Below are 101549 nucleotides of genomic sequence, written 5' to 3'. Positions count from 1 at the left end.
GTTCAGATTAATTTAGTTACTGCCAGTTCAAATGTTTACTCCATGTTAACTTTTCATTTTGTATTTTTTGTTTCATTCTCTTGTATTTGTGCATAGCATTTAGGGGGTTGTGGTGGCATTTGTCACTGCAAAAATAGTTCACTTGTGCAGATTCTTAACATATTACACTTGGAATGAAAAATAGAAGGCATAAAGAGGTCTGTCATGCATGCTTGTGTGAAGTAAAGACATACAGAAGGGTAATTGAGTAGAGGATAGTATATTAGAGTCCTAGTGGTGGGGCTGAAGTGAAATGAGTCACCTGTTTTTCCCACCTCAATACACTGTTACAGAATCATTCTGAAACGAATGATTAAGCACTGCCTTGTAAATTAGGGCAGGTCCTAATAGAAGTGGTTATGTTCCCACTTCATTTTCTCAATTGCTGTCTGTTCTGAAATGAATTTGAGTCTCTTCCTCACTACACACTCTAGTGTGAAAGTGCATGAACGATAAGGCCATCAGACATGCTAATATGGACCCATGAAAGTTGAAACCATATTCTAGAAGAGATCTCTCCCCTTTAGGAAATAGAGATAAATGCCATGGCCACAGTCATTGACCTCATCAGCCAGAGTGCTTGGCTGATTGAACTCTGGACATTCATACTGTAGTGTAAATAAAAAAAAAAAGAGTTTACCCGAATGGCTGCTATAAATGACAGGATAATTACTTCAAGTTATTAGCAGCTAAGAGCTGTAATTATTTTCTAGTTGAAAAATAACATAGTTTAGCAGTGTCAGATTCACTAATACTCCATGCAAGATTCTGCAAGACCCCTGCACTCCTAGCACTTGTGATTAATAAAGGGGTTGTTTAGATGTACATTTTCCAAGAAGGTGGTATGGATTTCCCCCCGATGTGCAACTTCAGTGTGCACTTACAATCTTTAGATGCTGATCATTAGTGATGTTAATACAGTGGTACCTCTGGTTAAGTACTTAATTCGTTCCGGAGGTCCGTACTTAACCTGAAACTGTTCTTAACCTGAAGCACCGCTTTAGCTAATGGGGCCTCCCGCTGCTGCTGCGCTGCCGGAGCATGATTTCTGTTCTCATCCTGAAGCAAAGTACTTAACCTGAAGCACTATTTCTGGGTTAGCGGAGTCTGTAACCTGAAGCATATGTAACCTGAAGCATATGTAACCCGAGGTACCACTGTATGTGTTCATTGATTTACTGGTAGGTACAGTGCTTTTGGGTTTCACCAGGACTAATGAATGGCCAAACTGAGGGGTGTGTGGTTGTGGTAGCGGTAGCTGTGTGCAGCAGGAAGAAAGTGCAGAGTAAGCCATAAAAGAAGAGATTAAGAGATAAGGAGGGTCTCACACTGCAAAGGATAGTAGAATGCGACGTGGTTTGCGGTGTCATACTGGCTCAGACTCTTGTCTGGTATAGTCACCACACTGAACAAATCTTTAGGAGACAAGGTGCCTAAGGTGAATTCTTAGGCAGAGCACTAGTTAACAGCTTATGCTGCTAATACAGTATTTAGCGCAAGGCAGAGAGAAAGTGAGCTGAAAATATTTGTTGTTCTGGGCGCCCTAGATGCGTAGTTTGTAGGTTTTCTTGCCCTCTTTTCTCTCTCCCTTTCCATCTTTGCTACATAGCCACCAGTCCCTGGCACCTGCCAACTGTAGTTCCAGTGGCGATGTGGAGGCCAGGAAGCAAAACCTCTGAAACTTATCTTCAGGTTCATATGGATGATGCAGGTGGCCTTTGAAGGCAGCCGGGACCCAGGTCATTAATCAATTTAAAAAGGAAAACCATTACTTTTAAATGGAGTCTGGTAACAAAGAGGCAACCCGCGTAATCAGAAGAAAATCCCAGGAATAGGCAGGGATCACCTCACCGTTACTGGAGAATGTGTGTGGCTCTATGTCTCATAGAAAGCACGGAATTACTTCCAAAGCGCGCGTGATAAGATCGCCGCCTTAATACGAGCCACACTTTAGATCCGCCTTAAGAGGGAACACCCACACTCGACGTCATCCAATCGAAGCCTCTCTCCGCAGCCCGGATTCACGGTTTTCGCCCGTTCGGCAACTTCCGTCGGTTTCCGCCGGTACCTAGTGCGCAGAACCCTTTTCTCCTTTCCTTCCCGCCGCTTCCCCGCCTTCCCTTTCCGCCGCGGTGCGCATGCGTCCCTCCGAGGCGGGGCCGGGCGGGGAGTTGTTGTGGAGCTGCTAAGGAGCACGTGAAGAGAGCAACGTCATCATAAACACTGGTAGCCAACATGGCGGCTCCTGGGAGCGGAAAGGTAAGAGGAAGGGAGGATGAAGGGAGCTTTTGACCCGCTGTGGGGAGGCAGTGGCGGCTGGGAGGGTTCCCTGAGGGGCTCCGGGGATGGGAGAGGCTGCTTCTCCCTTCGCTGACCCCCAGATACTGCACAGTTGACGGGGGCGGTGGGGAGAGAAGGAGGGAATGACTCGGTGCTCCTGCCTGGCGGTGCGGGGAAAGGCCTTTGGCTTGGCTGGCGGTGGGCCGTTAGGAAGGGGGGGGGGGTTCTTTGGCGGGAGGCGGGCTGTTTCTTAACCTGATTGGCTGAGAGAGGTAAGATTCTTACACGTGGAATTAGTAAGGCCAGGGGGTTGTGCTACTGCGCTGAGGCTGCGTGAAACCCTCCAGGCTGGAGGTGGCAGGCAACGCGGGTTTCCTCGGAAGAAAACATCTCTTAAGGCTGAATAATTTACACAGCCTTCGCTGCCATTCCTCCTTTTACACTTTTAAATTATTAATCCTGTTTTACAAGATAGCCGCTTTACACCAGCATTCCCGGAGAGGGAACCTGTCCAAACCTTTGGCTGCTTTCTCACTTCTTGTACTCTGTGTCCAAAAGCTGAGTTTTTTGTTTTTGTTTTTTAAAGCCTATTAGGAAGCCAAACTAAATCGGTCTTGTGTCACTAAAAGCTCTTGAACTACTGTTATCAGGAACCAGCTGTTGCGTTGTTAAAATTTACTGTGGTTGACATTTACTGTCAGAGTGTCATTATTATTTTCTGGTAAGATGATTCAGGAGGTTAGCTGGCTGTCTTGTAAAGTGAAATGCTCTTAAGAGGCAGGGCAGTCAAGAGTGCAGCTGAGAAATATGGCAGGTTGATGACCTGGTGGGGTTTTTAATGTCAGGGTGTGAAACACTGAAGGAGCAGGGGCATTTTTATAGAAGGTAATCTTTCACTACAGTGGTGTACTTTTCACAATGATACGGAAGGGGGGGGCATGTCTTCTTCACCTTCTTCTTCGCTACAATATATCAATTTATTTCCAATTGTCAATGTCAAAAGGGACTAAAATCTATAAAATTCATAGAAAATCAACGTGCCAGTTTGCTCAATTTCTCTAGGACTCCATCACACCTCCCCTGTCCAGCATAATCCCTCAAGCAAGGTGTTAAGACCCTAATCCTGTCAAATCGCTCTGATCAGCCTTTCCTCCAGGCAATGTCAGGTGGCAGACTATGCATATTTGGGACCATTGTTTTCTCATCCCGAAGTGTTTATCTGTGCATATCTCCAGCTCTGCATATTCCCCCCTCCCTCCTCCATATGTTAATCTGTGTAACCCAACCTCCCTTTAATATATTCATGATGTATTCTGTGTAACCAAACCTCTCTTTAATGTATTCATGACGTGTTTTGCACTGTATTCTGGGACATGGAGGGAGTTTCAAAAACTCATGTCACCCCTTTCTCACTGTTCAATCTCGCCTTGAACCTGTTGCGCAATAAACTTGGATCTTCTGCAGTTTGCTCCTGTCTCCGGCTGAGCTCATTTTCCTCCGCAGGGACCCACGGACTTAGTCCGATGAGCTGGGTGGCAGAGCAGCCTCGCACCCAGATTTTGCCGTAACAACAATGATTGCTTTAACAGTGTGATTTGGAGAAGTGACTTAGACACATTTGATGTTGCATTTCCAAGACAGCATTGAGACTTCAGCACACTGGCTTCCATATGTTAATTACATGTTATATGGAGAGGTACTTTCTTTTATTTATCATAAATCTACTCTAATTCACTTCATTGTATGACTTGTAAGTTCTGGTATTATAACAGTGAGATAAATATATCTCTACTTCCTCCATACCCTGCATTATTTTATAAACTTATATAACGTTCCCATTATTCACATTTCTCCAAAAACTTTAAAAGCCCCAAATTCTTTAGCCTTTTTGATGGGAAACTGCTTCAGGCTCTTGAATATTTTGGCTGCCATGTTCTTCACTTTTTCAATTATTATTGTGTGCAATTGTGGTCTCAAAAAAGGATACAGTATTCTAAATGTGGCTGTGCTGTAGGTCTATATAAGGTATTGAGATATGGCTGTCTTATTTTCACTTCCTTTCTTATCTGTAGCATAACTTCACCATTAAAAAAAAATAAAATACTGCTGCTGCACAATGAGTTGTCATTTTTGTTGAGCTATCCACCACTAACCCTGGAATTCTTTCTTGATCAGTCACTCAAAATTCAGACCCTCTCTGTTGAAGTGAAGTTAGGATTTTTGTAGCTGTAGATTGATAGAGCTGTGTATTTCTGTACTTAACCAGGGGTGGCTGGTGCCCATGGTATTGGTGGGGTGGAAAGCAGGGAGATTGACAGTAAGTGGAGCCAGAGCCAATGGCCGGCAGAGCAAATTCTAGTTTGCTCTATCCTTCCTGCTGAATTCTCTAAAGCAGTGGTTCCCAATTAGCTAATTACTGAGGATTCCCTATTTTTCAAAAGCTAAGCCACAGACCCACTACTTTTGAAAATTTTGATAACTCTATGGTAGTTACCTGTGCAATGCAATTTTTTTGAAGAAAATGTGGGATGACCCCTAATAAGCAAAGAATTTTAGGTAAAAAAAAAGACCATAAAATTTGCAGTTAGAAGTTCTTTTCCATTAAAAAGTAGAGAGCAAGGGGAAGGGATCCCTTACATTTTTAAAATGATAAGCATGTGAACCTCCCCTGTGGAGCAAGCCATTTGCGCTCTCTCGCTCTCTCCCCCCTCTAATTGCAAGAGCCCGAAGAAACTGTGTCAGAGGTAATCCCAGCTCACTTGCCATCCAGCAACTCTTTCACAAGTTTTCCCTTGGCAGCAAGCAGGCACTGGTTGCTAGCAGAGGCTGGGTGGTCCATGGATCACCATTGTGGCTTTCACTGTGCAGTTAACAAGATAAGTGAGTCCCTGGCAGGGGATGGTGCCGCGGACCCCCAGCACACTGAGGCTAAGGAGAATGAAGATCATAACCAGTGCCAATGAATAAGCTGGACCAGTCCTAAGTAACAAGGTAGGCAGGTAGGGCTGGCTAAGAACAGACTGAGGTTGGCGGGGCAGTGCCCCTGTTGCCTTAATGAATCAGCCATGAGTGACCTAACTCTTTAAGACACACAGAGGATGGAAAGGATTGTACATGTTTCCTAGTGAAAAACCTTTATCCAGGATGTTATATCGGACCATTGCCTTACCTAATTTAACATGAGGGAAATTATAACAGAAAAGTTCATTTTCCTCAGGGCAGTAAGACTGAAAAACATGGGGAAGGTACAGGTATATGTATAATTTAGTTTGCTGCCCCAAGGCCAATTTTGTATTGGACTTTAATTTTACATTACCTTTCCTAGCTCTTTGTACGTACACCTTTTTTCCTTCTAAATTCCTTGAGGCATGCATGCTTCCACTCTCAATTATCTTGTAATCTCTGCCTGAAATCTTGTGTATATTAGCTGATTAGTGCCTTGTGCTAGAGAATGAAATTAAAAAGTAGTCTCCTACATTTTCTTTGTTCGTCCCACTATCCTAATAACGACAAGTTTAAGGGAAACTTAATTCCTGTTTACTGCATGAATAGTTTATTTAGCTGATATATTTGTTCATATGCACCCACCTACAAGTGCTTTGATAGTGTACCTACCTGAGCAGAGGTGCAAGTGAATTTAATAAGAACACTAAATTAATAATTGGTGTATTTTGAGAAGGCAGCAGAAGCTGGCTTTTCCTTCTATCACTGTTACATTGAAACTGCCGTTCTGGATTGTTGCAGTGATTCATTTTGTTCTGTTTTGTTACACAAAGTATCAGTGTAATGCTTTCGAAGGAGAATAAAGATACTTTTGAAAACAGTTGCGACAAATAATACAGTTGTGGTAACGGTGAAAGCCGAGGCTGCCTGCTTCAAAATTTGTAGAATTTGTGTTTTTAATTTGCTCTGTTTGTTATTTTTTGATTTGCTACATTTTTATCCTTTTCCTGAAAGAAGCTTGGAGTGGCATATGTGGTCTTTCACTCCCAAATGTATTTTATTCTTGCCTTGAATGAGTTGGGCTCAGAGACAGTGATTGGTTCAGAGACAGTGATTGGTCAAAGTGACCTTCATAGTTGAGCATGCATTTGAGCCTTCTTGTACATTCAAAGTTAACAGTATGTATGTTAATAACTTTATAGGACCAACTGCCAAGTCACATGCAGGCAATAAGCAAGTTTCTGGCTTATGCAGATTTCTTCCTAGGTTGAAAATTTTGTGTGCGTGTGTGTGTTTGTAGTAGGCAGAAAGCTGGGGCTTTTTGCAATGGCCCAACAGGCTCTCTTTGGGATGCTTTTCTACATAGGATAGAGGTAGCTCCTTAGGAAGAAAAAGAGTGGGATACAAATTTAATAATATAAATAACAGTGGTACCTCGGGTTACATACGCTTCAGGTTACAGACTCCGCTAACCCAGAAATAGTACCTCAGGTTAAGAACTTTGCTTCATGATGAGAACAGAAATCGTGCTATGGCGGGGCGGTGGCAGCAGGAGGCCCCATTAGCTAAAGTGGTGCTTCAGGTTAAGAACAGTTTCAGGTTAAGAATGGACCTCAAGAACGAATTAAGTACTTAACCCGAGGTACCACTGTACATTGTATTCTTGATTTTTTTGCATTTGTTTATTTAGGAAGAGTTGCATTAATTTCTGTTACAGGCTTCTGTTCAGTTTGCTTCAGCAAAATTATTTCTTTTATGTCTTAGTCACTCACACACTCAGTAGTCACTCACCTGCCTTCCTTCATTATCCCCCCCACCACATCATCTTTAGTTGTTGGTTTCCTGGTTCAGATATAAGCAACGGTCCAGTGTTGTATGCACAAGCAATAGTGACCCTTCGACTCAAACACTTCTCTACGCTGTCTCCTCCAGTGTGGTCATGAGGAGATCAGAACACCTGCTTATTATTTTAATCTACTCAGAGCTTGTGGAACATTTTTGTATGAAGACCAGTTGACCAGGAGGACTATAGCCAATACTGGGTAGAGCCAGGGACAAAAGTGAGTGGAATTTGGAAGATTGTACAGTTTCTCTGCCACCCCATCTTTGCAGTCTGCATGAAGTTAGTTTGAGAGTTGCATATTTTCTCATAGCCCCAGGTTTACATTACGGGTGTTTTAACAAGCCAGGACAGTAAAATGTGGTTTGATCCTGGGTTGTTTGAACAAATGATAGCTTATACCTAATTGGAGTTCCCTGCAGTTTGAACATAATGAAAAATGATGATTGAAGTAGAAGTGGATGCTTCTGATGTCATTGATTGAGTGAGCTAGAGGAAGAGAGGAATTTGAAAGAGGAGTTTGAGTCCAAAGCTTGTTGCTGCTTCTACATATAACACTAAATCTATAACACTAAATCTATAGTTTGTCTGAAAAGCGACCAATTTACCCACACTTTGCCTGCCATTTATCCAGTATTGGTTTCGCCCTTTGTGAATGAAGGTAATTGAAGCTGATGTAGTTATTGATGCATTAATATTTTGATATTTATTTCTCTGTTTCTGATTTCTAATGCAGTATTCATTGCAAATATGTAATTCTGTTTAATTTCCTGTCTGGATCAGCATATGAGGAGGCATGACCATAGCCTCTTGTAACAGAAATCTTACCCAGTTTCTTGCATGATTGTGTCACGTATTGAGAAGAACAGGTCTTGTCACCCTAATTCAGAAGTGGGGAACCTGTGGCACTTTAGATGCTGTTGGACCAAAACTTCCATCACCCCGACTATCGTCAGTACTGGCTGTAGCTGTAGTAGGAGTCCAACAACATATAGAGGACCACAGGTTCCCCACCTCTGCCCTATTGGAAGTCCTCAGGTTGGGTTGGACCTGCCCCCAGAACCAGTTCAGGATATGAAATTGTCAGAAAATGCTTTTAAGAAACAACTTTGCTTAACTTTTTTTTTAGGTTGTATATGAACAGGAAGGAGTTTTCATTCACTCCTCCAGTGGAAACAGTGATGATCAGGATTGTTTGTTATCTGGGATACTGAGAGTCATAGAAAAGGTATTAAATCAATATTTTGTGTGTTATGTTTCTTGTGACTTTACCTTATGCCTTTCTATCCTGCAAAGATATTGTCTTACTGACCAAAATACATAGTGTGCAAAGTAAATGGAGGCTATTTTTGTAAATAAAAAAAAGTAAAACCTTAATGGCATTGAGTCATTTGAATAATTGCATAATTTGTGTTGTAGGATACTGAGGTGATAGTAGATTGGAGATCACTGGATGATTCATTAGATTCGTCTAATATACTGTATGCTAGAAAGGTATGTTGATTACTTGCAGCAATCTTTTTTGAAAGGTTTGGAAAATTGATTTTTAAAAAAGTAAAACAAAATCTTCCTTTGATTCTCAGAAACCATAGCTGTTACATGGTAAAGTAACATAAAGGCCTAATTGTACTATCTGATTGTGGGGTACAGGATCCATATATTTTTGATCTGTTTATGTGATGGATACTTTTTTAAAAATGCTATTATTAATATTGGTACATAAAACTGAGTGTATTGGTTGAGATCCATCTATTGCAAATGGAAAATACGCATAACTAACAAATGGGGATGAGACATTTATTTGGCTCAAATGGCCTTAATGGAGACCATCAGTAAGAATGGAAGGTAGGTTATGACCTGTACAGTACTTTTATACATTTTCTAGTATAAAAATATTTGAGTAATATGTTGTATGTTCTCTAGATAGTGATCAGTGAAAGATAATCAATCCAAATCTGTTGCTTTAAATTACAAACTCATGTTCCTTGACTCTGCCAGAAATACTGTTATTTTGTCCCAATCTTCCTCTCCTAATAAGGATAAATATGGTGGTTCTTGTTTTTAAATTTAATTTAATAGAACTGTCAAGGCAAGGAGTATGCCATTTTTAAGTTCTTTAATTACATTATCCTATGACTTCCCCCTTCTAACTTAAGAATCTGTATACATGACATGATTATACATGATATCTATCATGTCATCTCTTGCTGATCTTATCTCTAAGCTAAAAAATCCCAATCTTTCCCAGAAGGGTAGTTGCTCCATTCTCTCAATCACTTTGGTTGCCCTTTTTGGAATCTTTTTCCAACTCTATAATCCTTTTTGAGGTGAGGAGATAAAAACTGTACAGTGGTGCCCCGCAAGACGAACGCCTCGCAAGACGGAAAACCCGCTAGACGAAAGGGTTTTCTGTTTTGGAGGCGCTTCGCAAAATGAATTTCCCTATGGGCTTGCTTTGCAAGATGAAAATGTCTTGCGAGTTCCTGCGGGTTTCCCCCCCTTCCCCCCCTTTTCCTAAGCTGCTAAGCCGCTTATCAGCTGATCCGCTGATAAGCCGCTTAACAGCTGATCGCTAAAAGCCGCTAATCCACTAAGCTGTCAATGGGCTTGCTTCGCAAGACGAAAAAACCGCTATACGAAGAGCCTCATGGAACGGATTAATTTCGTCTTGCGAGGCACCACTGTACACAGTATTCTAGGTGTGGTTATACCATAGATGTGTATAACAATATTGACAGTTTTACCTAATGATCCCTAGCATGTAATTTGCCTTTCTCACATCTGCTGGACTGTGGGTCATCATCTTCATTGAGCTATCCACCATGACCACAAGGTCTCATTCCTGGTTAGTTGCTACCAGTTAAGACCCATGGGCATATATGTGAAACATAGATTGTCTGCCCCAATGTGCATTACTTTACATATGCTTACATTGAATTACATTTGCCATTTTTTTCACCATTCACCCAGTTTGGAGAGATCCTTTTGGAGCTCTTTATAATTCCTTTTTAACCACCCTGAACAAGTTGCTATCGTTGTCAAGCTTGGCTACTGCACTACTCACCCTTAATACTAGAACATTTATGAACAAATTTAAAAGCACAGGTACTTATACTGATCTTTAGGGATTTTTTTTAAAATAAAAAACAACAACAACAGGAATATTGGAGGGTGTCTATTTTTATTAATCACTAGCTGCAAGTGAAACTGTTTTTGATTGTTTTGATATCTTATTTAGGATTCCAGTTCTGTTGTTGAGTGGGCACAGACTCCTAAAGAGAAGACTCTGCGAGGAACAGAACATCCGAACAGTTACGAGGCAGAATGGGATATGGTCAACACAGTCTCTTTTAAAAAGAAACCACAGTCAAATGGAGGTAAATGAAGAATACTGTGTATAAAAACATATAAGCTATTCCAGTGGATGATCCCAGACACTAAGGTTTCTACATGTGGAAGAAACCACTGGGTTGGGCCCCTTTCCTTGCGCAGCTGAAAGCTGCAAACCTTTTGCTCTGCTTGTGGAGCTCCTCTCATCTGATAGTGCTGATCATCTGTCTGTAGTGGGCTTTAACACTCTGAAGTGGGGTGAATTTGTGTAAAATAATGCACTCTGAAAATATTCCATCTGTAGCAGGTAATGACTGCTCCCCACATCAAATGGGGGCACCTTTTGTGTGGTCGCACGCAGCTCCCCTGGACCTATGCTGCACCTGACAGTACAGACTGGCTTCGCCTCCCCCCCAGCTGGACACCTGGAGGTCTCCGCCTACCTCTGCCCGTTATCCTATCCCGGCTGGGGAGGCGTTGCCAGGAGATTTGGCCACCCTGCCCACACAATAGAAGGCGGAACTTACCTGGGAATTCTCAGTCGCCTCCAGAGCCAGCTGTGCATGTAGCATACTTGTTTTTTTTCCCTTTTGGGTGTTAATGTTATAATATGAACTAAATTAGTGCCGGTTCTTTTCTAATAGTGACAGTTTTTACCATATGTCTTTGATAGGGTATATGCTATTGGTTCGGCGAGAAGAGTTGAATGAATAAATACTTCAAGTTGCATAGGAATATATCAACTACGTTTTACTTTCAGACCATTGCTCCACCCATGTTCCTTGAGATAGGCAGTAATGGACATGATTCCCCAAGATCTTGGGCAGGGGATTTTCTCAGCCTTCCCACTTCAAGTTCTTTTAACCAGAGAATAAGCCTGGTGCTTTCTGAAGGCATACCAGCACTAATAGTGGTGGAGCTAGCCCCACGGAAGGATTGGATGAAATGTGTGCTACCATGATGTTAAGTGCACTTATTCTTGGAAGTAGTTTTAATATATTCCAGTGCTATGCATTGCATATTGGCTTTAGATCAAGAAAATAACATACTCTTTTCCCCATTAGATGCTGCTGTTCACACAAATGGAGAGAATAAGTGGTCCTTCCTGTTCAGTTTAGCAGATCTAAAGTCCATTAAGCAAAACAAAGAAGGAATGGGATGGTCCTATTTGGTATTCTGCTTAAAGGATGATGTTGTCCTCCCAGCTCTTCACTTCCATCATGGAGACAGCGCCTTATTGATTCATTCCCTTAGAAAATATGTGGTGCTCTGTGAGTAAGTATTCATTGTGAGGAGTCTATTTGGTCAGTTATTCTAGCTTTACTGTTTGCATAGCCATCATAATGAATTGATCAACTTTTTTTTTAAAAGCCAGCCAGTGAATAAATAATGCTTCTAGTCATAGTTTTTAAACACATCAATAGGCGCAAGTTGTGATTTTAAAAAGAAATACTAAATTGTAATTATCAAGCATAACTCTGCGAGGAACCTGTAATGTTACTACAGGGTGCATTTATTCATTTATTAACTGCCCTTCACTCTAAGGTCCCTGGGCAGGTTACAATATTAAAAATATACACCTCAAGTGTCAAAAACTAGGGTAAAAAGGTGCATTTTTAGTTGACATTTTGCACAGAAACTCATACACAGATGATTTTAAGATGACAGCCCAAGCTATAGCAAGCAGGTAACACTACATATGGGAGAAAGGAGTGGCAGGTACAGAATCTCCTGAAATACTAAATTCTCCTTCTCCTGCTGGCTGTCTACAGTAGGGAGAAGGTGGGATGCAAAATAGAACACCCCAGCATTCTTTCTCCCTCTGCCCAGTGGCTGTAGCTAGCAGAAAAGCTGCAAGGAAATCCAAATGCAGCGCTTCTTAGTTTTCCAAGAATGGCAGCTTAGTTCAGAGACACTTCTCCAGATGCTGGTGGCCAGGCTTCCGTAAACAAAACATCCTTATTGTAAAAATATCCTATAGAGAAGTCCCTGCAGCCCTGTAGCTGCGCTAGACTTGAATTTGCAATTGACCAGGCCCCTAAAGTCTGTCCTCTCTTACCACTTGCATCTCCTAGATCTGACCCTTCCTGCTTTCAGGACTAATCTCTTCAATGATATTTCTCTGTTGGCTCTGCTGGATCAAAATGAGCGATCCAGGTAATAGGAAATAAATAATTTCTTTTGGAGACTGGTAATAAACAATTCACCTACGATAAGCTCTCCAGTAGTATATAAACCTAAGATCACAGTACCAACTAGTGAGTGGTTTGAGGGGAAGAGGGAATTTCTGTGATGCCCTGAACAAATACAAACCTAGGCCATTGGCTACTAACAAATATCTGACTGACTGAGATTGTTTCCTACATCTTGTATTTAGTCCCAGACCATGACTGGATATCTTCTAACTTCTCTTAAAAATATACTCTAAATGAGTAGGCATTTTCTAGTTGGCACTCAAATCTGACAGAAGCTTTTTTTAGTTTCAAGCAAGTAATGCCTAATTAGAGAATTGAAGTATACAAGAGAGTAAGTAGGATTTCAAAGTTTCTTTTTAAAGACTCTGAATTCAGTTTAATATTACTTGAAGAATATTTCCTTGGTAAAAGGTAAAGGTAAAGGTACCCCTGCCCGTACGGGCCAGTCTTGACAGACTCTGGGGTTGTGCGCCCATCTCACTTAAGAGGCCAGGGGCCAGCGCTGTCCGGAGACACTTCCGGGTCACGTGGCCAGCGTGACATCGCTGCTCTGGCGAGCCAGAGCCGCACACGGAAACGCCGTTTACCTTCCCGCTGGTAAGCGGTCCCTATTTATCTACTTGCACCCGGAGGTGCTTTCGAACTGCTAGGTTGGCAGGCGCTGGGACCGAGCAGCGGGAGCGCACCCCGCCGCAGGGATTCGAACCGCCGACCTTTCGATCGGCAAGTCCTAGGCGCTGAGGCTTTAACCCACAGCGCCACCTGCGTCCCATTTCCTTGGTACAATATCATAAATAACTGCTCATAGCAAATAAAGTGATGCTAATTTATTGTGAATATTACTCAGGATGAGTTTAATTAAAATGGAAGTATCTTTAAGAGGTTTTCTTATTCTGATGGCTTAGCTAAGTATGACGCATCACAACCTTTGCTTTTTGGGCTGTATTAGCAAACCTCAGTTCTGGTTTATTAACAGCCGTGTCATCAAGACTGATTATATCGCCTCTTCTGACTTTAAGATGCAATCTGTTGTTGAATTTCATATCCTCTGGCACAAATGCTGCATCCTTCCATGCCAGCACTGGGAAGCGATAGCATTTATTAAAAGTCTTATCTTTAATAACAGAATAGGTGGTAGGTGTTCCAGGTAACAATGAATAAATGTAATGGTGTTTTGTTTCAGAAGCTAGTAATAGTGAATCCAACCAGCTAATTTCCTGAATAAGCCTGAGGTGGCAATCAAATACTTTCAACTTTTTTAATAGTGATGTCTTCTTTCCGTATATTTCTGTGTGCACATGCACACATATAATCCTCTTAAAATATTGCACAATGAATTCACTTTTCTCAAATGTGATGGCTATATTGTTGAATTTCCCAAAAGAAAGACTCTGATTCTAGAAGGGAAAATAGTTTCTTTTTGTTCACAGATCTCCACAGGACAAGAGAATTCTTGTGAACTGCCAGAGTATTTCACAGTCCTTTGAAAATCTCCTTGATGAACCAGCATATGGTTTATTAGAGGTTTGTGTGATTTCCTATTTGTTTAATATTCAGTTTAATATTCAAGATTTTTAAATGCCCAATTATTGAAGGAAACCAAATTTCAACCCTGGGAATTTTCATGCTGGCAGATCCTTATTTTTCTTTGCTATGTGTTCTGTACAAAATGAAGTATGTATTTGATTTATTTTTAAAATGTCCTTATTAGTATCCTGCCCTTCTTCCCAGTGGGAACACTGAACTGGTGAAAGAGGCTGTAATGCGTTATTTTGGAGATGCATTTTTTCCAGCTTCCTGTAGCCCTTTGGACACAGCTTGTATCAGTTATTACTCTTTGCGTAGCTTGCTTTTGAGAATGAATGTCGTACTATCAGAATTTTTTTAAAAACAAATTTGTGTGAGCCATTTCAGAATTTGTTTACCCCTGTGCCATTCTCAGAAACTGAAGACTGATCCTTACACAGCAACAATGGGAAGATTTTCAAAAGTGACCAACTATATATTTGATAGTTTACGAGGAAGTGACCCCGCAACTCAGCAGCGGCCTCCATCAGAAATGGCAGACTTCTTTAGCGATGCTATACCAGGCTTGAAAATAAATCAGCAGGAAGAACCAGGATTTGAAGTCATTACACGAGTAAGCGTTCTTGATAGCGAGGGTGGTTTTAAGATAAAAATTAGTGCATTGGTAATAATTTAACAGCTTTTCTGGTGCATATTTTAGATTGATTTAGGAAAGCGACCTGAAGTGAACAGAAGACAACCAGTGTCGGTTGAAGAATGGACTAAGAATATGGATTCTGAAGGGAGAATCTTAAATGCTGACTCCATGAAACAAATGATATTCAGAGGGGTAATATCTTAGAATATCTCTTTAAAAATTGTACCGTATTTGTCCAAATATAAGCCGTACCCAAATGTAAGCTGCACCTTTAAAATTCAAGAGGGAAAAGGAAAAAAGACAATACCCAAATATAAGCAGCTCTCTTAAAATTCCGCAGGCACTCACACCTGTTCCGTTATACCGTATATCTATTTCAGCAGCGATATCATAAAAGCCAATTTTTGTAAGGTTTCGAATTTAAGCTGCACTTTAACTTTTCACAGTCGGAATTTGCAAAAAAAAGTGTGGCTTATATTCTGGCCAATACGGTATTTGATTCCTTATTGCTAGGACAGTAGCTAGCAGGTACATGTATTTGGTTATCCCTCCAGAAAAGGTTAACTGAAATTCTGACTCATGCAAATAGCAATACTCCGAAGCGGCTGACCATCAAATCAGGGGTAGCTAACCTGTGTTCCTCCAGAAGTTGTTGGATCCCTACCCTCATCCACCCCATCCAGTATGGCCCATAACCATGGATGACAGGAGTTTTAGTCCAACCACACAGCTAGCCATGTTTGAGAGATAAACCCTTTAAGTTCTGTTTTGAAACCAGTGATTCCACGCCATGGATTTCTAATGCCATGTTTGGAGAAGCTCACTACTTTTCATGTGTGTCGATACTGCCAATTGCAGGACTGCTCCTTTAGTGGCCAATACTGAATAAGGCAGAGTTATGTGAAAATACATTGGAGTGAACAATATATAAATAAGAATTTATCAAATAAAGAATGCAGATCTTTTAGGACAGAAATGAGGATGTGCTAGCCTTAGTTTAAGGTTTAAATGAAGTCCACTATGGCCTTAGCTTTTTACTCCATAGCCGCTGATAGAACATGGGTGTCTTGAAGGAGTTTGCCCTAAGGCTGAGAGGGGGAACTCATGACCCTCAGGGTGCTGTAGGAGTACAGCTCTCCTCTTTCTTGACTGCTGCCTGGGGCTGATGGGAGTTGGAGTCCAGCAACACCTAGACATCGCATCCTTGTGCACAGTGCCACTTGCTTAAATCTCTTCTAGATGGCCCTAGGTAAAGCCAAATAGAACTACCTTTAGAACTTGTTGGAAATTATTTGTAATGTTTTAAGATTTGCCTTCCCACAGTGACTTCAATTTAACCTGAACAGTGTGTTATAGATATTTCGGAGTAGTAGCTTTAAAAGACAAATGGTTTCAGTATTTACACTTAAAGCTTTCAGATAAATTTAGAAAATGTAAGTTTCTGCCCAAAGACCTATGAATCTGCATTTCAATAAGATGTGACATGAGAGGGAAGGAGGCTGGGAGCTTAGAAAGGGGGATGTTGTGGAAAAACATGTAATTTAATTAACCTCCAGGTTGATAACTTCATTTTTTTCAATGCTACGTTTATAAACATAATGCAGAAAAATATTAAGGCGGGGAAACAAACATAAAAGGTTAGGTCTTAATGAGCATCCTAAAAAGAAGTTGAAGAAACTAGGTGATCTCACAGCAGGGGAAAGAACCCCCTCCAAAAAAAAATATAATGACCAGAGGAAATCAAACGTAGGAAACAGTAGCAATAAAATTAGGTAATGTTAGCTCCTGCACAACTACAGGATTTGAATAAAGTTGTTCTTATAAAGCTCCTGATGTTGCCATTGCTATTTTATTATGTTCTGCTTAGGGCCTTTGTCATGCTTTGAGAAAGGAAGTCTGGAAGTTTCTTTTGGGTTATTACCCTTGGCACAGTACTAGGGAAGAAAGAACAAATATACAGAAAAGGAAAATGTAAGTACGGCTCCCTTAAAACAATGTCATATTGTGGAGTAAACTTTGCATACTTGCAAGACAACTGCTTACGAATATCATTACTACTATCATTTTTTCTTCAGAGATGAGTATTTCAGGATGAAGCTTCAGTGGAAATCTGTCAGTGAAGAACAAGAAAAAAGAAACTATAGATTGAGGGACTACAGAAGTCTTATAGGTAATTTTAAGAAACATAGAAGGCAAAGAGATATGTTAGTGATAAACTTTTACTCCTTTTTTAAAAAATCGAGGTGACCTCAATTATCCACCATGTTTGTTAGACATTGTTTCTGTAACAAAATTATGACCTGTTAGGTTCAGTGTGTTAGGATTCATGGCTTCTTTCTCTTCCGTGTCCTCCACTGTGAACAGAAGACAAATATCATAATAAAAGGCTTAATAATGAATAAAAATGAGACAAACAAACAAACTCACCATTCTTTCAACCAGTGATCTCAGGGCTGCCATGAAACTGTATTTTAGTCACCAAATGCCTGGATAAACAGGAATGTTTTTAATTTCCTCTTGAAGTCAGCATGCATGCTGTGCAGCCATTTCTTTTCTGATACTTGTAGTTGATGCAATTTTATTTTGCTGCTGACTGAAATAAAGGAAAGCTGAGTGTGTGCTGAACTTGATTTCACTTTAAATAAGTTTCTATAGGTTGCTGACCATATGCTTTAGTAACCTGTTATAAACTAAAACTAACATCAGACTTTATTATTCTCTGCTTTAACTAGCAACGGCAAACATTTTAAATGCTTTATAACCTTAGCACTAACTCGTAAAGGCAAGTGGGAAAGTTTGAGACCAGAAAGCTAAGTTGTGTGTTTAATGTGCATCACAGCAGGCATGCAGTCACACCAGTGTAAGAAGCAGAGTAATATTTTTAGTTTAAAAGCAGCAAAAAGGGAGGGGCATCTAACCTTTTTCCTTCTTGCTGCTTTTCCAAATTTCTTTCATTTAGCCACTTTTCTCCTACGGACAAGCATGTATTTTGCTACTGAAAGCAGACACACATTCAGAATACTGAAATTTGACTTGGAGATATGCTTTTGAGGGGAGAAATAGTTAATGTTCTTGCTTTTGGCATTTGAAGGCTTTTTTATTTTTTGCCTTTTAATACAACACAAAACGTATTAGAAGTGTCAGCGTTGAATGTAGACGAGAAGCTTTATTCTCCCATAGCTTTACTATCATGATCTTATAGTTTGCACAGTAGGGTACTTTACTCCTGTCCAGTCCTCTTTGCTCCGGTGCTGAGCTAAACCAGGGTTAGGCTTAGCATGTAGTCTAAGGCAGGACTCATGGTTCAGCACATTCACTTACCACAAACTCTTAAAGTCCTGGTTTCGCTCAGCACAGTGCAGCAGTACAAAATGGCTTCAAAATCCTCTCTGTGTCCTCACATGCTTCTGCTGTTTGAAAAAGCATAGCTAGATTTGATTCGCACAACAAGCTTAGTCAACACATTTTAATCAGATTCTAATAGTGTGTGGAATGTTACAGTAGCGTAAAACTATACAGTATATGCTCAGAGACTGAGCAGATAAACCAGGGGTCGGCAACCTAAGGCCCATGGGCCACAAGCGGCCCATGGGGGTCATTTAACCAGCCCAACGACCCCCACCGCCCGCTTGGGTACCCCCGCCGCTTGCTCGCTCAGCTCCCGTGAGCTGCGCTAAACAGGCACGGAGCAGACGGTGGACCACCTTCTGCGATGCTGGCCAGCTTCCCATTGGCTGCAGGAAGCTCCTGTAGCCAATGGGAAGCTGCACATGCCTCTTCCGCGCCAGAAGGAGTGCCGGAAATAGTGTTGGCACATGTGTGCGTGTGCGCACACACTCGGGCCCACCGTGGCGTCTGCAGGACCGTGAACCGGCCCAAGCCACAAAAACTTTGCCGACCCTTGAGGTAAACTAACTTCAGTAACAATTAAAGAAACATGGGGAAATGGAGTGTCCTAATAAAACATTCTCATGCTAAACCAAGCAATTAAACCTTAAAGGCTTGATTGCATATCAACTCCTCACCATTAAGTTTAATGTAACACCACCTATCTAGTACATTTGAGTGACGTTTTACATTTAACATATCTCAAATAGACTCTGCCGTGTGTTAATTCAATGAAAATGTTTTACATTTTAATCAGGAGGTTTCTATAAAAATACCGTTTTCTAAGTGTTTGGAAATCTGCTTATAAGAAATCATCTTATTTGAGACAGGAAGAATTTGTCTTAAATACTCTTAAAAGCTGCTTTAATGCATTTTAAATGACACCCTCTGAATTTAGTTGTCTTTACTAGGCACTTCAAAGCTCAGCACAGTGTTCGAGAAATTGGAAATTTGAAGAGCATCCTGCATTTTTTAGATATAGGCTTAGCAGAAGCTGTTTTGAAAATGTATTAAATCTGTGTGCTGTTTTTCAGAAAAAGATGTAAACAGAACAGACCGAACAAACAAGTTTTATGAAGGTCAAGATAATCCTGGGTTGATATTGCTTCATGACATTTTGATGACCTATTGTATGTATGACTTTGATTTGGGTAAGTAGGATCCTACTTATGTATGTGTACTACTGTATCTGATCTAGTGTAACTTATTGTAATTACCCTTCAGAGAAGACTTGATGTACATTCTGTCTTAGACGCCCAAATAAATTATGTGTTTTACCATTGGTTGCAACAAGTGGGACCTGCAACAAACTTGTTTAGTTTCTGTACTTGTGTACTCCTGATTTTGGAGATCAAATAAATGTATCAAAAAGTTTCTATTGCCTGTATGCTTATTTCAACAAATAGCATATTTTTCCATGTATAAGATGCCCCCATGTATAAGACACCCCCTATTTTGGGGGACTCCAAATTAAGAAAACACCCCTTAGCTCTAGCCGTGTATATGACGAGCCCCAATTTTAAACCTATTTTTGGTTAAAAAAACAAACAAAACACCTAGTCTTATACGCGGAAAAATATGGTAGTTTTGGAAGAGGATGGGAGAAACTAAATACAGTAGTTACTTTTCAGTCTTTTGAGTACAGTTTGCCACATATTACCAGTTTTTTCTCTCTCTCTGATACAAGGCTATGTTCAGGGAATGAGTGACCTGCTTTCTCCGATTTTATATGTGATGGAGAATGAAGTTGATGCCTTTTGGTGCTTTGCATTGTACATGGATCAAATGGTAAGTCTTTTCATCTTCATTCCTGTTGTTAACTTCAGTTACCGTTTCAGTGTAACTTATTTCTGTAACTTCTGTTTATCATTAAACTTTTGTTAGCAATTTATGTAGCATTTCTCTTGCAGCGTAGCAGCAGATATATAAGCAAGAAATGTATATTCCATAATTATAAAGATAATGCTGTGTTTCAATGTTGTAACCTGCCCTGGGAACTTAGGGTGAAGGGTAGGTAAATAATAATTATTCTTGGCATCTATCTGTCTCGAGAGACAATGGAAGAGTGTGCCTTCAGGGGTAAAGTCAAACTGTTGAAGAATTACAGTGCCTGCTGTGACTGTAGAGACCAATATGGGAGAGACCTATTTTATTGCAGGTGGGGCAGATGAAGGTGTCCAGTCTCATTGGACTCCATATTATTCTAATTGGCTTAATTCAATCATTGAAAATTATCAAACCCATATCTGATCTTGAAAGTGAGCTGCATGGAATGCTGTTAGCATTCCAACAGACCAAAATCACATTAATGTTTAGTTTTGTTATTATATATTTGTTTTGATTTAATACTCACTTTGGCCCTCATGTAGAATAAAAATATTCTAGATGCTGTTTCAATTTGTTTCCCATTAAGCACCAGAATTTTGAAGAGCAAATGCAGGGTATGAAGACACAGCTAATTCATCTGAGTACTCTACTTCGCTTGCTAGATAGTGGATTTTGCAGTTACTTGGGTATGTATGACAGCTCAGAACAACTTACCACTGATTATGATTATTATTATGATGATGATGTTTTTCATTTACACATTTCCCCATTCTTATACAGTACTTCTTTTTGACTTCCCACCCAGCATTCCATGACCGTTCTTTTTACATCTTGTTTGGCTGCATATACATTATTTTTTTCACCTTATTTTCCACACTTTCATGTCCTTAATCTTGTCAGCTGTTGGTCACAAAGTTACCTGGAATTTATATTTTAAGTCATATTTCTGTAAATATTCCCCCAAGTACCTCCACTCATTTCTCATCTGTTTATCATATTGATTTCTTATTTTAGTTGTCACACTGGCTTCTGGTTTTGCCACGCGAAGGGAAAGCTGCAGCTCGTTGCTCTCTTTCCGAGGGAAATCAGGCTATCATGGAAGTGGGGGGAAAGTGTGGGCTCCACGTCTGCTCAAAAACTCCAGAGCTGAACTGGATTTCCTAAAGAGCTCCTGCGGCACCAGAGGGTCTCCCCCCAACCACCTTTCACCAGGAGAAAACTTACCACTGTTCTTATCTAGAATCTAGACAGTGTCCGTGTTGGAATGGCCTGTTAAGTCAGACTTTCTGGCTTGTTGTGGTTTACTGAGAATGAGCAGCATGTGCATGCTGCCCAGTTGCTCCCACTTCATGCTTCTGGCATGACCAGACTAAACAAATCAGGAAGCATTGGTTTCACATTACAGTGGCACCTCAGGTTACAGACGCTTCAGGTTACAGACTCCGCTAACCCAGAAATAGTACCTCGGGTTAAGAACTTTGCTTCAGGATGAGAACAGAAATTGTGTGGTGCAGCAGCAGGAGGAGGCCCCATTAGCTAAAGTGGTACCTCAGGTTAAGAACAGCTTCAGGTTAAGAACGGACCTCCAGAATAAATTAAGTTCTTAACCCAAGTTACCACTGTATATCCGAACCAGGGATCCATGATCAGCAAGCCAACAACAAACAATTTCTTCAGATTGGCTCATGATCATGGTTCAGATGTATTGGCTTCCTGGTTTGTTCATCACTCTTAAGCCAGAAGAGGAATGGGAGCAAACAGGCAGTGCGCATTTCCAGTAAACCACAGCTTCCTATTCCTGGTAAACACAGTAAGCCAGAAAGTTTGACTTGGGACATTCAAACACAGCCAGTTGCTTAAAATATGTTTCCCACACCAATTACTTTCTCAATTGTTGTAAAGAGAGTTCTGTGCTATTTAGATACTATTTCAGTCTTGCCTGTCCTCAGTTTTTAACCCTTACTTTCAGAGCCCTTTAGGTAGCAATGATTGGACTCCCACTAACAATTGATGTTCCAAGAGAGACTTGACTAGGACCACAATCTCTCAGCCTAACCTACCTCACAGGGTTGTTGTAGGGATTCAGTGAGGAGGGAGGGAACCATGTGTGCCACTTTGAGCTCTTTGGAGAAGAAGGTGGGATATAAATGAAGCAAACAAATAAAATTACGGTCCATATTTTCCTCAGTTTTTCACCCCAATAAACTCTAGAACAAACTAACTTTTTGTAAATTGTAAATTTTGTAAATTGTAGCCAGCAAAGCTGTTAGATGTATTAATATATTAAACATACTTTAAGCGATTCACAACCAGCATTTCTGTCAAAGATTTATTTGTTCATTTTCTTTTTAAAAAACTGTTTTAGAATCTCAAGATTCAGGATACCTTTATTTTTGTTTCCGGTGGCTTCTAATAAGATTTAAAAGAGAATTTAGTTTTCAAGATATTCTTCGCTTATGGGAGGTAAGAAATAGCTTTTTATTTTAGCACCTACTGACTAAAATGCAGAAAAGAGGGTTCTGGAGGAAAATACATACAATTAAGCTAAACTGAATCATGTTAAAGTAATGTATAAACAGTGGCATCTAGAGGTGTGAAGAGTGTGACCATTGGGCCTTGAGTCTGCCACCTGGCTGTGTGGGTGAGGAAGTTCATAGTTGAACAAGAGGGGAGACTTATCCTCTCTGGTTTGCTCTTAAGTACTGGAGGAGCATTTGTAGATGAAGTAGTCTAATCCCCTGCTTGGTGCAGAAACTCCAAAGTTTAATTTAAATTAAAGTTTAATTTAAAAATTAAAGAGCCATCTGACAGATTGTTGCCCTATCTCTGCTTGAGGACCTCCAGCGAGGGAGAGCAGTTTGAAGTTAGCAGCACCTTATTCCTCACTACCGTTATGTTTTTATTCCTATTCAGGATTTTCTCCTGCATGCACACTATCTTATAAGGTGCTATTGAATAATAGTTCCCAAGTTCTCATTACTATCAATACCATGTAAACTTGGAAAAATGCACAAAGCATACCAAGGTGAAAGGAAATTCTCTGCTTACAACAGGGTGGCTAATCCACAGGCCATATGTGCGCTCCCCATGGCATCTCAATAATTCCCTCCACCATTTGTTACCTTTAAAATATAATAATGTGTTATGGTGTTTTAATTGACCACTCCAATGGGTCCCACACAATGATGCCAAAAGGCTTTCTGTAGGTCCCCCTACAGCCCCCTCAAATGTTTCCATAAAAAAAAAAAATTACAAGTAATGTTTAAAAGTATAGGTCCCTGCTATGATGCTGTTATGCCCAAAGGTTTTTGGATGTTCCCCAAATTTGTCCATTAAATTTCTAAAAGATATTAATTGCTGCCACTCTTGTGGGTTGGTTATGGATCAGTGGAGCCCTTAGCCCAAAGAAGACTAGCCACACCTGGCTTATAGCTCTGAATAACAATCTTAGGACCCACTTAATTGCTCTAGTACCCCCTGATCTGCTACTGCATGGGTCTGTCACTTTTGCTACCACTAAGAAGGTGACTTGCCCAGAATATCAACTGGTGGCATCAGACCCAGTTTCCTGGCAAATACAACCGAGTCACTGTAGGCAGAGTATTTCCTTTTTTCTGAAGTATAGAGTGTATTTCCATATTCCAGTTTTAAGAGTCCTGAAAACTTACTTATTCCTGAATAATTCTGTTAAGTCAATCAACCCATTTATTCCACTGCACTTTGAATACTACAGTCGTACCTTGGATCCCAAAAGTCCTGGAATGTGGATGTTTTGGCTCCCGAACGTCTCAAACCTGGAAGTGATTGTTCTGGTTTGCAAACGTTCTTTTGGAACCCAAACATCCGATGGGGCTTCTGCAGCTTCTGATTGGCTGCAAGAGCTTCCTGCAGCCAATCAGAAGCTGTGATTTAGTTTCTGAATGTTTTGGAAGTCGAATGAACTTCTGGAACTGATTCCGTTCAACTTCCAAGGTTTGACTGTACTGGTTTTCTGATCCTGATTTTTAGTGAGACATGAAGATCTGAAGGATCCACCCAAAATATCTGAAATTCATTGAGGGTGACAGATGCTATCAGGACATAGCTCTACTGTTTGCCCTTGTCAAGATCTTCAGAATGTAGCATGAAATTAATTATAGATAGTTATAAAGCAAGCTATTATGTTTTTCTGTCTAGATAATAGTTTAATTAGCTGGCAACCTCTACTGAAATATATAATAAGTTAGAAAACTATCCCCCCTTCCTCTGATGTAATTGTAAGTTGCCAGAAAAATAAGTGTTTGGGGAGACTGTAAAAACCTTTTAGTACCTTACACTTGTGGCATCATGTTCAAGTTCTTGATTCATCAGCAACTTCAATATTCTAGGTAATGTGGACAGACTTGCCTTGTCAGAACTTCCACCTTCTCATCTGTTGCGCTATCCTTGAATCCGAAAAGAAGCAAATTATGGAGAAGCATTATGGCTTCAATGAAATACTGAAGGTATCTGTTGCATGTTACTCTAGATCCAAATTATGTTCTAGCCTTTGTTTCCTGTATTTGAATACTATTAGCATTTCATTATGCAATCTTATGTGAGATGGAACAAATGTTAATTCTCGGCCACATTTCTACTGTGATGAAAGATGCTCAGTGTAGCTTAGTAGATCTTAGTAATTTATTAACTCATCAAGTTGAGAGAAAGTAATATGAAGCAGAGTTTTCATACAGTATATAGACTGGTTGTTTGATTTTCAGAGCTAAGAGAACTTACTGTTTATACTGAGGCTGTTTTAAGTGCTTAATCGGTGAGCTATCCTAGGTCAGAGGATTCCAGTAGAAATAGGAAGCTCCACTTGGACCTAGTGATTTGGCTTCAGGTTATGGTGTGAGGAGAGGCCACACACAGAAACACACAACAACCCACAATTCAAGACAAAACTATCCTAGACTACTGAGGATTGTGCAGGAAGATAGCAGTCTCTTCCAGACTTTTTCTACTCTTCTCAGCATCGCTGCATAGAGATGGTGGTTTTGTTGGGTGGTTGCCCTTGAGCCTGGGGAGGTGCAGTGCTGAGGAACTACAAATCCAAGTAGCAGACATAATTTACATATTGCAATCTTAACCAGATGCTAATTATGCGCGTGTATTAATCAAGTTAGCATTTCTTTACTTAAGGTTATGCTAACACTAGGAGCCAAAGTTCCATGGCTCAGAAAGCTGTGCATTTAGCGTGACATCCTTGGTTGCACTTCGTCATTCTTTTTGTTCCATTTTAGCATATCAATGAACTGTCTATGAAAATGGATGTTGAAGACGTACTTTGCAAAGCAGAAGCCGTTTCTATGCAGATGATAAATTGCAAGGTAAAAGTCAAGCATATTTTATGAACTTTGCATAAACAAATGAGATTTAACCAGGTTGATAATTATTGAAACAAACCCTTTACGGTGTGTGTCGCCTCTGATGCCTTCGAATGAAGGGTGGTATGCAAATTTAAGAAGTAAATAATGATGTCATAAACTGCTGCAATACTCAAAATGGTACTGTGTCTAGAGATAAAATGAAATCTATCTATACCAGTTTTAAATGATACGGATTTTCTAGTCATCCTAAAACTGCTTATTGAACATCTTTTCCTTCTAGAATTAAGAAAAGGCATATTTTAGCTCAAACTTACATGCATTTAAGGATATGCTTCTTGTGTACTTAGCATGTTAACTTTAAAGAACAGCAGCAATAACTTAAAAGAGCAACCTGTGCCACATTTTTTCTTCTTCATAGGAATTGCCTCAAGCAGTCTGTGAGATCTTGGGATTAGAGAACAGTGCTGCAACAACACCAGATTCAGACACTGGGGAAGATGAAACTGCTGGTGGAATAAGTCACTCTGCACCAGCCTATCCAAATATCTCCAAGCCTGTTGCTGCTGCCAATGGAACAAGTGAAAGTATTGAGCAAGTGACCCCCACCATGCTGACAGATTGAATCTTGCACAATTATTTGTCTGCATTTTTGAAGAGACACTTTATTATACCTGTTTTGTTTCTTTCAAGCACTTGAGGTGGATATTTAAGTTTTTGTTTTGATTAAGCTTTAAAGATTTGGAAAACAGATCATGTACTGTAATACTCTTACATCAAAGCTTTACAACATGACCTAATTATTTTTGTAGTTTCTTCTACCAAAGTAGCCTTTCCCCCCTCCCCCAGATAACATTCCTTAATACTTTTGTAGCCAAGTGCATTTTTTTCCTTTTTGGTAAAATGGAAATCAGATGAATGTGAATGGCATGGAAATAAATGCTTCTTTATCACTTTGACTTTGAGAAGTCTTGAGCATGGATTGTTCTTGGATATCATAAGATTCAAAAGTCTTCTATACTATTTCCTATGTGAAAAGATGCTAACTTCCTAAACAGTGCTTTGTAAATGAAAGGATTATGTCCTTTCTCAAATGTTTACAAAAACACTTGTTAAGTATTTGTGGTTGTTGAATGTAGATTTGCAATGAAGATTTACATTTGTGCAGTTCCCTGATCTTGAATTTTGTAATCCAGGGGGTTGGCTGAACAGTACATTTTTACATTTTAACACCTCTACACTTATACATATGTATGTATAAATTAGTTACATATTCAAACTTGTGAGTATTAAAGGATAAATCTATTTTTGACTAAGTAAACTTGGCTTTTCATTCAGGCAATTTTGACCAAATTTTAATACATAACGGTAAACCTGCCTATTTTTGAAAAATCTTTTTTTCTTAAGGCTATATTCAGGTTCTGAAATACTTTTACAGTGGCTTTCTCACTTACTTAACAAATAACGTTTCTTTGCTGAATAGTATAGTAACTGATTAAAAAAAAATCAGCTTCAACTGCCTTTATGCTAGACTACTTGATTAAATAAAAGCAGTTAAAAATAAATGCAAAATACTAATTATGTTGGGTGTGTTTCCCTCATGTAGTTCTGCATAAGCTCCCATGGAGGGCACAGATAGAACGGAAGATTCTTATGGCGGATTGTGCCCATTGTCCTTAATAAATGACTTACATATGAGAAAACTCTATGCTTATATGATACCATTCTTTCCATTTTTATAGTAATGTGGGATCTGACATAGATTCAGTTGTATTTGTTCCTGAGAACCATTGTACATATTATGAAATAAAATGCAAAAATTACTTAATGTTTTTCATTTAAAACAATTAAGAGAATCTTGTGTGGGGAAAAGCCTTCCTAGATTTCAGTGATTTGCACACAGATTTCAAGTATACAGTGAAGAGCTATCTAACTTTCCTCTGGCAGAACACTTTGCAGTTGACCGATGGCAAAAATGAGGAGAGAGTTGAATCGTCTTGTCCCCTTGAAATCGTTGGAATTGTGTACGCAACCAAGGCACTTTCATTTCAGTGATTTCAATAGAATTGCATCATGTTTGGCAATGTGGGTTCCTGCTGAAAGTCATCTTTGTAAGGCAGCCGCCTAATCTGAGTATTAACTTGAGCATTCCTGGAGAATTCACAGCCCTGGTGCGGACAACATACAAGCCAAACCATGACTGGACTCTAGGAATTCCCCTGCGTTTGCCAAGTCGTGTTTTGGCTTTGTTTGGCCTGTAAATTGGGCTAATCAGGGTTGCTGCAGGAGGGGCGGAAGGAAATTATTATGTTAAGGGGTGACAGTTCTCTCCCAGAGGTGAATTCATCAGCATGTGGGGGAGGGATGTGATTTTTTAATTCTTTTTTTTTTTTTTTGCAATTCTTTCCTCTCATCTACAGCACCCCACAACTCTTCAAAATTAGGTTCAGAGGGTGTGGGGGCCCTGGAACAGATTTAGGGGTGTTCATGTTTCTGTGGGGAATTGCCAGAAATTGCTTCCTAGGGTTTGTGAAGGATTGTTTTTCTCAGATGTCTCTTTCTGGAGTGAAAACCAAAATCCAAAATGAGTTAAAAGCAAATGTTGTATATATGGACTTGGTCACTTTAGAAGAGAAAGGTGAGTTGTTGCTGCATGAACATGAAAGAACTGGCGCAACTTTCAGTTATGAGCACATAAATCAGAAGGTGAAATCTCTTCAGTCCTTGGCTTTAATATCACCGGCGTGCTTATCTTTTATCAGTTAATAACTAAAGAGCCCATTCTGCAAATGCCAACAATTCAAGGCCCAGCAGCTGTAGGCTTTCATTTCCTGCTTACAGGAAATAATTTTTGAACCACTTGCCCTTGTTCCCTCATAGAGCTTTGGCATTTGCATTATGTTGTACACAGAGCATAGAATATGCTTCTGAGAATTTTTTTAATGAATACCATTTTATACTGAGAACCTCACACAATTTAATGAATATCTACATGTGTTGCTGCTGGAAATGGGGAGAGCATTACATGGTGTGGCTTCCATGTGTATGCATGTATGTATATTTCTCTTTAGATCTTAGTTGTGATTTTTTTTTTTAAGTTTCAGTAGAACTGATGTAAGTTACTTTCACAGAAATGTGCTAGACACTCTAAGTGCGACAGCAGGTCTGGGAGCTTCTAAAGGCATCAGCAAGCATTTGTATGTGCACAGTAGGGTTTATTTCTATTTTATTTTATTGTTATTTATTGAAATTACTAGTCTATCCTATTAAAACAGTGTGCAGGATGGTTTTCCTCATTAAAAAAGATCATATTCAACAAGATAAACTTAACAGTCATAAAAGGTGAGACATCTGCTGCCAATAATGTGAGAGGCAGTTTTGACAATTCTCCCTCCTGTAACCTTCCACACCTCTCACGTTTTTCTGGGGTCCCCAAGGCCTCCAGAGCAGCCTTTTAGAGAGCTGCCAGAGGGGTGGAGAATGAGTAAAAATAACCTTTCCTCACCCCCAACCCCTTCCGGACTGTGTTACATTTATGTAAATAATGGAAGGTAATTTTGCACGGGCATGCTTGCATTATAACTGATAATTTACATTTCAGGTAGGCTAATGCTAAAGTAGTAAAAGTCTGCCATTGGTCTAATAATGACTGATGGCAAACCTCTATCTCCCCCTCCCTTAAAAAAAAAAATATGTCCAATTTCTCATTGACATACTGAAACTAACATTTGTAGCAAGATCATGGCAAATCAAGCTGGAGAGGTGGTGGAGAAGCAGCCTTGTTTGTACAGCTTCATCATTAATCTTCACAGATTAATTGAATTGACCAGATCAATTGGTTCCTAAGAGCATTTGGAGGAGTGGAATATAGCTATCGAGAGTGCCACTGTGAAAAGCAGCAGACAAACATAATGCAAATTGATTTCCCCTTTCATTCCTTTTATAAAATATCAGCAATCTTTACTCTGGGATGGAGTGATCTGGGTGATATGTTGTTTGTGGCAGCATCAGATATAGGCGCCCCAACTTGCTTTAAATATCAAACTCCAGTACCAACGTTTTATCCAAGTTTGTTGCACTGTCCTCCTTTGGTAAAGAAACACATTTCCAACTCTGCAATGAGTTATTAAAAACATTGCAGCTAATGTTCAAAGCTTATCAACTTCTGACAAAAGGAGCATCTGGAAGAAGCAGCCAGCAGCCTGGGATTGCTAGTTAATATCCTGCGTTTGGAAGAGAGCACGGTCAGTGTGTGGAAAACAATATTTCCCTGCCGCTGTGGGGCTTTAAAGGTGCCAGCTCTAGCGAGGCTCTCCTAATCAGCCTTCCATCAGTTCTTGCCTAGGCATATAAAAACCTTCACCAGGGGGGAAATCTGAGATTGCTCCTTGTTCAGCACCAGGAACTGGGGACAGCTCTCTGCAGGCAAACCTGAAGCCCGTTTCCCCCTGCTGTGGAGAGAGAAAATTGCACAGGCCACTATGCAGCCAGCAATGATGATGTTCTCCAGTAAATACTGGGCAAGAAGGGGCCTGTCTCTGGATTCCGCTGTGCCCCTGGAACACCCACTACATGGCAACGTAACTGTAAGTATCATGGGCTGCATCAATCTAGGATGAATAAATCCGATGTTTAAGACAGCTTTGGGATTTCCCAGTAACTTCTTGGAACACATGCAGGATTCTTCTTTAAACAGATTTGCTTGCTCAGGCTACGGCTCTGCTGGGTTGGTTGTCAGTTTTCTCCCCCCTGTCCGCCAATCCCATAGCTAGCTCAACCTATTTACGCACAAGTAATCAAGAAAGGATTTTATGGGAAACAAGCCTTTGCAGGGAGGAGATGTCTCTCACACACATCCTTTGAGTGACTTCAGTTCTGTGCCTAGATCCAGAATTTAATCTGCTTTTGTACTGAAAGCTCACTTGCCTCACCTTGGGATTTGCAATATCTGCTTGGTGATTTATTATTTTTTTAATTTTTACTTGTGAAGTCTAATTTTTTTCTCTTATGACAGTCTAAGGCTATGATCCTAAGCACATGTGCTCAGAAGAAATCACATTTGAATTAATGAGTTTCCTCCAAGTAAAGCTGATGGAACTAAGGTGTTAGATTTATTTCTGAAACCAGTAATACCTACAGAAATTCAAAGGGTGTGTGTGAGCTGTCCTGGTTCATGCATGATAACTGTTGGCCATCACTGGTGATGCAATTTAAAACCAGGGTAAATTTCTGAATGATTTTGAGCTATGTGGACATAGCTTTAATTATTTTTTTTAATAAAAAGATCTGATGAAAATAATGAATGTCCCTTAGCTGACAGTAAGGCTTCTGACAAAGGAATGAGAAGGGAAACTATTTTCAGCTATTTCCCCTCTTCATGGCAGTCTCAGCACAGCCTTAATCGGCTTGACAGGATTGGGGCTCCTCTAGCCAAGCAAGACCATTAGGAACAACCCAGTGTCTCTGCCATAGCTGTGCATTCGAAGGGTAATCAATCTTTCCCTGCAATGAACCTTTCTTCGGGATTTCTTTTTTTAAAAAGACTGGTGAATATTTGATGGCAACAGCAAAGCAGTCTCCTGCAACAATGAACATGCCAATAAATGTAGCTAAAATACACAAAATGAAGAACACGGTGTTAAATGTCTTAATGTAAGTGAATTCTGCACATACATACCTGTTATTAGAAAGCAATTGAATATAAGAAAGTCAGTCCTTTCTGTTATCAGGTGTTTTTTGTTTGTTTGTTTTTGGAGATACTCACATTTTGTGATTCAGACATTGGAAAGGCATAACTTTTTGATTGTGTCAGTGATTTGTTAGTAGATGTATATCTTTCGTAAATGGTCCTGCAAACATATAATCTAGTTTGACCTTACATTTGTAGCTTCTGCAGCAGTGGTAGCCAATGTCTTAGATGTGTTTCCTGCCAAAGCAGGTATAATTTATTCCTTTGTCAGTTTTGTTTGGTGGCAATATCACTGGGTACACTTAAAGAGAGAGATGTACAGTAGGTCAAATTCCACCATTTCATTCTGTCAGGGATTCTTCAAATGTGATGAATTTCTATCTTCCACACAGAACACTTGTATGCATGGAATAATGAAAATCATTCTGGTTTAGCTGCATATGCTGCTGGTCCCCCTGAGGAGCCACAATTTGACACAGCATCTCAACATGCCTACATTATGTGCACATGTAGCAAAACAGGAAAATCTCTTACGAGTGAAACTGTATTGTTGTCCTTAAGCCAGTTACAGTAGCCACAGGTTCTTTTAGATCCCACTTGAATGGAGATGAAATTACGCAATGCCCAGTCAAGAGTTTATGAACGGATCGTTCTATTTTAGCACATTACCATAACACATGGAGCAGAAAACAGATAATAAAATGATCTATATTTTATGTAGATCATGTGTCATCCCTCTGGGTTAGACAGAGGACAAGTCTTTTTACCACAGCACCAGAAAAATAAGCTAGATCTGGTCTTCAAAGACACCCAACATTGTTTCTGCTGTTTGGTTTTGCAATGGTGGAGAGCAGGGAAATAAATGCCCAGTGTTCCTACTCCCCCCCTTTAATGAAGGTTTCTCTCTCTGCTTTTATACCTCCCTGATTCTCTCACCTGATTTCAGTCCTGGCTGGTTCTTTCAGGCTAAACATCATTTACAGTCCAATATATACAAATGTCAACAGCAATTTCTCCTAGCAGTAGCTTTCACATGTGGCTTTGAGCAAGGTGTTCTGGTAGGTTTAGGCATCCTGGTTGCCCCAGACATGACCTTCATCACACCTGTTGCATTTTCTATATGTCACACCACACATAGTCATTGTTTGTGTAGTAGCTAAATCATCTAAGTTGCAGCAAGTTCTCTAATTCCCAAGGTGTTTCCTGTGATGAGGTTCCAAGAAAGTGAGCATTGACCAACTTCACAGCATGCAGAATATCTAACTATATATAGACAGAAAATTTCCACCCCCAGAGTCCCTCTGATATGGCAGTTTCTGCTTAGATCCATGTTCTCAGATTCTAGGGACTTGTTTCAGTCTGAGGGTTTGGGAAATCTAGCATTGTTACACTGTCATATGTAAAAGCATTTCCCCACACAGTATCTTACAATAAATCGCAACCTGTTTAGGAAGTTTGTCATGGTTGATGTGGCCCTGAGAACCCTTTGATTAAGTGTTTTATCTTGTTTGCTTTTGTTCTTTGATTATACTTGCAATTTTCTAACAATTAGCAATTGTAGAGAATGGCTTTCAGTGTATTAAGGCTTTTTATCTACTTCACATATTAGTTGTCTCATACATTAATGTGCATTCATTGACTTTAATAGAAACAACCTACTGAGTGCCCTCAAGTTAAATGAAGCTGAGTATCCCTATCATCTTGCTCTAAAGAGTGCTAATTCAACATATCCTCTCGTCACAATGTGAGAATAAATACACAGTGGAAAATAAATAGGCACAAAGTAGGGGCGTGTGCTAAGCACAAGATTCAGCTGGAACACAGATTTGGCGCTTTGGAAAATGCCCCTGTCCAAAGCACTTTGGATACTACCTGATTTGTCTCAGGGTCAAAAGCTGTATCTGTTTCAGGAAAATGAAGCTTTATTCCCATCCCACTCATTATTATGGGGAAAGATATTTAAAAAGTTGTAACTTTTTCCATTTTGGCAGAATTAGCTGAAATCTACAGGCATGTGGCCCTTTCAGAGGGACTAAAGCCTGCTGAGATAGACAAATAGATCCATGGGTATTTGTGTTGGTCATCTTTAAGATTTAATATATATATATATAAAAGCCCTTTAACTTTTCCATATTGGACAGAATTGGATGAAATTTGCCATAGGACAGGGCAGGAGGAGATCAGAAGGGGATGTATCAAAAACATGGAGTTGATCATGGTATGTGTGACTGTTCTAGGTGAAGTCACACCATCCACAAAATAACAGGTTTGCATCCTGTATCTGCACCAGCTCTTTGGAAGCCATAATCAGTGATTTGTGTCAACTTTACCTGATATATCAGAAGTGATGCCTCTTGCAAAAAACACAGTTATACAGGCCCTCATAACCTCTTAACTGGTAGTGTAATGTAATAGGTGGGATTGTCCTTAAAAGCAGACCGGAAACTACAGTTTGTCCAGAATGTAGTAACCAGAGTAGTGGAGCATGTTACACTATTGTTGTAAGAGCACCTAGATTAAAGCCTAGTATTTAAAAGCTTTAAAATCTCATATAGTTTAGACCTGGGCTATGTGTGAGGGAACTTTTAGAAGACATCTGAAGGCAGCCCTGTCTAGGGAAGCTTTTAATGTTTAATAGACTATTGTATTTTAATATTCTGTTGAAAGCCACCCAGAGTGGCTGGGGAAACCCAGCCAGATGGGTGGGGTATAAATAATAAATTATTATTATTTATTATTATAACATCTCCCATATATGCCTCTTTGCTCCTTGAATGAATCTAGCATCACAATCTTGCAATCTGTGGGCAGTGGCTGTGCTTTTAATTTGTAGGAACACGGGTGGTGCTGTGGTCTAAACCACTGAGCCTCTTGGGCTTGCCGATCAGAAGGTCAGCGGTTTGAATCTCTGAGATGGGAGTGTGCTCCCGTTGCTCCGTCCCTGCTCCTGCCAACCTAGCAGTCGAAAGCACATCAGTGCAAATAGATAAATAGGTGCCGCTGTGGCAGGAAGGTAAACGGCGTTTCTGTGTGCTCTGGTTTTTGTCACTGTGTCCCGTTGCACCAGAAGTGGTTTAATCATGCTGGCCACATGACCCGGAAAGCTGTCTGTGGACAAACGCCGGCTCCCTCGACCTGAAAGCGAGATGAGTGCTGCAACCCCATAGTTGCCTTTGACTGGACTTAACCATTCAGGGGTTCTCCCCCCCCCCTTTTACCTTTAGTTTATAGTATAGTGACTAGCAGCTATGTTATGCATTAAAAAGAGCAGCAACCTCTTGTTGTGAGTGGCAATTCCATCAAAGGTGAGGATGAATTCTCTTGATCTGCTAAGTAGTTTTTCCCTCATTTCTGGAATTTCCTTCCAACAAATCTTTGACTGGGCGGAATATTTCAGCCATGTAGGCATGCCATGTAGCTCTGTTAGGCAGGCTTTGAATAATTGTATCACCACGAATTTCACCATTTCAGTCTTTATTGTGTCTCTCTGACTAATTAAGCAAGGTCCTGAGCTGCCCCACCATTGCTTCCATATTTAACCTGAAGAGTGCCTTCTAGCTTCCAGCTATAGGCTGCTAACTCTGAAAACACATTTAGCAAGTCATCCATATGATTAAACAATCACTTCATTAAACATTTAGCGTTAATTGTGTTTTAATCAAAGCAGGTCCCTCAGGAAGAGTACTCAGTGCTGAGGACTTGATTGTCAGCAATTCTGCATTATTTTGACATCAGTGAGGAAATGATTCCCCCCCCCTCAAACAGCTATATATTTCTATGTGGAATCTCATTTTCAAGTAAAACTGTTCTTCATATATCTTCCAAGTGTTACTTTTATGGAAACATGTCCCAATCAAACAAGGGAAATCTGTGAATAGGTTCAGTTTCCTTTGCTGGTTTAGGTCCTACACAGAAAAAGGGATGCTTCAAAATCCACACAAAGATTATTAAACAGTTGGCAAAGAGAAGCACCCAACAGAAGTAAGCACAAGAACATTAAGAAAGAGTCTGCAAGATTAGGCAAATGGCCCAACTAGTGCAGCATCTTGTCCTTGCAGTGGCCAACCAAATGTCTATGAGAAACCTGAAAACAGGACCTGAGCACAATAGCACTCTCCCCATTTGTGAGGATATGGTTGTCAATGGCTACTAACTCTGATGATTATGTTCTGTCTCCACTATCTGGGTGTCAGGAATGAGCCAGCTCCAAGTGAAGGTTTTCAGCCAAATGCAGAAAGCAGCCAGGAACAGGGAGGCATTGATGTTAGTCAGACAAGGGAGAGCTGGCAGCTGCAGAACTTGGCTCTTCCTGACCTTGACAGGCAAGCTGATAAGACAGTAAGCTGAGAACAGGCTAGAACACAGCCAAAGCTCACCGGAAGTTCAAATGGGCATGAATACACAAGGAGACAGTTTGTCGGAAAAGGAAGAGGTTGGCACTAATCCAATCTCTCCGAGGAGTTGGTGAATAGGAGGGCTTCTAGAAAGGAAGCAAAACAAAAGACACAAGGGGCGTTGGTTCAATATATTCTGTAGACACAGGAAGGAATCTTCAGAAGGGTCATCTTGAGTAACGGTGCTGGAGGCTTTGTTAGAGCCGTCTGGAGCTGTTTGTTTTTGCAATAAATCCTTCTTTTTAATTATCTACACTTACTGTGTTATCAAGCTGGGAACCTGGACTCCTGACACTGAGGCAGTATGCTTCTGAATGCTGTTGCTGGGAGGGGAGAATGTTGTTCTGCTCAGATCCAGTCCTGCTTGCGGGGCTTCCCAAAGGCTTCTGGTTGGCCATCATGAAAACAGAATGCTGGACTAAATGGGCCACTGGTCTGATCCAGCAAGCTCTTCTTATGTTTGTATTTGATTCCAGCAACTTGTATTCAGAGACACACAGTGGAGGCAGGACATTGTGGTAGGACATTATAGCCTTAGTCTCCATAAGGCTACATTTCGGGGCGGCAAGGACAGCAAAAGATATATTGAGTATCTATGGAATAATTTGGTATTGTTTAACCATTTTCACCTGCCATCTCCTCTTCACTTAGGATCATTAGTATTTAAATAAAAACAAAACTATCATAAATATGCAAGGCAGGGTTGTTCCAGAGGGATACTTCTGAGATGAAGGCAAAACACAGATAGCAAGCGTCTCTCAGGGTTCACCATCCACTGCAAAAGGCCACCTTGCCTCACAAATCTCATTAGACCATTTACCAATTTTCCATGCTCTAAAGAGGAAGATCTTTCCAAACTCCAAAGCCATAACTAAAGCACAACTATTTTTTATATTTAAAAAATCATAGCTAGTCTTTCATTTGGCTTATCCAAAATGGTGCCACTTTCCTTTTTGACAAAAAGGGCTGTAAAGTAACCTCTAACCTTCACCCAAAGCCGCCCCCCCCAAAAAAACCCCACAGATGTGGAAATGCTTCAATGGGAGAACAAGATATAAAAGTGCAATTTCCATTTCCATCCAATAATAGGTAATCAAGCAAAGGTGCAATCATGAAATTTTGTAACGTTCTATGTGTGACTCACATTTGAGTTTATAATGCAGAACTCAGGAACCAGAATTGTTCTGCAAAGCTTGTGAAGTTCGATTTCTCATTGGCAGAAGATCCAAGCCGGAGTTTTATTCAAGAATTATAATAACCAAAGTTGTAGCAGTAGGATAACATAATAATATAATAATAATAATAATTTATTATTTATACCCCGCCCATCTGGCTGAGTTTCCCCAGCCACTCTGGGCGGCTCCCAATCAGTGTTAAAAACAGTACAGCATTACATATTAAAAACTTCCCTGAACAGGGCTGCCTTAAGATGTCTTCTGAATGTCAGGTAATTCTTTATCTCTTTGACATCTGATGGGAGGGCATTCCACAGGTCGGGCGCCACTACCGAGAAGGCCCTCTGCCTGGTTCCCTGTAGCCTCACTTCTCGCAATGAGGGAACCGCCAGAAGGCCCTCGGCGCTGGATCTCAGTGTCCGGGCTGAACGATGGGGGTGGAGATGCTCCTTCAGGTATACAGGACCGAGGCCGTTTAGGGCTTTAAAGGTCAACACCAACACTTTGAATCGTGCTCGGAAACGTACTGGGAGCCAGTGCAGATCTCTCAGAACCGGTGTTATGTGGTCCCGGCGGCCACTCCCAGTCACCAGTCTAGCTGCCGCATTCTGGATTAATTGCAGTTTCCGGGTTACCTTCAAAGGTAGCCCCACGTAGAGCGCGTTGCAGTAGTCCAAGCGTGAGATAACCAGAGCATGCACCACTCTGGCGAGACAGTCCGCGGGGAGGTAGGGTCTTAGCCTGCGTACCAGGTGGAGCTGGTAGGCAGCTGCCCTGGACACAGAGTTAACCTGCGCCTCCATGGACAGCTGTGAGTCCAAAATGACTCCCAGGCTGCGCACCTGGTCCTTCAGGGGCACAGTTACCCCATTCAGGACCAGGGAATCCTCCACACCTGCCCGCCTCCTGTCCCCCAAAAACAGTACTTCTGTCTTGTCAGGATTCAACCTCAATCTGTTAGCCGCCATCCAACCTCCAACCGCCTCCAGGCACTCACACAGGACCTTCACCGCCTTCACTGGTTCTGATTTAAAGGAGAGGTAGAGCTGGGTGTCATCTGCATACTGATGAACACCCAGTCCAAACCCCCTGATGATCTCTCCCAGCGGCTTCATATAGATGTTAAAAAGCATGGGGGAGAGGACGGAACCCTGAGGTACCCCACAAGTGAGGGCCCAAGGGTCTGAACACTCATCCCCCACCACCACTTTCTGAACACGGCCCAGGAGGAAGGAGCAGAACCACTGTATAACAGTGCCCCCAGCTCCCAGCCCCTCTAGATGGTCCAGAAGGATGTTATGGTCGATGGTGTCAAAGGCCGCTGAGAGATCCAGCAGAACTAGGAAACAGCTCTCACCTTTGTCCCTAGCCCGCCGGAGATCATCAACCAGCGCAACCAAGGCAGTTTCAGTCCCATGGTGAGGCCTGAATCCCGATTGGAAGGGATCCAAATGGTCCGTTTCCTCCAGGCGTGCTTGGAGTTGTTCAGCAACCACCCGCTCAATCACCTTGCCCAAGAATGGAAGATTTGAGACTGGGCGATAGTTGGCCAAATTGGCCGGGTCTAAAGATGTTTTTTTAAGAAGCAGTTTAATGACCGCCTCTTTCAGCGGGTCTGGGAAGGCTCCCTCACAGAGGGAAGCATTCACCACCCCGCAAAGCCCATCGCCCAGCCCTTCCCGGCTCGCTTTTATCAGCCAGGATGGGCAAGGATCAAGGAGACAGGTGGTCGGTTTCACTCGTCCAAGCAGCCTGTCCACATCCTCGGAGGTAACAGATTGGAATTGATCCCATATAACAGGACCAGACAGAACTCTAGCACTCTCCCGCCCTGGCCCTGCTCCCACTGTGGAGTCTACCTCCTTCTGAATCTGAGCGATTTTATCTGCAAAAAACTTTGCAAAAGCATTGCAGGAGATCTTGGGGTCCCTACCAGGCCCCGGTGGTACAGGTGGTTCCGATAAACTGCGAACCACCTGAAAAAGTCTCCTGCTGCTGTTTTCTGCAGATGCAATGGAGGCGGCGAAGAAGGCCCTCTTCGCCGTCGCCATTGCCACTTGGTAGGCTCGACGTTGAGCTCTAACCCGTGTCCGGTCTGATTCAGAATGAGTTTTCTGCCACCGGCGCTCTAGCCGTCTCAACGATTGTTTCATCACCCTCAGCTCCGGGGAGAACCACGGGGCTGTCCGGGCTCCATGCAATCAGAGAGGGCGCTTCGGAGCCAGACAGTCAATAGCCCTGGTTAACTCCGCATTCCAGCGTGCCACCAGGGAATCAGCTGAAAGGCCATCAACTTGGGATAAAGCATCCCCTACCACTCTCTGGAAGCCAATTGGATCCATTAAGTGGCGGGGGCGGACCATCCGAATCGGTCCCACCTCCCTGCGGAGGGGAAGGGTTGCGGAGAAGTCCAGTTGCACCAGGAAGTGATCTGACCATGGCACTTCTTTTGTTTCGCTTTTAGTTAATGTCAGATCACCAACATCCGTAGAGGTAAACACCAAGTCTAAGGCATGTCCGTGGCTATGAGTTGGGCCAGACTTATTCAGGGACAGCCCCATGGAGGCCATGCTTTCCACGAAGTCCCGAGCGGCCCCTTGTAAGGTCGTGTCGGCATGGATGTTAAAATCCCCCAGGACAACCAAGCTAGGTGTCTCCAGGAGCATATCCGCCACGACCTGAAGCAGCTCGGGCAGGGAATCCTTGGTGCAGCGGGGAGGTCGGTACACCAGTAGGAATCCTGTACTGCCCCTATTGCCCAACTTCCAGAACATGCACTCAGAAAACTGGGTCTTCCCAATAGGACGCCTGGTGCAGACTAATGACTTCCTAAAAATCACTGCAACCCCCCCTCCCCACCCACATGACCTGGGTTGCTGTGCGTAAGAGAAACCTGGTGGGCAGGCAGCGGCAAGGACAGGCCCATCTGCCTCATCCAACCAGGTCTCTGTCACACATGCCAGGTCAAATCCTCCATCCACAATCAGGTCGTGGATGGCAGTGGTTTTATTCATCATTGACCTGGCATTGCACAGCAACACTTTCAGGTCATGTGGGTTTCCCTTGCTGATTACTGTATCCTTCCGGTCAGGACCAGACCTGGAGGCAGGGATAGTCCTCAAACAACGACTAAACCTGCCTCCTCGGTAATGACATGGTCTGGTCTTAGCATAACTCCTCCTCCTGCCCGTGATCACTGAGATCGGGTGTCCCAATACATCTCCCCCTGTGGAACCTGCCCCATCTAATCTATTGGCTGAGGCCCACTCCCAGGCAGCCATGACCCTTCCCCTTAAAAGGCAAAATACAAACTATATAATAATTTAACAGAATAATAATAATAATAAAACAAAACAGAACAAAACAAAACAAAGCAAGGAACAATAGTGCTGACTCAGTGCTTATCCCACCCCAAGCAAAAATAAAATAATGAAATAATATAGTATTATAAAAAACAACAACCACCATTTAAAGTGCTGCAAATTAAAAGCGATTAAAACATTTAAAACCATTTTGTCCATTGCTGCCGGTAGCTGCTCAGGCCTCCAAACTGTAGTGGTAGTGCAGGCCCCGCCCCCTAGGCCAGATGGGGTTGGCAGGAGAGGGAGCGGTCCTCCCAACACTCACGCAAGCAGCAGCAGCAGCAGCAGCAGCAGCCGTGTCCCGGAGGCCTCTCTCAGGCCTCTTATGCTGTGGGTGCGAGTGCAGGCCCCGCCCCCTAGGCCGGATGGAGTTGGCAGGAGAGGGAGCGGTCCTCCCAACATGCTCCATGATGCTATTTCATTGATCTTTTCTGAAAGAGTAATCATTCATGTCTGCTTGTAACCTGCAATTCTCCTCCTGAGCACACCTTTCAAAAGGGAAAAGAACCTCTCTTGTAGGAGATATCTCAATACTAAAATCAAGCAAGAACGGTCTGCTTGAAAGAAAAGCTTAACGTTTTCTGAGGAGTGCACAGAAACCCTTCTATTTTGCAATGTATTTTCTTTCAGCTAAACAGAACCAGTTCTGGTAAAAACGATGATAAAAAGGACAATAAGGGTGCAAGCAAGAATGAATCAACATCAGAAGGAGGAAAGACCGCTGTGGTGTTTTCTTTGAAAAATGAAGTTGGTGGCTTGGTGAAGGCTCTCAGACTTTTCCAGGTAAAAAAACAAACCCATCTTTTTAAAACAGGTGATTGGAAAAATCTATTGTGTGGATCTATTATGTGTTTACCTCAGGCCCGGCCTTCCCCTGAGGCAAGGTGAGGCGACTGTCTCGGGTGGCAGGATCCACAGTGGTAGCAGACCCAGCCTCCAAGGAATGCATTGTTTGTGCTGCCGCTGTGGTGGCATCGATGGCTGTGGCACACTCCTTGGAGGCCGAGTGTGCTACCTCCATGGCAAGCCCCCCCATGCCACCTCTATTCACCTATTGGTGAATAGGATGCACTGTTGGTGTCTTCCCCCTCCCCTAGTTCCCGATATAGAGCTTCACTCCCCCCTTCTTCCCTGGTGCCCCCTGCTATTTTGTGGCTTGCCTAACATGCCAAAACATATTGGACTGGCCCTGGTTTATTTAAATCCCAAGACACTTTGTGTATTGATAGCTGTTAATTTGAAGCTTGAGCCAGACAAGAAGAAGAAACTGAAAGATCATAGTTTCAGCTTGAGGGTCTTCCTGGACCCAGTGCTATCCTGGGGCCAGTAGCTAAATATGCCGTTTGCTGACTTCACCTAGTGCACTGGCTGCAGCCTTTCTTAGAGAAACACAGACCTGGTTCCAGCCCTTTCATGCCGTAGTTATATCCCAATTAGACTACTATATGCGAAGATACCTCTGGAGTTTCCAGACTGTCTCCAATTGGTACAAAAGGCAGCTGCTGGAATTTTATAGGGCCTATTGATTGGATCACACCCCTCCCTCCACTGGCTACCAATTTGTTGCTGGTCTGAAAGCTCTAAAGCCAGGGGTCAGCAAACTTTTTCAGCAGGGGACTGGTCCACTGTCCCTCAGACCTTGTGGGGGGCCAGACTATATTTTTTTTGGGGGGGGGGAATGAACAAATTCCTATGTCCCACAAATAACCCAGAGCATTTTAAATAAAAGTACACATTCTACTCATATAAAAACACGCTGATTCCCGGACCGTCGGTGGGTTGGATTTAGAAGGTGATTGGGCCAGATGTGGCCCTTGGGCCTTAGTTTGCCTACCAATACTCTAAACAGCCTGAGAACAGAATATTTTAAGAACTGCCCCCTTCCACAGGAATCTACTGGATTGTGAGGTTGACATTTGAGGCCTAGCTCTTTCCCTCTGATATTTGGTCAGCAGGTACAAGGGTGGGCAGGCTCTGTAGATTATCTCAGGTGTCAATATCCTCCTGGTGTCAATACACCTAGCTCCATCACTGCCCTGAACCCCCAGCCTATCTGGCAGCAGGTCAGTATGTCAAGTCCAAAGACCGGGGGTCAAGCCACATGAGCAAAGTCCAAAGGTCAGGAAACACAGTCCAGGGTCAATCCAAGTAGCCAAGTCTGAAGTCCAGCAGTCAGGATACAGTCCAGAGTCAAACCCAGACACAGTCCCAAGCCAAAGTCCATCAACATGGGCAGTAGAGCAGACACAGCACCTTAGCTCTGCTGCCCTTTCATACTTAGCATGCTGACTGCAGCACCTGTGCTTGATGAGACATGTATCCCTCACCTGTTCCAAGCCTACTCCAGCTGAGGAACCACACACCTACTCCCAGAGCTAGCAAGCTCCACCTGGCCAGCTAGGGAGCTGGGCTGTGGGCTCTTGCCTGGTTCAGCCTTCAATAGCACCCCTCTTGCTACTCCCTATGCCTCAGAACCCACCTTCTTTGTGGGGTATGGAGTCCTCTGCCTCTGATGATGGGTCCTGCTGCTCTGGTTCCTGTGCACTGAACTGCATTCCTTCACCATCCTCCATCAGCCTGTGAGTACTTCCTTCGCCACCCCCTGCTTGCCGTGGTGTGTCCCAGTCCTGACTACACCCCATGACGGGATCCTCTTCCTCCTCCCCATTGCCCTGCCAGTTCATGACAACCATGAGTAACCTTTTCACATGGCACTTGAAGTGAATATGTGAAAAAGCAACTACTTTGTTGCAGAACAGAATATTGTTTCCATGCTCTTGATGTGGCTGTTTCTTTGTAATATGTTTATGAATGCTATTTGGAATGTTATCTTGATTATTGCTGATAGCAAAGTGGGGTAACATTGTTCATTTAGACTAAAGTAGATTGCAATAAATACTTTTCTTGTATCTTCATACTATTTCATTTCTTGCCCATTAATTTAACTTGTCTATAAATTGGGCATTGAATAGTATAATTTTTTTTTTTTTACAGTGAACACCTGTTTTATAAGAAATGGCCATGGTAAATCACCTTTAACTATCCTACAATAGTTACAGTTTCCGGATATCTAATAAAATGGAGCAATTAATACAAGCATAATTTTACAGCACACTTATTGAACTAAAAATAACAAATAAGTAATTTAATACAGATGAAGGATTTTCTTAACTCAAATGCCTTTATATGCACATTAAACTACAACCTGTTCAGAACACCCATTAAACCCACTTCTCTTCTAAATGAATTCAGTGAGTCAATGAACCAATCTTTCGTTCTGTCTACAGGAGAAGCATGTGAGTATGGTTCATATTGAATCAAGAAAATCCAAGAGAAGGAGTTCAGAGGTAGAAATTTTTGTGGACTGTGACTGTAGCAAGAAAGAATTCAATGAGCTCATTCAGTTGTTAAAGTATGAAACGAACATTGTAACTCTGAATCCACCGGAAAACATCTGGACAGATGAGGAAGGCAAGGCTATTGTTTTCTCTTTCAAAATTTATCTTGAAATTAGCAAAGCTTTGTGAAGAAGCAGTGAGAATCTGATGCCTCCAATCACTCTGTATTTCCTCCAGAGCTTGACTGTGTTCCTTGGTTCCCCAGGAAGATTGCTGAATTAGACAAATGTTCCCAAAGAGTTCTAATGTACGGCTCTGAACTGGATGCAGATCACCCTGTAAGTGTTCAGTAAATGCAGCCAAGGTTGGTCAAGTAAACATTTGTGACAATTTGATGATAAAGAACTGAACTTTCTTCTTCTTCAAGTAATTAGAACTATTGCTATAATTAACAAATTATTATTAAATATTATGATTCAAAAGAACTTAAGTAGCTTAATTTATATCCTCTCTTTCCACCAAATGGCACCCAAGGCAGTTCCATAACTATCATTGGAAGAAAATACAAAATAACAATGGAACAAAACATTACAGAGTTGTTATACAGTGCATTATGCAGCTCATGTTGTTTTTTACTTACTCCTGTTGTAGAAATGATAAATTGCTTAGGATGAGATACAATGTCTTGTTGGCAAAGCCAAGCCATGAGATGTACAATATAATAGGCAGTGGTATTTTCCTAGAACTGGATGCATTTTTTTATTAAGTATGCTTGATCCCTTCAGCTCATTTCATAACCATGATGCTAATTCCAATAACATTCACTGAACGCAAAAGGGCAGTGGGTTTCTTTAGATATCCAGGGATCTTTTGTGACAACGTATGATACGGAAGATATTTCAGGAATTTCCTTGAACCTGCCCCTTTGCAATGACAGTTTGTTGCATGGGCCAATGTTGTAGAATTTGTTGTAGGCTATCTAATTCAATTCTCTGCTTGATACTGGAAATCCAGAGCTGTCAAGCTTCTGCTTGGAGTTCTCCAGCAATAAGAAGTCTACCAGCATCCTAGAAAAATGGTACTGTTGTTGAACTGCTTTTAGAAGGAACATAGAGAATGATCTTTTACTGCAGGGATGGAGAAGCTATCACCTTCCAGATGCTGTTGGACTGAAACTCCAATCAGCCTCCCATCAGCATGGCCAATAGCCAGGGATAATGGGAGCTGCATTCCAGCAACATCTGGAGAACTACATGTTCCTCATCTATGGTCTATGCCAACTGACAGTGGCTCTCTAGAGAGGGATTTAGACTGGAGTCATTCCCAAACCTACCTGGAGATGCCAGAAATTGACCCTGGGCATTTGCTCTACCATTCTTTCCCTGTTCATATTCGTACAAAGTTGCTTCTAATGTTCAGCTGAAATCTACCATCCTCTACCTCAAGTTCCTTAGATGTAGCTGGAAACAAGCCATTGCCCTTTTCTGCTTTCTGAGGACTGATTCACCACTCTGATTTGTCCTGCCACCTGACGTGCTTCAATATGACAGACCGATCCCAAAAATATTCAGCTAATGCATTTCAGATTAAGGTGCAAATCCACTCAGGTCGTTTTCATGGTCTACAACTTCTGCTTAAAAGAGATGCTTTAGAAGACTTGGGATGGCTCTCTTCTGCCTGCTCCCCACCCCTGCCAGCTATTATGCTGTATTTTCAGTATGACAGAGCTACACAAGGTATCACAAAATAAATAAATAAAAATGACAAACTATCCCATTGCTTTCTCCCCCCTTTTTACCTTTTAGATTACTTTCCCCCTTTTTAAAAGTGCATATAAGTGTTGCTCTCCAAAATCACCGAGTACTTAAAGTCATGCCCACTGCTATTTCACTTAAAGAATATAGATATTAAATAAGCTTTCCTAGCGGTGTGGGAGGGGAAAGAAGAAGGCAACTGAAAAGCTGCTCACACTCTGGGAAATAATTATGAGGTAGAAATCATAGCATCCTTTAGGCTCAGCAGGAATGCAGCCTCCATGCAGGTTCCTTGTGTTTCATCCCTGTTTTTAATATGGTAGCACTGTTTCAGCTCATATTTCACACACACTGCAAGGCCCACGTACTGCCAAAAGCCACGACTCCAAAGCTGGGGGAAATTAACCTCTTGCCTTGCCTTTTCTCTCTCTCTCTTCAGGAAGGGAAGTCTGCTCCACTTAACTGTGGGGAGGAGTTGCGGTGGGCCACATGGCCACCCACTCTCCTCTGGGGGCAGGGGACGAAGTCCCGCTTTGCCCAGAAGATCCTGGCCTCGTCATCAACCAGCCAGCCAATCCGCTGGCTGGGGGTGTGTGGCCAGGACCCATTTAAACAGAGGCGCGAGCCAGGGCGCCCTTTCTGCTCTCAGCTGGCAAGGCTATCTGCCGGACTTCAATCCCCATGTCATAGGGTGTGCCTCTCAAAATCAGTAAAAGGAGATCTCCAGGTTTGGCTTCTGTTCCACAGATTTTCAGGTGCAATCAGACACTGCAGGATCCTTGGGCTTTGGTATATTTTTCAGGGGGCGCTGGTGTGCACAGCAATGGCCTGCTAGCTGGTGCGGTAAGGCCATTACCCGTGATTTGACCTTCTTGGACTTCCCCCAATATTAGTAGCTGTTCACCTTTGGACTGAGAAATTCAGGGATTGCCGCGTCTGCTTTTGGACCAACAACCAGCCTGTGGTCAATGTCCTCGCCAGGCAATCATCACTCTCAGAAAGGGTGTCCGCTGTGCTTCGATCATTTGTCTGGCAGTGCCTCCAATTTAACATTATATTTTCAGCAAAATTCATCCCTGGAGTTAATAATGACATTGTGGATGCGCTGTCTCAGTTTCAGATGGACCGCTTCCCCAGAGGCACAGCAGTTGCCAGAACCATTCCTGGAGCATCTCTGGAGCCTTGGAAATGAGACATGATGCAGGGAGTATTGGCTTCAGTTGCATCTTCTACACTTAGGTCATATACAAGAGCTTGGTCCGATTTCTTAGCCTATCGTGTGCAGTCATTGGGTATTAGGCATCACACGCCCCCCAACAATTGACCATGTGCTGCAATACTTGGTTCATCTGCGCAACCGTGGTTGTGCAGCAAAAACCTTAAGAATCCAGGCGGCTGCCATCTCCTTTCCCACAAAATCCATTTACTTCACGGACCCATGTGCTGAGTTTCTGGTGCGCAGGGCGCTTGAAGGTTGGTCCAAATATGAGTCCCGGTTGTTTTCAGCTGCCTATTCCATTGCATTTTTTGGCGCCCTAAGAGTGGGGGAAGTGGTCCATGAAGGTGAGCCCGGTCCTTCATCGTGAGGCTTGCAGCTTAACAATATTCAGCTTTCTGACACAGAGTTGGTAGTTTGTATTCGTCGCTCGAAAACAGACCAAAAAGGAAAGGGTGCCGTGGTCCGGCTGCCAACATCCATGCAAAGGGGCCCTTGCCCAGTGAAGGATACTGAAAGGTTTCTCTGTCTTAGGCCCCCTGGTCCAGGTCCTTTCCTGGTACATGAGGATGGGACCTGTCTAGCTAGACAGCAGTTGACTTGTGTAATACAGAGGGCTATCGAAGCGTGTGGTCTTCCGGCTAGGGAACACGCCACTCACTCATTTAGGATTGGGGCCGCTACAATGGCTGTCCACTGGGGTTTCCAGCGGACAGGATAAAAGACATGGGGCGGTGGCGATCCAATGCGTACAAAGGTTATACCTGTGGCAGCTCTTTATTTTAAGCAGGCCTATGGCTTACACTGCTCTGTCACTTTACGTTTCAAGGGCAAAGTGTGTTGAGATCTGGATCGTGGGACACAGTATCATCCATTGGGCCTGTGCATAGGCGGTTGCCAGTGGCCTGGGATGCCAGCTGGGTTTTCCTGAGCAGATCCGTATTTCTTGGATATCGAGGCGTGGCATGCAATGGAAGGAGATGCTGCCAATTGTGAGGACCAAGGCTGATGCGCAGAGCTCTCCCAATGCCTTGTTTTTCCAGTTGGGAGAAAACAATTTGCTGAGTCGGAAAGGCATGGACTTGCTCTCAAATATCAAAAAGGACTTGGACTATATGGCTCTGAACTTCCCACAAATGACTCTTATTTGGTCACAGCTTCTGGAGAGACAGTCTGGCGTGGCAGTGATTGCCCAGCTGCAATAGATCATACCTGAAAACACTTAAATCGTTCAGTGGCACAGAAGGTGCACATGCTGGGTGGCCAGGTGATTGCGCACCCCACCATTGTTTACAGCAAGATGGCCCTATTTTGAGATGATGGCGTACACCTTTCCAATGGGGGAAATGATTTCTGGTTGGCTGATATTGCAGAGGGCGTGTAGGATTGCTTGCAGGTGTGAGGGTATTTGGTGGCGAGTCTTTGGGCTCTTGTGGTGGTTAGGCATTGGGTGACCTCATGATGGGGAGGGGAGGTGTAGCCATCACCTGCCCCTCCAAGCTTAAGGGTATTCCGTTAAAGGAATCTGGGTGTGTGGATCTTGTCTGAGGCTCGGGGCGGGGCTAGGGCCATGCCATGACCCCCGCGGGAACCCTAGGGGAGCTCAAGTTGGTTTGCATCAACGGGGCTCCCCCTTCCGGTGATTTACCCTTACCGGAATCCCTGTGCAACGGGCAGGAGTCAGGTATAGTCAGGTCTATTCAATGCCTAAGCAAATACCACTCACATTCTGTAACCAATAAAGTTGTGGCCAATATTTGCCCAATAACACTAACCAAATATTCTGTGTCCTGGTGTTTTATCCATCTTTGAGGGGGTGATTACAGGGTCTCGACACGCAACTTGGGAAAACTGAAGCCGTTCTGGCAATTCAATGGGTATTGAATTAAAAAAAAGAAAGAAAATGCCATAGATTTTGTTCTGTGACTGGCAAAGGTATCCCAACTCTTCATGACTTAGAGCATCATTACCAAAATCAGCACCAGGCCTAATGGAAGCTTGGGGTACTCAGAAATTGTGCAAGCCTAGTGCAAACGCCTTCCACTTTGATTTTTTGCAGCCCTCCAGATGCTGTTGCACTATGACTCCCATCAGGCACAGCCAGCACTGCCAATAGTTAGGGATGGCAGGAGTTAGAGTCCAACAACATCTGGGGGGCTCTCCATTCCTGCACTAGCAGATCAGTTACTCTTGTGTGGTAGCAAGGTGCTGGAAGGTTGGAGCTAGGTGGGGCATATGGCCAGCCCTGCCCTTCGAAGCTAGCTTCCTGCCTTCAAGTACTAGTACAGTTGTACATTGGTAGCTGAACGCCTTGGCTCCCAAACAAATCGGCTCCCAAACGATCGAAACCCGGAAGTGAGTGTTCTGGTTTTCAAACAATTTTTGGAAGCTGAACATCCGGCATGGCTTCCGTGGCTTGCGATTGGAGCTTCCTGCAGCCAATTGGAAGCCGCACTTTGGTTTTCAAATGGTTCCAGGAGTCAAACAGCCTCCCAAAATGCATTCTGTTCGAGAAACAAGGTACAACTATACAGTCAGATTCTGTCCTAGAGTACTCAGGTGTAAATGAGGATCGGGAAGGCCCGTGCAGAGAGGGAGGGAAGCCGGATACAGTTGCTCAGGCCTTGGAGGGCTAAGCCAGCCAGAGGCCTCTCACCATGTACTGACCGCTTTCTTCTTCATCTTCTTCATCATCATCTTCTTCATCATCTAGTTTATAACTTTATTCTAACAAGACTCCCCACCTCAGAAAAGCTCTGCACGGGCCTGGAAATGGGGTCCTGCACCTTTGGTGCAAAAGGTATCTTAACAGATTATAGCTAAGGACCCCCTTTCACCTTTTGCATGTGACCATCCTATTTTGTATCTGGAGGGGTGGGGATTACATTGTCCTTCACCTCAAGCTTCAACTTGCCTTGGGCTGGCCCTGAGCAGGAAATCCCTGCTGTTCCACCAAGCCAGTTTGGGCCCTGATACACCAATTTAGATCTGAGACAATCTTGAACTGACCCGAGCCCTGGATCTGGATTGTGATCCGGTAAAAGCAAATCTGCAGAAATCCCACTGACTTGCATTGGGAAGCTATAGCTGCTGCTGCTGCTTCTCCTTCTTCTCCTTCTCCTTTTGTATTTTTACAAAGGTGCATGAAATTTGGACACATGTTAGCCCCTTAAGAGGGGATTACCAAAGAGCCACAGGTTTTCATGGTAGCCACCTCTAAAACTTGCTTTTTAAAAAAGCAATTAAATACGGTACTACATGGGTATATGGAATGTTACATTGTATGTGTGCTGCTTGTGCACTGACTATGAACAATACACTCATAAGGCTTTCTGTCTCTCTCTCTCTCTCTCTCTCTCTCTCTCTCTCTCTCTCTCTCGCACACACACACACACACAGAGCAAAGTACTAATAAAGGCAGACACATAATCCATACCTATCCTGTTGTTGACTAGGAAATATAGTATAGTGCTGCATTTTTATGTGTTCTCTGCACCAAACCAGCTTTGATCTGAAATAAGAAAAAGAACAATATAACTGCATTTTAAGCTGGTGATGTGTGCATAGTCTTAGTTAAGTTTTGTTGTAGTAAAGGGCTTTTCTTGTACATCTTGTTATGAGTTTGTGGATGCAAGACACCAATAATTCCTGCATTTACTAAGTGTTAGATGTTAATCAGTGCTTGGACTATCAAGATGGGCTGCCAGGCACTGAATTTAGTAGTGTCAAAATATAGGCCAAACCAGTTTTTCCCATGCTCAGGAAATCAGCTGGATGAAGAGCCATCATGGACAGCAAAAGAAAGGTGATTAACAAAGCAAGTTTTATATATGTGTACATAAACCATATATCATAAAGACACTACAGTCTCTGCTGTGCCTCATTTCCAAAGGAAACGTGAACCCCTGGAATCTCTTGCCACTTAGAGATTGGAGTGTTTAGACAAGATGGACTGTTTCAAGAGGTGGCAAAGAGATATCTCTAAATTTGTCTGGCAGGGCAAAAAGCCCAGAATAAAATTTAAAATATTGACTGATGCTAAAGAAAGAGGGGGGTTTGCTCTGCCAGACATGAAGCTGTACTATGAATCAGCAGCATTCTGCTGGTTGAAGGACTGGCTACTTCTTGAGAACACTGACATTTTGGATTTGGAAGGGTTCAACAATGCTTTTGGGTGGCATGCATACTTGTGGTACGACAAGGTAAAAGCTAATAGAGCATTCAAAAACCATATTGTCAGGAAAGCTGTGTTCAATGTCTGGACAAGATATAAAGATCTATTGGAAAACAAGACCCCAAGGTGGTTATCACCTATGGAGGCTAAAGCTTTGAAAAAACTCAATATGGAGGCCAAGTGGCCGAAATATTGGGAGATATTAGAACAAGATACATTGAGATTGCAGAGTTTTGAGAAACTAAAAGATAAAGTGCGAGATTGGTTACACTATCATCAAATTAGAGAGGCCTTTAACTTGGATAAAAAAATAGGCTTCCAGGTGGAAAAATCGAAACTAGAAACAGAATTGTTAGAACCGAAAACTAAGATTCTTTCAAGAATGTATAACTTGCTGTTGAGATGGAATACTCAGGATGAAACAGTTAAATCAGCTATGATTAAATGGGCACAGGACATTGGTCATAACATTATGTTTGCTGACTGGGAAAAGTTGTGGACCACCGGTATGAAGTTTACGGCATGTAATGCCTTAAGAGAGAACATTATGAAAATGACCTATAGGTGGTACATGACCCCAGTCAAGCTTGCAAAAATCTATCACCTGCCTGATAATAAATGCTGGAAATGTAAAGAAATTGAGGGAACATTCTTTCACCTTTGGTGGACATGCCCAAAGGTCAAGGCTTTCTGGGAGATGATCTATAATGAACTAAAAAAGGTATTTAAATATACCATTTCTAAGAAACCAGAGGCCTTCCTTTTGGGCATTGTTGGCCAATCGGTGCCAAAGAAAGATAGAACACTCTTTATGTATGCAACAACCGCAGCAAGAATACTCATCGCAAAGTATTGGAAGACACAAGATTTGCCCACTCTGGAAGAATGGCAGATGCAAGTGATAGACTATATGGAATTGGCAGAAATGACTGGCAGAATCCAAGACCTGGGAGAAGAGTCGGTGGAAGAGGATTGGAAGAAGTTCAAAGAATACCTCCAAAAACATTGTAAAATGTTTGAATGTTAAAATGATGTTGGATATAAAGATAATATGGCATCAGTGACATAGTAAAAAGAGATATGCAAAAATGTTTTAAGAAAAAAAGGGTAAGACTAGAGTAAAATTATGTTGAAGCTTAATAAATGACATAAGGGATTAAGTTACAAAGAACATGTGATAAATGGATTTAAAAGGAAAGGAAAACCGAAGACATAATAGGTTGAAATGTATAATATTAAATAAGATTGGAAAGAGGGTAAGGAATTGCTGAATTTGATTGTGTAAAGGGGAACACAGAAAAGGGAGATGGGAGGAAGTCAGGAAAGAGGGTTATAAAGACAGTAAGTAAAAAACCAGATTCTTATTTTTTCTCTGTTTTTTGTTTTTGTTTTTTTCTTATTATTTCTTCTTTTATTCGTATACGTTTTGTATTGTGTTATAATGTTTTTGTTGAATATTTGTTTTATTATGCAAAATCTTAATAAATATCTTTAAAAAAAAGGGAAAAAAAAGAGATTGGAGTGTTTGCTAACTGTTCCACAGATGGCATGAATTACAATATTAATAAGCGTTATTTTAGAAACCACTTTGATTACTGATTTTTTTCTTCTGTTGTTAATTCTCTTTGGTACACATTCATTTTCTTTTATCTGCTTTAGGGATTTAAGGACAATGTGTATCGGCAGAGAAGGAAATATTTTGTCGACGTTGCCATGAATTATAAATAGTGAGTACAGAACTTTGTTTGTTGTGAAATTGCTACTGATTCAGAAAAAAATACACCATCTGCTTGGGTGATAAACAAGCAGCAGCCATGAGGAGTGGCCCATTTACCCAACTGAATTGGTAGGGTGAGCATCAAAACTGGGCTTATTTGGAGTTGAGCTGTGGAACGTAGGAAGTTGACTTTTACCAAATCAAGCCATTGTTCAATTGAATGCAAAGGCTGAGCTCTACCACTGAACCACAGCCTTCTCCTTGACACTTCTGGTCATCACTTTATTTATTGATTTGTTCATATCAGAAATGGAGAACCTCTCTGTTTGGCTCTCTCTACTTGCTATACTCCTCCTAAGCCACACTCCTACTTTGAACCTTCCTTGAGAATTTTTGTCTAGCTGGCATGTGTCCCTTGAACTCTCATAATGCTTCTTGCTTGGTTGGTTGAGAGAGGTGTGTGAGGGCCAGGGGAAGGGGAAGAACAGTGACCTCCCTGCTCACTCCCCCTTCATGCAGTGTGTGTGTCAACTCACATAATGGGCTATGTAAAGGTCAAGTTAACAGAAAGTTAACACCAGGAATTAAATGACTAGCATTTTTGTTTCTTGATTTCATAAGAAAAAAAGATGTTACGGATCCTAGTGTGAACAAGGGGATATACCAAAAGTTGTAAAACAAGCAAAATACTTTATGGTATGACTAAGAAGTTAAAAACTAGTAGCTTGCTTTCTCAAAAAATCAATTTAAATCTTGTAACCTGACAGCACCAATTCAAAAACGCAGGTTTAGAAACAGCGCAAGAGCACCTTGCAATGCAACTGTAGACGAGCATTTGGAGACAGTGATTTGGAGAGAGTGATGCTGAGAACAATATGCATAAGCTTCTTGTTGGAGCCAATGAGATTAAGTCCTTAACTGGATAAAATATTTACTGCATAGTTGACTTTCTTTTGCAAATGTACGAAATTGCTTGATAAATACACAAGAAAGCTTTCTGAACGGTGGGTTCACAGGGCAACTTTTCAGAGAGAGCACAAATGCACAGCACCTGGAAATCATACCTTAGAACAGGACAGTCTTTGTCCCCCCCCCCCCAAGATTAAACTAACGTAAAAAAATGCATCAAACATAAGGGTAGCTGTCATGAAAAACCCACCCTGAATGTGGGAAAGTACTGAGTGAGCAGGCCTTATTCATTGAATTTTTCAGAGGCTTCTATTCCTGAATTGCTTCTGTTCTCAAACAAGATGTCATTCTTTAAATGGTCACTCTCATCGTCAGCCATGTCACAAATTAAAAGGACAATCAAAAGAAATAAATTCAGAGGGCTGGGAGAGCGAAACACAGCTGGGAGGGCACCATTTGCCCCCCCCCTTCACTGTGGGGCTCTCTGAAGAGCTGCTATCATGCCTTGTCACCTCAGCTGCTAGCTCAACACACCAATCACATTAAACGGTTTATGGCACGGGTAGGCAAACTAAGGACTGGGGACCGGATCCGGCCCAATCACCTTCTAAATCCGGCCCGTGGGCAGTCCAGAAATCAGCGTGTTTTTACATGAGTAGAATGTGTCCTTTTATTTAAAATGCATCTCTGGGTTATTTGTTGGGCATGCCTGGTGTTTTTACATGAGTAGAATGTGTCCTTTTATTTAAAATGCATCTCTGGGTTATTTGTGGGGCATAGGAATTTGTTCATTTCCCCCCCCCCCCAAAAAAAATATAGTCTGGCCCCCCACAAGGTGTGAGGGACAGTGGACCGGCCCCCTGCTGAAAAAGTTTGCTGACCCCTGGTTTATGGCTTCCACCACCACATGAAAGGTCATGTATTTCCCTTACCAAGAGCAAGCCTGCTCCTCTCTCCTTCTCTCACCTCCCCACTTTCTTTTTGAGTCAGGCTAACTCAGTTCACAGGACGCGGGTGGCACTGTGGGTTAAACCACAGAGCCTAGAACTTGCCAATCAGAAGGTTGGCGGTTCAAATCCCTGTGACGGGGTGAGCTCCCGTTGCTTTGTCCCTGCTCCTGCCAACCTAGCAGTTCGAAAGCACGTCAAAGTGCAAGTAGATAAATAGGTACTGCTCCGGCGGGAAGGTAAACGGCGTTTCCGTGCGCTGCTCTGGTTCGCCAGAAGTGGCTTAGTCATGCTGGCCACGTGACCTGGAAGCTGTCTGCAGACAAACGCCGGCTCCCTCGGCCAATAAAGCGAGATGAGCGCCGCAACCCCAGAGTCGGCCACGACTGGACCTAATGGTCAGGGGTCCCTTTACCCTTTACCTTTTAACTCAGTTCACAGAATTTTGTGTGTGTGTTTCCACACAAGGATTTTTTTCCAGCCAGAACTCACCAGAACTGAGTTCCAGCACCTCTCAGGTGGGTGCCATTGCCATTATAAAAGAACAAGGGAGGTGTTCATGGTGAATTCCAGCATTTCTTTTTCTAGAAGAAGAGCATTGGTTCCATATTTTGGATTATATCTTGGTTTCCATTTAAGCTTCTATCTGCTCTAGAACCTAACCAAAATCCTAAAGAGCTTGAGCTAGAGCAAATTTACCCTAGGATTGCACCTTTACACGAGTGGCTTACCCTATAACAAATAATACCACCTCCAAACGCTACACTTGCATTTTTATTTCTTTTCTTTTTTTAAAAAAGTCTTTGCAGATCAAGCCTACATTTTGAATTCATTACGATCCCCAGGAGTTAGTAAATTTTCAGCGCTACCTACAAATACCTGCTGCTTTTTGCAATTTTCTTGTCACGCGAGCTTCCAAGTCAAGCTAATTCCAATCACATTCTCATTTTACTCATAATGGGCCAAACTCTTCACATTCCTGAGAAGGCACATGCTAATTTGATGTACTTTTCTGTTTCATGCTTTCTTTTTTTAAAGTTCTCATTTCCCCCTCCCCCCCCCCCCTGTTTGTGGTTTCTGCCTACATCTTTGAGCGCACAAGGAGGGGGGGGGGAGAGATGAAAACATTTATTTCCCCCTCAGCAAACAGTAAAACTTGGCAGGAAAAGAGCATGCTTAAAAGCCCATAAAAAGACACACACACACACACACACACACACACACACACACACACTATCAATTCAGAGTAAGGAGAGGGAGGGCATTTGTGTCTTGTGAGCAGAGGCAGCAGTTTTTCTCTCTGGATAGATCACTGCTGTTCTATTAGCATTTTATATGGATATGGATCTCCTAAATGTTCCTTTTTGCAAGTACCTTTTGCATATCTCTGCTCAGCTTCAGCTGTACTTGACTAGTTTCAAACCAGCCTGAACCATTCCCTGCCCCCCCCACTTCTACCCTGCTGTGCTGGTGTAAGAAAATGGGGAAATGTTTAAATGGGTATGCAATTCAGCTTAATTAATGCATGCAAATGAGCCAAGACTCCCCCAGCTTCTGAGTAGGGGACGCCTACGGTTGGTAGCTATTGTTATTTACCCAGACTGTATTTCTGAGGTTGCTTTGGCCATGAAATTCTGCTTGCTCCATAAGATGCAATCAGCATCAGTGACTGGTCATTTCTAGAGGACAGTATGTCTTCTTTGACTGTCCTTAATGGTTTCTTGGATGAATTTATACTGATAGCAAGAACCTGTGCGTTGAATGTATTTATCATCTTTGATTTGTACCCCATCTTTCTTTCAACATGAGACCCAAGGTAGCATGCAGAGGGCTCTCATCCAGGGACTGGCCATAAAAAGACCTGGTTAGGTTCAGCAAGGTGGTAGCTTCATGTGGCTTCAGACCATACCCTGATTTGTTGGTGGGAAGGCTGGGCAATGTTTGCATCACCACGTTCTCTCACACTTTCCAGTGCATTTTCCCTCTCAGTTTCTTTATTGCAAAAAGCCCAGGGTTTGGGGGAAATAGGCTTGTTGCTTATAGCTTCGCAATCAGCTTTAATTGAGTGACCTGAATTTTATGGTATGTAATTGAATCCCACCCAGAAATAGTGGCAGCATGGAAGTAGTCAACTCCTAGGAGGTACGATGGAAAGGCCCAGGTATGTTTAGCCTGGAGAAGAGAAGATAAAGGTGGGGGGAAGAGACATGAGAGATGCCTTCAAACCTCTGAAGGACTGCCATACTGAAGAAGGCTTGGTCTCTGTTGCTTTTCCAGATAATCTATGGGTGGGAGATTATCAGGGAGCAGATTCTAACTAACATGAGGAGAGCTTTCCTAATGGTAAGGATTGATCAGCCATGGAACAGACAATTGGTGGGTTCCCCTTTGCTGGAGGCATTGCAGCATCTGCTAAGCAGCCATCTTCCAAAGATGCTGTGATTACAAGAGCATTGAGCAAGAAGTTTAGGTTCTGTGACCCCCAACTATGATTCATTTCAGCTTTCTGTGTACTATCCATTCAGTTCCACCACGGCTTGCTAACAACATCCGCCCCCCACCCAGCTAAGCAAAACCCTTGTTGTAATTGTTTGTTAGTGAAAGAACGAAGTGAAGGTGGGAAGAAAAGAAAGGAAGACGATTGTGCTTAATGAGAATTTCCAGGCTGAATAGGCAGCCTCAAAGCACATTAATTCCAGATGATTCTTTCTCCGCAGAGGATACTTATTATTGGAGCAGCTTCTATAGTGAGGATTGGTATCAGTTCCTGCATCTAAGAAACATACTGAATAAATCCTGCTTTACTGGAGTTGAGAAAAGGTCTTGAAAGGAGGGGAGAGTAGAGGGTTCGTCTAGGCAGCAACAGTATTCAAAGTGCTTTATGATTGTTATCACATTCACAATAGACTTCTGAGAAATGTCATTTTCTAGGTAGGAGACTAAGGTCACAACCACACAATGCATCTAAAACCATGCTTATACCACTTTAAGTTACGGCTTCCCCAAAGAATCTGGAGAACTGTATAGTTTACCCCCCCCCAAGAGCTACAGTTCCCAGCACCCTGAACAGTTCCCAGGATTCTTTGAGGAAACAATATAGTTTTTATTGGTTTGTTTAGATGCATAGCAAAATACAGGTAGCCAGCTAAACCAAATCATAACCATAGCTGTCAATGTTTTCCTTTTTTTAAGGGAAATTCCCTTATTCTGAATAGGATTCCTCACAAGAAAAGGGAAAAGTTGACAGCTATGATCATAACACTTCTCCCTCCCTGAATCTTGCCAGCTACCTGGTAGTATTCATGTCCTTGTAATATTTATTGCCCTTTTTGTTTTCTACAGGGTTCTCCTATGTTACTCCATCTGGGTTGTATGGAAGCATCCATCATAGCTATTAACTTTTCCCTTTTCTTGCAAAGAATCCTATTCAGAATAAGGGAATTTCCCTTAAAAAAAGGGAAACGTTGACAGCTATGGCATCCATCCACAGCACGGTCATCTCCAGCTGAAAGTATCAAGAAGTCAGTGTTTTAGAATTCTTCTTTTATCTCCTCCGATCCCAAGCATACAGTTCTGCAACGAGGCCCTCTACAGGCGAGATGGCGTGCATCTGTCTGATGCCGGAAATGATATATGGTTGGGAGACATCATAGCAGGGATTAGGGGATGGTTACAGGCCTGAAGGTATTGGCGGCGAGCTCCGCTCGAGTGGCGGTTAGGCATTGGCAGGGGTCAATTGTTATGCAAATGGACGGGGGGGGGGGGAGGAAATGCCATCACCTTCCCCCAAGGAAAAGGGTAGTCCGGTAGAGGACTCCGGGGGCGTTGCCTTGTCTGAGACCTAGTAAGGTAAGGGCCACCGGCACGCCCACGAGCGGTGACACCCGTGGGGTCCTAGTTGGCGTACTTCAACAGGACCCCCACGGTTAGTGTTCAACCCTTCCCGGTCACCATGCCGGGTAGTTGATAGGAGCCAATGCCTAAGGCCAATACCTTCAATTCTGTAATCAATAAAGTTGTGGCCATTTACGCCCATTAACCTTAAATAATGTGTCCTGCGTCTTCATTTCTTATGGGGGAGGGAACTTGCCACGCAATGACCATTTACAGGCACAAGGATAGCATTAGAATAGCCTTTCAGAGCAAGCAAAAGAAGAATGTTAATCTATTGCCCCCTAAGAAGACATTCTATTAAAATGCATTGCTCCAGATGTGTTATATTATTTTGAAACTATTTCCTGCATCTATTTGGGTCTTTCTCTTTCTCTCTCTGTAATAATACTGATCTGCCTTACAAACTGTACATATCACTGAGATTACTGAAATTAACGTGTATGGCATACTCCAAATATGTAGGAAAACCACTGTATCACCCTTCCCCAACCTCTTGCCCTCTATATATTTTGGACTACAACCCCATCATCCTTGACCATTGACCATGCCAGCTAGGACCGATGGCAGTTCAAATTAACTACAGAGGCCAGGTTGGAGGAAAATGTTCTATAGTGTAACTTTTTTAAAACCCCTTTGGATTGTGCACAGTTGATCTCAGATCCTGAAGGCATAGATGATTCAGGCAGCAAAATGTCATTGGCAGGCCCTTATCTCCACCTTCTCTCTGTGTGATGTCTGGCTTATACAGAAAACCCAGCTGTTTCTAAGAAGTGCGTTTGAAGGGTTGACCCTGTTACATGAAGACTATGTGAAGAACTAGGAGTGGAAGGGAAAAGATTCTTCTTAAACAGGGCTGGGGAACCTTTTCAGCACAAGGGTCACATTGCCTCCTGAATAGTGTTACGGGGGCCACATGCCAGGAGCAGGTGAGGGAAGATGTAGAAGTAGGTGGCGCAATGGATATAACACTTAACTTTCGTACAGCGGGCTGCATTCCAGTCATGCACACCTCTCTATCCTCCATCCAAGCAAGCAAGAAAAACTTATTATTAGCATAATTCAAGGAAGGAAGACACATTCCACACAGGTAAAAGCATCTGGGAAGGCTGAGACACAGGGCAGTGAGTTCTGTGGCCTGTGGAGAGTCTTGAGAGCAAGATAAAGAGATCTGGAGGGCTGCATTCTGCCCCTGCCCCTTACTCTTGTTTTGCGTCTGACCCACTGCTCTAGCTGAAGAGAGCATGACTGTTTTGGGACTAACACTAGGACACGCCTGGGGGATGAGACAACAGCCACATCAGGCTTTTGCTGGAGATGATAGCAGGCATTCGATGCAGCTTGTCAATGGGCTATCTGAAAAGTAGTTATTCCTTCTTTTGAGGTACCAGTGCCTGTCTATGTTGGGGGGGGGGTGTTGGAAGGGGCTTATGATGGGTTGATGGGAGCATATAACCGAGAGGTAATTGTTTTCAAAACCTTTTTCTTTTGTATTTTTTTTTCTTAGTGGCCAGCCAATCCCTAGAGTGGACTATACACCTGAAGAAATAAAAACTTGGGGAGTGGTGTTCAGGGAGCTGACCAAACTGTATCCTACTCACGCCTGTCGAGAGTATTTGAAGAACTTCCCTTTGTTGACCAAGCATTGTGGCTACCGAGAGGATAATGTCCCTCAGCTGGAGGATGTTTCTATGTTTCTTAAAGGTAAGGGTCAAATCTGGCTTCTAGCAGAACAGGGTGCTGTAAAAATAATTGTGTCGCATTTCAAGTGTTGCACAATTGGCCAAGTAATGAGAGCTGTTTATACCTTTATTCTTCGCACGACAATTCTGTGCGTTGAATAAGCAGTTATGGAACAAATCTGTATGCAGGGAGGGGGAAAAAACCCATCAGGAATCTCTACCGTCTCTCCTTTGGGGAATTGTTACAGCTGAGAAAATTCTCGCTGTGTTGAGGGAGTTTTGCACAAAAGTCCTGGCTGACCCCCAATCCCATGAGAACGTCTCTATTATGACATGTGTCTTTTTTACTATACATGACTAAACCCATCTGAATACAAAGCAAAGCAGTCAGCTCTGTGTTTGGAACAAACCAGTGCACTAACAGTCTTATATGGAATATTAAAAATGCCTCCTTATTCACTACATTTTGTATTTTCAAGATGGGGACTCCATATGTCCTGGGTAGTAAGGTTTGCCTGGTTGAATGTTTGTAAAGCAGCTGGAGGTGGTGGGGTCAAGCTGCTCCTCCAAAATGGGCCTGTCACCCGATGTTTCCAGCTGACTTTCCTGAAGTCATAACTGAGCTGGAGGTTTGCACACTTCCAGCGACAACTCTGAACTTGGCTGGAAGATGCACCAGTTGGTCTGCTCCCAGCCTCCTTCTCAGATGTGGGATTTCTCGTTGGATTTCTGCACAGCCATTGTGACCTTGATGCAACCCTGCATGAGGCACACAGGTGGCAGGATGAACTAATTAAACGGACCCATTTTTTCCCCTCAGGAAGACTGCACCCAGAACCCTACGTAAAAAGCCATTTTAAAACAAGTCAAGTTATTTGCAGCTGTTCTTTCTCTCCGTTTGGATTGAAACTGGCTTGGGTAATCACACATCACCACACACAGTATTTAATAGGAAACCAAAGGATAGACATGGCTTTTGGCTAATATCACATGTACACTGCTTCCCAGACCACTGTTGGGAGCATATGAGGTGTAGAATAAATGGGGTGTGTGTGTAGACACAGCCTGTGTCGAATGATCCACCAAGGCCATAATCTTCCCTTATCCTTCCGGAGATGCAATGTGGGCACGTTAGTTTTAGTCAGGGCAAACATCACTGAGGTCGCATGTGCTGCAATCTGCAGGAATTGCTGTGGGAAGTCTCTGATGCTGACACAGTTTTTGTCAAAGAAGATGAGGGAGATGTCAGACTTATTTGCCCCTTATCTCTGGGTTCAATTTGACCTGGTTGCTTGCGTCTTCTCATTGTTCCAGGCCCTGGAAGATCTCTTTTGAGTTTCAGGGAGTTATTATTAGGGCTGCCTTTTCTGGTGATTTGGAGTGCTGATATTTCTTACAAATATTAAATGTTTAAATTGGGGGCAGGGGAAAGACCCACCCCCCACCAAAACAAGTTCCCACTATGACCGCAGAAAAGTCACAGCAAAATATAGTCCTAAGAACCTGAGAAAGATTTTTCCGATCAAAAATAAAATATTGTGTATGGCTTGAAAAGCTAACCTGCCCCAGCTCCCATTCCTTCCTTTATTCTGACTTTATGGCTACTAGCACTTAACATTAATTGGCTGACTGCTCTTTGAGCTGGGTTGCATCTTTCAAAGGTGCATCTTGCATTGTTCTCTGAATCCCTGAGGAAGAGCGCTGAAACACAGTTCCTTTTTTTCCTTTTGCTTGAAGGTAGAAAAGCACTCCAAGGTTCAAATGTGTGCTCTCAGCCAAAGACAACAGTCACAATTTTTTTCTGAAGAGGACTAAGCTTAGCTCATTTAATTCTAAACAGTAACTAATGAGATGAGAAAGAGCTTGAGAAAGAACCAGCCTGTTCATAAGTGAACATAAGTTTTGGAGTGGTGTCAGCTGAAGACATTCCTTTTTTTCAACAAGCCTTTTGAGTGGAGATTTTTTAATCCCAATCTGTATTGGATCTGGGGTTGTTAGTTGTATGAAATTTCTTTTGATGGTTAAATTGTTTTGAGATAATTTTATAGGAAGCACTTCATAAAGTGACAGACAGATAATAAGGTAACTTCCCCCATCTGACCTTTTCGGTATTTCCTTTCTTTTCGACCTCAGTGTTTACAGTCAACCCCACATCATCACTCAGGATAACACTTTGTGCCTTTGGTCCATAAAAGCTTATGCCATAATAACATCATCAGCCTTTAAGATGCCACAGGGTTCTTTGCTGTTACAGAAATGTTTGCCGATGATTTCCAAATGAATAATGTGCCATCAGATTTCATGAAAGATCTGAGGCTATTACACATAGAGGTAAATCAGTGTTTGCACCAAGTATCCACCCAGCACGAAATTGCTTGCTGTTCAGATAATTTTTGTATATACTACCTGCATGATACACACAGCTGGCAGCATGTATTTGCTCCCTCTTAATGTTGACAATTTTATGAGGATACTAAAGATAAAATGCTTTGTTCAAACCTGTATAATGTATAAAGTGGCCCTGAATCCCGCCCCCCTTTTAATCTGCTGCTGTAGATAAAACAGGAAGGTGATTAGTGACATTGGCACATTGTAACCTTGGTGTTTTCCCCTCAGCTAAATGATCTGCATCAATTCATACATTTTATTTTCTTAAGGAATGTCGAGCTGGTACAAACGACGTTTGATTCTGTAGGAAAAATATGGAATAGTTTGTGTTTTCTGTTGATTAACACATATACTCAGATAATTTTGGTTTTTCTACCACTTCAGAAAGGTCTGGATTCACAGTCAGACCAGTTGCTGGATATTTGTCGCCTCGTGATTTCTTAGCTGGCCTTGCCTATCGAGTTTTCCACTGTACTCAGTACATACGCCATGGCTCTGATCCTCTCTACACTCCAGAACCGTGAGTATAATTTTCTCATAACTTAGCATTTATTACATTTATTTTTTCCATGTTTCCTCCAAGCAGGTGATGATGAGGTGCATGGTTCTCTTCTCTACCTCCCCTCAACTTTTTCTTCTCATAACAGCCCTGTGAGGTAGGTTAGGCTGGGAGAAAGTGACTGTCCCAAGGTTACCCACTGAGTTTCATGGCCATGAAGACCACAGGGTGACTTTGGGCAAGTTCCTGTCTCTCAGCTTAACCTGCCTCACAGGGTTGGGATGAGAATAAAATGGGAAGGAGAGGAAAACCACTTAAGCAGCCCCGATCCCCTTGGAGGAAAGGAAAGGCGACATGAAAAAAAATGTAACAACACTACTTGGCTTCTTCAGTTAGAGATGTTGCACAGTTCCACAAATCCCATTTAATTTCAAGCCTGTGGTTCTGCCTCTTTGAACTGTTTCATGCTTCTGGACCAGCTACAGCACACCCTGCCAAAATCATGTACGTTTGCACAATACCTGCCTCTTTTCTCCAGGGCAAGGCCCAGCTGCTTCTGCGTCCGCCACTGTTAATGGTGTGTGTAATGACAGAGAAGCAACTTCCATGAAACTCACCTGACATTCCAAGGACTCTCATATAGGAGGGGAGAGAAAATATCCTCATTGTCCTGGGGAAGGAAAAGGTTCAATCGGCAGACCCCTGTCCTTTACACCATGGTGTCTTTCCTGTATCTAACCAAAAGGAGGGAAGGTGCAAAGCAGCAAACGGTGTGCTCAGGCTCCAGGGATGCAGGACATTCATAGAGCGTAAAGGGTTTTTGAAAGCGCTCAGCTTCCTCTTTCTCTGTAGCAAATGCTCAGGACTGCTGTGAAGGCCCATCAGTTATTAAACAAGATGATCCCTTGTTGCTTGAGCTTGTTGTCATCTGGCTTTTATCTGTGTAACAGCAAGCACCTCAAGAGCGTCACTCTGTGTGCGTTAATTCTAACCCCACTGCTGGAGGGCACCTTCTCTGAACAGAAACCCATCTAGAGACTTACATGAACCCCAGTCTCACATTTGCAGCCAATATTCTAATTTCAACCTCTTCCGAGGGATTTCTAGATCAATTAATCTCTGCCAAGTCTTTCCTGAAACCAAATCCTGGTATTTAAGACTGGCAGTGATGAACATTCAGACGGCTTCACACCCCCACTCCACCCAGTCCTGAGAACTGCATTTTGTTGAGGGGCAAACTAGAGTTCCCAGGATTCTTTGGGGCGTGGTATAAATGCGCTTCAAATATATAGTGTGGATGTGACCAAAGGGGTTCTGTTGTAGTGCCTTCTATTAGCAAACTCAGATAGTGAGAGCCAACAGGTACGGAGTGAGACGGGAGACCCTGAGAAATAAGACGGCAGTACCAGCATGCTCAAGGGAACTCTAAAGTCTGCAGCAGCAGATTTTTTTTTTTTTAAAAAAGCCCTGAATCGGGCAAGCAAGCAAGCAAACAAACCCGTAGCTCAATGAGGATTGAGCATGCTCAATAGTCACAGAATAATGAGTGCCACTTGGAAAAGAAAACCAGAAAAATAGGCCTCCACATCTGGTGCCAGTCCTGAATACTGATCATCATGTACAATCTACCTGGGATGGAAACTGAGCTGCTCCCTCTGTCCTTCTGCAATCATTGTTTCAGCTTATGCCCACAGCTTTTTGTTTATTCTCTACATCAGGCATAGGCAAATTCCGACCATCCAGATGTTTGGGACTACAATTCCCATCATCCCTAGCTAACAGGACCAGTGGTCAGGGACGATGGGAATTGTAGTCCCAAATATCCGGAGGGCCGGAGTTTGCCTATGCCTGCTCTACATGTTCATTGTTTTCTCGCTGGCGTTTCAATATTCTTTCGTTCTATTTTCCCATCTTTTTTTTTTTTAAATAGAGAAAATAAGCCCAAAGGGAATTCTATTAATATTGATGGCTCTTTGTTGAAATATCTGCTGTTTTTGGCACTGAATTATTTTATTTCTTTTTTATTGTAATGTCTTTTGACTTGCACCAGTGAGCACTGGCATTGGTGTTATTTCTGTGATATCACGTTTGGTATGATCCCCAAAGCCATGATGGATTTAGAGCAGCCATCAGTAAGTGCCCTAAACAGTATGATATTGTGAAACAATCCATATCCTAATAGACACATGAGCAATCCCAGAGCACGGAGATGATGTCAAAGACCACCAAGTGTCCATGGAGAAGGACTTCACAGGTAATCAGCGCACTGAACCACCTGTCCATGGCCATCAACTCCTGCATCCGGGATTGATCATGTGTATATTAGGATATGGATTATTTCAAAGTCTCATACTGCTTTGCTCTAGGATATTTTCATGCTAGCAACAAATGGTAGCTTGACATTTGTTTTTGTTTTTTGCTAACCTAGAAACTACTCAATTTTGATCCAGAGCAGAACTCTGATGTATAGTTAGCAGAGTAAAAACTTAAACATGTTGCAGGATTCCCACAATATAGATCAGAGGCAATTATATTTCATCCAGCAGAGCTTTACTGCTACTATAGGCAAATGAGCATAATGGTCACAAATTCAATACATTCAGGATTGGCACTGTCCATAAGAAATCCAGTTGCAGCAGATTTAACTTAGACTTACAATAACTTATAATAAGTCTAAAACTTAACACTAAATACAGAATACCACATCAGATGGAAAAAGAGACAGAAAGAGAGAGTGGAACTCAAGTGCCTTCTGGCCTATTATAGCCAGCATGACCTTGACTGAAAGAGACAGTGCTTTTATATATATATATATATATATATATATATATATATATATGGGACGCAGGTGGCGCTGTGGGTTAAAGCCTCAGCGCCTAGGGCTTGCCGATCGAAAGGTCGGCGGTTCGAATCCCTGCGGCGGGGTGCGCTCCCGCTGCTCGGTCCCAGCGCCTGCCAACCTAGCAGTTCGAAAGCACCTCCGGGTGCAAGTAGATAAATAGGGACCGCGGGAAGGTAAACGGCGTTTCCGTGTGCGGCTCTGGCTTGCCAGAGCAGCGATGTCACACTGGCCACGTGACCCAGAAGTGTCTCCGGACAGCGCTGGCCCCCGGCCTCTTGAGTGAGATGGGCGCACAACCCCAGAGTCTGTCAAGACTGGCCCGTACGGGCAGGGGTACCTTTACCTTTACATATATATATATATATATATATATATATATATATATATATATAAGTTTAGGGGCACTCTCATTTTCCTACTCATATTGAAATACTGCCCCTCAATGAGGCCAAACTTAGATTCACAAAATGTTTAGGGGTATGCGTACCCCTGCGTCGTCCCCCCCAGAAAAAAAAAAAATACTGGAAAGAGATAACAGAACCAGTTTAAACCAGCTGTACTCAGCTTCTCTGAAGGAATAACCCAAACATCATGAACCTTCTGCTTGTTTCTTTCACACAGAGAAGCTTCCAGAACTATTTTAAATTAAGTAGAATAGGAAATATCTCTAAACATCAGATCAATACTTTCCGCACTAAGAAATGCAAACTGATATGACCTTCAGAGTTCACATTTACAAAAAAAAGGGGGGGAAAGCACCTGGACCTGTAATAAAATGTTTCCGTGTGACTGTTCCTGTTCAGTGTTCCAGTCAGCCAGCCAGCCAGCCATGCCTTTCAGGGCACTCCATTCCACACTTACCTGCTCCAAACAAACACTCAGTGTTTTGTGGCTACTGAGCATGCTCAGTACTTGCTAGGTTATTTTGGGGGTGTTTCCCAAGAGGTTCTCATTTCTATTTCTGCCAATGAAAGACCTGCCCAAGTCATGCAGATCTTAGAGGGTCTCGTTTAGAAAGGTCTCTTTCAGCCCAGCTGGTTGAAAACCCTTTCCTGGCAATGCCCGACACTGAACTTGCAGCAAAGCATGATTGCTAAGCCAGTGTTGGTCATACTCAGAGTAGATCTATTGAAGTCAATGGGCTTCTATCTATTAATTTCAGTAGGTCTACTTTATGACTTAGTTGGATGTTCGTTCCATGAAAAAAATGTAATAATAAATAAATAAATTGTTCTGCTATTGAGACTGCTGCACCTGTAAAGAAAGGTTACGGCAGGAAGTCAAGTTCCGAAATCAATTGAGGCGCTCATGTTCCACTCAAGAGTGTTCTCACATATTCTTTAGAGAAATGCTTGGCATTGGGTGAAAAGGGGGCATTGTAATGTGAAACTTGACACATGAACTTGTCGCCTGCAGGAGAATTTGGATTATTGTTCACCTCGTAACAAAGTGGCCCTATTCCCAACAGACGAGCCTTTCACAGGAAGCGCAAGGTGACAGCTCTGAATTGAAAATGAATGCTGAGCCTTTAAGACTTCGGCTCCATTCACAATCCCCATGATGTCTGTTTCCATATTGTCCAAGACATATGAATACGAAAAACAGACAAACTGGGAAACTCCTGCTTGCTTCCTATTGTCCTGCTCATGCATAGCATATTCCTGGTGTGCATGTCTGTGATTCAGTGAACAATAGTGGATGGGCTGGCATGAATAACTCAGGCACGTGCTGTACTCTTTTGATGGGCAGTATCAGGAATATAATGGGGGAACAGAGCATAGCATTAAAAAATAGGAATACATATTCCAAGTATTGTTTTGCCTGAAAACAGAGGCAGTGGGCTCTCTTTACCTGTACAAAAAAAATGCAAACTTGCTTTTTCCCTCCTGAAGATGTTGCTCAAAGCAACTAACAACATGCAAAACACAAAAATAAAAACACATTGGGGGTTTTTTTTAGCGCTGCTTTACAGTGTCAAATTTGGACCAAAAATACTTTAATGCGAGTCTGCATGGGAAGTTTAAAAAACCCCACAGTATTCTCCAGTTACCGTCAAAGTTTTATTTTTGTAAATAAACCTTTTAATACTTATGACAGCTAGATTCATTTTTTTTAAGCCCACTGAACGGCTTCAGGTTTGGCTAAGAGGTTTGCATGCATCAGTTCTCTGAGTCCAGTGATGCTTTTATACTCCTACTAACTTTGCATTTTAATTCCCTTGCAGGGACACATGCCATGAACTTCTGGGGCACGTGCCTCTTCTCGCTGACCCTAAATTTGCCCAGTTTTCCCAAGAGATTGGACTGGCCTCCCTGGGATCTTCTGATGAGGATGTCCAAAAACTTGCAACTGTGAGTCACTAAGTTTTAAAAGTGTGAGTTTTGCTTGATTCTTCAGAATCTGTCAAGTTTACTAAAGTGAAGTGTTTCTCAGTGTGATGACAAAACAAGTCACCCACTTTCTTTGGCAACACCTCCTCTGACTGGTTTGTGGCTGAGGTATGCATGCTAGCCTCAGTGGCCCAGAAAGACCTGACAGCTGTGTGTGGTTTTGTGATTGAAGGTAGTGGTGCAATGAGAGAACATTGATTTTAACACTTCCCCCTCTTTCTTTCTTTCTTTCTTTCTTTCTTTCTTTCTTTCTTTCTTTCGCCTAACATCTCTGAAATACAGAAATGGTTTGTAGCTGTAGAATATAAAGATTTGGGACAAGGTTTGCACTCATTACTCTGTGTTATTTGTCTCAGTGTGTTTTTAGAAAAGGTAAAGGTAAAGGGACCCCTGACAGTTAAGTCCAGTCATGAACGACTCTGGGGTTGCGGTGCTCATCTCGCTTCACAGGCTGAGGGAGCCAGCGTTTGTCCGCTTCCGCAGACAGTTTTTCCAGGTCATGTGGCCAGCATGACTAAGCCGCTTCTGGCGCAATGGAACACTGAAACAAGATCAGCGAACAGAAATGCTGTTTATCTTCCTGGCAGAGTGGTACCTATTTATCAATTTGCACTTTGACGTGCTTTCGAATTGCTAGGTTGGCAGAAGCTGGGACTGAACAACGGGAGCTCAACCCGTCGCGGGGCCTTCCAATCAGCAAGTCCAAGCGGCACAGTGGTTTAAACCACAGCACCAGCCGTGTCCCCGTTAGAAAAGATCACCGTAAAGGATTATTATTATCATCAATACCACATAGGGGAGATGGGTGAAAAGCAAGCTAATTGTGAAATGATGGGTGGAATGAGAACAGGATAGCATCTTGGGATTGAAACAGCCACAGCTTTGTTTATAACAGATGTTATAGGCTTTGGCTTAGGCACTGGGTATGGGTCCTAAACAGAGAAGGGAAGGCCTGGAAAAATCCTGAATCAACCTGACCATTTGCTGGTTGATTAATCCTTCAGGATCAGTTCTGGATTTAAGGATCACTTTACAATGAGAGTCGATTCTGGGCAATCCTTCCAGGACACCATTGGGAAGTTCTGTGGCCCATAAACCCTCATCTGGGCCTTCAGACAGAAACTTTCTCCTGGACCCCTTTACCAGGGTGTCTGATACTTTGACTGGAGTGATGAGGGGTCTCTTACACACACCCTTTTTCTGGACTTAGGATCCAACCCAATGCCCCCCTTTTTGGCCAACAAGTTGTAACAGTTGCTACTAGGTAAGCAAAACCTCCAGACAGGCCCAGTTTTGTTTGCCAGAGAACTCCTCTCTTGTCCCAAATAGCCCCATAACAAGGTCTTAAGCACATCCTGCCTGCCCACCCCAGGTAAAGGCAAAATTATAGAGAGGAGGGGGGAGACCCTATGCTGACTGTGCTGACCAAGCCACACACTGCTAATTTAAAAGAGATTTGGCAGACCTGGTTGAAGCCAGCCAGCTCACCAGCCAACCAGAACCACCCCACAATTCCCACACCAAAACCAGCACACAATTGGTTTGACAGGGTTTTGAATCTCACAGGCAGTTCCCAGCCTCCTGTGCAGATATCCAGATCAATAATGACATCAGGTGGCTGCGCAGGAGAGGAACAATTTGCACCCCCAGGTTGCCTGCGCCCATGTTGGGCCACAATCAAATAGTAAGTGATCTTTGCATGCATGAGGAATGAGGAAAGGCCTTGCATGTGTGGAGCTCCATGTCTGATCAGAGCTCTATACATCTGAACCAGGAAAGAAGCAGCTCCCTCCTTCAAAACTGGGTTGTTGTTTTTTTGCAGAGATTCACATAAAGACAAAAGCCCTAGTATTCCTTTAAGTGCTGAATTTATAGCACTGGCTGCTAGAAAATGTTATTTATAAATGGAGGGTTTGGAAAGACTATAAATATTGAAAGAAAACTCCAGTGCTACTTCCCAGGTAGTTTTAGAAAAGGGATTTAAAAACCATGGGAGGAGGAATCAGAAATATTTCTGAAAGTGTGTAACAATGCAGGAAACAAGTGGCTAATGTGCAAGCACTGTGTGTCTATCCCAAGCAAAAAACTGGATATTTGGATGTGTGAACTTTCTGTTTACACCATGACAAAAATTAGCAGCTTGGATGAACATGCACAACTCCACTCATGCAGATGTTTCATAGTGTTTTCTTCAGTGAGCTGAGAAATAACTGGTGTTTTCTTGCAATGAAGAATCTATATATGTGCCTGGATATGCCCCCCAGATTCATGAGGTGTCAGAAACACCCAGTACAGTTATACTTTGGTTCTCAAATGGAATCCATTCCAGAAGTCTTCCGAAAACATTCAGAAACCAAGGCACGGCTTCTGATTCTCTACAGGAGCTTCCTGCACTCAATCGGAAGCTGTGGAAGCAGTGTCAGACGTTCAGGTTCTAAAGAAATGTTTGAGTCGCAAGGCGTTTGACAACCAAGATACGACTGTATTTATAATTTTGGGGAAATGAGTGTCTGCTGTGTACTGCCACAGTTCACAAGATGGTTGTTTAGTGATTGGTATGTTCTATCTTTATCCTTTTTTGGTTGGTCTACACTATTTGGGTAAATGTATCAGTGCCCATTACTCTGGAAATGAAGATGTTAGTATTTGGTATACAAGCCTTCTGTGGCTTTTTCTGTTACAAAACTATCTGAATATCTGTCCAATTAAGGAATTGCTGTCAGGAACTAATTGGTTTCATTACACTCTTTCAAGCCCCCCTCCCAATCTTTAAAGTAGCTGTCAGGGGTTCAGGAGCAGAAGCACAGGGAAGAGGGGAGATGGAGAGCGAAGGGGAAGAATCTGAGGGCAGTGTAGGAGAAGATGACAGTGGCCCGAGGGATTCCATGAGCCTCTCCAGCGAATCGGAAGATTCACAGAAGGGGGCGCCAGTGGCCAGGGGAAGGGGGTTCCCAAGGGGAACGCCCCAGGAGCAAGGGGGCAGCAGGGACTCCCAGAGCAGCAGTTGGAAATCAGGACCAGCTTCCCCACCAGAGCATAGTGGGGGGGAAGAGTCCCAGGTATCGGGGCCAGTGGATTCCCCACCAGGGAGAGAAGATAAGGCAGGGCTGACCACACCTCCATCGGAGAGTCAGACAAACGAGGGGAGGTCAGATCCGGCCAGTATCCCGGAAGAGGGAAGCAGTGACAGAAGTAGTGTAACGGTCAGGAGGAAGGTCACTGGGTTGGCGCGAGAGGCAAGTTCAAATGTACAGGAGCGCGGGACAGCAGAGAATGAGGATTGGGAACCGGGTCCTAAAGCCCGCCGGAGGCAGGGGGAGGAGTTAAGCGACTCAGCGTCAGAAGAGTCCAGAAAGGGGGATGCCCCAGCGGGCAGGAGGACCCAGAGGAGGAGAAAGCAGCGGAAAAGGTGGAGCAGGGCTAGGATCTTAAACTGGTGTCAGAGGGGAGGAGATTCAGACGGGACTTCGCCGGTCTAGGGTTTAAGACGTAGAGCTGCGCGCTGCGGCTTTGAAATGGAAACTGAACCTCAATAAAGACTTTTGTACATAATGACAGCCTGGCGTTGGTCCTCTGTGAGCTGGGACCTAGGGGCAGCTCTGACAGTAGCTTTTCAACCTCTGTCTTTAAAGTACTAAAAACTACAGTCTTCTCCTTCTTGGCAACATTTATTGTGATATTTTAATCTACTGCTGAGGAATGAAAACCAAGCAACTTTTGCTCTTTTGCCACTGCACTGTGTACAGAAATCTGGAGATATTAATTGCTCCTGAAGCTGGGAGAAATTGAGGGTTTAAAAAAATGCTTATAAAGTTCATATTTATTAATATGAATGATTTTGAATGTCATATATCTATATATAGCCAACCTCAAAAGGAGGTTTACAAAAGGAATGGAATCATCAGTGAAAAGCAACTTAATTATTTAAGAATTATTAAAACCAGCGATAAACTAAAAAACAGATTAAAACACTTGTCAACATTTCACATGCCTGGCTAGGCTTGCCTGAGCAAAAATGTTCTTAGCGGGACCCAAAAAGAGTACAGGGAAGACACCTGCAGAGAGCTCTAAAGTCCAGGTGCTGCTACACTTAAAGATCAATTTCTCACCTGTGGAGAACAAGTATTATGTGGCACCTGTAATAGTGCCAGTTCCACGCCAGTTTATGGTGTAAATCAGTCTTGGTCCCTAGTTGTTAAGGGCTTCATATACTAATAACAACACCTTGAAGTTCACCTGGTAGCAAATTGGCAACCAGTGCACGTCTTTGCTGACAAGACTCCTGTCCGCAGTTGTACCACAGCATCCTGAACTAACAACAGCTTCCGGATCAAGCCCAAAGGAAGCCCCACACAGGAAGCCCCATTGCAGCAATCCAACCTTGAATGAAGCAATGCATAGACTACTGTGGCCAAGCTTTTCCGGCCCAGGAATGGCCATAGCTTTTGCTAGTAGCAGCTAGTAAAAGGCTCCTCTAGCTATTGAAGCTATCTGGGCCTTCTCCAGGGACAGAGCTGAGTTCAGAAGCACTTCCAGACGGTGAGCCTGCTCCTTCAGGGAGAGTGCAACCCTGTCCAGGGTAGGCCAAATTATCCAGCCCGGGAGCCCCTCACCCACAACGCCTCCATCTTTGCCAGGATTCAAGCTCAGCTTGTTTTCCCTCATCCATTCTGCCACTGCATCCAAGCACTGGCATTTTAAATGACGGTTACAAATCTTTTAGTGATCTTCTTCTTCTTTGTAAACCACTTTGAGGTTTTCCTACTATCTAGTAGTATGTAAATTTTATGAAATATCAATCAATCAATCAATCAATCAATCAATCAATCAATCACAACACCACCACCCAAAACATGCCTTTTGCTGCAGAGTGCTTAAAACAGGAAGTGCTCTCTGCTATTCCCCAGTCAAGTGGGATTGTAGGGAGAGGAACATTTTACACCTTCCCTCAATTCTGATGGAAATGACCCCCCTTTCTATTAAACTCAACAGCATGGAGTCAATAATCATGACAACTGCAGGGGAGTGAAGATTTTAGCAGCTGAGAATGGGTTGCCCACCAGGGAAAAGATGACTAGGAGATCAAGAGTGTGAAGTAGTTCTGATCCTGCTCACTGCCATTTCTGACTCAGTCTACCTGCTGGCAAATTACCTGTCCCTGGCCTTTCACCCCAGGTGGCAGTAAATGTTCTCAGTTACACTAACATGTTTGTCTGGGTGTGTGTGTGTGGCAATGGGTTTATACTACAGTGCCTGTTGTGGCTTTTCAGAAGTGGATGTAAACCCTAAATCTGTAATGTTTTCAGTTCCCTGTTTTGAAGTGGAAGTTTCTGGCATATGTAAGCCCAGCGTATGTAATTCAGAAATGTGTATCAGGGTGTGATCTTTGGCCTGACAATAGTGTGCCCCTCTTTTCGTCTTTAAAGGACAAGAGCATCTGCTTCCTTTCACCAACAAAAGACCAATAATTCAAGGCTAGGTTGAACAGATATCAACAGTGGATCTGTTTTTAAAGAACCCACTATTTGCAAGCCAGTTGCAATTTGGGCAACATAATTGGTATTTGTTGAACAGCCAAGACTGGCAAACCTCCCTATTCTGTAGCAATGCAATTTCCTCTGCTATGTAGCCATAGTCTTGATGTCAAAATACTATCCTCTCAGTAATGACTGTGGTATTTGAATTGGTAGGAGTCCACCACGCACATGGAAACTAGACATCATTTGTAAAGTCTGTGTGAAGTCCTGGAACTTGGAGCCGGGCAGGCGTGATGTATTCATTATGATGAGCATGTCTCAATTTATATTCTTCAGAGTTCCAGGTAGATGAGAGCAGAAAGCAACATCTAGGGCACTGCAACATTTCTCAGATCACAAGTGACTGCAGATGCCAGGTCAAGTGAATCAGAATTCTGTAGACTTACTTAGCATTTATATAGCACTTTGTACGCTTAAAATACTTCACATGACTTTATCTCATTAACCTTGACACCAGCCATGTAAGTGTGCCAGTACTGATATCCAGCTATTGAATAATAGTTTTTTTTGAAAACAGGGCTGGGGAATCTGTGGTCCTCCAGATGTTGCTGGAATCTAGCTCCCCTCATCTTATCACAGCCAAGGTTTGGGAATTACAGTTATGCAAAAGGAACGGTTTGATCATTTAGTTGTTAAAAGCTCTGGGTGATATTATTTATAGTTTAAAACCACACTTGCACTAATAGAAAGTGGCTTTCACCAGTCACGAAACTGGAGAGATGTGCAGGGGGGAAGGACACGAAAGCTACCCAGAAATTTAGCAGTATTCAGCACGCATTTTCTTGATGTTTTATGGCGATGTTTTCCGAGGGCCCCCTATAATGAGCATTAGCCTGGATGTCAACTTTCAGGCACAAAAACGCAATAGATCTTGATATTCGAGTTAATAAGAGAATAATGTGAGCCTGACAAAGCATTTGCATGCTCATTATGTCTGCTGTTTTCAGGGGGAAGCATCATCATCATTAAGAAATTGCCGAATCGGCAATCACAGCCCTCGGTTGAAGTTCAATCGCTCATGCTGTGAATCTGTGATCTGTCGGAGTGCGGCTGTGAGAGGAGGGGAGGAAAGAAAAAGAAAAGCTCTTAAAATGAGCTTGATGAGTTCTTCAGTCATCAGGAGTAACTGAAGTAATTAGTTGAGTAACTAAGGTCATACCCCTAGCATTCAGCTCTTGTAGGAACATTTCGCTTTGTTTTCATTTGCTTGTTTTCTATTGTTACATATGGAGTAGATATCAAACTAGCAAGGAAATACGTGTGAGTGAAAGAGTGACCCTCATTAACACAATCAAGCTCTTTAAAAAAGAAAAAGACCAGATGAAAGATTAACTGCTGTTCTGCATTAAACTACCAAAAATGTATTGGTTCATAGCCATTCTGAGTTTATAATTACCATGGACGGTATCCAACAAAGTACTTCTGCTAGCACAAGGACTTTTGGCTGTGCAACATAACTTCTTCCTTTCCTCTTCCCCAAGTCCCCAAATCGGCTCTGGAAGGTTGGAGAAAACCCCAGAACAGATTAGCTTAAATAGTCAAAAAGAAACCAGGATAAATTCTTTGAACCAAAGTGGGGCTGGTAATTTGTACATGAATATGCGGCATTTCTTACCTGTTTTAAAGGTATAAAATGGATGGCCGTACTTAAAAAGGAAGAGGAAACAACGACTTCGCAAAGAGGTGTAACTGGAAGCAGCCCACTCTTGCTTTGAAGGCTGGCATGTGTTTGTTCTCCAGGATTTAAAAACCTGCCCCTTTTTGGAATTCTCCAGATTGACTCTGCTGAGTGACTATGTTAGGGTTAGACTTCAGAGCATAGGATGAAGTCTCCTGAACCTTCCCACCACCCAAAAAATAAATGCCAGAGGAGACCACAGTAGTGGACCCAGAGGGAGATTGTCATGAAACGGATATATCAGGGCAGACACCAGTTACTCCACTATTCCTTTTCTTTAAAATTAAGCCAGGCAGGCGCCCTGCATAGCACAATACCTGCTGCTAAGGCTCCAGACATGTTTGCCATCTTAATTTTCCCATAGTGCCCAGAACCTGACCCTGAAGGACTCTGTAGAAATTACGATGGTATGCACACCTGGATCCTCAAGCACTAGACGTTTTTATGGTGCAGGGTACCCACTTGACTCTATCTACCTACCTACCTATTTAAAAGGGACCTCTTCTAGCTTTTCTTTACCAGCTTGGGGGTGTGAAGGAGAGGGGTAAGAGTGGAAGGACCAGGCAGTGAGGAAGGAGCATCTAGGATGCCCAGTATAATGGGGTGGGGAGAGAAGGTGGCAGTGATGAAGCAGCCAGGGTGATGAACAGCAAAGTAAGGATACCCACAGTGGGGAAACAGAGTCCCCTTGCCCATAGACCTCTTAATCTGACAGGGTCACTGACTGTTGCTTTTCAAGTAAGACGGAATATGAGAGAGGTTTGCATTGTGTGGAGAAAGTGATGAGAGAGCTTGTCTGCACTTCCACTTGTCCCGCTGCTTCCCTCTGGGAAAACTCACTGTTGACCACTGAATCGGAACAAGCACCAATTGGTTTTTCTGCAGATAATGAGATTTGTTCCCATTCAGCAGCAAAGAACAGGTTTTTCTGGGGAAAGTGGTGGGACACATGAAAAACTGCCTGGAACCATTCCTATAAAGCACAGGACAAGTGGGAAACCTGGGCTTTCTAGGCACAGGAGAAGCAGAAGTGTGGATGAGCCCGAGAGAGATGTTTCCTTCTTTAGTCGAAATACTAGAACTCATGATCATCTAGTGATCACGAAAGACAAAACGAAGCGCTTTTTTCACATAGCACATAGGTAAGCTATACCATTCTCTCCCATGTATGGTGAAGGTCACCAGCTTGTTGTGGTTTGAAAAAGGATTTGAACATTCCTGGAGGATTTGAAGCTATCAGTGCTTAATTTCTCTAGTACCAGAGGCAGCACACCTCTGAATACCAGTAGAGAGAGAGAGAGAGAGAGAGAGAGAGAGAGAGAGAGAGAGAGCCCTGCTGTGCTTGGATCCTGCTTGAAGGTTTCCCATAGGCATTTGGCTGGCTACTGTAAAGGCAGGATGCTGTCTTTGGACTAATCCAGCAAGTAACTTTTTATGCCCCTTTGTTAGAGACAGAATGCTAAGACGAGAGTGTGGCTGCTTTTAGTCAGTGGGCGGTCTCATCTGAGTTAATAATGTGAATGTTTGAAAACTTATAAAATTGAAACAAGAGATCAGACCAAAGAAATAATTTCATAATTCCTGTATAGCAGTACGGCTTCAAACATGCGGGTCTGCAAAGGAAGATTCAAGCAGTTATGGTTCTTTTCAGCCATGTGAATCAAAGCTATTTTTCTTTTCGGTGGAAAATAGACTCCTCTTAGTATTCAGTGTTGCTGTATATTATAGGAAATTGTATTAATCACTTTCCACTGTGAACAACCAAATCAAATTTGTGCAACCTGATTCTTTCTCTCTGCTTGATTCTGGGTAGGGTGCTTTTGTTTCTCTGGGTAGCTGAACGAATGAATGAAAATTGGACATAATAACCAGAAAAAAGCTAACTATTTGTCTAGGGTATGGCTTAATTAATTATTTGATGATGCAGCTTATAAGAATTGGCATCTTAGCATTAAAGGGCACCAGGGATGGATAATGGAATATAATCTTCAAAAATTTTAATGGAGGTGTGATATGATCTCTTTGTAAGAACGGCTTAATGAAATTTTTATAAACCCAGCTGTCCCTGCCTAGAACCAAAGCGGAATTTTGCCATTGTCTTGAGTTCCCTTTGGAGCAAATATTATCTTCATTTACATTTAGTAGCTGCATAATAGTAAACTATACATATATAAATGAAAGCAGAACACAACCCTGCATTCTTTGTTGTTCTGTTCTCAGAACTTCATGTATATATTTTTAGAGCTGAAAGAAAGCTGCTTTATCATCTTACTCAGCACTACAACATCCTTATTTATAGCAAACAATACCTTACTAAAGCTATAATGTTTGGTATTCGCAGCACTGAAATGATCTGGAGCAGGTGCCTTAAATTCGAACTCCTTCCTGTTGTTATTTAGTCATTTAGTCGTTTAGTCGTGTCTGACTCTTCGTGACCCCATGGACCAGAGCACGCCAGGCACTCCTGTCTTCCACTGCCTCCCGCAGTTTGGTCAAACTCATGTTGGTAACTTCGAGAACACTGTCCGACCACCTTGTCCTCTGTCGTCCCCTTCTCCTTGTGCCCTCCATCTTTCCCAGCATCAGGGTCTTCTTCAGGGAGTCTTCTCTTCTCATGCGGTAGCCAAAGTATTGGAGTCTCAGCTTCAGGATCTGTCCTTCCAGTGAGCACTCGGGGCTGATTTCCTTCAGAATGGAGAGGTTTGATCTTTTTGCAGTCCATGGGACTCTCAAGAGTCTCCTCCAGAACCGCAATTCAAAAGCATCGATTCTTCGGCGACCAGCCTTCACTTCTTACAAACATGCAAAGAGAGATACAATGTCATTGGAAAACAGCTGAGAGAGAATGTCACTTTAGGCTTAGGTGGGAAAAACCTGATTGTATTTTTTTTTTAAGGCTCTGATATACAACTACTGAAAACTAATGGATAATCATGGCATAGAATTAGAGAATCCTAGAGTTGGGAGGAACCCCAAGAGTCATCTAGTGCAATCCTCTGCAATGTAAGAATCACAGATAAAGAATCCCTGACAAATGGTCCCCCACCTCTGTTTAAAAACCTCCAATGAAGGAGATATAGACCCTTGCACTGTCAAACAGCTCTTACTATCAGAAAGTTCTTCCTTATGTTTAGCTGGAATCTCCTTTCCTGTAATTTGAATCCATTGGTTCAGGTTCTACCCTCTGGAGCAGCAGAAAACAAGCTTGCTACCATTCACTGCAACAGCCCTTCACACATTTGAAGATAGCTATCATATCACCTCTCAGTCTTATCTTTTCCAGGTTAATGTGCATTTATTTCCTAATGCTATGTTAATTAAGCAAGCTTAGTTAAACAGATCTGTGGATATATTTCTGCTAGAAGAGAAGGGTAATATCCATATCTAGCTCCAAAAATTGTGACCGCCATTCCTAAATTCAACCATGCTTTGACAAAATCAAAGACTTGTTCTCCTGAACCTTGGAAGGGTTTTGGTCATGGATATATTGAACAAGCAGTGTGTATTGTCTGTTTCTGAGCCAAAACATTTGCAGTTTCACCACATTTAAGCCTTTCATGGCACACCAAAACACACAGACCCAAGAATGGTTATTTGTGTATCATTGTGTGAACATCCAGCACCATGAGTGAAAGCAATCAATTGACAACATTGAGGGCATTTACACAATCCCTAGCTGGCTGAAATGTGAATCACTGGAAGGTTTTCGTCAAAACTAGGGAGATGGAGCTCATAGAGCTAGACTTTGATGTGTAAGTATAGGACTCTTCAGCCTGTCCCTACCCCAGCCAGTGCCAGAAGAGGACACAGAGGAGGCAGAAGATGAAGGGAAGCAGTGCAAAACAGATCAGGGTGTCAGTATTTAGCTTGGGCTGATTTCGGTCGAACTTCAAGATTCTTTTTTTTAAAATAAAAATTGGTCAGACAAGAGCAAAGCAACTAGTTGGCATGGGAGTAGATGGAAGATCAGCCTCGGTGGTGAGTGCTGGTGGCTGGGGAGTGGCCAGGGCAAGGGACCCCCAGGGCCATGATGACTAAATGTAATGTATGTAACTCAATAGCAGTTTCTGACCAATGAATGATTTGTTTTCTAAATAAATGTACCTCTCTGCTTCCCCATGATATTGATTCTACCAAGATATCGAATAGATCCTTTTGTCCACAAGATTTATTTGTTTGTTTCTGAGAGTTTACAGTACTCCATTAACTTGCCCAACGTGGTACATACAAACACTCCTCATCCTACTTTCAACGTTGCCTCAACAGGACTTCTTGACACTCAAATGTTGAACTTTTCATTGTCACTAATGAAAATACTGGTCAAATTAATGATCTCCTCCTAACCTCAAAAAACATTTTTGACTGTCTGCTTTTCATAATTGAGATGACCACTGATGATAGACCAGGCGCAAACTTTGTCATGAAAATCTTATCTTTGCTTTTGCTTTTTATTTTGTTTGTTCAGCTCCTTTATAACATATTTACAGATTCTGACAGGTAACTCAATGGTGAGTCACCACTCAAATCTGTATTTATGGCACATTATTTCAGGCATACATTTGCTGTTGAAAAACATCGCAGCAGATTTTAAATTCTCTTTGAAAAAAATGTTTTGTATTAGAGGTGTCAGTTTGGCGGATTTTCTTAATAGCGTAATTAGAAGGTGCATTTAAAAAGATCCATCCTCTCTTCTCCTCACAACCCACGAGTTACTCTGTTGATGTATTGTTCAGGTTCAAATCAGGAAACTTGTATCTTGATCCAGAAGCCTCCCAGTTTTTACAGCCAATCACAAACAGACCCTTCCTCAGCAAAAAATCTCTTACCCGACTGAGAAAAGCTGTCCATTGGCAATCGCGCACGCCCCAGAACAGCAGCCACCAATCATGGCAGTGATAGCCAATCAACAGCAGTGTTTGCTGCAGAAGCCAATCACCAACCCAATTGGAGAACCAGCAGCCAATCCAAAGCAGCCCTTCTAGCAGCCAACAATTGTCGCTGACATGCTCCTGCTTGCAGCTGCAGCCAGTCACCCGTCCACCCCATTCACTATCCTTGTATAGGATGAGGCATGTTTTTGAACATAATTTTAGAGTAAAAAAACCTCATCTTATACACGGAAAAGTACGGTATATGGTTTACCATCTTTCAGAGCAAAGCCCTCCCCAGGCTGTGTAAAACATGTAGCAGGAGCATGCATATAACAGGAACAGCATACTTCCAGATGATTTACAATGCAGTAGAATTCACTTGCAGTGCTTCCAGTCCAGATAAAATATCTTCCATTGAGCCATCCATTCTGCTGCGTCTATCCACAAAGCTGTTGCCAGCACTTACCCTTCGTCTACTCAGGGCTCACCTCCCTCCTTGAATTGTCAGATGCCTTACTTAGTCCATGAAATTTTGTTTGAACGATGGAAAAAATGTGTTCCAGAAGAATAATGTCTCAACCATGATACAATATATATTAGAAACGTAATTGTTTAAACAAAGTGAAACCATTTTAATTAACCTGCAATTAATTAAAACAGGGTTAGATGAATGTTACCATTATAAACACACACCCTGTTACTTGCAACTTTGTTGGACAGTGTCCTAGAACTTATCATTAAAATGTGTACCTTACAAATTTAACTAAAATGAGCAATTGCTATATTGTTTTTGTTGGAGGCATCATGTTTTATTTTTAATATGTGTGTGTGTATTTGTATAAACAGGGCCATAAGATGCAGCTCAAACAACTGACAAGGTGGTTTTTCCTTGTTAGCAGCTAAATTAGGTCTCATGAGATCACCCAAATGAACTCACTATTCATGACCCGGTGTCAGGTGACACATTCAGCAGATTCTGAAATCCTCTTGACATTGTTCCCCTGGGCGTAACTTCCTAAGCAGCAACATGAACATGGCTATTATGTTTTGTGTATACTACCACAATGGCTGTGAAGGCAAGATTCCACACATTAACGCCTTGTTTTTCTTTTGGGTTTTATATGCAAAGCTCTAGCTATTTCTGAGCACATCTGCTTCCTAACTGTGAAACTTAAACTTCTAGGTGGTACCAACTTCACTGTAGAATCTGAATGCCCATGAAATTTTACCTTTTTTATTTCTTGTATGTGCCTTCCTTCATTTTATAACCTGCCCACATGCCTATTGCATGGGGGCATATTGATATCTGTATTAGTCCAGAAGGGATTAACAAAATATAGCTAATGCTAATGGAGTTGCCCTATTGATGAATTTAAAAAGCTTGATCCTAACATGGAGTTGCATCTTGATAATGCTCATATGTTGCATGAGAAGGGCTGCAGCATCTAGCTTTGCCCTTGTAGCAAGAGACTAAAACAGTGACACCCCCCCCCCGAATATTCTCACACTTTGGTCCTTGTCAGTGGTAGCTGCTGAGTAGGGCAGGGAAGCATATAACACTTGATGACAACCTGTCCCATGGTGACATCTTATATGTTATATTTCCATATTGATGCCAGCTAGAGTGGGTAATAGGTAAAGGTAAAGGGACTCCTGACCATTAGGTCCAGTCGCGGACGACTCTGGGGTTGCAGCGCTCATCTTGCTCCATAGGCCAAGGGAGCCATCATACAGCTTCCGGGTCATGTCGCCAACATGACTAAGCTGCTTCTGGCAAACCAGAGCAGCACACAGAAACGCCGTTTACCTTCCCGCCAGAGCAGTACCTATTTATCTACTTGCACTTTGACATGCTTTTGAACTGCTAGGTTGGCAGGAGCAGGGACAAAGCAATGGGAGCTCACCCCATCGCGGGGATTTGAACTGCCGACCTTCTGATAGGCAAGCCTTAGGCTCTGTGGTTTATATATGTAATGCAAATTGGAGAACGGGGGGGGGGGGGCACAATTCTGGCTCCTAATGTATTCATTTCGGTTTACTTTGCGTGGGGTATTGTTGTTGTCCTCGGAAAGGAACGATGGCAGCTTGTATTTTTCACAACCTTGAGAGCACAACAAAGCCCTCCAAAGTCAGTTGAATGATTCTTACCCCTGCCCTGCAAAAGGGAAGTGACGTTTCAATAATTTTATGGAAAGCAGAATCCCCCAGTGAAGGGCGTGGGAAGACAAGGATGATGCATGTTTACCCTGCTTTTATTTTGTAGCTTGGCATTCAGAGGATCCCTTCTTTAGGAGCCCTGGAAAGAATGTCAAAAGGCTGATTCTGCTTCCCTTGAGATAAGTGTGAACTATTTTCGACAGCCAAAACTAGAGCAACAGCTTGAAGAAGCAGCGACTTAAGCTACTCAAGAGAACTTTGAATATAAATGAATGTGACACACTTTTTAATGTCAATTGGAAGGGGAGTTGTTTTCACAGCATATTGTTCTTGCTTTGGAATGCCAGGATAAATTAATGACATTAAATTCCAAATCTTTGAACCTGACGGAGATAAAGAAACAAATGGTTAGGGAATGAAAACAGGACTTACAAAAGCTTTCAAATATCTGCACTGGGGTGGTCTGGCCCAGGAAAGCCAGATACATCGTTTTGCGACTGGATTCCCCTCCCACCACCCATCAAATGCGAAGCTGCATTGTTGAGTGGCTTGAGTGAGGAGGAAATGTGTGTGTAACTCATTCTCTTGCCAGGTATTGTCTACTCAAAAGCACCTGCCACCTGCTATTTTCTCTAGGTTGTTTTTTTAAACAAATGTTTTCTCCTGCACCAGTGGTGGGGCACTTTTGAGCTGACAGGCAAATGGTTAAACACCCCCCCCCTCCTTCTCAACAGTCACTCCCACTACAGGTTTTCCGCTAAACACCAAACTACTTATAGTTGTTTTGCCTTAAAAAAGAAAAGTATTGGAGAAATAAAAAATAAATAAATATCACACAGCAGTTGCTAGATGTAATGTGCTGGCCCTCAGAAGTGGCTATTACTAGATTATACTGAGAAAAGTATACTTGTGCTTCAAGACCTTATACAGATTTAAAGAGAGTGGGGTACAGCAAGCTTAAATAGCCTGTCACCACTCCTCCCCATTGGGCGAAATCATCCTCAGGCCATCACATTTACCTCTAGGGAGATACCACCTCTCCTCTTCCAGGGGAGGAGGGGTGTGGCTACTTTGTCTCTCCAAAATGGTGGGAACGGCATTATATTGAGTCAGAGAGTGTTGTGAATTCTTCGTGGCGCTTTAGCAGAAATGCTCAGAGTTCCAGGTTCTTCAGTGCAGTATATTTATTGTGAGCTCTATATACAACTACCTACAGGCTATCGTACACGAGCAGCTCGTACAGTCAAACAGAGTACCTGGCTGCACCTTAAGGCAAATAGGAAGACCTCTAACACTCTCTCTCTGACCACACTCTTCTATACCACCACCTTACTGCTGGACAGGTTTCCCTTTTAAACCAATGACAGCCAATCAACTGACAGCACATTACTGTTGAGTCATTCTTGTTGAATGGTTACTTTAAATGTAAAGGTTCATCATTGTTCCACCTAATGTGTATGTCTTTAAGGGGCCAGAGCAAGGGCCAGAGCAAGATAACGAGACCCAGCTTTACAGCTGTGAAACATAGCAGGTGCTGCCAAGTTGCATTGATTAAGGTGTGTCAGCATTTGCATGTAGTATATAAGGAGCAGCACCTAGCTCTCCCATTACCCTGGGGGTTGGGTTGGTGGTTGGGTCTGGTTTGTTGTTAATGTATTTAGTGTATAAGGAGTTTTTGGTTTTTTTTGTAATTAAAACCTTAAGTTATTTTTGAGTCCCTTTCTTTTTAATGCATGATCTCCCCAGCAAGCTCTCTGCAGCGCTACCATACTGCAAATAGCCAACAATTCTTACCCAGCACCTCCATAGAAAGTATTGCAGGCTGATTGCATCAGCTAGTTGCATCAGCTAGCAAACTCAAGCCTGCAGACTTACTATCTCACACAGCATTCTGTGTATCCCGACAGAGAGCAGGTCCAGCTAGCTCCTGGGTTTCAGACAAGGGACATTCTCACCTGGAGATGCCAGGGGTTGAATCTGGGGACTTTGGCATACTAAACAGATGCTCTACCACTGAGCTACAGCCCTTCCCTTGTTAAAAAACCCAAGTCACCGGGCTGGTTTAAACAGCATGCTCAAAGTCATCGAGGTTGAGGGAAATGACTGTTTGGCCATGTTGAATGGAGAGTTGTATCCACTGTGTTGCGATTTTGCATCCTTTCAGAGGCTGAGTGATCTTGATCTTGTAATAAGGAACATTATTGACATTACACAGTGTTTGTTTGTTTGTGAAAAGAAGGTTGTACCAAGGGGCAGGCAGAAGATTGATCTGGCCTTTACTGGAAGATCTCTGGCAGGTTTGCAGTACATCCATGAGGGTTTCTGACACTGAACAAAATGGCTTCCCCCCACCTACAATTCTATTCCAAAAGGTTTCTATTCCAAATTAAGTTGCTGAAAGGAAGAAAGCTAGCGAGGTGTGGACTGCTGTGTGAAGGAACTGTGCACTCAGTTCAGTTCTGGTACTGGAAACAAATTCATAATGTGCTCAGAGGCACCCTGTTGTTTAATTTTAAGTAGAGTTTGTGGTTTGTTTCTTTAAGAGACATGTCTCTAGTATGCAATAGAAACTCCTCTCTCCTCTCTGGCTGTTGCTCCCTCCATAGCTGAGTGGGAATTCTTTGGAACTTTAGCCGTACCTATGTAGCAAGTCCTAACTGCTATGCTGTTCTGTTGTCCATAAAGAAATGCTGCTGAACTTCTCCAGCTTCCTAGCATTAGGGCAGCCTCATTGCAAGGTTTCTTCACATGGTGAGTACCCTTTCCCAAAGCCATGTGATACTACACACTTGGGAATCATCCTCCAAATTATATAATATATATTTTGATTGTTTAGAAGTTGCAGAAGCTATCCCAAACAGTCACCGGTCATTCCTAACAGAAGTTGCACTGGAAGATTGCCTGAGAAATGAGAAATGTTAGGCATTGGACTGCGCTTTAGCTGAGGCACAACAAATACTTGTGCAGCAATAGATAATGCCAATATATAAGTTTTAGCTACCTGGAGGAAATTCTGCTGAAGAAGCATAATGGAAACTCTATTATATTTTTTTACCTTTCCTATTATTTTACCAAGTCTTGCTATAAAAATAACTTTTTAAAAAAGATCAAAATAAGTTTGAATGATTACCCTCGCTCACTTCTGCCACAATACAAAAAACAAAGCAAAAACAACTCACTCCATTTCTACCAAATACAAAGTCCACTGACAGTGTCTGTCTGTCCCAGTTATTCATTTTCAAATATGGTTCATTTCATACCAGAGTCCCTTCGCTCTTCTGCGACACTGCTTTTCCAAAGTTAGTTGGAAGCACAGTTAAAGCAGAGGTTCCACAGGAAAGTTTTAATTAATGGAGGCTGGGATCCAACTGCCATGCTTGAGGGTGAGGCTGGGATCAAAGGATGCATGGCCTCTTTCTTATGCTTTCTTCACTGAGCTGGCTTCCGAGGCTGGGCTCAGCCCAGCCTTGCAAAGTGGCTCAGGATTGGTGTTGTGCTGGTGGCCTTGGTGGTGAGGGCTGGGCTGGCACATGGCAGACTCCATTTGCCCTCCACAGCCCATGCCCTGCCTCCTCGGTGCACAAGCGCCCAAGGCAGCATGAGAACACGCAACACCACTGCCAAACACTCCATGAGAATGTGGCCTGTGAGTTGATCGTATTGTAGCACCCTGCTTGTGGTTAACGCTTAGCTGGAATGAAATATTCAACGCAGCAATAGAGAAATTAAAATAATAATTTATTTGTCAGACAAATAAATGAGAGGCACAGTGGTATATGGTTACCAAGCTCTGGCCTGCCCTCCTGCCATTATGGCCAGCACTTATATTTCCTTAATCCAGCCCCCTTGCTCCTCCTGTGGCTGCCTCTGTCCAATCAGCCTGGTTGAAATTCCTATTGGCTGTTTGCTAGAACCAATCACAAAAGATACACCCATTTCCTTTTGCCTTTTATGGGAAACAAAAAGCTATATATTCTTCTATCTATAAATGACAAATAAGTAGTCATATATCTTACATTTGTCTCAACAAGGAACCTTAATTACCAGCTCACCTCTTGCCCTCCTTGCCCTATTGCCCTCCAAAACAGATGGTTAATAGTTTTAAATTTTTATCTTCAAGGATCTTGAGTTCACATCAACATTGAAAGATCTCCTTCTTTTGGAGGTCTTTAAACAAAGGCCTGACAACCATATGTGTGCTCTAATGATGTTTCCTGCTTGGCAGGGGGGGCTGGGCTGATGGCCCCTGTGGTCTCTTCCAACTATATGAAATAAGAATCTAGCATAAGGATTTAACATTTCTTAGTTTCTAATTCCTTTGCATAATTACATTTAAGCCAATATATTTCATACATTATCATAGATAGCCTTTTAGAAGAATAAACCTTCTCAAAGTAAAAAAGGAAGGAACATTTTACAGCCTCAAAATAAAAATAGGAAGAAAACCTCTTCTTCTGTTTACACTCCCCTTCTCCAGCCAAGCCAGCTGTTTTTTTCCATTTGCTCTTGGCCTTTTAACCTTAGGAAAATATGGCTCAAGTTTAATGGGAGGCACATGGTTTTATTTTACTATTTACCAAGTCTTAATTATGTTTTTCTCAGCTTTTTTTATATTCTGTAATATGTAGGGTCAGTGTAACCTTGGCTCTCAGCCTGTAATTCCCTTTTTACGACTTTGAGAATTGTTTTCTGCTATAAATCAGGGGGCCCCCTTGTCCAGGAGGATAAGCATCTTGCCAAAGTACTTAGGCAGCTGGTCTTCTGCCTGGCATAAAACATTTGAAAATCTTTAAGCTCTTTTTAAAATACAGGCCCTGATCAAAATATAAGCCTAAGTAAAATGCAGGCTATGATTAGATGCCTCAGTATGTCCTAGTTGCGTAAACAGAATTATATGGACAATTTTTATTCTGTTCATGTTACTGTTTCCAGTGTGTTTATCTTTTATTTTTTTCTTCCTTTATAATTTCCTTTCAAGAATTTTAATTACTTTTGCATAATGAGAGTTTGGAAAGTTCTGCTGAGAGTTACACTTGACTCTAAAATAGATTATAGATAAAAAAGGTATGTACATAGAAAAATCCACATGCTTCAATGTCAGTGTGAAAAGTAATCATTCTGGCTTTGCTTATCTAAGAATGTAAGAAGACATACCTCCCGACATTTCTCCGATGAAAATAGGGACGTCCCATTCCATAATGATAATTTTACTATTTATACCTCATACATCTTACTGTGTAACCTCAGCCATTCTGGGCAGCTTCCAACATACATAAAAACATAATTAAACATTAAAAAACTTCCTTATACAAGATTGCCTTCGGATGGTCTGGGGGTCGGATAACTCCATACTCTCCAACATTTCTCCAATGAAAATAGGGGCACCCTAAGGAAAAGTGGGACATTCCGGGATCAAATCAGAAACCAGGATGGCTTCTCTAAATCAAGGACATCCCTAGAAAATAGGGACACTTGGAGGGTCTGAGAAGAAGCTGCTAGAGCAGGCATGTGGCCTATTTAGTCCAGCATCCTGTTCTCACAGTAGCCAACTGAATGCCTGTATTATAAAATACAAGAAAGCAACACCACACTTGCTCAGTGTTCTGTTGTTTTGGGTTTTTTTTTTTATATATATATATATACAAATGAACTCTTCCAAATTGTGTGTTAGCAAAAGCCCTGTGCAAAGTTGAGGGAGAATGGAGAGAAATGCAGTGGTGTTATGAAAAGAGTTGTGTTTGGGGAATCACGAAAGAAGCCTAAACACCTTTTACGGTAGTAATTTGCAGGAAATGGTTGAACGAAAGAATGTTATGAAAACATGCTCTATTTCATTTGTTTTATTTAGAAACCAAGTTTGTGTTTTAAGTGATTTTATTTACAAGTGAATTTTGTCAAGTTCTGATTACAGTGGTACCTCAGTTTACAAACTTAATCCGCTCCGGAAGTCCGTTCTTAAACCAAAGCATTCTTAAACCAAGGCATGCTTTCCCATAGCAGTGGGGGACTCAATTTACAAATGGAACACACTCAACAGGAAGCGAAACATGTTCTCATTCCAAGGCAAAGTTCACAAACCAAAACACCTACTTCTGGGTTTGTGGTGTTCTTAATCCAAGTTGTTCATAAACTAAGCTGTTCTTAAACCAAGGTACCACTGTAGTTCACTCTGTTAATGAATGACTATTATTCAGGATTACTCCTGGATGTATATGAGATACAGAGTGAGTGAGTGAGTGAGTAAGAGACAGACAGACAAAGAGAGAGAGAGAGAGAGAGAGACTGGGCACATTTTTCAGATTTAAATATTTCACAACCTATGGCATATTGATTAGTTTCCTCCACAATTATGGAAATTTTCTCTTCATGATTATGCAAACCACCAAAATACCCATAATTAATTTAACACTTTTAGATTTTTACTGCAATCCACATGCCTTTCAATATGCAAATACTACAGGCATTTAAGATTCTAATGTGAAAAGCAATGATTAAACCACTGCCACATGCATTCCTGCTAGCCATGTTAGGTAAAATTGAGGACTGCCTCTAATGTTATGTTGAAAATACACGGTTGTACTCTTGGGAGAGGCAGTCATATTTATGACAATGTAATGTCTGATAATAGAATAGATTGTAGATAATAGTAGAGTAGATTGCAGAGTAACTCTGGAGGTCTTGTGTGTCCTCTCCAAAAGAAGTGTGCACTATTGTTCAAGCATGACATTGCCACAGACGTTTAGGAATATGAGACACTTGAGAATAATCTTTTGTAAGTAATGTTTAAAGGCACTGGTAAATGTATTGGAAGAAAGTAAACATTAGAAAACTACTGTGGCTGATTTTCAAAAAGTAGCAGTAGCATACTACTCAAGAGAGTTGTTTTAGCACTCCTACACATTTTCAGCTTTAGTTTGTCAATGTAGACTGCCACTAAAGCTCAAACAGTGTGTGTTTCATGAACTGTTTCATCCATGGCTCTGTAAAATGTCGTGAGATTCTGGACAATTTGTATCTGTTTTGCTACTGTATTCATTTGGGGAAAGGTTTTCTTTATGTTAAGATGGTAATTCCAGCCACAAAGATGTGCGTATTATAATATTTTGTAAGCAGTTAATTAGTTATTGCAGCCAACAGATCTTTGGACCATGTCTTGACATCCTGGCCACAGTGATCCATGCGACGGTCACCGCCAGGCTTGACTACTGTAATTCGCTCTATGTGGGGCTGCCCTTGAAGCTGTCCCAGAAACTCCAGCGGGTGCAGAATGCAGCAGCGAGGCTCCTCACGGGGTCTCTGCCATGGGAGTATATTCACCCAGTGCTTTTCCAGCTGCACTGGCTCCCGGTGAAGTACAGGGTCAGATTTAAGGTGCTGGTTTTGACCTTTAAAGCCCTTCACGGCCTAGGACCCTCGTACCTATGGGACCACCTCTCCCCACGGAGAGCCTCAAGGTCCATAAATAGCAACACCCTAGTGGTCCCGGGCCCTAAGGAAGTTAGATTAGCTTCAACCAGAGCCAGGGCCTTTTCAACTCTGGCTCCGGCCTGGTGGAACGCTCTGCCTCATGAGACCAGGGCCCTGCAGGATCTGATTTCTTTCCGCAGGGCCTGTAAGACAGAGTTGTTCCGCCTGGCCTTTGGCATGGAGCCAATTTGATTCCCTCCCTCTCTTTCTTTTTTCTTTTCCTTCTCCTCCTGCGATGAGGCTACATTTCAATATTTTAATGTTGTATTTTAATTTTGTTTTTAAGTTGTATTCATTCAACTTGTTTTTATTATTGCTTGTTAGCCGCCCTGAGCCCAGCCTTGGCTGGGGAGGGCGGGGTATAAATAAAAATTATTATTGTTATTATTACCATAGGTATCAACATTATATTTATTGTAATTTGGAACTGATGTAGAATATATTGTATATAAGAGATAAGCAAAGTTTCTACTCATTTGAAGGGAAAGTTGCTTGCAGGGAACAGCATATCCGTTTGGCTATTAAGCTGCAGTCGCATTGGGACTGGTCTAAGCAACACCTCCACTCAATGAGAACAGAATTAACTCGTGAGTTACAAACTGAATGATCCTTCCTGTTGCAGTTCCCACAGTATCCAGTTGCTGATGGGAGACTTTTTGATCCAATGGAGCGATCTGTCAGTGGAACAGGGTTCAAGAAGACCTTTAGTGAGTGAGCCTCCCTCCTACACTATGCCCACCTGCTCTGGAGATGATGGGGGGAGGAGTTGCTAAAGGTTCCCTCTCTCCTCCTTTCACCAACAGAAGGCTCTGCTGGATCAAAGAGCTTTCCATCAGAGGGTTGGATTTCTGTCGCACACACTCATCTTTGAAATAATCATCTTCATATATACAGTGGTACCTCGGAAGTCAAACGGAATCAGTTCCGGAAGTCCGTTTGACTTCCAAAATGTTTGGAAACCAAGGCGTGGCTTCTGATTGGCTGCAGGAAACTCCTGCAGCCAATTGGAAGCTGCGTCAGACATCCAGGTTCCAAAGAACATTCACAAACCGGAACACTCACTTTCGGGTTTGTGGCGTTCGGGAGCCAAAACATTTGACTAGCAAGGTATTTGGGATCCAAGGTACGACGGTATATATATATATTTAATAATGATCTGTAGCCCCAAAATGCTGCTTCAAGTAAATGCCTTCCAGCCTCTATCAAATAAATGCATAGTAGAGTAAGAAACTTTGTTTCCTTTTATCAGGTGAGCTTCTCCTGGCCCAGCGTGTTGCATTGATCATTTCCACAGGAGGCCCCAATTTAATGGCTTGACAGAATAAACTCCCTGCCGATTGTGCATTTCTAGGGCTTCCTCTGGTTCCTACTGACATTAATGGGGCAATTTCCACTAGCCCATATTCAAGAGACATTTGAAGGTGTAAAGATGCCTTCATGCATGAGGAAGCATCACTTATGCTCCTGTTTAGGTGAATTTGGACAAAGGCCCTTGACTTCAGTTAAAGGAACAGGAATGAGCATTTGTAAAAGCATTTTCTGATGGGATATGATAGGTACATCTGCTGTTATCTCAGTTACTGAAACTATTAAGTTTAATAGGAACTGTACGAGCTGCACACCTGATGTGTTTGTGCACTTTTGATGGACAGGGAGCCAGTATTTCAGAATACCTTTGTATGTTGAAAGGCATCTAAATTGAGAATCACTGTTTATTTCTCTACTACATTGTTTTAGTAGCTGTGGAAGGAAGCAATAAATATAACCAAAGAAAGGAGAATCTCAGATAATTGAATTGGTTTGAGGAATGCTTTTAATTACCCCCTTTTAATTTAAGAATACTTTTTTAAACAAAAACTTTAAAAGGCTTAGCAGCGAATAACTCAGTTTATGTTAAAGAAATTAAAGAAGAGTGAAGCCTGATGGGAGCCTACTCTTATTTAAAATGTGAATCCTCTATTTTTAGTTTATCTTTTCTTAATTAGAATGGATTTATTGCCAGAATAGTTCTCCAAAGCAGTGAAATCAACAGAATATTCTGCAAAGGTTAAAATAATTGTATTAAGGACTAATGATCTGAAGATGGCAGCATTGGGCGAGATACTTCATTCTCTATCCTAACAAAATCTTTGTGAATCAGAATCTCCCATAGATGCTGCATGCGGGAAATAAATTACATTTGCAGTAGCTTTTTCTTATTATTCATATGAAGGGTTGTTCTAAATATACGGTATTGATAAAAATTAGAATTTGGCAGATACAAATTACATTTTACCATCTGGACATTTTATCTTTAGTTTATCTATCTATATATATTCTCAAAACTCAGGCTTTTTAAAGACTGTTATCCCTTATAAAATGAAAATGAGTTATTTTGGCATGTATATACAGTGATGGAATACATCCCTTTTAAAACACTAATTCCACTAGTTCTCTGTTATCAGCAACCTTACGCATAAGCATAAGTGAATTAAATTCTAGAGCATCTTTGGCAGACAGGTAAATAATACCCCGTTTCTACAAATGAATAGATGTGACAAGAAGATTACAAACTATTCCACACAATGGCTTGGATCTTAACTAGGCATCCACAAAGAGAAGGGCTTCTACTGTTCACAAAGAGAACTGAGATCACTAGGATCCTGCTAACAGAACTGGGGGAGGTATTTGCCAATTCTCTTTCCTCCTGGCCCCTGCGCTGCCTCATTTGTTGTTCCAGAGGATCCCCCAACTCTCCAGAGAAGATTTTCAAAGGGCAGAAGAGGTGGAAGGGGAAATTGATGGAAGTTGCTTCCATTGCTGGGAGCATACGAATGCTAGATGAAGCCTAGGTAGGACCCATGCCAATGTTATTTCTAGATCCTTTATAATCTATAAAATGAGGGAGGGGGCTAGTCAAAATGAAAGGAGGAGAAAATGCTGTCACCTACCTTAGTTACATTGGCTGCTGGCATTAAACTGGAGATCAGGCTTAGATCAGGAGTAGTCAACATTTTGCATTCCAGATGTTCTTGAACTGCAGTTCCCATTATTCTTGGCCATTGGTTTTGCTGTTGTGTATTGTCATTGTACAACATCTAGAGGGCTCAACACTGGCTATTCCTGGATTAAATTGCATTCTCTCTGCAACAGAAATAGTGACATCAGATAGAACAGGAATTAACACCATGACTATACAACCATGTATCCCTCTCCAGAAATATGCCATTATTCATTAGCCTGTGCTAATTTGTTTGTCTGCCTGTCTTTATAGATGACTTAATCACATAGAGTCAAAACACACTCTCCCTGCACCTCCAGATGCTAAGATGAGTGCAATGGCCATTGTCCCCCATGACAACCACTCCCTTTCATTTTTAAATTTATTTTTGGCCAAGCACATACAAGCTGAATTTGCACCAGTTAAATGAGTGTAAATTGTGAGTCAACTGTATTCAGAGTAATATGAGTAATTCATATATCTTGAAAACCACAGGAGATAAAGGCCATGATCTATGGAGAATGTGGAACTAGCTATACGGGCCTGAGGGACTTTTTAGATTTGTTTTCCTCAAACAGCAGCTCCTGATGCCTTGTGGCAAACTGATGGAAGCATTTTAAAAAGCACTTTCTGATAAGCAATGGAAGTCAGCTGTTCCATGAAAAGTCCATTATTCCACTTGGCTAGTGCAAGCCCCGTACGTGTGCTTTAAACGGCTTTTGGGAGCCCTGCCAACAGTGGATCACATGGAGAAGGTGGTTAAAATCAACAGCAAAACAGCCTGGCAACCTTGTGTTTCTTCCTAACGTACTGCAGAAAACCACCTGGTGGTAATCATACTATACTATCAGGCTAGCTTTCGGATTATGTGCAGCTCAACCATTCTAGCATTTATTAAATAAACTGGTGCTAATTCAGGCTTTCGGGTTTTCAGGAATACCTACACATTCATCATGACTAAGATTACAAATTCAAACCTGCAGGTTCTTTCACAACTCTCCTACAGTAGGTCTTTTTGCATCTCATTTTTCACACAGGTAAACAACAACAACTTATTTACCTGGGTTTCCCCAAAGTACATTAAAACATCAGTCATTAAAAACTTCCCTAAACAGGTCTGCCTTCAGATGCCTTCTAAAAGTCAGATAGTTGTTTATTTCCTTGACATCTGATGGGAGGGCATTTCACAGGGCAGGTGCCACTACCGAGAAGGCCCTCTGTCTGGTTCCCTGTAACCTCGCCTCTCGCAGTGAGGAAACAGCCAGAAGGCCCTCGGCACTGGACCTCAGTGTCCGGCTGAACGATGGGGGTGGAGATGCTCCTTCAGGTATACAGGACTGAGGCTGTTTAGGGCTTTAAAGGTCAGCACCAACACTTTGAATTGTGCTTGGAAACGTACTGGGAGCCAATGTAGGTCTTTCAGTACTTGATTATTTCCATGGCTGCAAGGCTTATTTCAGGCGGAACTCACCGGAACTGAATCCTGACACCTCTTTGCTGCATTCTGTCACCTCTGTAGTGTTGCTGTGCTGTTTCCCTGCATGGCGCTTGGGGCAGCATGACAGAGGTGGCAGGCATCATGGTGTTTTTTTTGGGTGCTCCTCCCCAAAAAGATCAACCAATTCCGGCACCTCTTTTCTAGAAAAAAATCCCTGGATGGTTGCAGTAATGCCACCAACAACTAATGGAGTAGGAAAGGGTGAGTGGGAAGGAATGGAAATATTTTCAGAGCAGGATGTACCAGGCTAAGCGATGGCCCCTCCTGGCACGGGCAAGTGACTGAGGTGATCTTGAGGCCTTCAGGTGTTTCTATTGTTTATTGTTTGTCACTCCATAGAATAACTTTGAGAAGGAGGAAAAGAATCAAGCAGAGGCTCGACATTCCTTTCCATTTAGGGGGTTCCTATTTCCTGCTAGCAGTAAAAGCTTAACTTTGCAGAATTGTTTGCATTGTTGAATTAAAAGCTAAAGGTTGCAGATATGTTAATAAAGCTAAATGTGCTCCATAGGGACACAGGTGGCACTGTGGTCTAAATAAACCACAGAGCCTAGCGCTTGCTGATCAAAAGTTTGGCGGTTCAAATCCCCATGACAGGGTGAGCTCCTGTTGCTCGGTCCCTGCTCCTGCCAACCTAGCAGTTTGAAAGCACGCCCAAAAACTGCGAGTAGATTAATAGGTACCGCTCTGGCGGGAAGGTAAAACAGCGTTTCTGTGCGATGCTCTGGTTTCACCAGAAGCGGCTTAGTAATGCTGGCCACATGACCTGGAAAAACTGTCTGCGGAGCGGACAAACGCCAGCTCCCTCGTCCTGTAAAGCGAGATGAGCTCTACAACCCCAGAGTCATTCGCAACTGGACTTAACTGTCAGGGGTCCCTTTACCTTTACCTTTAAATGTGCTCCATAAAGTGGCTATGCAGTAAGAAGGAAGCACAACTGAGTTCAGTGGAGCTTACTCCCAGGCAACTACGTATAGGATTGCAGCCATGCCACTTGACTGATCAGGGATGTGAACCTGGGACTCCTCAGCTAAACTTCAGCATTGTAGCTAGCCACTACTCGACCATTTGCAGCTTCCTAGTCTATGACTGTCTGTTGATTCTAATAACTGTGTATAATATTAATGCACTGCTGCTGTATGCATTAATATTATTTGGATGTGTGTGTGCATTAATATTATATATATATATATATATATATATATATATATATGGATCAATACAGCTGCCTACATTTTGGATTCTTTCTTGGTATCATTTCATGATATGCCTGCATTTCAAAACTGTATATAAGTGCATGTATATGTATATATAACCTGTGCCTTTTTTGTTGATTTTGTGTGTATGTGGGCGAAGATGGTTTGGAATAATTTAACATATTCAAGCAAACACTTCATACTTACTGGCTGCTACAAAGGTGCACGTGTACTGCCTCAACCATAGGTGCTTCCTTCCATGAATCATGCTGATTCTAATGGCGACACTTCTTAAACAGATTTAGGACGGAGCCGGAGGAAATAAATCAGAGCGTCCCTGATTTTGCCCTTTGTGGGAAAATTACATTTAAAGTACTGAAATGTGTATGTCCTTGATTGAACTTATTTAATAAACATGAAATTCTGAAGTAGTGGTGTACGCAAGCGAAAGCCCTGATGACATGCTTTCTTTGAACTCGTGCATACATCTGGACTCAGGGGCATCTGTTTCTCTTTCTTACAGTGCTATTTTTTCACTATTGAATTTGGTCTTTGTAAGCAAGACGGGCAACTCCGGGCTTACGGAGCAGGGCTTCTATCTTCCATTGGAGAACTCAAGGTAGGAATGTAAACAATAAATATACATAAGCCTGCATTATTTATGGCTAGTAACCAGCTCTCTGCTGCATAAAGATACATATTTCTTGTATAATTCGAGGCTGATTGTATTTACCTCTTTCTAAACGGCCCTGGTAACCGTTAGTACGTGTGTTTTGGAGGGCTTGAAAAACGCATTTCAAAAAGGTGCCCGATTCCAAATAAAGCATGCATTCCTTTTCCACAAGTGCATGGATTTGAAAGAAACAAGAGTGGCAAAATGCAGATGGGCAGTGCAGTCCTAACCTCCAAGCAAAGCCACTGGAGAGTGTTGGAATGAGGCAGAAATAGCTCTCTTCCAGGCTCTACCAGAAGCAGGGTTCTGCCAACATGTGGGCTTTTGCCAAAAGCACATTGAAATGATACTGGTAAAAGACATAAAGTTGAGGCCGGGGATATATTTTGGAGGCTCTTGATCTTTAAAAACGCCTTCCATTTGTGTAAACAATCTATAACATTACATCGGTCTAAAACTTATTTAAAAATAATTCTATTGATGTTGTAAAACATTTCTGGCAATCTGAAAACACGCCATCCAAAAATGCCTGTTGCCATAGGCAACCTTCCAATATTAAGTGTGTCTTTTCCAGAAGGTTTATTTTCTCAAGCAGAATTAAAAAAAACCACAATTAAGAAACCTACAGTGTAGTGAGGCTAGCACCTTGCAGCGTGGTTTAACAATCAATCTCTCTTCACATGTAACTCTGAGAGTTGTAGCTCTGTGAGGGGTATTGGGAATACCCTCTAAGCGTCCCGATTTTTCAGGGACAGTCCCGGAATTACAAAAACCGTCCCAGTTTCAGATTTGATCCTGGAATGTCTCTATTCCTCCTGCCAGTGCTGCTGCTATTTTTATCAATATATTCATTTCAACACACACTTTCTGCTAATATAAGCATTTTTATAAACATTATCGGTTGGAGAACTGCATTGCAAAATCTGGGTATGTGTGAATTGCAAACTGATAACTGTGTTGTTTGCATATTGTTCTAGAAAGTGTGAATTTAATAGATTCACCTTTAAATTAGAGCTGAGTTGAATTTCTATCCCATCTGCATCTCCACATGTTTTGAACAACATGTCTGGAGAGGAACAAGTGTGGGAATGTCTGATTTAAAGTGTGCCTGCCTTTGATATTGAACACTTAAAAACATATATATATACAGACAACCCCCGATCTGCACAGGGGTTGTGTTCTAGGTCATTTCGCATGACAGCAGAGAATGTATAAGCCTGTTATGCCCCGCTTTTGGCTAGCTTACAGTTTATCGTATTGTCTGAACCAATGAAAGTGATTGTGCTTTGTTTCAAACAAGCCAATTTCAAACCATAGTTTCCAAATCTGGCCTCTTTAAAGTCATCATAGTTAAATGTCAAACACTGTTCTGGCCCTGCTGACTGTGGTGAAGCCACGCAGAGGAGCATCTGGGATCAGACTGTGGGGACCCTGAAAGAGGCTGGGCCTGTTCCTGTTCCACTAAACTATAGTTTAATATGGTGTCCAAACACAGCAAGTTCATTTCTCTCTCTTATCACAAGGATGCTGTTCAATTGCTCTTTTGGAAATACATGCATGTCTTCCTTTGCTTCCTCTTATCACTATAATCTATCTGTTTGCCTAGTCCTTCCCTAGCAGTATTTGCGTGAAAGGGTAATAATGTCTTCTATCAACATACAATTTTTAAAAAATTATCAACTGTTCACTATATATCTATTTCACTTGTAGACCGAAATGCATTTTCAAGATACGATATTGATTGTCACACAAATGGCATAAGTTGTGTGAATAACATCGTAAGATTAAATTTTACTTGTAAAATGGGCAAACGTTTATTGCCTGGAGAAGCTGGTAATTTGCGCTACCCCAGTAATTCTGCTTGGAATATTTATTGATAACTGTCTCTTCAAGGTTGATGATTTAAGCCGCTTATGCATATGGGGCAGAGATAGCTCTTAGTTGTTTTCGATTATGTCATCATTTGGGGGAAAGGCTCTTACAGCAACTAACAATTTTTTGAATAAAAATTGATTCATCCTATTGATGATTAAAGACCACTCTACATAAAATGGGTGAGACTAGCAACTGTGTTTGAGAGCATACTATGCTATAAAAGCTGGGTGTACAGAAACACTTGAGCATTCTGTAATATAATTTAACAGATGATGTCGTGTGTTTTGCAGCACGCTCTGTCTGATAAAGCCAATGTGAAAACATTTGATCCAAAGACAACCTGCTTGCAAGAATGCCTTATCACGACTTTCCAGGAAGCTTACTTTGTCTCTGAAAGTTTTGAAGAAGCCAAAGAAAAAATGAGGCAAGTTCTCTCACTTGACCCTTAAAAACAACCCCCAAATCTAATTTTCTCTTATCTGAAGGCACAGAAATAGGAGTTAATTTTCTTTCTTTTCTTTTTTTTTAAACTTTCAGGGACTTTGCAAAATCAATCAACCGTCCCTTTTCAGTATATTTCAACCCATACACCCAAAGCATTGAAATTCTGAAAGACACCAGAAGTATTGAAAACGTTGTCCAGGATCTTCGGAGTGACCTGAACACAGTGTGTGACGCTTTAAGCAAAATGAACAGATACTTGGGGATATGAGTTATCCAGTGTTGTGGGATTTGGAGTGTAGCTACCTTAACACCATTATACGATGCGATGTCTGTTCCTTCTCTGTTGCATGACCGTTACACTTCCTTAGTGTGTGATATTATCCGACTGTAGCTTCAGATACGCCAGTACTAACACGCAGATCCGCAAGGAAGTGGAACATGTATCCTTTGCTTATTTGTTTAAATGTTTAGCTTGCCACGCAGCTTTTAAAAAGCTCCCAGGGCAGCTTACAAGCACATAAAATGAATACACTTCAATAAAAAGCAAATACGTCAATAAAAATGCACATATTAAAGACAAAAAAAGCATCCATCATCATCATCATCAAGCAATAGCAGCTGTAAACAAAATTACAATAAGAACTGCATTTTAAAAAAAGTTTATGTTCTCTGATACTAAATGGTTCTCACTAGCCTAGCAGACAGATCTGATGACTTCAGTTGAGGGGATTGTACCACAAATGTGACACCACAACAGAAAAGGCACTGTCCCTTGTACCAGCCACCTTGATCTCAGGCAATGCTGGCCCAAGCATGCCTCAAAATGGCACTCCGCTTCCCACCAGCGAGGAAGGGACGAGTGAAGATCAGGAACAGGGGGCAAAGGAGTGAAAGATTGACACTGGGATCTGCTGCCTTTGTGGATCTGCCGCCTGTGATGATCACCTCCCCTAGCCTCATGGGTGGGTCGGCCCTGTACTTAAAGCAGGGCCAGAATGGGGAAGTTCATGCAGAGAGTACCTGGGAATCAACCTATTTAAAGATCTAAAAGTTTAGTCCAACACTTTAAATTGTGTCCTGAAACAAACTGGGAGTTAGTGTGATTCTTTCCACATAGGCATAATGTGCCACCGAGCGATCCAAAACCTTGACAAGGAGAAGCACAGTGGGGAACATTGGCAAATGCATTACAGCACCCAGTGCTCTGCCACCTTCTGAACCAGTTGATGTTTCTGGAAAGTTCTTAAAGGTAGCGCCATGCACAGTACATTACAACAGTTCCAGTTTTGAGGTTATCAAGGAATCCATGGCCACGTCACTCTCCTCTAGAACTGGTTGCACAGATGAAGCTGCTGAAATGAACTTGGGTCTCTGGGAGCACAATAAGGTCCAGGAGACTATCTAAGAATATACTTCCTTGATATAAACCTGCAAAGCCCTGATATAGCCAGAAGTTCAGACGTGTTTATGAGCTGGTTTACACACATTCGCTCATTCATCACTTTGCTACTTCAGCTTTGAGTGTTGATTTGCATGTCTGACCCAAATGAACACCTCATCATGAGCTCAACCACAATGCTTTACAGTGCAGCCCTCACTTTCAGCCGTGGTTCATTGAGTGTTGAGTAATAAAGTGATGTACAGAGATATGCGAGGCCACCCTTAACACCATGCATAAATGTGGTATTGAAAAACCTGACTTGGAATTGATTTTGTTTTCTTTATGACGTGGTGGTTGTTTTTTGTTTTAAAGGAAAATGTAACAAATGTCTCCTCTTTTTTGTTAGCAATGCACATTCCCCTCTTCCCTCACATTTTCACAACCACTGGGTTCCCACCAGAACTTGAGCAGCAAAGAACTGCAATCTTTTTTGTTTTCCATGTTCAGTGGAGACATATTTCTTGCTTGGCTGGTGATGACTGTTTCTGTCCCTGCGCCTTTAGATTCAGCTGTGGTTTATGTGACATGGTGAAGAACATAATATGTCTCTGTTAAATGGCCTTTGGGGTATAATATACATAATGGACAGTTATTTCCAAACATTGAAGCACCTTTTCATTTTGTGTGTGTAGCCCTGTTCCACTTGCATATCATACAGAAATCCCTAATTTATAGATCCCACCAAATAGTAAAAAGATGCACAACATCATTCTTCATATATTTTTCTTGAAAGATGGCACATAAGAAATTAAAGGCTGCAATCTTTTGAACTCAGCAAGCTTGCTTCAGAGTAAATATGCACTTAGTCAGTTATCTCTGTAATTCTTAACTAATTGTTATATGAAAATAATTATTACAATGCATCAATCGATAGTAGTAACGCCTTAGTAGGATGTTTAATCAGGCACAATTTTTCTCAACTAAATAGGAGATATCTAGTTGCTAGTTTGAAAATTCTTCTTAAATCATAGCCTAAATCAAGAGATATAATTTATGATAACTCTGTGTGTCCATGTGTATGATTAGCTATAAAGAAAGCATCTGTCTTTCACAGGGGGCAGCTATGACTACAAATAGCTTTTTTAAAAAAATAATAAGGAAATCTTAATTTGTAATTGAATGTGACAAATTAATCACAAAATGCACTTGGCTCTAGAGAAATTGTAGATTCTAAATTAGCTATGGAAATCCTGACATGATTTTCTCTTGCTTGCAAATTATCTGGGGCCATCATATACTCCTTGCTGCATTATCCAGAATATTCCAATGGATTTTTCTAGATGTGTGTAAGTGGTGTTTATTTAGTGGGTCACTTTCACATGCACAAAAGAGGACTGTTAAAGCTGAGGAAATTCCGATTCCTTACAAGTAAACGGATGAGCATGGAAGTCATCTTTTTGTAACAATTGCGGTCTAATTTCTGAAATGAAAGCAGTCTGGGCAGCCTAGGTTAGTAGGAACAGTAGCACTTCAGGGATGGATCAATGATATTTTTTGAAATTGCTTGTTCAGATGAGAATAAGTGCTCATGCACTAAAACAAACATCAAAAGTAATATTAGTACCATACAGCTAACTTTTGGGAAGACTGACAAGACCCTAATGAACAAACATTATGCTCTGTCTCTCTGGCTTTCTAGCTTGCTGCTTTACTTCTAGGTCACATTATTGCTAATTCTCACCTCTCTAAACTCTGGCTTTACCTGTTGAGGGAGGGCCCCCTCACCCATTTGCCATCGCCTGCTGAGCCTTCTTGATCCCTTTGTTCTCTTAATGGCCGTTCACCCAGGTGCTCACAGGAAACTAGACTGGCTTAATTAGATTTTAACACTTGCTGGATCCACGGATTAGAGAGGTCTGGCACCCCAAGCCTTGATTAAATTCTAACACTTGCTAGATTCAGGGATTATAGGAAACTGGCACCCACAAACTCATGATACATCTTGAAGTCCATCCCTGGCATCTGCAGGTGGGGTTGGAAATACTCTAGTCCAAAACCTCAGAAACCTGTGGCCA

At 42.2% G+C, this 101549-nt stretch overlaps 2 protein-coding genes across 2 annotated transcripts; both read left to right on the top strand.

Moving 5' to 3' along the window:
* The first annotated feature begins 2145 nt into the window (after positions 1 to 2145).
* Positions 2146 to 27173, top strand: TBC1D15 (TBC1 domain family member 15). The gene is made up of 17 exons (XM_079993286.1): positions 2146 to 2298; positions 8232 to 8330; positions 8522 to 8596; positions 10341 to 10479; positions 11497 to 11707; positions 14058 to 14151; positions 14570 to 14767; positions 14855 to 14983; positions 16659 to 16762; positions 16867 to 16961; positions 19213 to 19329; positions 19866 to 19966; positions 20592 to 20691; positions 22371 to 22468; positions 24373 to 24489; positions 25267 to 25353; positions 25772 to 27173. The coding sequence occupies exons 1-17, from the start codon at positions 2275 to 2277 to the stop codon at positions 25973 to 25975; spliced, it is 1992 nt and encodes a 663-aa protein (XP_079849412.1). The 5' UTR covers positions 2146 to 2274; the 3' UTR covers positions 25976 to 27173.
* Positions 27174 to 29756: 2583 nt separating this feature from the next.
* On the top strand, positions 29757 to 99792 carry TPH2 (tryptophan hydroxylase 2). The gene is made up of 11 exons (XM_079993839.1): positions 29757 to 29936; positions 40601 to 40753; positions 43258 to 43441; positions 43546 to 43646; positions 52112 to 52179; positions 59424 to 59620; positions 62371 to 62506; positions 67552 to 67678; positions 95625 to 95720; positions 97940 to 98073; positions 98187 to 99792. Exons 1-11 carry the CDS (start codon positions 29832 to 29834, stop codon positions 98359 to 98361), a joined length of 1476 nt encoding a protein of 491 aa, XP_079849965.1. The 5' UTR covers positions 29757 to 29831; the 3' UTR covers positions 98362 to 99792.
* The last annotated feature ends 1757 nt before the right edge of the window (positions 99793 to 101549 follow it).

Source organism: Podarcis cretensis, assembly GCF_951804945.1.
Source record: "Podarcis cretensis genome assembly, chromosome: 10".
Lineage (NCBI taxonomy): Eukaryota > Metazoa > Chordata > Lepidosauria > Squamata > Lacertidae > Podarcis > Podarcis cretensis.
The sequence above is the reverse complement of the archived record's forward strand: the minus strand, read 5'-3'. Positions and strand labels throughout refer to the sequence as shown.

Coding starts and splice junctions, on each gene's coding strand:
- TBC1D15 (XM_079993286.1), top strand. CDS start 2,275: ATGGCGGCTCCTGGGAGCGGAAAG. Junction 8,597..10,340: donor ATATACTGTATGCTAGAAAG/GTATGTTGATTA, acceptor TATCTTATTTAG/GATTCCAGTTCTGTTGTTGA. Junction 14,152..14,569: donor CAGCATATGGTTTATTAGAG/GTTTGTGTGATT, acceptor TGCCATTCTCAG/AAACTGAAGACTGATCCTTA.
- TPH2 (XM_079993839.1), top strand. CDS start 29,832: ATGCAGCCAGCAATGATGATGTTCTCCAGTAAATACTGGGCAAGAAGG. Junction 43,647..52,111: donor AACTGGATGCAGATCACCCT/GTAAGTGTTCAG, acceptor TATCTGCTTTAG/GGATTTAAGGACAATGTGTA. Junction 59,621..62,370: donor TGTTTCTATGTTTCTTAAAG/GTAAGGGTCAAA, acceptor CTACCACTTCAG/AAAGGTCTGGATTCACAGTC.